Genomic DNA, 144179 nt, shown 5'->3' on the forward strand with positions numbered 1-144179 from the left:
TAGGAAATATTTACTGCAAAGAAAACAACTTCTTACGGGATAATGAACTTTATAAGTAACTGCTCCAAAATGATTTATACTGGCTGGTGGATAAGAAGAAAAACATTAATAATTCAGAGTATACACTTCCACCCACCGAACAGGCTTTGACCATAATTGAAAGTCAAGATTCCAGCTCTAGTACAGATTCCAGAAATAACAACATACTTATGGAATATAGTTCAAAACCAATTAGGACAGACAAATCTATACAATAGCAACAAGTTATTCAAAATACATGCTAGACTCATCAATAATTCTTCCCTAAAATAACTTTGATCCAGTGCATAATTAGGTTTGAAAGATATTACTCACAAAAAAATCTGGAGAGGTCAGTAATAGTTTAAACAGAAACATACTGTACTCACGCGGTCTACATGTGTGCAGGCTGTCACTTGGAGGTTTCAAAGCATTAATCTGATTGTGTGAAAACTGTGTAAGGTAGAATATTATTTAACTTGCTTACAAAAAGGGTTCCAGTTCAGTGAAGATCCAGACACATTCATGTGTCTATTAATTACTCCCGAGGGAATTCTGTGCCAAAAATATAAAAATTCTGTGCACAATATTTTAAAATTCTGCAAATTGTATTTGTCAATAAATAAAGGTGGAGGCTCCAGCATGGCACAGGCCACTGACTGCATGCAGGTGGGAGATCACCCTGCAGCCCTTCTCCCTTCCCACCCGGACACGGACTCGGACTCGGTGGTGAGGCTGCACCCAACCCTGACACAGCACAAGGGCCGGGCCTGCCCCAGAAACACTCCGGGGCCCTGCCCCTCTGTGTGGGCAGGCAGGCTCAGCAAGGCAGAATCCAAGTGTGGAGGGGCTTAATGTGGGGGGATCCAGCTGTGGGCTGAGAGGGTTCTCAATCTAATGTGGGGCAATCTGGGTATGGGTGGCTCAGTTGGGGATCTGGCCACGGGGGGGATCTGGATGCACAGGGGCTTGTTGGAGGGCCTGGGTGCAACACTAATGGGACTCTGCAGGGGGGTCCAGGTGAAGGTGGTTGTGGCTCAGCGGGGAGGGAGTCTGGGGGGGGGGGGCTAGAGCTCAATGGGGGGTCCAGATGCTGGGGGAGTGGGCCTCATTGTGGTGGGGCTCCAAGTGCAACTGGTTGGGGCTTGGTGGGGTGGGAATCCCGGTGCAGTTGGCTCATCGGTGCAGGCGGAATGGGGCTCATCAGGGGGGTTCTGCGTGCAGGGGGTGAGGCGGTCTGGATGCATGGGGGTTGGGCAGATGGGGGAGTAGCTCCCTGTACAGGAATCCTTCCCCCTCAAGAGCAATGGGTGCAGGAAGCGGGCAGGGGAGAGTTTGCAGATTCCTACAGCCAGGGGAGAAATCTGGGGGCGGGTCTGACCCGGCCCTGGATGCCATGCAGGGGAAGAGAAAGTTCCGCCCTCCCCAGCCCAGCCGTGACTAGCAGCTGAGCCCAGCACAGCGTAAGAGCCACCAGACGGGTCTTCACCAGTCCCGCCCCCTGCCCCACAGTGATTTATCTCTCAGCCACCTGAAATATACTGCTGGGGAGGGTCACATGACCGCTCTTGTGGCTTCCCTTTGCTTTCCCTTTCAGTGGGGAAGCAAAGAAATCTACGGGGGGACATAAATTCTGTGCCTGCACAGTGGCACAGAATTCCCCCAGGAGTAAATTTGGTCAGGGCTGTACTGAGGCAGCCTGAATGCCACAGATCAACCAAGCCACAGAGAACAACTCTTATTTCAGTTGACCAAAATATATTAAACATATTGATTACTGTCTACAGCAATCGTTTGCAGAATAGAAACAGCCATTGTGATACAAAGCTGAAACAGGATTGACATTTGACTGTTGAAATAGGTGTTTATTTTCCATAGTGTTTTGCCTCAGTGCTGAGTCAGCAATAGGCAATCATAGTTCTGGAAATTATTTAATGCCATGTAACATCATTTCATTAGCAATCGCTAATCTAGTGCCTGCATGCAATTCCAAATGCTTGCATAGACCTTCCAAACATCACTCGTCATACATTTTCAAGTCATTTTATACAGTAAATATTGTATGAAAGATTAAATGGGCAACACATAAAATTGCAATCCTCATGTTGATTAAAGTGACTGTTCTATATGATTAACAACATGACCAAAGCAATAAAATGTATATCGCAAACAAGAATATCAGCACTTGATTTAGCTTTTTGGCTGGATAGTCTTGTGAAAACAGTGCTCTGCTTAGTGCATGATCGCCCAACACAGTAGCATTTAACCTCAGAAAGGGAAACTACACAAAAATAAGGAAGCTAGTTATACAAAAGTTAAAAGGAACAGTCACAAGAGTGAAATGCCTGCAAGCTGCATGAAAACTTTTTAAAAATACCGTAAGAGAGGTTCAAATTAAATGTATTTCCCAAATTAAAATACATAGAGGACCAAAAAAGTGTGCTCATGGCTAAATCAGGAAGCAAAAGAAGTGATTAACAGCAGACAGACATCCTTTAAAACTGGAAGTTGCATTCTACAGTGCAAAATAGAAAAGAGCATAAACTCGGGCTAATTGCCAGCATCAATGAGCGCTCCCGTCCAGTCGGTAACCTGCAACCAGGGCTGTGCCTCCCTAGCCCCGCCTGCAGCTGACAGGGCGTCCCACAGCAGCAGGGCAGCGACCGAGCCGCACACGTGGAAGGCAGCCCGCGCGCGAGACCGGCTCTGAGGGGGTGGGGGGGAGGCTAGCCCGGCCTCCCTCCCCGAGCACGCGCAGCAGTAACCCTCCTCCCGGAGAAACCGAAACCGCCTGCGTGCGCATGCGCAGGAGAGGGTTGCACGCGAGCTGGGCGGAGTCGGGGAAGCCTCGGCCAAGGCGGAGCTGCCGTTGCGAGGGGCGGGGCGGGAGCTGGCGCAGGGAGGAAGCGGAAGAAGGGAGCGAACGAGCGTGGGTCGGGTCTGGCCATGGACGCGGCGGCGCTAGAGCTGGACGCGGTGAAGTTCGCCCAGCTGGCGGTGCAGAGAGACCAGGGCGGGCGCTACCAGGAGGCGGCCTTTTACTACAAGGTGCCGGGACCCCTCCCCCACCGCTGCAGCCGGGATCGCCCCGGGACCCCACCTCTCCGCTCCCCCACCGCTGCAGCCGGGATCGCCCCGGGACCCCACCTCTCCGCTCCCCCACCGCTGCAGCCGGGATCGCCCCGGGACCCCACCTCTCCGCTCCCCCACCGCTGCAGCCGGGATCGCCCCGGGACCCCTCCCCCACCGCTGCAGCCGGGATCGCCCCGGGACCCCACCTCTCCGCTCCCCCACCGCTGCAGCCGGGATCGCCCCGGGACCCCTCCCCCACCGCTGCAGCCGGGATCGTCCCGGGACCCCTCCCCCACCGCTGCAGCCGGGATCGCCCCGGGACCCCCACCGCTCCGCTCCCCCACCGCTGCAGCCGGGATCGCCCCGGGACCCCACAGCTCCGCTCCCCCACCGCTGCAGCCGGGATCGCCCCGGGACCCCACCCCTCCTCCCCCCCCCCCCCCACCGCTGCAGCCGGGATCGCCCCGGGACCCGACCCCTCCCCCCCCCACCGCTGCAGCCGGGATCGCCCCGGGACCCGACCCCTCCCCCCCCCCCACCGCTGCAGCCGGGATCGCCCCGGGACCCGACCCCTCCCCCCCCCCCCACCGCTGCAGCCGGGATCGCCCCGGGACCCGATCCCTCCCCCCCCCCCCCACCGCTGCAGCCGGGATCGCCCCGGGACCCGACCCCCCCCCCCACCGCTGCAGCCGGGATCGCCCCGGGACCCGACCCCTCCCCCCCCCCACCGCTGCAGCCGGGATCGCCCCGGGACCCGACCCCTCCCCCCCCCCACCGCTGCAGCCGGGATCGCCCCGGGACCCGACCCCTCCCCCCCCCCCACCGCTGCAGCCGGGATCGCCCCGGGGATCGCCCCGGGACCCCTCCCCTCCGCTCCCCCCCCGCTGCAGCCGGGATCGCCCCGGGACACGACCCCCCCCCCCCCCGCTGCAGCCGGGATCGCCCCGGGACCCCTCCCCCATCGCTGCAGCTGGGTTCGTCCCGGGGCCCCTCCCGGGAGCTCCCTACCTCCCGGATTTCATGTAGCTGCCCCGGGTGTTCCCGTCTACTGCATGGATGCCCCCCGCCCGCACACATTACTCACATCTGTGTCCCCCACACTGTGAGGATCCTCCTCCACCCGGGGCGTTAGTCTTAGAACTGGACTGTGGGGACTGGAAGATCGCCTGGGCTTTTGGCACTGACCAGTCACAACTACCAAACGGGCATGGGGGGGGGAGATGGGGGGGGTGTTGTTTAGTGGGGGACTCCTCCTTGAGTGCAGCCCAAGGTGTAAAATGGTGGCTTGGGGGGAAGATATATTATCAGATCCCATGGCAGTTTGTCTGAATGAAGGGAGGGGAGACAGTCTTCCTCAGAGCAGTGAGTATTAAACACTTGTGGCCCATCTTCGTGGAGAAGGGAAGTGAATGGCTATGCATGCAATGGGTTTCCTTTTGATCTCATCCCCACCCATTTTTCTTCCCTGAGGATTGGGGGGCTTTACCATTACTTTGAGACATTTGCCTGATCAGAGATGATTTAGAAAAACACATTTGGCATGAGGGGTGATGATGGAGCTGGGTAACCTGTATCCTTAAATACAAGTTCAGAAATATGGTTTCCCTAGGTTATTTTTAGACTGCGGAAACTAATAAACTACCTGTGTGTTTTAAAACTGGTTGGACTTGTCATCTGGAAGCTACTTACAAATGGGAGCAGATGGAGTTCCAGCCCACAGAAACTTAACCTCATTATTGCACGTCAGGAACCTTAATGTGATCTCATTGCAAAAGGAAGAGAAATACAATGTTTTTCTTCTGTTTCTGTGGTGCATTTCACAGGTAGCCCCTGGAGACATTTTTGCTTTTTGTTAACAGTGAAGTGGGAAGATTTATCTGTTTAACATCAGAGATCTAAGAACAAAGTATGCTAGAAAACTGTAAATGAACAAATTTGGGCTATTAAGTACTGTACACAGTAGCAATCAGCCTTAGCTGTATTGTTTATGACAAAATGAGTAACTGAAGTGGTGAAGCCCCAATGCAAAAGGTTATTAATGGGATGAGTTCAAACCACATACTACTTGTGTATTCCCATATAATGATTCTTGGCTTATACTTATGCAGCCTTTCATCTAACAGCACTTTACAAACCTAACTGCACTCTGAGGTCTCGGTTTTAATAGCAACTGTTTAGCTGTGTGAGGTTAGCATGGAGAGGTTACATGATCTGCCCATGGTCTCGTGTCACATTCGTGGCACTCAGAATAAAATCCTGACTTCCAGTCTCTGGCCACAGCTGCTACACAATACTTCCTCTGAATTATTTTGATTATGTTGAAGTGACAAGTTCTAGTCCAGTTCAGATGTAATACATCAGCTTTATGGTATCTACAGAATATCCATGCTATTTTTTTGTTTTTTATTTGGCGCACACTTGTCCCATCAGTAAGCTTTTAAAGACTGACTATAAAATACTGATTGTTTTCTATCTAGACTTTTTATTGACTAGCAGTAGTAACTCTGACAGCATGACCATTCTACAGTTATAATAAAATAGCTTGGGATGTTCATCTTTTGAACAGCTACCTTTGTGCTGTAATGGTGCTTATCTTTTGAAGACTTTTGCCTAATCAGAAGTGATAGTCTGATTATTATTAACAAGGCTCCACATAGACACAGATGTCTTGGGGCCTGATCTTGCAGGTTCTCCTTGTGCAAACTTCATTATACTTACCGTATATACTCGTTCATAAACCGAATATTTTTGATAAAAAGGTGACGCATCAAAGAGCGGGGGTCGGCTTATAAACGGGTCTACACCAAATTTGATTATTTTAAACTCCTATGGAATCATTGAATTGAATATCTAATACATTTTCGTTTTGTTTACCTGGAGTGTCTGCAGGCATGGAGCCCCTCAGCTCCCTGTGGCCGCGGTTAAGCCAGGGCACTGATCTAGTATAGACAAGTCCTAAGAGATGGCTTTATAGACTGTCAGGAAGCTCATTTTAATTTTGCAGGTCACTCCATGTGCTAAAATATTAAGTGGAAGGAAAAACAACAGAGGCCTCAGTTGTGACTTGAAACAAGTTTTGTGCAGGCAGATCCTCCTTGAAGTCATTGTGGCGCTTTGCCGGCCCAGGGGCTCACCTGCATAGAGCTCATTGCAAGCTCATAACCCCATCTTGCAGGAAGGACTTCTTCCTACAGCAAGCAGATTTATTGCATGTTAACTTTTCCCTCAGGAAGCTGCCCAAGCCTTGATTTATGCTGGAATGGCAGGCTCAAACTTGGAAAATATTCAAGAGAAGATAAATGAGTACTTGGAGAGAGTTCAAGCTCTGTATTCAGCAGGTTGGTGAAGAGCTTTCTAATTATATACTTTAGATTAGATTCACTGAGTGGGAAGAGGTATGGTCCTGTCAACCATATAGCTGAATTACTATATTTCATCCGATATCCAGAACCCCCCAACACATGAGTAAGCTGAGTGCTAAAATGCATCACAAATGAAGCTTATTTGGGGGAATTATTTCATATTAACATGGATAGACTTTTCTACTAAATATTCTTACATAAGGAAGTGGAGCACTTCTGTCATGGTAAATTTGAGAAAATGGTTTAGCCATAGCACGCAAAAAAAAAAAAAAAGAAGCCAAGAACAAATAACACCTAACACGTGCATTTAGGCCCCATTTCTGTACTGAAATCTATGTAGGTGGACTCCTGCTCTTTTGTGGAATGCTGCGTGGTCACGGGTCCACTTATGATTTCATTGCAGTGTTGGTGCTTGGGCCTACAACACACAACTCCCACTGAGTCTTACCAAGTTCATTTATCTCAACAGGAGTTTTTTCCAAAGAAGTACAGGATCTCACCATATTTTATAGACAACAATTAATCCATGTATAGTATTAAAGTTAACTATATTCATATTTTTATTTCAAATTTACAGTACCCTGAGGGGCAATGTCTCTAGTTCCTATGTTGTTCCTTTCTTGTATCGTGTCTTTTAGCTTAAAATCTGACAGGATGTTTAAAAGTGGTGTTGGTTTCTGGCCCATGAGCAGACATAAGCTATGTGACCATTGTGTTCTTGCTTGCCCATTGTAATAAAGATTTTTCCACCCAAACAACCATCACAGCTAGCTAAATGCTGTATTTTTTAAAATCTAGTTCAATCACAGAACACCGACCCCCTGAAGTCAAAACAGCAATTGGACCTGGAGCGTGCCCATTTCCTGGTTACACAGGCTTTTGATGAAGATGACAAAGGCAATGCAGAGGAAGCTATAGAATTGTACACAGAAGCAGTGGAGCTCTGTTTGAAAACAGTATGTTATGCTACAAGTTAACTTGGTGGAATTATGTGTTGGTAAGAAATTCTTCCATTTACACAGGTGACTGATCTTTAGAGGCTGGCTTAAAAATGTAGTACCTGTATTTTGATTTTTTTTTTGTTTTGGTGTTTTATTTGCCTTCTGTTCTCTACATCCCATTGAAAAATACTTTGCATACATTGGCTACATTCACTTGAACCTGCACTGTTCTTCAACAGTGTAAAATTGATATGTGGTTTTTTTTCTTCCTAGACTCTCTCTTTTAAATGTATATAAACCATATAAGTTTGCTGGAATATTCTTCTGGAATCTATGGCCTGTAGCCAGTAGAAAGCTAAAGCAGTTTAAAGTGTAATTCTTCTCCCAAGAAGATGGTCCTCTAATGTGTCATTGGAGACATTTTTTTGTTGTTGTTAATATATTAAAGGCAAATGCTTTTTTTTTTTTTTTTTTAAGTAACACTTAACATAACTTAAGTATTCCTACAGATTTTCACTAAACTTCTTTTATGACATTAACACTGTACAAATTAATTCCAATTAAAATAGAAATAAATAATTGCCTAATTACTTTTAGTATTTAAGTGTTACTAAATAATATTACAGGTACTGCTTTTTTCATACTAAGTCCAGTAGCCAAAACTAACTCATTAGAGGAAGAGCTCACCATCATGATGTAACTCCACCAAGTCTGATTATCTTCTTCTGCCCATTTTTTTGTTATGTGATATATTGGGAGGGTAACATTATTTCTCAAGGTAATATTTACATAAAACACTAAAACGTTTTGGTCTGAATCCTGCAAATACTTAAGCACATGCCTGACTTCACTCAGGTAAATAGTTCCGCAGAAGTCAAAGGGACCGCACAAGCTATGAAGTTAAGCACTTGCGTTCGGTTCTGCAGGATAAGGGTCTAATCAAAGACTAAATGTTTTTCCCTTTGATTTGTTGGCCCTGGGCTCTTTCTGTCTATGCAGGTATTCATCATACATCATTTTGTTGTCTTTGCTGTATCCTACTCTCTGTTGTTACCATGTGTTGCCACATATCTTTAGATTAAATATTGTGCATACAATTAATATCACTTTAACCATTCTTCTCACTTGGGTCCCTCATTAGATGCAGCTGGTGTCTGAGTTTCCCTTCACCTTGGGTAATCTGTTGCTTTAGCAAGGTGATAGTTTTATGCTTTTGGCACTGCAGGCAGTGCAAGAAGGTTCCTGTCCCCCTCCAAGGTAAAAGAAAGTCCAAACAAACCGTCCGTTCACTCTCTTGGCGACAGTGGTTCTATTTAGTTCCTTAGCTGTAGGGCTTTCTGCCTACCATATCCAGGTGGAGAGACCAGTCTATTCTTCTACGCAGGCCGTATGCAGGGAGCAGTTATCTGTTCCAGCCTGAATATTCCATTTCTCACTTCTCCCGTGGTCACTTCCTACCCTACTCTCCATCCCACCCTCAACCTCCACTGGCTCTGTTCCCAAGGCCCTTCCAGCCAGGAAAAATTGGGAATGAGACTTTAACTTGTAAGCTGAAGAGTTTTTTAAAAATGGAAGAAAGTCTTCTGATTTTTTTTTTTTTTTACTTTTATCATAAGTTTCTCTGATTTGGGAGGGGCGGGGGGGGTCAGAAAAATCAGTTGGAAAACTTAAAGGGATACGCTCAAGTTCAATAGTGTTTTAATGTAACATCTTTAATAGCTGCATTTTTTTCCCCTGTAGATTTTAACTTGATTCCCCCCCCCCCCCCCCGCATTCTATGTGAATTCAGTGCTTTCCATGCTGAAAAATTTAAAACAGTACCTTACATTCTAACATATTGTGCACACCCACTCAGATGAGACAATGAGAGAAGCAGGTTTATTTATCTTAGTATGTGGAGTTTGCTTTTTTTTTTAATCTCAGTGTAGGAAGTATTGATTGGTTTAAAAAAAGACAAATTTGGAGGAATTCTGAGGTTAAAATCTACAGGTGAAAAATAACAAGTGGATATTTGGCAGTATGACTTGCACATCTGGAATTAGATTGACAGGTGAGGTTTACAATGCCTGCTATTTTATTTTTTCTCTTAAGGCTAATGAAACTTCAGATGCAATCCTTCAATCAAAACTCAAACAGCTGGCTAGACAAGCACTGGATAGGTGAGTATTTACAAAACACTCATGCAAACCATTGGTTTGCAATGCATACTTTGAGCTGGATTCTCTGGTCCGCTCTGTCCATTTTGTGTTGCTCAGGTAGCACAAAGGGGATGGATTCTGGCTTGAAATGGCCCGTGGAGAGTTCTCCTTTTGGAGGAGAGCTCCCCACTGGCATAAAGCTGACAGAAGCAGCTCCTGTGTCTACTGCTGTAGGGGTATGATGATATGCTGGGGTAGGGAAAGAACAGGCTAAGAGTAGAATGGAGTTTCATAATGTCAGTTCACTGCTGACACTAGGTCCCTTAGGACCCCCACAGCATAAATTAGAGCAGCCCCATGGCTTCTCTAACTAATGCTGGGGTCAAGCCAGCACTGAGCCAACCCCTCCCCTGCACTGAGTGGAGCTTTGATGCAGGGGAAAATTGAACCCTTTAGTTTAATCTGTATGTATATCAGTGTATATATAGTAGATTTAGTGGGCTAGATTCCAATCTCAGTTACACAGGTATAAATCCAGAGTAACTCTACATAAATCAACAATGTAGCTGAGATTAAAATATGGTCTGTAGTATGTTGAGTTCTGGCAGATATTATTTCAACACCCTTGTCCATCTCAACATGATAAATTAAATCTCTTCATATCCACATGAATAGTGAACATCGTAATGGATTTTGATTTTTGTGTTTAGCTTCCAAAACATACGTACATTCTCACATAAATCCTCCAACTAGCATAATTTTAAAAGCGACAGAAGCTTGAAAATGAATTAGGCCTAAATTGTTTTATATGCTAATTACTTTTGGTGTATTTTTGCCATTCTTACTACGGGAGAAAGTAGAGCGAGATGCTGGCATCAGGAACTTCCTGAGTATGCATTTCACATCTACATGAAGTGACTTCTTTAGCAAGAGCAAAATAGATAGTTTTGTTTGTCTTTCCATCTGATGTTAATTATATGGAGGCATGAACAAGCAAATTAATAATTAAACCGTACATTTGTTGTTGCTGTAAACAAACATAGAATATTTGTTTTAGAGCGGAGGCACTGAAAGAATCTATGTCAAAGTCTTCTCAGAAAGACAGACAAACTGCAGCTAAACCGAATCAGCCAGTCAGAATGTTCTTTCCATTGGGACCTGATTTTTCCTTGAATGATAAGCCACAGACAATCAGAACAGTGCAAGCTAGTGAATCTCAAGGCCAGAGATACACCACAGAGGAGATTGAAGTGCTCAGGTAAGATACAGTCCAATTTTCCCAAATTTTATTATCCTTGTAAATCTACTGCAAAGCGCTAGATTGAGATATAATTGGGTTTTGCGAGGGGAAGGAGGGATGGGTGATTTTGGTTTGGTTTTGTTGGTTGCTTTTTAAGGAGGTGGGAGAAATATTTCTGTAGCATTCATTACCACAGTACAGTAGAACCTCAGAGTTATGAACACCTCGGGAATGGAGGTTGTTTGTAACTCTAAACAAAACGTTACGGTTGTTCTTTCAAAAGTTTACAACTGAACATTGACTTAATAGAGCTTTGAAACTTTACTATGCAGAAGAAAAATGCTGTTTTCCCTTTATATTTTTAGTAATTGACGGTTTACACAGTACTGTTTGCTTTTTTTTTTTTTTTTTTTTTTTTTTTTTTCCCCCCCCTCCTTTCTGTCTCTGCTGCTGCCTGATTGCATACTTCCAGTTCGAAATGAGATGTGTGGTTGACTGGTCAGTTCATAACACTGAGGTTCTACTGTATTGAAAGCTAACACGTTCCAAAAAATAATCTCTTTGTAAGTGAACACAGATGGCTCCTTGTCAGACAGCATTCTTTGTAAGGTGTATTTGATAGAGAATTTAATTCTCCTAACGGATTAAGTATTTTTTCTGTTATCTCTGTGTATTCATTATTTCTTTAGTGCAGTACAGAACGTAGACGCCACACATTTCCTACCTGAATGAGTGTATCATCTAGGGGCCTGATCCTGTGAGCTGCTGAGATCCTTGTAAGATTTACAGAGTTCTCTCAAGTAAAATTGACTTGAGTGGGAATTAAGGGTGTTTATCATCTTGCAGGATTGGTCTTTACTTAGGCCCACTCCTTCTTGCATTGACTTTGATGGGAGTAGGATCAGACACACAAATTGTAGGTGCTTTGGTGTTCAACAATTAATAGAGAATATCCTGAGTTCAAATTACAAGTATTGAAAACTCCATCAAATGCATCTTAGGTTATGTCTACTACAGTGACGACCCCCAGTTTGGACTGCAGGGGTGTGACTACAGTGCTGCACTGTAATTCTCCTCTGTGGGTGCTGCACATGCAAACAAAAAGGTTCTTAATTTGTGTTAATGTCGTCCCGTTAACGTGAACCAGGAACTTTTTAGTTCACACTCGCAGCGTCCTCAAAGGGGAATTACATTGCAGCACTTTGGTGCATACTGCTATTCACATCCCCGTAGTCCAAACTGTGGGGCAGTGGAGTGTAGGAAAATCCTTCCAAAGGACACTGTCTGGACAGATGCGCTCTGCTTTCATTTTCAAACAGATACCGGAATGTAAGATTTCAGTGGAGGTTAGTAGTGCCCAGCTCTGTGCAGGATTGGGTCCTAAAAACTTAAGGCCTGATCCAAAGCCCACTGAAGTCAGTGAGAGTCTTTACACTGGCTTCAATGGGCTTGGATCGGGCCCTAACAATATAAATATGTTTGTGCAGGAGAAGTTGGACAGTTGAATGAACCAGTTTCATTTTAAAAACAAGTTTCCTTTTTTTATCTTAACTGATAATTGTGAAATGTAAACCTTTCTAAAGCTTCAAAGAGAACTTCACAGTGCTTTAAATCCTGTATATCTTTTGTTTTGAAAATATCGTTGTTGTTATTTTGACTACCTATTGTTCAGCAGTGGTCACTGAAACTTGTTACGGTCACATCTGACTTGTACATATTTCTTGATTCTTCCTGATCTAAAATAGCCTCCATCTATAGCTCTGTGTGCACTTGACTATCTCTTTACAAATACTCTAATAAATACATCCAGTGTTATCATTCGTACCTTTACTATTTGACTAAATGATTAAAAGTGGATGAATATGAAAAAAATCATCTCTTAAAGTGCCATATCAGTTGTGGGTTTTTTTATATATCTATCTATCTATCTATCTATCTATCTATCTATCTATCTATCTATCTATCTATCTATCTATCTATATATATGATGCTTTTTTCATATTCATCCACTTTTAATCATTTAGTCAAATAGTAAAGGAGGTACGAATGATAACACTGGATGTATTTATTAGTGTATTTGCAAAGAGATAGTCAAGTGCACACAGAGCTATAGATGGGAGCTATATATATAGTTATAACTTTGTGAAAATAGAAATTTAAAGACATTGTTGAAAGTATATTTAAACAAATGTATTTTAAGGCCTTGGACCTCAATGGTACAGATTGGTGTGCAGGCAGCAGACCGTTGTACCTCTACAGAGGACCATTGGTCTGCTTTTGTGTGTATCTTTCCAGGATTGATGCCCAACCCAGCAAGTACTCCAGCTTTAGAAATGTAGAACTTGTAGTTATTCCCTATTTGAGGCAGAATACCACCGGTTCTCAAGTGCGCCATTTCTTGGCTTCTGTTTTTTCATTACCTTCATTGTTATTTCCTGGGTGTTGTGCTCTGGAAGTTGGTAAAACAAAACAGCTTTGAACATTATGGTCCAACTTTGACACTTACGATCATGTTCTCCTTTTATGATGTGCAGAAAGACATCAAAGATAAATGGTATTGAGTATGTCCCGTTCATGAGTGTTGACCTGAGGGAGCGTTTTGCCTTTCCAGTGCCATTTTCGTAAGTGAGCATCAGTTACTCCAGTTATTTTTGTCTTGTTTTCTCTCAAAGTTTTCCTGTGTCTTCATTGCATTTCCTTTCTCAAAATCCAAATTGTTCAAGTAAGGCTGTAGCTCAACCTTTACTGTTGCCAGCCAGTAGAGAGAGTGCCATTTGCACCAAGTTAGTCTGACAGTAGAAGAGCGTGCTAACAGCGAAAACTGAGGAGTTGCATGCAAAGTTGGCTTAAAACTCAGCCATGATTTTCAAAAGTGACTATGGATTTGGGGTGCCTCAAATTCTGAATGCTCCACTTGACACCTTAATGGAGCTTGACTTCCAGTAAGTGCTGAACTCCCAGCCTCTGAAAATCAGGCCCCATTAAAGTGTCTCAAGTTGAAAACCCAAAACCATCTGTTAATTCAAAATTCTGGCCCTCCTTTGTACTGTCTGAACCTGGTGCTGCTCCTCAATGCATGCTGATCCTACTGTGCTGTGTTTTTTCACCTTGTCTTATTCAGTTGCACTTCCAGCTTGTTAGAAATCTTTGGACTTGGGGAGTGGGTGTGGGAGGAGGGAGGTGGTTTTTTTGTGTAAGCCTGACATCTTCACCACATAATTTCAGAGGGCAGCTCTAGTTTCTCTTCAGCGTGGAAATGGAAGTGTGGTTTAGTGCCCTGGTTCTCAACCAGGAGTCTGGGGGCCCCAAGGGGCCACGAGTAGGTTTCAGGGGTTCCACAAAGCAGTTCCGGCATTAGACTCATTTGGACCCAAGGCAGAAAGCCGAAATCCCACGGCATGGGGCTGCGGCATGGGGCCCCAGGCAATTGCCCTGCTTGCTATCCCCCAATGCCAGCCCTGACTTTTATATGCAGAAAACCAGTTATTGTGGCACAGGTGGGCCGTGGAGATTTTATAGTATGTTGGGTGAGCTCAGAAAGAAAAAGGTTGAGAACACCTGGTTTAGTGGATAGAGCACTGAACTGGGACTTGGGAGGCCTGGCTTCTATTCTTGGTTCTGCATCTAGCATTCTGGATGACGTTGGGCAAGTCACTTCACCTCTCTATGCCTCTGTTCCTTCACCTGTAAAATGGGGATACTGATACTGACCTATTTGTAAAGCACTTTGGGATCTACTGATGAAGTGTGTTGTATAAGAGCTAGGTATTCTTATGAGAGCAGCAACCTGGGACTCGGGTGACTTCCTTGGAAGAGGGGACCACAGCAGGGACAGACACTGCTTTTAGTTCAGTTATGTGAAACTGTTGGGAAGATTTATAAATGTAAAGTTCAGTGACAATATGGGGGAAGATGGGAAATTATGAATTACAGTCCAGTATCTTGATACCTGCCAGGCCCTGAGTGGACTAGCTCAGCACTTTCCAGCATTGAGTAAATTTCTGCAACACCAGTGACCAAAAAAAAAATCATCTTTGTTGTTAAAGATGGCTTTTGGAATTCCCCTCTCCTGTTTGGTTTCATATGGGGGGAAATGTCAACATTTAGTATTTTATATTTTACTTATGATATGTCCCAGATAATTATTAGCTTTGTAAGGCTATTAACTTAAACTACTTTATAGCTGTATTTACATATGTCATAGAATCGTAGAAGTGTAGGACTGGAAGGGACCTCAATAGGTCATCTAGTCCAGACTCCTACACTCAAGTCAGGACTAGGTAATAACTAGACCATTCCTGACAGGTGTTTGTCTAACCTTTTCTTAAAAACCTCCAACGATGGAGATTCCAGAACCTCCCTAGGCAATTTGTTCCAGTGCTTAACTACCCTTACAGGTAGGACATTTTTCCTAATGTCCAACCTAAACCTTCCTTTCTGCAATTTAAGCCCATTGCTTCTTCTCCTATCCTCAGGTTAAGGAGAACAATTTTTCACCCTCCGCCTTGTAATAACTTTTTATGTACTTGAAAACTGTTATGTCCCTCCTCAGTCTTCTCTTCTCCAGGATAAATAAACCCATTTTTTTCAGTCTTTCCTAATAGGTCATGTTTTCTAGAATTTTAATGATATTTTGTTGCTCTCCTCTGGACTGTCTCCAGTTTATCCACATCTTTCCTGAAATGTGATGCCTAGAACAGAACACAGTATTCGAGTTGGGGCCTTGTCAGCTTGGAGTAGAATGGAAGAATTACTTCTTGTGTCTTGCTGACAACACTCCTGCTGATAGATCACAGAATATTTCTGTCCCCCACCCCTTTTTTTAAATAATGTTACACTGTTGACTCATATTTAGCTTGTGATCCACTATAATCCGATATCTCTTTCCACAGTATTCCTTCCTAGGCAGTCATTTCCCATTTTTTATATGTGCAACTGATTGTTCCTTCCTAAGTGGAGTTCTTTGCATTTGTCCTTATTGAATTTCATTCTATTTTACTTCAGACCATTTCTCCAGTTTGTCCACATCATTTTGAATTTTAATCCTATTCTCCAAAGCACTTGCAACCCCTCCCAGTTTTGTATTGTCCGCAAACTTTATAAGTTTACTCTCCATGCCATTATCTAAATAATTTGTAAAGATATTGAAAAGAACCAGACCCAGAACTGGTCCCTGCGGGACCCCACTTGTCCTGGCAGCTTCACTGTGAACCACTGATAACTATGCTCTGGGAAGGTTTTCCAACCATTTATGCACCCACCCCCACGTCAGCCCCCCGGCTCTGATCAGCACAGCAGTCTCTCCCACCTCCCACCCCCCCGGCAGAAGCAGCTCGCCCTGCCTGCCTGCCTATGGCTCTGTGATTCCCTCAGAGTTCTCCCACAGCCTCCTCAGCTCTCTGGGAGCAGCATCCTGAGCAGCTCTGTGAGCTCCCAGTGCTGAGGAATGTCAAAGCAGCAAGGCAGTAATCCCCCCCACTCCCCGCTGCCTGCCGCTGTGTTCTTGTACAGGGCAGAACAGGAGCAGTCCACATTAATTATTTGCTTTGTTGTGGGAGCATAGCAGCATGCTCAGCTGTCAGATACTTCCCAGAGCTTTGAAAGGGGAGGGGTGCATGCCTGCAGGGCAGCAGAGATCAAAACAGTGAGCAGAGCCGTCATTGTGGGATGCTGGTGGAAGCCAGTTATATCAACAAAACAAACAGCAGCGTCTACACTGACACTTTGATGCTTTAACTTTGCCGCAAAAAGCTTTATGCCTCTTGCTGAGGTGGTTTTATTTTGAAGGCAAAACAGAAGAGTTGTGCCGCCAAAAGTAGCTGTGCAGTGTGTACACCTCCCCTGTTTTGTCAGCGAAAGGCAGCTTTTACCGAAAAAACTTTGTAGTGGAGATAAGGCTTTAGAGAGATGTCATCAGGCCCTGCTGACCTGAAGATTTTTAACTTGTCTAAATAATTTTGAACTTGTTCTTTCCCTATTTTAGCCTCAGATCCTACTTTCAATGGCATTCACTATGTTAGACATCCAATCGCTACTCACCTTTTTGGTGAAAACGGAAACAAAAAAGGCATTTAACATTTCCAAATTTTCTGTTAGTGTCTTCCTCCTTCCCCCCTCGCCCCCCTCCCCCTCCATTGTGTAATGGACCTTGTTGATTAATGTCTGTGACTGCTGTAAATAAAATGGGACATACCATGGAAAGTTGTTTCTGATCTGTCTTTGGTTGATTTGAATTATTTTTTTATTATTATTTTTAAATCCAGAGATAAATGCGGCAAGTTACCATTGTCACCCAAACAAAAGGCAATGTTTGCCAAGTGGGTGCGGCCAGATGACCTAACAAATAACCCTACAATGATCTATACTGTGTCAAGTTTCAGCATAAAGCAGGTAAGTTGTTTTTAAAATGAAATTTGCACCAGCTATTCTGATAATTGCAGAATGAGTTCGGGGTCTTTTAAAGTAATGTTGGGGTGCTCATAAAAACCTAGCAAGCAGGAGAACTTTGCTTTGCCCTTATCTAAGACCTACATTTGATTTCGCTGTGGACCATTTGACTTTGTTACGGCTGTCAATTAATTGCAGTTAATGCATGTGCTTAACGGAAAACAAATAAACTAGATAAAAAAATTCATCATTAATTGCATTGTTAATAATAGAATACCAATTTAAAATTATTATAATTATTTTTGGATGTTTTTTCTACATTCTCCAAAATATTGATTTCAATTACAACACAATACAAAGTGTACAGAGCTCACTTTGTTATTTTGATTACAAATATTTGCACTGTAAAAAAGATAAACAAAAGAAATAGTATTTTTCAATTCACCTCATACAAGTCAACTCAGTCCTATTTCTTGTTCAACCAATCGCTAAGACAAACAAGTTTGTTTACATTTGCAGGAGATAAGGCTGCCCACTTCTCACTTTCAGGTGACATTGTAAATAAGAACAGACGTTCACATGGCACTATTGTAGCCGGCATTGCAAGGCATTTATATGCCAGATATGCTAAACATTCATATGCCCCTTCATGCTTCAATTTGTAGGCTCTAAAGTTTTACATTTTGTTTTTGAGTGCAGTTATAGAATAAAAAATCTACATTTGTTATTGAACTTTCACAATAGAGATGGCACTATATTACTTGTATGAGGTGAATTGAACAATGTGATTGAAACTGTGATTAATCAAGACTATTTTTTAATCTCATGATTAATTGCAATTTTTTTAAATTGTTTGACAGCCTTACTTTATTTATGAGTGTAAGAATAAACAGAGGGGAAATATAGGTAGGAATGGAAAACGTAACTATTGTACACCTCAGATCTCCATATCCAAAGGAATCTAGTTTAAAAAACTACATTTGGGCAGTCATGTATTCCAGTGAGCAGCCCATTATAGACTCATAAGGTATCTGCCTTCTTCAGACCTCTAAGAATCAAGAGTCATTGATCTGTTAGCTATGGGATGCACAAGGTAAAACTGGACAAGGGGCAGAGCACTCTAGCTTCTGACATGTTAACAGTAAAAATAAAAATCAGTGTTTGGCACCATACATGAGGAGGGGCACATACAATGGGTTTTTTGAGCAGCAATAAGATGAGTTTCAGAGCTTGCACTGTCTAGCCTGACCTAAACTGTTCTATCCTGCAACCAGCCACAAGATGGCAGAGCCCACCTTCAGCTAGCTTTAATCTCTTTCCATCTCCACTTGCTTCCGTGGATTTAAGAATAGTAGAAGCAAGGTTTGCCCTTTTGTTTCCTAACAGTAGCATATTACACACTTGCTTATACCATATATACTCGATCGTAAGCCGGTTTGTTTATAAGCTGAGCCTCCCAAGATGGATAAGAAAAAATGGAAAATTTTTATAACCCGTTCATAAGCCGACCCTATAATTTAGGGGTCAGCAAACTTTGGCTCCTGGGCCATCAGGATAAGCCGCTGGTGGGCTGAGATGGTTTGTTTACCTCGAGTGTCCGCAGGCACGGAGGTAAACCTAAGTAAACAAAGTGTCCTGGCACGCCAGCCGCTTACCCTGATGGGCTGGGACAGCAACTGGTGGGGAAACTTTTTTGGGGGGAGAAGCTGGGAGTCAGGGGAGTAACCCCTGTGACCACCCCCCACATGACCCCACCCCTGGCCCCGGACCCCCACCCTCTCCCCATCCCATCCCTTCCCACCTTATCTGGGGAGGGCCAGAGGAGGATGTCTCTGACCTGGCTGGAGCTGCTCCGGCAGGCTGGGCAGCGCGGCCACAGCCTGCTCCGGCGGGCCAGACCGGGCGGCGCGGTCACAGCATGTTCCAGCGGGCTGGGCCGGGCAGCATGGCCGCAGCGTGCTCCAGTGCCCGGGCGCCATGGCCACAGCCTGCTCTGGGGAGTGGGGCCGAGCGGCGCGGCTGCAGCCTGCCAGCCCCAGAGCTACAGCTGCTTCGGAGGCTGGGGGGAGAGCAGCGTGGCCAGAAGCGGAGAGACTCTGGCCCCGCCTCTTCCCTTCTGTCTCTGCTGGCTGTGCTGCCTCTCCTTGCTCCCCCTATTGGGGGGAGGGGCTGTGTCCCACCTCTCCCTCTCTATACCCGTTCATAAGCTGACCCCCTTCTCTGGTGCTTCCCTTTTTTACTAAAAAAAATTCAGCTTATGAACAAGTATATACGGTATGTAATATTAAACCATGTGTTTAATTTGATGTCTGTTAGTTGTTTGTTTGTTTTTTAACCCTTGCTAGGAAAATTAGTGGCAACTTAAGTTATTTTTCTCCTCTACCAAAGATATAACTTTACATTGAGGTTGGTGGAGCTTTGTAATTGGCAATTTTTGCTCTACCAATCCAAATAGCTATGTCATTGCTCCATTTGCAATCTGAAGTCAGACAAAACTAATTGGTCCTGACAAATGATTAACCAAATTCTGTGCAGGTAAATTTAAATTTAGGCCACATAAATGGAAACAGAAGTCAGACCACTGAGAGTGGTGGAGGGTTTTGTGGCAAAACTATATATATTTTGTCCCAATATTAAGCCCCATAGGGCCTGATTCAGAATCCTCTGAAATCAATGAGAGCTTTTCCCATTGTTCACACTGTGGACGTTTAGGAATCATCTGTCTCTGGTCCTCATCCAGTTAATTCCTTCCTTCTGTCTCAGTTTATCAGGTTTTAGTTTTGAAGAAACTTAGATTTCCCAACCCGTTGGGAGTGCCTTTGCCTCTCTCGGTTCAGAAATCCTTTTGTTTGTTGGAAGCACTTCTAATTGAACTTTTTCCTGTTAAATATTAATAACAGTTAAACCCTCACTAGTGTCTTTTGCTCCTAGACAATAGTATCGGATTGTTCTTTTGTGGCATCACTAGCTATCAGCGCTGCATACGAGAGACGGTACAACAAAAAGTTGATTACAAGGTAAATGGCTGTTCCTGTCTAAGATCTTGTCAGTTATGCAACGTTTAAAGCCTGTTTCTTTTTAACATTGGCTATAACAGATAGAAGCCTATATTATGGATGTGATGATTTAACATAGGTTTATGTTAAGCTTGCTTATAAACATACATAAACCTGAGATATTACATTTTGTAGAAAGTCCAAATGTAGACATTTGGTTCAAAATTTTCAAGCTTACCTGCCTAAAGTTAGACTCCTACATTCATATTTGGGCACTTGAATAAAAATGTCCCTATTTTCAAAGGTGCAGAGCACCTGCCGTTCCTGTTTACGTCACTGGAATATGTGCTGCTCAGCACTTCTGAAAATGAACCCCCTTTTCGTACAAGCTGAATGTGGTTTTTGAATCTTCACTTTAGACACCCATGCTTGGAAAATTTGGCCATTTGGGGGGATTTTTTTTATTTCACTTTTATCTCCCTTAATCATGCTTCATTCACTTGTTTTCACTCTTTACTATGCCAACTGCTGTACAGTACGTGCCACATTTTACCTCTTGCTTCAGCAATGATGTTAAATAGAATTGAGATATTGTTATCAACTAAAGTCCTGATCCTGTGATGAACTCCACATGGGCTTAGCAGTCTGTCACATGGAGCCCACTGTGGGATCAGGGCCCAAGAGTTTTTGAAATTTTGTTTTAATCAAAATTAGTTTTTAGCAGTATTTTGCCCAAACCACTGCCATTTGTCTTTTTATTACCTTATCCCTCGGGCAATGGTCTCTTAAAACCTTAACTTCTTCACTCATGGTCTTTGATTTGCAATGCATACAAATATTGTATGTATTCAGAAAGATATATAACATTGCTTGAATGGTAAAATATACAGTTGCATGCATTTATTTTGTTCAATTATCTATGAATGACTAGCTGACTGAGTGGGTGACTGCAGAAAGAATGAGGTGTACAGATCTTGTTCGAAATATAAATTAAAACAAGAAAATTTAGTTAAATTTCTCATGCTGTGATTCACACAGACATTCTAGTAATTTGAGATGGTGGCATGCATTTTTAAATTCCCAAAATAGATCCAATTAATGTAACGCTTTTTTAAACATCAGGCAGTATGTGTACATACAACACATTGTTCAGATATATTATAATTTCTTTTTCTTTTTCTAATAGCATAATTTACCCTCAGAATAAAAAAGGAGAACCAGAGTATAATCCATGTGGAAAGTACATGGTAAAACTTCATATCAACGGTGTCCCTAGAAAGGTAATTCGCTTTAAGGAGAGTAGTATGATTATTGGATAAGCTAACTACCTTGAAAGTTCTTTCCGTTTCATTGTGAAGCTGTGTTTTATTTCTCAGTAAGAATTCTAGATATACATTTGTTGGAAAGCATGTGCAATTATTACACCTTGCTACATTTCATTTTGGTTACATAATAATGTGTAATATAGCATAGGTGCCTGACCCTGTAAAGATGCTGTGACACTCTGGGGATCAACACAGAGCAGTAAGGGGTTTTGCCCTGTAACCCTGGGTGCTGCTGTTCTGTGCTGCTTTCGTTCAGACAGTGTGCTTTGTAGCACAGTAGCCTTACCCTGACTTTCACCAGCCTGGTTACTCCTTGGAGGGTGACATCAACACCCTTGCAGATCCAAGTTCTCCCCCAAAATGGCTTTCTCTGCAGTGCTCAGCCCCTCTTACTGTAGCACCACAAAACATTATCACATTTGCTGCGCCTTTAAAGAGACAGTACGCAACAGCTTATTCACTGGGGTTGACAAACTCTCCACTTCAATCAAAGCACTGAGTTGGTTTGTTGTAAAAGTAAAACAAGTTTATTAACAAATGGAGATAGGTTTAAGTTATGCCAAGTATAAGCAATAAGGATAGAAATAGTTTCAAACAAACAAGTAAAAATACACCTCTCAGACTGAAACTCAACAAACTAGAGTCTTTGGTTCAAAGAAGTTTTCTCACCACTGTCATTCTTCCAGCATGCCTGGCCCATTATTTAGCCAGGACCCAGCACATGGCGCTCAAAGCACTTGATTTCTTTGTCTCCTTAGATGAAGGATAACTTAGGGGTTCAGTAAACCTTTGAAATATATTCTTAAGTGTATCCCCAGGTAAAGTAGCTTTCCCTTGCTGAGTGTAGACACCATGCTTTCTGGCCTAGACACCGTGCTGACTTCATCTTCTACTTGTGATTTTTTACAGTGGCCAATGGCCAGTGGCAAATGATCTTTCTGCAATCTCCAATACAAATGAATAGCCCACTGTCCTTGGCCACACCTGGCTTGAGGTGGCATCCCCTTTCCTTTGTCTGGAAAAACTTGTTTATCAACTTTCCCTGACGTGCCTGATTTAAACACATTTTAGTTACGCATTTCCAGCACCTCTGTATACGTGGTTGTAGGTTAACCATACATCACACAAGAATATTAAGGGTCAGTGAGTTATTACATGACACCTCTTAAATAAATATCATGCCAACTATAGTGTGTGAGGTGTGTTGAGCAGGTTAGGCCAGCTGAGTTTTACATAGCAGCTGTGTTCTCCTACGGTAACACCTGCATGTAAATATCCTTACTCACGTGAATGAGTCCCATTGAAGTCACTGGGGCCACTCAGGAGAGTAAGGTTACTCACATGCAAGTTTGCGGGGTTGTGCCATAAGTTTGTGCTTCATTAATGGTCTGTACCAGTGACAGATTAGTGTCATGATGAGGCTGAGATATTTTCTTTGTGGAGCCATTACAGACCATTTTTGGAGTAAAAACTCACACACTATTCTGCCTAATTTAAAACAGAGATTTTAATAGTTTCAAATCACCATCATGTGGCTGCTTCTTTCAAGAAAAGGAAAAACTACAAACAATCGAATGAAGGAACTGGAATAGCAGATGTGATGAAGTCTGAGGCCATCTTCCCTTTGGACAAATATAACTATTCATATTTCTGATTGACTGGGTGAGGGTGTTTTGTTAGACTTTTCTATACATTTAATAATAATACCTAGCTTATGTATAGACCTTTTCATCAGTAGATCTCAAAGTGCTTTACAAAGTTGGTCAATACTATTATCCCCATCTTACAGCTAGAGAAACTGAGGCACAGAGTGAAGTGCCTTGTCCACGGTCACCCAGCCTGCTAGTGGCAGAGCTCAGAATAGGATCCAGGTCTCCCAAGTCCCAGTTCAGTGCTTTATCCACTAGGCTACACTGCTATTATGAATTAATTGTTGTGTTTTTAAGTCGGGGAACAATGTTTAGTTTCCTCGCAATCTGAAAGCAGCTATATGAAATAGAATGAGCTTCTGAGGATTTTCATCTTTTGAGAAAAGTTTGTTTGAATTATCACTTTTATGATAATTTGTTTGCTTATTTGCTCAGGTGATCATAGATGACCAGTTACCTATAGATCACAGTGGAGAACTCCTTTGCTCTTATTCCAACAATAAAAGTGAATTGTGGGTATCCCTGATAGAAAAAGCTTACATGAAGGTCATGGGTGGATATGATTTTCCTGGATCAAATTCTGTGAGTACCAGATTATTCTTTGCAATAGGCAAAAATGTCCATGTAGATCATCCCATAGCACATAGCTTTCCTTCGAATGAATAGTGATGAGATCTAAATGAATTGTCTGAGGAGAGGAATGACTTTTCTTTTGTATGTTGCTGTCTGGGTTAACTTTTAAAATCTATATATAAAAATAATTTTGATGATTTTAGTAAATATAAATTAAGTTGCTTTTAGCATCTCTTGGATCACATACGCTAGAGACTATGGCCCTGATCTTGCAAATGCTTACACACGTGCTTAACTGGATTCAGTAGGAATAGTCCCATCAAAAGGGATTTCAGTGAGACTGCTTGTGGGTACAGTTACACATGAATAAGTCTTTTCAAAAATAGGCCCCAAACCTGCAAAGTACCTATGTTTATTTTGAGAAGTTTCATTAGGGCTCTTGTATGTTTCATAAAACCATAGTTTTGTGTCTTACACTAATAACCCTTTTGGTCTCTAATGCCATTTGTATAATAAGTAAAAGAGACCATCTCCCTTATTAAGTTGAGGAATTGGCTAGGGGAGGAGCACATCAATCATTTTAGTGCTCTTATGCACATGGTGAGAATGGGTACATGTGTAAGGTAGTATTATTTGATAGAATAATACTAACATACATAGTTATGTAACTTGGTATTCATAACTTGCATCTGAAGAAGTGAGGTTCTTACCCACGAAAGCTTATGCTCCCAATACTTCTGTTAGTCTTACAGGTGCCACAGGACCCTCTGTTGCTTGGTATTCATATAGTAGTTTCTTTAGCAACCACAACATTTTATATAATGCTCAAGTTTAATCTGAGAAGCAAAACACTTGCAACAAGAACTGGACCGATTTTGCTGATCCAAGCAGACTTTGGTCTCTAATCACATGAAGAAATGCTTCCTAACATTTGAACTCTCGCAGCATATTTCTCAGTTCATACCAAGGTTCACGCCTGATGATGTCCTGAAAACCAGACTTCATTGCTTTTTACTTTGGTTGCTCATCTTCTTTTGAGCTTTTGGGTAGGTTATCAGGGACTTTCTCGTTGAATTTGGTTTTGTATAGAGAGTAACAATAATGTAGATTTTTCTAAGTTTGTTCAAGTCATTACCATGACACACAATTTCAGAGAATAGGGAAGTTGTCAATGACAAGGAACAACTTGACTTCTAGCATTTGTTTCAATGAAAGATAGAAACTCCAGCTCTTGACAGTATGTCTCCTCCTTTGCATAATCAGAGAAGCATTTCCCAATGCCTGCACCGGATGTGTTGCTCTCCAAGGCCTATCTGTCAGTACTGGCCTTAGACAAGTTGGGAGGCATTTCTTTGCGCTTTCATAACCCTGCTTATTTGGGAGAGGGAATAGGGGAAAAAAGACCTTTTTTTCCTAAGTATTTTTGGGAGAGTGAAGCCCAGTATTGTGCTTGTAAAGTGCACCACTGCTAGTTAAATTGAAATTGCTTTTATTGTGCAGGCCTTTTCACCATGTAAAGCTAGTTGTGTCTTGGAGACCAGCTAGAGTAAAAGCTAAACTATTGAAGGTGCACTTTGTGGCAAGACTTGACAGAGGCTTGTTTTGGGACCTCACTCTGCGAGTACTGGGAATTTGAAACCATGAGCTTGAAACACTAATAATTGTACTTTAAAAAGATACCAGTGAACAGTACTGATTATCAAGCCACTTGTTTGAGAAAACCATTTTCTTATGCTTAAGCACAGGCTAGTCTAATGAAAAATTGCTCTCATAAGTGTTATGAGGCTGGTGCAAAATAGCTCTGTGTACAATATAAACTAATTTAATAGAAGGCATTTTAAAATACACTTAAAGGTAGCTTAATGTGTGTCTTATGACCAAATATGCTTGCATTTCAGAACATTGATCTCCATGCACTGACTGGCTGGATACCAGAGAGGATTGCTATGCACTCAGACAATCAGGCTTTCAATAAGGACAGTTCTTTCAGAATGCTCTATCAGAGGTAGAAGTTTGTTCTTCCTTGGTGACAGAAGATGCTCTTCGTGAAACAGATGCATTAATGATATGAAAGTGACTAAAAACGTGATGGTCTTTGTCACTAGCTCTCAACACAAGCATTGTGGTCCTACTACATCTGATCCTTCATAGCCCCTCTCTGCACTCTCCTTTGAAATTCGCTGGAGGAATAGGTTATTAATGGTTTTGACATCAGAGGCTAATGGAGAAACAAGGGGGCTCTGTTAATAGATGGAGAACTGGATCCCCATCTCTAGCAGAACTGTAATTTAAAAAAAAAATAACCCCTCTTCCCTGCCAATGGTGGGGGGGCGGGAGGGGGAGAGAGTGGGAAATGGGGAGTGGAAGTTGAATCCTCCCTTGGGCTAGATTCAGGAGGAAGCAGGAGCCAGAGAAAGGAGGATGGATTTCCCAACTATGCAGCATGAAGCTGACTTCAGAGTGGAAACAGGTGTGGTGAGGTTACTCTAACAGTGCCACCATAGTCCTTACTAACTGCCCAACCAGTAGATCTCCTGTGGAGGAGCACAGAGGTGCTCTGTACCTGTCAGGACCATGATACTAACCTGGGGCTTAGTATATCAATCCTGCTGTCGTGATACGTGTGGCCTAATTATGTTTTTCAGCTGCAGGCGTTGTTCCTTTTTCTCCTCCCCAAATTAAGAAAAGTCTTATTTAGCCAACCACTTTCTCCTCATTGTCAAGGAAGGCAGAGCACCAACATGATGGGAAAGGGATCTCAGCTTGGCCAAAGCATTAAAACAAGCAAACTCTGTACACCTAACACAAAACCTCACATTTTCTTCAGTAGATTTGTGACCTCCTAGTAGGTTGACAGTCACTCTTACGATCTGTTTCTCTGTATTTAGGCAGTGGGGTGGCTAAATTTTCAGACACTACAGACCTACACTGATGTTAAACCAGCATTTGTGCACACAAACTGATGTAGGAATATGGAAGCATGTACTTTTCACCCTCTGTTCTTAGAAAATTTGCCCCCAAGATCATAAGTGCAGAGACTTATGAATTTCAGTTTGATGTATATAGCGATTGACTAGCATCAAAGGATCGAACAATGTGTTAGGTAGAAGATTTATTTCACTGAGCGTCTTTAATAAATGATATTGTCAGTGTAAGACTGAATCTGACATGTTGTTTTCATGACAACAGTAATTTTCCTACTAGAGCCTGATCTTAAATGTTGAAAAGTAACAATTATACCTTCTTTTATTGAGCTTGTACAAATAATTTCTGTCTCCTTCAGAAAAGATTACTTGCACTCCAGGTTTGTAAAGTTGGGTCTTAACAATACCACAATTTGGAAGTAGAGAGTTTAGTGTTCAATAAATGTAATAATATTACACTGGTCATTTTACATGTGCTAATAACCTAAACTAAGCTTCCTTAATTTCCCCTCCAGATTTCACAAAGGCGATGTCCTTATCACAACAGCAACTGGAGTGATGTCTGAAGAGGAAGGAGAGAAATGGGGTTTAGTTCCAACCCATGCATATGCTGTTTTGGATATTAGAGAATATAAGGTATCCAGTAAAACAAGAAGCTTTGTAGTGGGTGCTTTCTACATACCTGTCATCAGTTGTAATAGATGGTGGATTTAAACATGATTGTCCAGTGACAGTGGAGTTTTGCTCAAAGACGGGGCTTGAAATCTTTATCTTGCTCAAGAGCTTTATCAAGTTATTCCCAAAAACTTAACACTGTATTTCCTTCAGTGTTTAGTTTGTGTATCTATTAGGTAAGATTAACAATATGTTCGCTCTTATCCTGACAAGATAAATCAGGCGATTTTTTTTTTTTATTTATTTATTGTTTCTCTAGGGGCTTCGATTCCTCCAGTTGAAAAATCCCTGGAGTCACTTACGCTGGAAAGGAAGATATAGTGAAAATGATGTGAAAAATTGGACCCCAGGGCTACAAAAATACTTAAACTTTGATCCTCGAACAGCTCAAAAAATAGACAATGGTAAAATGAATTTAAAAGATGTCGTCAAGTCAAAAAGAATCATACTTCTGTTTGACTTTTTTTTGTTTGTTTGTTTACTTTTGTTACAAGTAACATTTAAGGATACTATCACTAGAAGATTAGGAAAAAAGACCTCTTGTCAATTTGAGTAATTGAGAGCAGGTGTGTGTGTGGGCGGGGGGGAGGGGGGACAGTTTCCTTGTTTTTGTGGGTCATTCACACAGCAAAGGGGGAGACGGGACAATAAACAAGACTGTAAAGCAAAAAAAAATGGCAAAGGCAGGTAAGAAGTACCTGATATTACTTTAAACTCATGTTTCAAAATTGACTAGATTTGAATAGAGTGGGTCATTTAATATATTTTAAATTTAAGAGGTTATTTCTTAGTATTAGCTTCTATTTTCCTTTTTTTAATCATATGATTTTGGCCATCCTTAATACTTCATAACACATACTGAGAAACCTCATAATACCATTTACTAGTACGTGAGTGGACTCTTCAGTACTTCATTAGCTGTTTTCCTAGCATTCAGAAATACATATTCATACACTCCTTGTAAGGAATGTTTTATTTCCTTTCACCCAAGAGATCTGTAATGGGGACTTGAAGATTTTCTCCCTGTGCTACACTTTAATGTACACAAATCTTTAGTTGCATGCAGTTGTTGACTGGATGACTATAAGTTGCTGAGATATTTCTTTGAGCCCAACCGGACTACTACATAATTATGTAGAGAGATTGCTTGAGCAATACCAGGCACTGTCTTGTTGTCCCATCTTCCCCCAGGTAGAACTAATGCACTGCATCAAGGAAAGCAGCATGGGTTTCCCATTTGGCAGGGCAAAATGCTGCCACTAGATCAGCCAGTTCTCAAATGCTACAATAGCTGCTCCACTTTGGAAATACAATGTAGTTTTTTTCCCTCTATGCTAACAGTTGTGTCTCTTGTCTCCCCACTGTAATTAATTAACCCTTTTTGGGTCTGGTGTCATCTTTTTTACAAAACGATGGATGCAAAGGTACTGAGATTCCATGTTGATGAGTGTGGTGTAAATAGCTAGGTGGAAAAACATTATTTATTAGCAGAAAGTAATTCCATCCTGACACTGGCTTTATAATCTTCAGGTAGGATAGCTAGTTATTCATTTATTAATGCATCACTTGACAGTACTTGGATTTAAATCCCTGGGTTCTGTAAAGGGATTGTAAAGATGTTACTTTTTATGATTGGATTGGTATCTGACTAGTCTTGGTATCAAAATGTACAGTTGCCATGACACTGGATATTCGTTGTACTGTAAGTCTGAACTACATCTGTATTAGCAGCTTGTGTTACAGTGCTGTGAGCATATGGAGAGTTCAAGGAGCAGGATTTCAGTAGCTTGTAGTAGTGTTGGCTGTGGTTGCAATTGGGGCGCTGGGGAGAGGATGATAATAATTGCCAGTGAATATTGTAAAGATTGTATAATATTGTAAAGCAAATTCCAGTGTGCTAGAGCTCACCCAAATGGATGTTAAGTGGAATGCTAGGGAAAGATCTCAAACAATGCCATGTGTACTTTCCTCTCAGAGTAAGAGCTTGTTCTGCTGGACAAGTGATGTCCCTTCTCTGATGGACCTTCAGTTAAATAGGTAGAAAACAGTGAGCTAGATTACCTAAACTGGAGGTTACCTATTAATTGTATCTTAATTTTTCAGAATCCTAAGAAAGTAGGGGGCAGTACAGAAGTGGTTAACATTGCCACTCTTAGGAGGGCACAAGGATTACGGCTTTTGCTCATCACTTAAAAATGCAAAATATTCTTTCTGCTGAGGAAAAGCAAAGGCCTAACTGATCAGCAGAGACAGTGACCAGATGGTGTCTCAGAGGTCAACTTCAATCTCTTTTGGTTTACCAAACTGGCCTATTGTGGAGGTTGTTTGTAGACGGGAAGATGAACAGCGTGGACATTTGTATTCAGGTTTATGAGAATGGATTTTATACAAACCTTGGCGCTTGTGTGTAATTAGGGTCCTGCAAAATGTGTAGAGCAAAGATATTTTGCAAGCAAACAATGAAAAATGTGTTTCCTTTGTAGGGATTTTCTGGATTGCCTGGGAGGATCTTTGCCAGTATTACGATGTTATTTATTTGAGCTGGAACCCAAGTCTTTTTAAAGAATCAACGTGTATTCACAGGTTGGTCCAACAGAAAAGATTGAAATGTTAAGATCTACAACGAAGTTTGAAACAACAATATTGATGTGGCATTTTCCTTCTTTCCTTTCTCCTCATCAGTCCCCAATTTATGAGCATTGGTTGGAGACCAGTCTCTTCATTCAGAGCCTGACATCCCACTTTAAAATCCATGGTCCAGATTCTGTTCTATATCGCACTCACATAAATGCAGTGTAACTCCACTGACCTCAGTGCTAACTGCTGGGCGATTGGACTTGTAGCCTTCTGCATCTTCCATCCATGCTTTCCTTGAATAGTCTGCTGAGGGGTGCTTGAAGAATAGGGCAGTTACTTTTACTTATCCCATGTCCCTGGGAAGTTAATATGTAGCCTGGGCAATGCACACAGTCTCTCCCAGATAAACTGAGAATATTTGCACTTTTAAAAATCACTGAAATTATTAACTTGGGATGGATGAGTCCCATGACCTTACCCATAACTCTGCATTTCAGCATTCACTGTCATAAGTCATCTTCCTTGTCCATTGATTTGATCACATCGCTCCCCATCCTCTGTCGCATCAAATTCTGGCTTCTTGTCACTCCCTTCTAAGCTGTGTGTAACTCTGTCTCTCCTTACTTCTCTGAACTCCTCTCACTTTGTGTTACCAGCTCCACTTTGCCAATATTCTCGCCCTGTTGGCTCATGTATCAGATTTACACAAATCCCTTCATGCCTTCTTCTGTGCCATTCACTGGCTGTGCATGGTACAACTTTTGCAAAGGCTCTTGCTGTATCCACATTTAACTCAGTCTTGAAGACCCACTTCTGCTGTGCTGCCTACAGCAAGACTCTTTTTAATGTGTATATTAAGTAAATCAGAAAGGAAAATATTGTTTCCAATTTCCCAAGTGTCTGGCTGCCCATATATTGTTGGGGACTGTTCCTCCTCTGTCAGGAAAGCACCTGGCACATAGTGGCCATTACCATAAAGGTGTAACAGTAATAGTTGGGACCCGCTAGTTGATAATGCAGCATTCCATGGATCACATCTGAGTAAAGTGGAAAAAATTAATTCTAGACGAGAAAAGAGCCTGTATGTCCATGTTCATCCCCACAGTGTTCTGGGCTTTTTAGTGAAGCATTAATCCCCTTCTGTTGTTTTTCACATCAAGCATCCTCCTCCAGGCAACACATGAGGTAGTGTGAAAGCTTTGAAATTATGATTCAAGCTGATGCTGGTCCAAAGGTGGAGCTGCTAATTAAAACTAAAAAGCCCCCTCTGTGTATAAAATTGGAGAGACCAATGTGTGTAGATTTTGGATCTAGCCATATTTTAATAGCTTTTAAACAGTCCTACAGTTACAGAAAGCACAGGTTCCCTTCCACGTGCCATCTTTTATGCCATACATGGCAGTAACTCATTACCCCGTGGGTGTTTTCCTAAATCATGGTTTTTGCTTTTATAGTGTTTTGTGCATGGTCTTATTATTCATGGTGCTGTTCCTATTCAGCGTTTGTACTGCAGCACAGCCATCTGTAAAATAAAGTGTTAGGGATAGTGTTTCTCACAGCTGTGCTTTGTTACCATTGTCATGCTTATGGCTAGAAGTTACGCAGGTTTGAGTGGGAAATCATTTAGCTTCTGTTACTTAGTTTTCCTTAAGTAGGAGTGGTATCACTTCCAGGCAGGATTTGCAGTTACTTTTAGAAATATGAATTAGTATCTTATTCATCAACCTATTATTATTACTTTTAGTACTTGGGATGCAAAACAAGGCCCTGTGAAAGATGCCTACAGCCTGGCTAATAATCCACAGTACAAACTGGAAGTACAATGTCCACAAGGTGGAGCTGCTGTCTGGGTTCTGCTCAGCAGACACATTACAGACAAGGTATTAAATTCTTCTTCTGACTAATATAATACTATTTTTCCTGCAGATTTATTACAATTGAGAAATAGTCATATCTGGGTACAAGATTGTCTGTCTGATTCTCTAGATCCTAGTGAACCTCACTGTATGTCTTTTTCATCTGCAAAAGTAGTGGGGAATTCAGATCATGGTACATAAGTGTATGTCATACAGCTTCTGTTCTGCCCTAATCATGGGGTTTAATTAGTTCATTATGGTAGGATGTATGTAATCTCTCTAACAGTTTTTATTCATATATTTTAAATAAACTTGTTATGAAATTACTTCTACTCCTGTAAGCTGTCGCACTGTAGTGTAGATGTGTTACTGCTGTAGAAGGATTTTTTTCTATCACTAGTAAATCCATCCCTAATCAGGCCTAAGAGCAATATACTAGAGGCCTGATCTGTTCTCAGTGAAGTCCTTGGCAAATTCTTTACTGGCTTCCATGGGAGCTGGAATAGGCACCTCAGTAAATATAAATGCCAAATCAAGCCACATTGCTAATACAAAAGCAGCGATGAAATATGCATTTGAATTACACAATGCATTAGTAGTAATTTCTGGATCTGTGTTCAACTCATTTTAATATCTTTTTAGGATGACTTCGCACGCAATCGGGAATTCATCACAATGGTTGTGTACAAGACTGATGGGAAAAAAGTTTACTATCCAAGTATGTGTGTGTTTTAGATGTCAAAGTGATGCTCACGAGTGGATGAAGACTTGCTAATTTTTTTAAGCTGGTTAGAGTCATTCATGAATGGGAAACCCCAAGTCTGAAGGGGTGAGGGAGGATTCAGACTTCAGTGTGGTCAGTTGGGCTCTGATTGACCAACCAATAAAGTCTCAATGTATACTTTGGTCTGCTTCCATTGTGGAGAGTCCTAAGGGACTCAGTCCTGCCCTCGGATATACAGAAATCCATTGCCACTTAAACAGGCACAGTTTTTATATCTATTTCTCTTGTAAAACCAGCTACTGTGCCTGCACAGACAGAGGGTAGTGAATATTAAAAGGGAAGTGACAACGTGCTCCTGATTATCTAAAGGCACAATCATTCCCTACTTTTGTGGAATAAAAAACAACAAGTGGAACTTTTTTATGGCTATTTGCATTGAGTGGAAGCTGTGGGTGCTCAGCACCGCTGATAAATGCCGTTTATTTAAAGATCCAGTTCAGCAAAGCTTTTAAATCTATACCTAAGGATGTACTTGGAGATAGTCACGTTTCAGTGCTTTACTGAGTTAAGGTGAAGTGTTTAACTATGGATTTACATTGCCTAACTTTAGCCGCCCAAAATTGAATGCCTTGGCTGTGGTCACTATGGGCTAAATCCTGCTTGCCTTGAAGTCAGTGGGACTATTTGTAAGGCTTTGTCTTCATTGCAATAATAGGTGGGGTTTCTGTATCAAGATAGCTAACTGTAAAACCCTAGAGCCGATGAGGCACAGGTAGTTTTCACCTTGATATAGCAAGTCAAGGTCCAACCCAGGTGGGAGGGTATAAAGTTGATCTTGACTTGATACTTCAAGGTAGAAACTACCTGTGCCTCATCTCCACTGACATCAAACTAGTGATCTCAATGTACAAACCCCACCTCTTATTGCAGTGAAAACAGTCTAAGGCAATCAGGACTAGGCCCATTGTTGGTTACAGCCAGGCAGTTCCCTGTGTAAAACAGAATTTGAGGTTGGGTTGCTGGTGGCTCTTCATGCCCTTTAGCGGAAAGGTTAATTATACTAAAACACTGCCTTTTTGGTTTTACTGCAGCAGTTGTTAGTAAGGGCAGAGCCCATCATCTGCCAACTTGTTCAGTGAACTCTGCCAACAAGTTCCTCTTTGATTCCAGGCTGTGTTTCTGCAGTGAAGGTCCTTTGGGACCTAGGCAGATTGTCATCCATTTTTGCAAGAGCTGATCTCATTAAACATGTTTGTGTTCCTCCCTGCTGTATCGGAGACATCTTCTGATGTGACTAGCACTAGCAGCAGCACTTACGTGGCGTATTAGACCAAAAAATATTCTCACTGAGTGTCAGTGCATTTGTACAGTGGAGGAACTGAAGGTTTAATCTGTGTCTGAAAGATCTACAAGGGATTTTCCAAAGAGGCTGTTTGACCTCTTACTTTCAACAAATGATCTGTCCAGGTTTTGTTTTGTTTTATGGCCCAGTTTTTTTAACGGAGCTTTCAAACTGACAGAGTCATCAAACTGCTTTAAAATACTCTTTCCACTGAAACTGGGAATTGCAACAGATTTGTAAAGCTGCAATATTATTTCACCCATCTGTTTAAAAATACAGTTTAATCCTTTGGCATGGAGAGGTGGATTTCCCAATGCTAAGCTTCAATTTATTTTCTATTAATCCCTTTCCCTTTCCCTTCCCCCTCTCCCCCCACACAGTTAAAAAGAACAGAGTCCCTTGTCAAGAGAATGAAGGGCCTGATCCTGGACCTATTGAAGTCAGTGACTAGATTCCCATTGATTTCAGTGGAACAGAAACAATCCTGAAAAGAACCAAGGTGCCTGTAAGAGGCTGAATATTCCTGAAAGGTTCTTAAGCATTATCTGTCAGATTATGTCACTGTATTATGTAGCTATAGTAAAGCAAACATTCAGACTGCAGCTATGTGGGTAGATAGGGGAATGCAGTCTACAGTTGCAAAGTTAGAAATGTACTGTGTCCTCTCTTCTAGGAGAGTGGGGGTGGGAGGAAAAGGGGAATTGAAAAAGAGAAAATCTAGCATGTTAGGAAGCTTTACTCTGAAAAGCTTTGGACACTTCCACAGCCCAGATCCAGTCTTTTGATTCCCTCCCAGCAGGGAGCCTCCATAAGGAACTCATCACAGGAAAAAGTTTGAGGGTCTCTTCCCCTCAAATATATTTTAATTTAAGATTCTGGGTCTTATTTAATTGTCTACTTAAAATCACAGTAGGACTCTCTCTAGAGTAGAGCTATTGGGCCTGATCTACTCCCATTGAAGTCACTGGAAGTTGGATGAGGCCCATGATGCAAGAAAAGGGCATTAGGTTGCATTTCCCAATGCATCCTGAAAAGGCATCTATGGCACAATGAGTGGATGCCATATCATACCCAATTCCCAGGCACTGTTTGTTTGGAGTTGCTCTTGAAAGCCTTTTGAGTGTTTCATCTGTGAAAGTGGAAGATATTGTTATTTTTACAGTTAGCTAGTCTGGGTGTAGCTTGTATTCCTGTGTCACCAGCTTGTTGCCAGCAGAATGAGTTTCCTGGCATAAAGCCCAGTGATGAGGCAGAATGGATAGAGATTTTCACCACTGCTGGGGGTTTTTTTGGTGGTGAGGAAACATGCATCTCTTTCTTTCCAGCTGATCCTGCCCCATATATTGATGGGATTCGGATCAACAGTCCCCACTATCTGACTAAGATAGCGCTGACATCGCCAGGGTCCCATACGTTTACACTGGTGGTATCCCAGTATGAGAAACAGAACACGATTCACTATACTGTCAGGGTATGTACTATAGAGAAACTACAATCATATTATAAGCGGAGTATTGAATTCAGTGGGAAAACATAGCAAAGAGAAAATCCTCCCCATTGGTAAGAGTGATGGGAAGTGTCTGTTGATCCTGGGGACGGTTTTCAGATTTTTTTTTAAAATTGATTGCCCTATATTTCAAAGTACTTATTTTTCGATGAATATAGTTGTTTTTGGAAGGGGTCGGGGGAAGATGTGAATCATGGACGGGACGCACTGGAGAAAGGGAAGCACTGTGTAGGTGCTTTAGTGCATATCTATAGAGCAGCTAGGAGGTGTGATTCCTAGCTCAGATAGACAGACAGACAGACACACACACACTAGCTCAGCTTTGGCTAAGGTGCTAAAAATAGCAGAGTGGCCATGATGGCACAGGCAGCAGCTCAGGCTAGCTGCCCAAGAACATACCCAGGGGGTCAGGTGGGACTACATGCAGGTGGCTAACCTCTCTGGCCACGCTGCTATTTTTAATGTGTTAGCTGAGCTATAGTGTGTTTGTCTTCCTGAGCTGGGAATCACACCTCCAGCTGCTGTGTAGACATACCCATATATGGATCTCCATCTAGTGAGGGCAATACAGAGTCAGTTCTTGCGTGCAGTGCTTTGTTACATTACCGCAGTCCAGAAACTCTCTCGATCATAATCTTATAATTAGACTAGGTTAAAAAGATGAAAGTATTTTTGTTTTATTTCCTCAGCTAAAATTAAACATCTGCTTCAAGGTAAAAGGCTCTAGCACTAGCTCATCATTGCGCTACCCAGCCTTCATCCACTTCATATTTCAGTAAAGATGGTTTAAAGTATTTTCTTCCCTAAATCCTCACGTACACAGTAATCCGAATGAAAGGTCATCCTGTAACTGACAAATCCTATGCTAATGTGTTACGCATTTCCTTTGCCACTACAGAAAATAAGACAGTTTACACCCTCTCCCCCTACATTCTTTACGCTATAAAAATGTGACATGGAATTGGATGCAGTTCAGTCATGCTTCCCCAGTGCACCTCTGCCTTACCGGACTTCACTACAGGCCACTTTGACAAGCACTGGTGGAAACGGAGGACTCTATTGCTACTGTTTTGCACCTGTGTTGAGCTCTGCATTTAAAATGACTAGACTGCTCACAAACAATGAGAGATGAGCTGCGTTCTCAACCAAGTATTGTATGAGGAGGACATAGTTCAGAGCAAACAACTGCCCCTTATTTCACTACTCAAATATTAATCTCAATCCCCAAGCATTCTGGGGGAAGGGAGGGCAGTGGAGGATAATGGTTGGAGCCCAAGCACTGTAGCCCCAGTCACCCCATGGTGACTTTACATATCAAATACACAAACTTTGAAGGGCATGTTATTGTGGGTGGTATCTGCTGTTTCCCAGTACTCACTGGGCAGAAAGTGCTTCTGGTTCTCATAATATCACCAGCCTTTTCTTGTCCATACGTAATCTGCTTGGTGTCCCTCTGCTCTGCACACTAAACACATTGAGCAGCTAGCTGGAGCTTTAGGGGAGTATGCACTGTGCTAAGTATCAGAGAGCAAATTAAAGCACCGCTATAGGTGTTCACAGTTTGCTTTGGTGAGGGGACTAAGGCTTAATAGTTGAAAGGAGTATGGGTGCCCACAATTCCGGTTCTACCCTGTGCCCTCCAACTGTTAGTAATGTTCGAAGCATCTGTTTCTCTCCCCACCCCCCACCCCCCGTGCCAGGAAGGGAAATAGGGAATGTTCTCTTTTTGTATAGACCATTATATTGTACGAATTAGCTGATGTCAGTCTGCATCTTTTACCTATTGGAGACAGATGAGGACTCAAGATCTCCATAGTTGCTGTGCATGTAAAGCCGCTTTTTTCCCGTAATTATATTTTGTCATGGTTTCATACTGTAAATGCTTGGTTGATTTGTGTGACTGAATCCTTCTTCCACAATCTAGGTGTATTCAGTATGCAAGTTTACTTTTACCAAGATCCCTACCCCATACACCATCTCCAAACGGGTAAGAAATTGGATTTTCTTCCATAAATCAGTGCTTGTTGTTAATCTGCTCTGGGTATGTGAAATTCCTGATGTTTAGAAAAAAGGCCCCTCTCAGTCTCTGGAGTTGTTTTGTATTAGTTAATTTTACATTATTTTGTTTGGTATTTTCCATGCAAAGTGAGCCTCTTGATGAAACACAAATGTATGCTTTGACTTAGAATGTCTGTATTGTGCTTCCTCTACAGTAGTGTGAGTGGAATAACTTGTGAGCTTCATTTTTTATCTATACTCAGAAACTCTTGCTCTTTTTGGGTTGTTAGAACTTGCAGGTAGTGGCCTAAATATGATCAAGGAAAATTTGGATACTGACTTGTTTAATCCAAATGAGAAGGGGTCTGAGGCTTTAATCTAAATAGCTATAGTATTTGTTGAAGTGGAAGGCACTATGTTAAAAAAAAAATTGTTTTTTTCTGAACACTAAAAATAATTCTGATCTTGTCTATGCTGGTATAAATCAGGAACAACTATTGAAATCAGTGGAGTTACACACATCAACTGAAGTGAGAAGAATCCAGGACTTCACTTTTTTATTTCTCTGTAGTGAAACTAGAGAGAGAAAACACAAGATCTGCCTGTAATAAATAGGGCACCATCTGTTTTGTTTCTTGTCAGGTTAACGGGCAGTGGAAAGGTCATAGTGCTGGAGGCTGTGGAAACTTCAGAGATTCCTACAAAAACAACCCCATTTACCAATTTCAGCTGGAGAAGACTGGGCCATTGCTAATTGAATTAAGAGGACCAAGGTTTGTGAAGAATAAATGTTGTGTATCAGTAGTTAGAACATGAGATACAGATCAAGTGTAAGCTTTTTTTTTAACTTGTCACAAACTTGAACTTTAAAGGCCACTTAATTTCCAGCTGAACCAATCTTCATTAACGGTTTTTCCCTTCATTCTCATGATTTTCAAGCAGCTTCCACTCTCCACCCAGCTGTTAAACAATGAATCATTTTTAATGTTAAGGATAACTCATCTTTCTCTCTTGAATTCTCCCCATATGCCAGAATCCTCTTTCTATCTGCTGGCTAGGGGTCAGACCACAGCTGCACCTTGCATGGCAGGGCACAGGGGGCCTTCCTTGCCCTGGCATGGCCCCTAGGACAGCTAGCCATGCCTGTGGCCCCTTTATCCCTGCAGTAGAACCTCACCCCACCCCTGAAGGTGTGCCACAAGATGTGCTCTCTCAGGCTGGCAGGCTACAGCTCATATTCTGTTTGTGCTCTAAGGCTGTGCCACTCCACACTGTCACCAACATTGAGCTGCATGCAGCTCAATGGCCTGGTTGTGCTATGACAGAATAGCCGCATGCATTGAGGGAGGCATGTGTATAGCACTAGAGCACCATTCATCCTGAAAGCCCCCAAAGTATTTTATAAGCATGCCTGGGGCATTTGCCCAGCACTCACCTCTGAGGTAGCAAGTGGTAATTGTGCACCACCCCTACTGCACTGCACTCCACTTCCTAAGAACAACTTCTGCAGTTAAAACTGTAGGAGGAATTTGGGAAGGCAGACTGATGTAGACACTGAGGCTACAACCCTTACAATCAGTGCAATTGTAGTGACATTGCATGGTCATGTTAGGGCCTCTGCCTAAAATCCCATCAGAAAGACTGTTCATGTCTTCACTCCGTAACGGATGAAGCAGTGAGTGGCAAGCCTCCTGGCCCCCACTGTCACTTTCTAGCAGAGCCCCACTAGCAGGCACCTATGCATCGTTCCTAACTGACACTAGAGGGTCAGTGTCTGGTCACTGAACAGTATTATAAGGAGTCAGGCAAGTAGGTAGGTGTTGGTTTTGGCAAAGTACTCGTTCATGCTTCTTCAGGGTACATAAGCAACACTTGCTCTCTCCAAAAATGAAGATCTGTAGAAGCAGTTTCATGTAAGCAAGACTAGATTACTTACCTGTCACTAGCCTGCTGCTGCAATAACTTGGCACTTCCCTTCTGGTGCCCCTGCTCCTTGGGATTTGATTCCAGGTTGAAGGGGAGGGGGCATGCACCTCCTCTGATGTGTGTGGAGCCAACTTGTGCTCAGTTATAGAGATGCAACTTGGGGGAAATTCTATGGAAGCCAGTGAAATCTGGACCCATGTAACTTAATTTCTATGGTCTCTGCTATTCAGCATATGCAGTGATCTATAAAAGCTGAAAGCTTTTTTGCAGCCAAATACTAAATTTGTCTGAGTTTCTGAATGCAAGTGCTGACAAGTGTAGTTAAGTGGCAAAAATAGCCTTGCTCTAATTAAGGAGAGAAATAACTTGCAGATGTGCTAGTTGCTTGCAGATGTCTTCCAGTTATAGCTCAACTTTAATTTGGTAAATAATCTATTTGACATTTAAAACAAGGGTAATGAAATCTGTCTTTACATGTAGGCAGTACAGTGTGGGGTTTGAACTTGTCACAGTCTCTACAGTAGGAGATCCTGGTCCCTCTGGCTTTCAGAAGAAGAGCAGTGGTGACTACAGGTAATGCTCATTTGATTATATATACACACTTTTCCTTTCTCCCTTAAATACATCTTATTAAGCTGGCATTGTATTTTTTTAATCAGATGTGGATTTTGCTACATGGAGGTGGAGAATGTACCAGCTGGAGTTTACAATATTATTCCCAGCACCTTCCTGCCTCAGCAAGAGGGTCCTTTCTTCTTGGACTTCAATAGCGCTACCCCTCTTAAGACATCACAACTGCAATGAGGGGGCACATCTCTACATTACTTTTTAGAGAAGAAGTCAAGAGCTAGAGCAATGCCATCTCCTGAAAACACTGGGGAAATATATCCCTCAACCATTGACACAAGATGCATAAAACTACCCGGAAAAAGTAATAGCCCAGGGCTTGGGCCACCAATCTCACTGCATGAGCCACTTCAGAGTTTGCTCATGCTTTTTGCTGTGCAGCCATTAGGGTGAGAGAACGCTTCAGAAATTCTGATTGATGGTAAATTTGTGCGTGAAATGCTTGAATGTAAATCTTATTAATCATGTTAACAAATGGCAGGCATTAGCTTACTGCAGTTTGGCACCTTCTACCTCATCAAGTTTTGAAGTCTTTCCTCTCCCCCCATAGAGGGTAGCTTAGTTCTAACAATCCTTGCTTAACTTTTACAGTAAACATTGTAGAGAAAAAGGAGGGGGTTGTGTGTACTGTTTATTTAGAGCAGGGGTTCTCAGACTGGGGCTTGGGACCTCTCAGGGGTACATAAGGTTATTACATGGGAGGTTGCGAGCTGTCAGCCTCTACCCCAAACCCCACTTTAGAATGGTGTTAAATATGTAAAGAAATGTTTTTAATTTAAAAGGGGAGGTCGCACAGAGGCTTGCTATGTGAAAGGGGTCACCAGTACAAAAGTTTGAGAACCCTTGAAATAATGAAGTAAAAGCCAGGGGGTGCTGTTCTGGATGTTAAAAAAGCAGAGTTGTTTATACTGCCCCTTCCTCAGATAAGAGCCATTAACAGGGAACACACTGTAGTACAACACTCCCGTATTCTGCTTCAGTAGTTGAGTACATTAGCTACAGGAGCTGTTGATCAGCTTCAACAAAAAGGTTGTCATTTAAATACTAGCTCTTTAACTATCATTTCTGCAGGAGCAGGGCTTTGTGGAGTTATGATGGGAGAGATAAGAGGCTACTCCCTTCTCTGTAATAATCCACACATCTGCAGCACTGGCATTACAGCACCACAGACAGAAGACTGCTTAAAACAGCATTCAGTTAGAGAAGCAACCTTCTTAAGCTGTAACCAGCCAAGAAGAGACCCTAAATCTGCAGCTAGGGGTGCCAACTGTCCAGGATTCTTCAGGCATTAATCTTTAATTAATGGTTGTTATGTGATAAAACCTCCAGGAATATAGCATTTGACCCTACTTCTACTGCAGTCAATGGTAAAACATTGACACTGAGGGGAGCAAGCCTCAAAACAACCAGCAACTTCGGGTTGTTTTTTCACCAGGAGAAGCACCAGTGCATGAGTTCAGGGAGATTAAGCAGTAAGATTCTCTCCCATTAAAGTTTGCTGCTGCAAATGTATCTAGCAGCTTAATAGCACAGGGACACTTTTTTTTGTTTAATCTCCTGTGGTTAGACAGCAGCTTTGAAGAGAAAGTAGTTTGGAAAAAAACATTAAGATGTGCCTTTTAATTGCAGTTCTCTGAAAGACCATCTGGGTTAGGAACTGCATCATGCTAGTAACTAACTCACTGCTTATCTTCTTGGCAAGGAAGTTGTAAGATAAAAAGTAGGACAAAAACATTGATTGCAGATGTTGGAGGGGTGGTGGGGGGAGGATGGAGTTTGAGGACATAGCCTAAATGATGTCCAACTGCAGTAAGTTGATCTTTATGGGCTCTGCAAGGTGGACTCAGCCAGCTCTAAGGACAGCTGTTCAGATGCAAAGCTGTATGTCCAGTTTAAAACATGTTGTGGGGGGAAGGTTTCAGCTCAGGCTTAAACTAGCCCTTGTTATGCACATACAACTTTGCATATGCAAAGGCCTGCAGCTACAGTTTAGGTCACTTACTCCATTTACAGGCCAGAAACAGTTAAGGCCCCTTAATTGTGTGTGTTGCTCCACCTGCTGCTGTTTGCACTTTAGTAATTTTTAATAACATTAAAAAAAATATTGGCCAGTCTTATTCCTTTAAAACTCTGTACAAGGTACACTGGCAGGTTGTGAACTTTTACTATTTTGCTGACAGGGAATTAAGCACGATGACTTGCCCAAATCACCTGTTACATCATCCTCTTTTGGCTGATACTGCACAGGAAGTCAATTTTTCCCTCTGATCACCACCAAGCTAATTCAAGGGCTTTTATATCAGTAATTTGACTTGAAATTGAACAAGTGAGAGTTTTAGCTTCCAGGCACTAGATCACAGAATTTAGTATAGATTAAATAAAGGAACAATCTTCAATCTCTGTGCAGATTACAAGTTTATAACTGTCCCTGATGCCAGGCCAAGCTGTGCCTCTGAGAATACATAAGGGTAGATAGGCTGTAAAGGCCTGCAGTGTGCCAGTGCTACAAAAACACAGCATTACCATTTGACTGTCCAGATCCCATTAACAGTTGAGGCCAGGTATGCAGAACATGAGTCAGTTATGTTCTAAACCTCTTAAAAACATTGCAGTCTTGGTGTTCTCTGACAGTTTAGAACCATTTTACACCACCCTACTTATCTGGGGCACAGAGCACCTTAGCACGGGAAGGAAATTTTCAGTCATAGAACCTCAGACAGTATCAGATGTATATACTGCCTTTGTGCATGCTAGCCTTAGCTTTATGCCAGAAGGACTTGCTTTTTACATTTCATGTGAGTATTGTCAAAAGAGGAAAAAGCAAACTAATAAAAGCAATCAGACTATTGCATATCTAGTTCTAGAGAGATTTATCAGATGTAAAAAAGTTATTGGGAAATGACCCTATTGCCCAGCCAGGAAAACAAAACTGCTCAGCTAAATCTCCCCCACTGCCATTCAGAGATTCTGATCGTTAGGATTACAAATATTTGTAGAATGCTCCATTCTAGCACTTATAGAAGAGATGGGAGACTGACAAAGGGATATACAGATGTCTGTAAAAAGTTGCTTGCAGTCAAAGTTTCGTACTACACCATGATGGATCAGGCAGTCTGAGCTAGAATTTGCACATTGTAATTAGCTATTTTGCTATGTTTCCAACAAACAGTCAAATATGAGACTCCTACTTCCCTTCTGCATGCAACTGTATCAACTCAAACCTGTTTTAAACCATAGAACTATAAAGATCCACATTATAAGTATGTACTGCACTTAGCTAGCTGGTGATTGAAACTACTCTAGTACACAATGAAGGTGCTGCAGCTAAGGAATTGTGTACACAAGGAGCATAAGTCACCAGATGCAAACAAATTGCCCTAGAAATGTCTTTTTAAATAAAAGGAATGATACTTACTTTGATCCTCTAAGAGGAGGAATAACTCTGTTTACTGGGTTGCACACAGTGAGAGGAAGGATACTTACAAAGAGCCAGGGGGTAGCCGTGTTAGTCTGTATCTACAAAAACAAGAAGGAGTCTGGTGGCACCTTAAAGACTAACAGATTTATTTGGGCATAAGCTTTCATGGGTAAAAAACTCACTTCTTCAGATCTGAAGAAGTGAGGTTTTTACCCATGAAAGCTTATGCCCAAATAAATCTGTTAGTCTTTAAGGTGCCACCAGACTCCTTGTTGTTTTTACAAAGAGCCGTTTTCAGTATCCTTCAAAAGGATTTTTGGCATGTCCTGCACTTTCCCCTTCAATTTAGGCACTGTAGATGCTACATAGTTTGCTAGTGAATCCTACCTCAGAGCTGCTGCGGACATCATGCTTTACTTCCTTAGGGCCCAGAATTGGGCCTTCTGTTTTTTAAAAAGCCATTAGGTTAATCATCCGTCTTGCTTAATCCGTCAGAGTTCAGAAAGCGACTTAATCCACATAGTTACCTTTCAGTGGGAGTACTAGCAGCATCCACATGGTCCTAAAACACAGTAAAGCTGAGACACTCCATTAGACGTTAGACCTCTCCTACACCTAGCAAAATGTTTGAAATTAACATTTTTACGCAGTCTGACAAGATTGCGTATATGCATATTTTGTACAGCAGATATACCTAAGGCTTCTGTACCTGAAGGTGAACATGCCACATACAGAAGAGTTTCAGAAACATGTTAGAACAGCCTATGAAAAAATGTAAGATTAAAAAAAATACACTGAGTACCAGTTTTCAGTGCATATTACCGAAAGTATGATGAAGCTTAAAAGGTAATAAGCCATCAATTCACTGCTCTTTGGTAAAGCCGTTTACATTGCATCTCACTTCAAGGCTGCTAACTTGTTACCACACATGCTTTAAATATTAAAGGCTTATTTTTATACTTTCAGCACCACACTGTCAGCTAGTGTAATATTAAATTAACGGATGTTTTGAGCAGTCTAACAAAAGGTAACTCGAGAGAACTTGCTCCTTCGGTATTTCATGGTAATGTTCTATTCATATCCATTTGTCATTATGTATTTGATATACAGAATTGGCATTTATAAAAAGTTTAAAAATAAAATGGTAAGAGCAATTATTTATGAAACTGCATTTTCATTTCTACTCGTGTCTCTGTGCTCTTCAAAGCCTGCCTGAACACAGCGAAGCAAGCTATGCACATACACTTCAATTGTACAGTTAGCTATTGAACACGGAGGTGTCCAGAGCAAGAGGCCCTTCCACATATTTACTCTTTAAAATTTAGTTTGCCCTTCTGCTGCAGGTTTGCAGGGTACCAGCTCCTAGTTTCTTGGGCCACATCTCCCCCCAACATACTTTCTGCTAGTAATGTCTCACCCTACTGGAATCTGCCTAGAACTTTCATGGAGGTACACTGGGTAATAAGGAAAACTTTGTTTTGGTGTCCTGTGGCGCACAAACAAGTAAACTTTCCAAGAGTGCAGGTGTTTTGGATCTTTAAGTAGTAACTTACCTTTTAATAGTAGGAAGGATTTGATGCCAAGGGAAATAGGAAACAAGGAAGTGCATTTGAGAATTGGTATATCTGCAAAAGTAGGTACTCAGCACTTAATTGCTTGGTTGCTTACTTAACTAGAGGCAGAATAGACAATTGGTTTAGCTACAAAGATTAGGTGAAAACATGAAAATTATGCAGTTTTATTAAGAGACATTTCTGTATTTTATTTAAGCTACAGTCTATCCATGTTTCCCAAAGTATTTGTTACTTCATAAACTGGAGATATAAACACTTCTTCCTAAGTATTTATCTAGCTCGAAGAGGCTAATGATCTAGGGGTTAAACCTTTGTTCTGCAAGTTCCAGATCACTGAATGCCCATCTCTGTTCAAATGATCAGTAGCTGTAATACAGTGAATCTCCATTAATTCTGACAACAGGCTCCCTTCCCCATGACTTTGCCTTGCTTTGTTACAGCTTTCCATAGTGAAATGAAGCACAGAAGTGTTATATGTTGTCTAAGACCTTTCTCTGCTGCATACTAAGTGATCTTTCAAAAAAGGCAACACTGTATACAAGTTGGCTAATCTTTGGTCATAGGAAATTCATAATACCAAATGAGTCATGAATATAAATCTAGTTACAAAGCTGTAATGAGACAATACTTGTCCACATACTGCAGGGTATTCCTAGTGTTAGGTCTTATTTGAAAATTTACTGTCCCAGATTTGGGTATTCTCCAATACACTGATTCTGGAACTGCATTAAGCCTCTGTTTTCATTTCAGTAATTGTCAGTGCATTTGGCATTAGAATCGCGAGAGATGATGATTTCATTGAGTGAATGTGGACCATGTGCACATTTTAGTTGAAAAGAGGTTTAAATATCAGACTATGGTTTTACTATGGGACTACGTTTAGAATAGCTACTGAAATATTTAGTACTTCAAATACACTGATACTGTACAACACAAAATAAAATGTGGAAAACCAAAATGTTTACTGTAGTGTGAAGAATTTTACATTTACTTTGAGAATAGATACACAAGCCAAGGGGCAGGGACAAAATACACCAGGACTGCAAAACATGGAATAGAAAATACTTTGGGTGATGCTAAACTCCCATCCAATTAACAACAAAAAACGGAATACTTTAGATATAGTAGGGTGCTTTCAGAAATGTTCAGCTACCAAAACTGAGAAGTTCTAGGATTTTTGCTACCACTTATTAGCATAACTACCAGACACCACTACTTCCTAACAGCTGCTGCCAAAACATGCCCCCATTCCCTTTCTATTTTTAGTGAACATTTTCTCTAGGGGATACTAAAATTGTAAGTCCCTTAAACAGTTCTAAAACCCCACGTTACAACCTACAGAGAAATTAACACATCAATCCACATTAGCAACTCCTTTTCTTCATGCGTATCTTAAGGACGAGCCTCTAATATTCAGTAGGTCGAGATCTATAACTACTTCTCTGGCACACACCAATTCATGCCGTTTTACAGTAACAACACTTAAGGTGCTGAAAAATGATACTCAAATTCTTAGAAACAAGTTAAATCTGTCATTTTGGCACTGGATTCACCCTGGAAAAGTTGCACACACTCCACCCCAGAAAGTAGGGGGCTAGAAAGAGCACACAACTATTGAGTAATAATGCCACATTTCTGCCACCCTCTTGGGCCAATACTTTAGGTCATGACTAGTTTCCTCATGAGCATTGGAGGCAGGCCGAAGACTTCTAGACCCACACATGCAACAGCTGCCTTGTATATAAAATACTTCTACAGTTTCAGAATACAGACAAATATGGCTGTTTAAAGGATATGCCAATTCCACTTCAGAGATCCACTGTATCTAAAGTGCATCTCATTCTACAAAACTGAAGCCAAACTGCTCACAAGTGTTTGGCTTGGATTTCACACCCCTACTGGCATGTGTTTATACAGGAACAATGCTAGTTATTGCTTCAGCCAGGCTGCTACAAAACAGTTTACAAAGGCTGTGAAATACAGCGAGCACAACTTACATATTTGACAACTTGTCTGTCCTACAAAGATTTTACTGAAAAAAAAACTTCAGCCCTCAACATCAATTAAACTTCTTTAGTGCAGTTTTAAATTTGTAGAGTAAACGCTTAAGATTTGGCATATATTAAATAGTTATTGGCACAATGTTCTTCAGACATTTTGAAGTTCATGTATATTTATACTCCTATTAACCAGAGCAGCAGGAGGACTCAGCCAATTTGTACAGCTTTTCTGTCTGCAATGATCCCCTCTTTGACTTTCATGCACTGGAGTGAAAGCTGCTTCATTCGGTTATCCAAAGCCAGACCCTCAGTGGAGTTGCCACTGCTGCTCCTATTTTTGTTCACTTTGTTGCTCATCTTGTTCTCAGCTCCTTCTGCCCTATCCCCTGCAAAGACACAATTAAAATATTATTAAGTCTTAGAATGCTATATCGGTCAAGTGGGCACTCATACAGCTTCCTTCGCCAAAGTATGTAAGAACCTAGGACAAGTAGTAATATACTTAGGGCTCATCTACACTTACTGGAGGATTGACACTGTGGCAATCAATGCATCGGCAGTCGATTTAGCAGGTCTAGTGAAGACCTGCTAAATCGACTGCCGATCGCTCTCCCTTCGACTCCTGATCGAGAGGAGTATGGGGAGTCAACAGGAGAGCGTCTCCCGTCGACATCGCATAGTGTGGACCCCACAGTAAGTAGATCTAAGATATGTCGATTTGAGTTATGCTATTCACATACAGTAACTCCTCTCTTAAAGTCGTCCCGGTTAACGTTGTTATGTTGCTGGTCAATTAGGGAACATGCTCGTTTAAAGTTGTGCAATGCTGCCTTCTAACACATCGTTTGACAGCCACCTGCTTTGTTCACTGCTTGCAGGAAGTGCAGCCCGTTGCAGCTAGCTGGTGGGGGCTTGGAACCAGGGTGGACCCGCAGCCCCCCTATCAGCTCCCTGTGCTGCAGCTGCCCAGCAGGCTATCAATTGCCGGACAATTCAGTTGTCCCTCCCCCCAATGCCATGTGCTGCTCCTGCCCTCTGCCTTGGAGCTGCTCCCAGAGACTCCTGCTTGCTGTGCAGGGGGGGGAAGGAAGGGGCTAATGTCAGGGTGTCCCCCTCCCCCCTGCACCCTGCTTACCCCCTCTCCATATAGAGCAGGTAGGGGGCACGGACGGAGAGACAGAGAGAGCTTGGGGCAGCAGCTGCTGTCTCAACTTCCTGATCCACTTAAAAAGACCATGCACTTAAGAGTGGGTCAGCTTACTTAAAGGGGCAGTGTGCATCTCTCTCTCCCTCCCACACACACAAGGTGTGTGTCTGTCTCTGTCTGCTATGCTGTCTCCCCTCCCTCCTGTTCGTGCTGCCTTGATGAGAGGCTACATTAACAACAACGTGGTAACACTTGAGGGCTCAGCCAAGTGCTAGTTCATCATTTAGGAGTAAGGCATACCCTGGAAAACAGCCCACCCTCTTCCACTCTCTAACTTCACCACCTCAACCAAGCTTCACAATCATCATAGCTGTGAACAGTATTAAATTGTTTAAAACGTATACTGTGAGTATATCTATATAATATATAGTTTTTTGTCTAGTGAAAAAAATTTCCCTGGAACCTAACCCCCCCCCCCCCCCATTTACATTAATTCTTATGGGGAAATTGGATTTGCTTAACATCGTTTCACTTAAAGTCACATTTTTCAGGAACATAACTACAACGTTAAGCGAGGAGTTACTGTAACTCAAATTGCGTAGCTTAGATTGACTTTTCCCTTTAGTGTGGACAAGGCCTTAAATAACGGATGTTGGCCTTCCAAGCTGAGTTTTGTCTTGTGCCCTGAATTACCAAATGTAATGACTGACAGACTTCAGTAGGAGAGTGATTAATCCTCTAAGCTCAGTTTCTCCTTTGGCACCTTATTTGATCAGAACTGGGAATCAGGATTTTCCCTCAAGCAGGACATCATTCTCCCCCCTCCCCCCCCAAAAGAAGCTCAGCGCTTATCCTTCAAATAATGTAATATCAGAATCCAAATATTGGAAGGCAGCAACTGATGTATCAGTTAGTTACTGCTACGCCGCTAACATCATTGCTGTATAGAACATGGGTTCAGACAGGAGTGAAACTGGGGAACCTCTCATTTTAGGGAATAAATAACTCCGTTTTTAAAGGGCAGTAATACTGTGGGATGAAGGTGGCTCTGGCACCCCCCCCCCCCAAGCACCCAGAGAGCAGATAATGTGTCTGAACCCAATCAGCACAGCATCCCTGGAGGAGCTGAGCAAGTTCTTCTGCTCCTTTATAAAGCTGCATAATAAATTGGTCCTGTGCTAACCCAGCTCTGCTTACCTCTTTCAACTTCACATTCAGGCGATGATGCCCCACTGCATTCACTTCGAGGACCTAGTACAGGAAACACCATCCCAAATTCAGACAGGGAGACAGGACTGGGCAGATCCAGGCTTCCAGGTCGCGTTGCTGGAGGAAACTGAGTGGGCATCTCATAGGGACTTGTAGGACCAGAACTGAAACTGGACACTGACTGGGTCTCAGAATCTTCTTCAGACACAAAGCTGCTGCAGTTGTCATCCTCAAACACTTCAGAAGCCACTGTAATGTTTAAGGGGAATTCCAGTTAGCCTACCCATTTCCACAAAGCAGCTTTTACATGCAATTTCAGTTGTTTGCTTTTCCATCAGCAGGATGTACATTGCTATCTTAAGGGCTGCATTTACACGTAGAGTTTCACTACTTCTCTGTAGTCTATTAACATTGCATCTCATTAGCAGGCCTTGGGTGAGGGGGGAAAGATTCCCATTTCTTGAGAAGCTTTTGGGAGAAACAAGCTAATGTGATGTACCATCCAATACTGTAACAACAGCTACTACTCATTGTGTTAAGATAGGGTTGTTTTTATTTGTACTATCCCTCCCAATTGTGTGTCTTGTCCACCTATTATAGTCTGTTGTAAGACAGACAAAGCAGTTTGGGACAGTGACTCTCTCTGTAATAAGTGTACTGTACCCAGCACAATGGGGTACCTGACTGGGGCCTGTCAATATTTATCTGGAGTAATACTTAAAAGCCAGATGTGGCAGAAGGTGGGAGCTCAGCTACTGCATGTTATCTTAGTGCTTATGCAGCTAAAATCCAACAGGACTCACTAGAGCAGTGGTTCTCAACCCACAGCCCAATCAGCACACAGCTGCAGCCCATGTGACATCCTCAAGGCCATACAGGTAGTATTGGATGCCCACAATGGGCATGTTGAATATGTTGAAAGCGAAATATGTTGAAAGCCACTGCACTAGAATCTCTCTTGGCACAGGGATCACTAAGCAACACAAAATCTGTCTCCTCGCTCATTTTGTGTGCAAAATTACTATTAGCATTAACCATCGCGAGAGTGCAGGATGGAGTAAGCCACAGACTCCTTGTTGAGAGAGTGGGGGGGGGGCAGCACGGGGGGCAATAAATCAGTAAGAGTTGTTCTATTTTGTGCATTACAGTAGATCCTGTTAAAGCTAAAGTTTCCAGTCTTTGGTCACTGCAGGATTGGGGCCTACGTTGCCAAAGGCTTATGCACACATAAGAACGGCCATATTGGGTCATACCAAAGGTCCATCTAGCTCAGTATCCTGTCTTCCGACAGTGGCCAGTGTCAGGTGCCCCAGAGGGAATGAAAAGAACAGGTAATCATCAAGTGATCCATCCCCCGTCGCCCATTCCCAGCTTCTGGCAAACACAGCCTAGGGACACCATCCCCGCCCATCCTGGCTAATAGCCATTGATTGATCTATCCTCCATGAATTTATCTAGTTCTTTTTTGAACCCTGTTAGTGTCTTGGCCTTCACAACATCCTCTGGCAAGGAGTTCCACAGGTTGACTGTGCGTTGTGTGACAAAATACTTCCTTTTATTTGTTTTAAACCTGCTGCCTATTAATTTCATTTGGTGACCCCTAGTTCTTGTGTTATGAGAAGGAGTAAATAACACTTCCTTATTTATTTTCTCCACACCAGTCATGATTTTATAGACCTCTATCATATCCCCCCTTAGTCGTCGCTTTTCCAAGCTGTCGCAGACATAAGTAGTCCCATTGCAATTAAAGGGGTTACTCATGTGCATAAGCCTTTGCAGGAGTAATGCCTCTGACAGAATCATGTAGGGCTGAACAAGCCACATTCAACAGGGAATTTATAATGACTGGAAGTTATCTTCAGTTACACTTCCTTGCAGTTCTTGCTATTTAAAGCAAGATTCACTCAGAACCCAGTTAAAAGAACACAAAGCAAAACAACAGTGTTAACAAGGAAAACATTCAAAGAAAAAAATTCAAGGATTTTCTATTTTCTCATAAACCTCTGGCTCATTATTTATAAACATAAAGGGGACAAACAAAGAAACCCATCAACTTTGTTGTTTCAAGGATCTCCAGCCTCCATGTATTACATGTTACAGAACTGACCTAAGAATGCTTCAGCAGATGATAGATGGATAATCACAGCAGCCACCTCCTGATTTTTTTAAACATTAAGTCCAAGATTGCACAGCCGAGTTTCCAGCTCCTCCAAACATAAAACTGGTACGTAACTGGTTCTTCCCACTCACCATGTTTTATCAATACACATGGGGCAGTGCCAGATAATTTTGCAGGGGATGAGCAACAGTGGCTGCACAAAGTAATTCCTATTTGTAGAAATTATCTGCTTCGTAAGTAGCACTAATCTGCTAGTCTAGGACAAATACAACTAAAAATTACAGTTTACAGCCTGTCTTTGGCAATTGAATATAACAAGTAAAAAACTGAACAGTATCTACTATTGTCAACAAAAATCAGTGTATGATGCTTACAAGTTTCACCTAAGCCTGGCAGACAGAACTTTGTTCTGTATTCAAGAAATAAACAGTCCTGGGTAGAAAGGTATCACCCATTATGACGGGCAGTAAGTTAAATTTTCTGGGGCTAATGTTCTTATTGGACTGGCAGGTCTTTAATCCACAGTCGGGCCCTGATTCTGGATTTTCTCTCACCAGTGAGAGTCAGGAGTAACTCCACTGAAGTGGAACTATTTGGTCCAGGGTGGACTGATTTAAGTCAGAGCAATTTAAATCACTGATTTTAATCACCAAGCAGCAAACCCTGATTTAAATCTCGTTTTGCATTTGTTCTGCATAGTGGTCTTCCTAAAGAAAAGTTGATTCTCATTAGTTAAAACATGTTGATTTGCAACTAAATATAGCCTTTATGCTAACTTTGGTACTTAGTCGATCCTCCTGGTGAGCAAAATGTCTATGCACATTTAGATAAGCAATTATATAGCTTAATATACAGTTATTCAGAGTTATCAGCTAGGAAATAAGTGCCTCATTCACCATTTTAGTGTGTTAGAAAGTAAAGTATTAATTTTCTTTATTTGTGATTTGTGTCAATCTCTATCTGGATGGAAATCAGAATTCAATTAATGCATAAAACAGCATTTTAATTGTTTATATTAGTTAATTTTATTTAAGTGTACTGGATACATAAGAAAAGACGTTTATTAAAACATTATTTGCATTTAAAACTGATGCATTAAACAAAGGCAGTATTATCTGTAGTCAGAATTGAAGTGATGGTTGCTGTTTCCATGTTCTTCAAGATTTTAAAACTAATAAATCTCATTCTTTCACACCTACTTTTTATTCATAGATTGGCAGAGGGAAACAAGCTTTCCTGCTTTTTCAACTCCCGATTGGTTTCTGTACTAGTCATTGAACTGAACTAGTTGAATAAATTGAAATAAAAAAAAAAATTCTCTGCACCTGCAGAAGAGACTACTGCACTGTCAAAAGCTGGCTTAGCACTTCAACAAACTCTGGTTCCATGTGCTTAGCCAGTGGCTTCCACCAGTTGAGTTGTTTGATTTTCTTTAAAACTTGGCAGCAAACTGCGTAATATTATTGTTTATATTTAATTTAAATGATTTTAACACATTATAAGTATAGGCTTTAACACAGGTTGCCATAATTTCATATAAAAACAAAAATTACAAAAAAATCAGACTTTTTAATTTAAAAATCGGGGTATTTTTAATCATCAATATGTATTCACCATGATATGGTAATAAGATTGGTGTGAGATCAGAACCAGGCCCAATATATCTGTCTACACAGAATGAGTTGTGGAGTAGTTGTCCTAGTGTGTATGATCTTGGAAAGTGCAGGCAGGGGAAGGGCAACAAATTGGACATTGTGTGCACATTTCTAGCTACTTTACATCCCTGGCCTCCAGGAGTGTGGATTCCATGAATGAGATGTAAACATCAACTAACAGACAATGCAATATTGAAGAAAACTAAATCTAATAATGCCAAGGTGGTGGGTGATATGGCATATATCAGCTTGTACTTGTATATAGGGAGGACAGACTTTCTTTAGAAATAAGCCCAGTAATACTTCTGGGGGACTTGCCTCAAAATTTCAAGGAGCCCTAATGGCTGGCTTATATCCATGACAGCAGTGTATTAGGGCTGCAGGGAGGACATGCAACTGGGTTATGTAGTTATGAACTGTGATCATCAGCACTTTGACAGGGTTCTTTCCTGCAGACAAGAGCTGAGATGCAGAAAGAAGGGAGCTGTGGGATTGGATTTACAGAAAGGATCATTTTTGGAGCAGAAAACTAGAACTGGGAGCGACAGAAAAGGAAGCCTCTTTTGGGTCTCAAGCTATTTTAGTCTCTCCCCTTTAGCAGCTCACTCTTCCTAGTAGAGAGGGGCCTGAATCAGAATCCCAGATCCAAGGCTCCCCAGAACTTGGGGAATGTTCCGATCTTTGCAGCTCAAAATCATCTCCACTAAACAGCGTGACTATCTGGGCCTCCGGCGCAATCTTACTGCTGTTTGTCCATCTCTCAAAGAAGATGCATCTCCAGTCCTGACATGCAGCACACTGAGCTAATATGTTCCTATTTCTTTGCTTCCCTTATTCAAAGGACCAGGCATGGTTGCACTATTTACATGGCAACATATCAAAGGAGCCCACATCATGCAAGCAGCTTGTGTAGACAAGGCCTAAAGACAAGAGTTGTACTGCTTTACCTATAGCTTACTATATAGATGTACCAGTGAGGTTAAAGCAGCACAATGCCCCCCAGTATGGATGCATTTGTATCAGTAACCCAGCATACTGGCATAACTGCATCCAAACAGGGGTTGTACTGGTATATTTCAGTAAAAAAATAAATACCATACCAACAGAAACAGTTATACCAGTACAAAACGGTGTGTAGATCAGGCCCTAGAGTTACTGCATAATCGTTGTCACTTGTGTGCATTTATTTACATGCTTTGAAGTGTGTTGATTCAGTTTCGTGCATGCAACACTGTTTGCAACAGCTGTGATGCTAGGAGCAAATAGAGAGTTTCCATTTTTCTCTATTTCCCCGAGAAGGGAATTCTCAAGTGCATGGTAAATTGTGGAGTTAACAGAAGGTGCAACTGAGTTAACTGAAGTTGTAAAGTATCTGACTAATCACCAGCTGTAGGATACAAACAAGGTCCTTCATTTCAGCCCCCAACCCCCCTATAGGACACTTGCCCATGGGAATTTCTGAACACACAACTTTATACTTACTGGAGATGGAGTCCGACTCCAGTTTACATGCGGAAAGATCTTCCAACGAGGTGTTACTGCCTTCCGCACCCACACCACACCCCCGGGGTCCCATGGCAGAAGACCGTCTCCTCTCGTGGATCTCATCTGAGATCATCTCCAGGTTTTTCAAGGCTGTTTTGTACTCTCCCTTGGCTAGGGCCAGCTTTGCCTGCAGGTCATCCACAGTCTTCTTGAATTGCTAACGAGGAAGGCAGATGGGGTTTCTTTAAACCATTGCGGATTTCAAACAAATTCTCATTATGTAAGGAGGGAAAAGGGGGCTTCATTTCCCCAGCTAAGCAGGCAACATGGCCTAGTTGATAGAGCACTGGACTGGGACGCAGGCGACTTCTATTCCTGGCTCTGCCACTGGCCTGCTGGGTGACCTTGGACAATTCATGTCTCTGCTCTGTGCCTCAGTTCCTCATCTGTAAAATGGGCATAATGGGGATCCTTTGTAAAGTGCTTTGAGATCTACCAATGAAAAGTGGTATATTAGAGCTAGGTATTATTAAATAATTTGAGTGTATAGGTTAAAATGTAACTAATAATTTTGGTGCACAGATGATGAGAGGGATTTTTAGTTGAAAAGTACCTCGATTATGCAACAAGCCAGGGAAGTTGTGAGGGGATACATGGGGGGGAAAACGAACAGTTGTGGTGTTCCAGTTTGAATGAACACTCCAGTGCATTGGAAAGGATTCTCTGTGTGTCACATAGCCAGGCATGGCGCATAAGCCTCTATTAGCTGAGGGCAGGTGATCCATGTTAAGATGAAGAGCTAATGAAAGTGCTTAATAATAGACTATGTTTATTCTGACCATTTATTGAAGTGAATGGACACGCACAACTAGCAGAAAACTATTTGGGACAGTTCTCCAGTTCCTGATCACCTAGACTGGGCTCTGGAGCAATTGGGGGCATTACTGCCACATGTTGGAACAAATGCCTAAATCTGAATGTGCCTGAGCGGAGCTATCGTATATACCCTCAGCAATTCACTAGCTGACAGCATGAATGCTAACAGTCCTTGCCTCTCCCCCTGCAGGATAAGGGAATAGGAAAGGCTCAACTGCTCCACTTGGCTCCAAACAGATGCAGGAGGTTTTCCGGGCAGAAACAAAACTAACCCATCACTTCCTGGTCACTAAAACTGCACACATGAGTTCGGACCCAGGTGGCAGCAGGCTTCAAAGCCTTGAATATTGTAGTGTGCAGCTTTAACTGCCCCTTCTTTCCCCCTCCAGGCACAACCCCCCTTCCACAGCTAGGAGAGAAGACTGGTGTTAAGGAGTACGACAAAGAGCAAACATGAAATACAGCCGGTGACAGGATGGGATAGGACAGTATCAATTTATGAACTCCATTTTGTATTGTATGTTGAACACAAGACAACTTGCCTGAGGGCAGCCTACTGTACTGCATTTTCAACAGCTGCCCTGGGGCATATCAAAACCTGGGTAAAAATTACAAGCTGTCACTTTAATTTTCAGGGGGTTCCTGCTCCTGCTTGCAGGCTAGAGGGCTCTGTAGGGAAGCATGTGATCGGTCTGTGGATAGACAGCCTAGAGTAAGGGGAGGGTGAGTTGCGCCTCTCTGTTTTAGGGAGCCGCCTGGCTTGTCACTCTCCGGTTTTGGCTCTTGTACGTTATCGTTCTGAACTCTAAGAAATAGAGTTATGTAGCAACCTTCCTGCAAGAGCACTTCTGTTTTTATCTAACTTCTCCATGTGCCTGCCATGAACATGATGTGCCCTGCCTCTGCGAAAGACACTGGACAACACAGAGCTGAAGGACTATCATCAAGAGAGCAATCTAGGGCCACCAACTTTGCTGTCTTTCAACCACTGGCCCCACTCCCATGGAACAATGGTTTCTTTGCACAGGGGCTCACAAGGTAGGGCAGACATGACGGGGGGGGGGGGGGGGTTGGGGCCCGCCTACTTCACAAGTGGAAACAGTCTCTTTTGGCCTTTTATTTTTAAAACAGGCTTCGTGTATTCCTCAACATGAAGCGTTTGGAATGGAATGTACTTTGTACAGAAATGCAGAGTGATTATAGCAGCCCTGTGCAGTGTATTTAAAATTTTTTACTGCAAGCAGTCATTACTAGATCTGAATTAGATACATACCTCTAGCTGTACATAGTACTTTGCCTTCAGTTCAAAATAAGGCCTGTGGAAAAACAAAGAATAATTTGTTACAGTTGCTGGGATAACAGGGGATTGGAGTAGAAGAGAGGCTCTGGCCCAAAGCATTAAAGCAGTTATGTCTTATGCCAGCAATTTAATCCTCAGGCTTGCCTATCTAAAATGTAAACATCTATAAAGTTGCACACACCAACTTTAAGCACAAATAGTCACACTGTAGCAGTGTGCTTTCAAGTTAGGTAAATGCTTAAGCACCTTGTAGAATCAGTGTCTTAACCCTCTAAAAATGGATAGAGTTTCCTCCTTCCCCACCCCCTTCTTTTTAAAACACAATTCTTGGGGCACATACACAGATCTTTGGTGTTTTTTTAGAATGCTGGAAGTAAAATGCCTGTCTCTCTCCAGACTGCAGGCAGGAGTCAGATGAACATCTGCACAGTTTTCCCTCCAGCTGCACGACACTCCAAGGTTTTGTCCTTGCTCAGTCACAAAACAGAAAGATGCTACACTTGAGCTGTTTCCTGCTTTATTTATAGCATCATCAGATATCAAGTAGACAAAAGGCACAGTTTAGAGCCAAGAATGCACGTTCTATTCCAAAGCTTTGAAGACAGAGTCATCAATTTGATGCTACACGGGGCAATAATAAAATCATCTTACTCAACTGAGATAGACCTTCCAAGCACTTGCACATTTCAGAAGCTATCCCAATCAAGGCCAGGCAGTTGAATAGTCAGATAAGTCTTCACATACAATCAAGACTTCAATCACTACCCTGTATTTCCATACTGTGAGCTAGATTCTGAGATACCAACTACCATTGAGTAGCACCACACTCTGCAAACAGTCCCACTGAAGTTTCTTGGGGAGCAATGTGTTACTGAATATAAGGGTGCCAGAATCCAGATTTCAAGTACCAGACACGTAGATATGGTTAACCTGGCTCATAATTCGAGCTCATCTAATAAAACCTGACCTGCACAGAACAGCCAAATTCTAGATTTGTCATGAATTCTTTGTTTGGATGCATCACACACTCTTTGGGTCCCCTACAGCCCACTGTGCACTACAGATATTTGTAACTCAACAGTCCTCGCTCCATTATCGTAACACGTGAAACACACTTCTCTGTTTACTGTATTATCAAAAACATCTCGGGCTGCACTGCGACTCTACACCCTCAGGTAAGTCGCTACTCCACTGGCGGGCCCATTAACGACTATTCATATGGCCGTAACTGCCCACCATTGGAAGCAGGGATTCACAATCTGGCTCTGAAAATTAAGAATTCGTTGTCCTCTTTCCATTTAGCCTCCTCACGTAATTGATCCTTACAAAGAAGATTAAGTTACTCTGAAATTCAAACACATTCTATGGAATCTATACACAACCCTGGTTCAAAGTGAAGGTTTCTCCTGAGGCCCCTCGGTTCCACCCTAATTTTAGGCTAAACAATGCAAGCCAGTCAAGTCACAGTGCTCTCCCTACCGCATGGGAACAACCAAGCTTGGTTCCTGGTCTCATTCCTTGGGGCATCTCACCAGCTCTTAGTGTGGGAGAAAATCAGTGCCTTATAATTAAGGCTGCAAGTTTGTCACGGAGGTCACGGACTCGTGACTTCTGCACCGGCCGGTGCGCCTGGCTCAGGGGCAGCTCAGGCAGTCCCTGCGCCAGGTGCACCAGCCACTGCTGGGGCAGTCTCGCCCCCACACAAGCATTCCCAGCCAATGGGAGCTGCGAAGCCAGCGCTCTGGGCTGAGGCAGCGTGCAGAGCTGCCTGGCCACGCCTCCGCCTAGCAGCTGAGTGAGGGGGATGTTGCCGCTTCCCGGGAGCCCCCAAGTGAGCGCCACCCCGCGCCACCCACCCCCCTCACCCCATCCCATACCCCACACCCAAACTCTGCTGCTGGGAGGGGAGGGAGGAGGCGCAGAGCCAGGTAGGAAGCCTTCCAGCCAGCCCCGCCAAACCCTCCCCCAGCACCAGCAGGGGTCCCAGGCCGTGCACCCGCCCCGCCCCCCAAGCAGCCAGCACCACCACCCCCAGTCTCTCTCACACACACGTTTTATTCTCTGGTATTTTCAGTAAAACTCATGGACAGGTTACGCACCGTGAATTTTTGTTTACTGCCCGTGACCTGTCCCTGACTTGTACTAAAAACACCCGTGACTAAAACATAGCCTTAGTTATAATATTTTATATATAGGTTTTTTTACGGTGTTTACCACTGCCATAGTATCTGAGCAATTCGAAGAGTCATTAGCTCAGCCTCAACATCCCTGAGATGCAGGAAAGAATTTTTGTTTCCATTTTTCAGATAAAGAATATGAGCAGCTTTTCCGTGGGGAAGAAGTTTGTTTTTTACATCCCCTCTACCTGAACTCATGACAGTAGACTCCTATTCCCCATAAAAATCAGTGGGATTGTCTTCTGTTTAAATGATGAAGCTCACATGAGAAAATGAAAAGTCTGATGTTCTGAAAAGTTTTGCAGTGTTAACTAATTAAGCCTTGGAACGCCTCTGTAAACTGTCAAGGCATGTAGTAGGGTCATTCCACTCACCACTGCCATAGAAAGCTCTGAAGTGAAGTGTTGCAGGACACAGCATCCTTACACAAACAGTTTGGGGCAGGAGGGGAGGAATCTATCTCCATTTGACACTGCAAGGTGAAGCGAGGGTAGCAGAATGTACCCAAGGTAACAGCTGGTCAGGGCACCAGGATGAACACCCTTATTCTTATGAAAAGGTCCATAAGACCTCAATGGTAAGTGGTCAGGACCTTCGTTTTCCATCCCATTCAAATAAAGGCTCTTTTGGTAACTTAATGCCCCTACCACCACTCTGATCTAGAGGAAAGAGTGCCATCTACTGAACTGCAGAATATTTATTTCAGCACCTATGGAGGTTTCCCATCCAATACTGGCACCCTGCTTAGCTTATCTTATCATAGAAACACACTGCACAAGGTGGAATGGCTGCAGGCTACAGATATGTGGCAACAACATGTGAGAGAGAACACGTGCTCAGAGTTTCCTTGGAAAGTACCAATACTTGTATATGTATTGAGCAAAATAGTAACAGACATTGATAAAGTCATTTTTAGACTGAGGGATTAAACACTAAATAAATGATCACTGTTTAGTCAAGCTGCAGAAAATGGAAATTATTAAAATTAAAAATATTAGTTGGAGATTCCCTAAAGCTTTTTCACGGACAGTGAGCAAGTATTACAAAACGCTGCTTTTCTAGACGACCACCACATTTGCATAGACTTCTATGCAGCAGAGGAGAACCACACACCAAACACATTTTATCAATTATCACACATGCTTCTTAGCTATGCCCTCTGAAGCGTGTGCCTTTCCACGAGAATAGCTCTCACGTGACTTGCCAAGAAGGCTCCGGAAAGCGAACAAATCTGACGTTCGATATGCAGCTCTGAGGTAGTCTCATACTTTTGAAGTTTTTAATCAATAGCCTTGCTGCTTTCTTAGCCAGGGTAAAGTTCTGTGACCATGTGGACAGGGCTGCAAGTCAGACACCAGCTACACTATCTGTGCAGCCCCCTGGCAGATTCAGCATGGACGGAGTCCTGAAAGCCACGTGCATGAAGCACCCCGTGCAAGTAGGCTTAACATGTAAACGCACCACCAGCTAAAACACATACTTGGATTTATTGATGGCCCTTTTCAGTTTCTTCTCTAGCTGTTTCATCCGGCCCATGGCAGCATTGTATTTGGCTGCCGTTTCCTTGTGCACCAGCTCACTTCTTGTTTTCGTCTGCTCTGCCTCCATGACCTTCAAGAGAGGAAACAAAGGGTTTGATTTGTAGCAGGCATGTCACATGCTTATCAGTTTCATATAATTTTAATTAACAGCATTTCCATAACCTCTCTGAACCTCTCACAGTATAGCAGGGTGGAGGGGAGATACAGAAGAGAAGAGACATCTTCTTTCAATTAACCTACTTCGAAAAATCTTTCTTGGAAGAAACAGCAGCACGTCTGGTTAGCAAATAAAATATTAACGATACAAGGAGCATACTGCTGCTTAGTGCATTCTGGGGGAGCTTTGGTATAAGCAGCCTCAAATGTGAGAGCTCAGTACCCCTGCAACCCCAGTGAGATGTTCAAGATCCACTAGCACGGCTCCATTCTGAGCTACCATATCATCCCTGTTATTTCCCCATTCTCTTCCACAAGTGAGCTATTTCCTTTACAGAACATTCCTCTTCTGGCTGGGATGATGAGCCATCACGAATGCTGCCACACGCACTAGGCAGGCAGAGATACATGTGTATGACTGGCCCAAAGGTTAAGTGTATCACGCTTTCCATGAACACTTCCAGTCCAATACACACAGGGCCATGGCTTGGGCACAAGACAAGCAAACATTTGAACATTTATAAATAATGCTCACTGCCTCAGTACTTTAATTTGTGTAAATTTTGTTTTAATTGCTGTAAATATCCTCGTCATCTGCTCCAGTGAATGTCCAGGGCTGGAGCATCCACGAAAAAAAAAACGGTAGTGCTTAGCACCCACCAGCAGCCCCCGTATCAGCGCCTCCCCCACACCCCCAGCACCTCCTGCCCACTGGCAGCCCCAATCAATGCCCCCCCCTCCAGCGCATCCTGCCCGCCGTGATCAGCTGTTCCATGGCATGCAGGAGGCCCTGGGGGGCAGGAGCAAGGGCCAGGCACGCTTGGGGGAGGGAGTGAATATGGCAGGAAGAGGCAGGGCAGGGGCAGGGCCTTGGAGAAAGGGGTGGAATGAAGGCCGGGCCTGGAGTGGCACATTAGAAACTTGGCACATATGAATTTAACCCTGCTGGAAGCTCTGCAGAGATGGAGCTGTTCGTTTCCGGTTGTTGTCACTTCTCAGTTGAATGCCAAAATGATCCTTTCCAGGAAGAGTTTTTGGTTGATACCGCTGCTGACTTAGACATCCTGAATCATACATGCTGACTCATGGCGTGATGAATGCTGCAAGCACCAACATACTAGGTCGCTTAGTGGCCTCTTCAAAACACAAAAGCCTTTTGTGAGGTGAGCAGATAGACTAAATTATAAACAATCAAAAACATTCAACCAAAAAAGGTGAAACCTGTCTTACTGAAGACATATACACATATATATACACACACATATATATATTACACACACACACACACACACACACACACACACTTTGTGAAAGAAGTCAATTGTGAGAGTGGTTGTTTAATCCTTTTTATAATTTCAGATGACCAAAAAAAAAAACCCAACCTTCCTTACTTCCCTAATTCCCACATTGCACAAGTAACTAAACAAACAAAGAACGTGCCAGACGGACAGCCCTGAAAACGTAAGTCTTCTCTCTCTCTCTCTCCAAAAAACAGGTACAGGACAGACAGTGGCTCCGAAATCGTCCCCCCACAGCCAGCTAAGAAACAACTCTAGGAGCAATAGGATAGCTAAATCCTTAACATCTCCAGAACAGCCAACTAACATGTGCTTGGGCATTTGATGTGGAAATGAGACAGCCAACTCTTTTCACATTGACCACTAAACAGCCTGCAAGTGGAGATAGTTGGTCACCATGGCTGGATGCAAACCAATTATTTAAGAGTCTCTATTACCAGTCTCCCCACGCCTCCACCTCAATGTCCAGGCATTAAGAATGCTGCTCTAGAGGTTCACGTAGGGGCTGGTTAAGAACGCTGGTCAGATGAGAGCTTTCTGGAGGTGATCACAGCCTCTCATTATTGTGTTATACCCTCTCTTTTGGTCGTTTATGAAAGACGTTGATGCTATTAAAAGTTACAAATGCATTCATAGAGTAGCTTGGCACACAAAGATCAGCTTTATATTGACTAGCCCACCTGCTTGCTCCTTGGTGTGGTCTAAAAATAGACTATCCCATTAATGTAGTTAATTACTAGATCATCAACAGCGTCAGGTAGAATCCATCGCAGCATGGACAGTAACCAGTAAGCTGCTAGATAAAAGGCAAAATCCAAGACCACTGTCTGTGTATTCTATCGAAGGGGACGTCATATAAAATAGATGTTCTTGGAGAACAGGTTTGTATGAATTGCTTTGTTTTCTCCCAAGTAATCAGGACAAGCCTAAGTAAAGAACGTACCCTCATCAGGACCTCAAGAGAGAAACAATGATGCAGTCAAAATAGAAAAAGCAGGGCGTGCCAATTAATCTTGTATGGACACCAAGAGTTGTCGTAGAAATTAAGTCAGGTGCCATGTTTATTCTCTTTCTCCAAAAGCAATCAGTGTATCACTTAGAGGGAAATGTTAGAAACAGGGTGGTGAGAGAGGCAATGCAAGATGACTAAACCATTTTTCTGAATGCCCCATATATTTCTGAGCAACTGAAGGGTAAGATGAAAAGGAATTAGGGGATAAACCAAAGCCATGTTGCAAGTGATTTGTTTGGTTTTTTTTTGAAAGATTAATTGCATACATGAAGGAAATAGACTCATAGACTTTAAGGTCAGAAGGGACCATTATGATCATCTAGTCTGACCTCCCGCACGATGCAGGCCACAAAATCTGACCCACCCACTCCTGGAATAATTCTCTCCCTTGACTCAGCTGTTGAAGTCCCCAAATGCGTGCAGAACGTTCCTTTTTAATGCAACTAATCTCAGACTCCAGATATCACCCTCTCCCCTTACACATATATTTGCGCACCACACTGATATTCTGCCAAAGCATTAATGCCATTATTCCCCTTTCATCCCTCTAGAACCATTTATCCTTCGGCCCCTATGGAAGCCTCTTGGTACACACCTGTGTGTCTAAAACTGGAAAATAGTGAAGTTGGTTTCTTAAGCTCTGCTATAGAAGGAGACCAACCCACACCCGTCCTCTTCCCAGAAACCCCCCTAAACAGAAGCCAAAACATTGGGTCTACCTCATTAACTGAGAATAGCTAAGTCAACATTAAGATGATGCACTTTTTGGATAGCACTTTTCAGAGGAAAGAAAGTGTCATTATCCCCATTTTACAGGTGGGGAAATGGAGGTACGGAGAGATGAAATGACTCACCCAAAGTCACAGAGCAGATTGGGGGCCAGGAATGGGACTCTAAATTTGACTCCCTGCTTCCTAGTCACTTGATCACGTTGCATAGGAGTGTCCCGGGTACCATATGAGTATGTTTGATGGAGTTCTAAAGCATGGGGGTGTAGGGGGATTATACAGAAAGAGTGAAGCACCCAGCCTCTATTTAAATTCAATGGGATTTAGGTGTCTAATTCCCTTAGGTTCCTATGAAAATAGGAGTCAAAGTTCAAGGCACAGCTCTCTTCAACCCTCCCTGCAGCTGTTCATACCAGTCCTGGTTGCTCCCCTGAATAAAAATACCTGCTATATTTTATTCTTCCATCCCTTTAGGATAGGCAATATCCTTTCAGTGGCCCTCTAGGTTTTATTGGTTTAATTTTCTATACTGTTGGTTCTAAAGGTCCTGTGTATACCCTGTTATAGACTGACCTGTTAAAAATACGGACATTAGCAGCTTTTCAATCCCTGAACAAATCAGGAGTAGTCACAACCGTCCAGACCCATCACCATTTCTTCCCAGAGAGAGTCTGCAAATGAAGCCCAGTTTGATATTCTGAAGTCTCAGACTTTGTCCACACCCATCAACCCAAAAGCAGCTGGGGTAATCTTGCAGTATTTCCACAGCATCTGTGTATAACAAAGCCACTTATCCTGCACCAGTTCTTTCATCTATCGGTTTGCTTCATAATCTCTGCTTCTATCGCCCTTCAGTTACCTACTTACTTTTGGGCTCCGTTTTATACCACGTCAGACAAATTTTAGCCAGTCCAAAAATACCTGCCCTCCCTGTATATGAAGAAAGAGTACGACCTTACTTTACCCTTGCCTGGCGATTTCAAACAAATGAGTTTGTAGCCCACTTTGACATTTATAGATAGATGCTATTCTGCATGTGACTCATTGCTGCGCCAATAACTGTGGAAGTCTACTTTGTACCCAACACATTTGTCATTTACTAACAAAGAGTGGTCAGTGCAATTGAAGTGCTGTAATTTTCCATTCGAGGAGTTCTCTATGTGAAGCAGCCATCACAGGCGAACTAGTTTATTTGAAGCCGATTTTTGTTGTTGGCTTCCTACCCCAACCCCAGATCCATAGCTTTGTAGTTTGTTCCCCCTCTCCCCAGCCACAAAAATTCATACATTCCCAAACTCCTCATGGCATCACCTAGCTGGGTCTGGTACCAGGGAAGAAGGAGGAATCCTCCCACATCCAAAGGACGGAGTGACCGTCGAGCCCAATGATTGAAGTAGCCCTCCATGCCTTTTATGTGTACATGTCCCTGTGCAGAGATGCATTGGAGGACCTCCTGTAGGGCTCTGTGACATATACGGGGTGCCCATCTCAGCACACACCATTCCAGTCCTGCCTTCCCTTTGCACAGTAGAACCAGTTCCACTGCTGAAGGGGAGACTCCCTGCAGCCCTAGCCCCTAAACACAGACTAACTGATATGGCGTGAAGAGCCATGAAACGCCCAATAAAAATCAATGGAAGTCATGTGACTAAAATCCTATTGCAGAAGCACTTGCATTTCTGGTGTCAATGTGACGCAGACTACTAGTGGAAATAGTATGGTGTATATTCCATGAATCAGGATTGATTACACCACCAATCTATTGCCACCCTTCTTAAGTACTGATATTTAGTTTCTTTTAGAAACTATTTGAGAATGAACTTTACCCAGACTGTTCTGTCGACAGCCAGAAAGGATGAGTAAGGTGGGACTCTTTCCAATGAGGAAGTTCTCCGTTGATGTATATGTTCCTACAGGATGTTTTGTCACTAGATGTTTTGACAACTGCAGCCAATACATTAGGGTCCATTTCCTATTCAACTCTAGTCATTGGAGAGGTTTCATTATAAATAAGTCATCCTGACAGGTCCAGGACCAGAGATCATGCAAAAAGTCACGTGATTAAGTGTCACGACAGAATGGCATTGCTCCCAATATTGTTTTACTGACGAATGTTGGGCTAAACTACAGAACAGCCGCCATCTCACCTACTAAGTCTCTGGGCTTCCATCGCTCAATTGTATTTTCATCCCTAGATTCTCTCTTAGGCAGCATTAAGGGTTTAGAGAAAATTTTTCATTGAGGCCATCTACAGGAGAGAGATTTCAAAAAGATTCCCAATTTAAATGCTGGTGTGTCTTCCCCCACCTGGTCCACCACAACCCAAAGCATCCTTTCTGATTTAGTATTAGAGTCATCTCTCTAGAATGCATCAGCATTAACTGGAGGTCCTTCTTTGGAAAACAAAACATGCATCACTCGCTCTCACACAGAGTTTCTAAACAAAAATGCTCATGGATCATCTCTTTTTGGAGGTTTTCCTTCACATTCTTTTGACAAACAAGACACTTCTCCCCCCCTCCAGAAAGTTGTGCTTGTGGAAGGTGTTGGACTGCCAGCCCTGGAAATGGAAGTTTTCTGTTTTTCCACAGCAAAGGCAGCAGCAGCTGCAGACTTTTCCCCATACTGACTCCCCAAAGCACCTCAACCCTGTCTTAGAGAGTGACTCCCTGCAGAGCTAAGACAGTACTTCAGTCTGAATATTCATTCATTGCTTGGTATTCCACAGGGAAACAACCAGCAAGGGTGCCCATTGTAGCACTATCTGTTTGGTATGTAAGCTGCACAGCTCACACTAGTAACTGGTCACTACCAAGCTTAACTGAACTTTAAGAGGCAATGTTGTATTGCCCATTGCAAACCCACAGAAGCATCCAGTTTTCATCCTCATGCTTCAAGAAAGAAAAATGTTAGTGTGTTAGTGGACTTCTCATTTCAAATAAGGGCTACAGCTGATCGCTTCTGGGCAATCACAATGAAGGGGTGGAGCTAGTCTTGTCATGCAATTTAGAAGTATAGGAACCTTAAACACACAACAGTGGTGACAACAACATCAGCAGTGTTCAGTTTTCACATACTAGGTTTCCCCTTTCACACAACACACCTGTTGCTCTTTTAGTACTGTGCACCATCTGGCAGCGCTGTTGTATACAATTTATACATGAAGACTATGTTGTCTTATAATCAAATACAGTTTCCACAAAAGGATTAGGATTTCAGGACTAAGATAATGTTACACTATTGCTACAGCCAGCTTGGAATAGTGGGTTAAGCTTTCCTGGCACATCTGGAGAGGCTTGGCACGAGACACTAAGTTTGGTTTGGTTCTTGTATGTTCTTAAAAAAAAAAAAAAATCAAAGCTATTTTTGCATTCTTTTAGGAAAGAAACCATAAAAAAAAGTGAGTAAGAATTTCTCTAACAAGTGTTTAAGGTGACTGCCACCACCTAGCTTTTATGCAATACTTGCCTTCTCTAGATTTCAAAGCACTTTACAAAGGAGGTCAGTGTCATGATCCCAATTTTACAGATGAAGGAAGCAGAGGAATGGAGAGGTGAATTGACATGGCCAGGTCACTCAGCAGGCCGGCAACAGAGCCAGGGAGAGAACTCAGGTCTATTGAGTGGAATCCAGGGCCCTACTCCCACATCCAGGCTTTTGATGTCTCAGTGTAGTTTTATCCTGCACTCTTAACATTTGGGGGCTCATGGCACTTAAAACAGCAGATTTGGTTCTCAAAATACTAGTCTTATTTTAGTCTCCATTTCCCCATGGATGCCTCATTGGAAGGGGTCTTCCTCGGGCAGTGACTCTGCTGCTGTCTCCGCAGCCCAGTCAGTTGGCATGGGCCAGCCCTGGATTTTTATTTGCAGTGCAGACATACCCTAAGAGGCCTCTGAGCCTTGAGACCCGCTGGAGCTGCTTCCTCCCCCTTCCCCGGCCTTTGCAGAGACTCCCCATTCTGGTTCCTTCCCACTCAACTTCACCTGCAAGTCTGATTCAGCATTCCTCTTCCTCACCATACAATTGGGGAAGGGAGCTGCTGGCCCAGGGGCTCACATACCATAGTGACAGGTATGGTAAAAAAAACCTACGCAGATTCCACTTTGTTCACCCTCTCCATGCCCTCCAATCATGGTGGGAGCAGCTCTTAGCTAGGGTTACCATACGTCCGGTTTTTCCCGGACATGTCCGACTTTTTGGTAATCAAACCCCCGTCCGGGGGGAATTGCCAAAAAACCGAACATGTCCGGGAAAATACCGGCCGGGCACTTCCCCTCCCGCGGCTGCTCTGCTCCTCCCCTGACTCTTCGGCTCTGTTTAAGAGCCGAGCGCTCCGGCTTCGGGCAGCCCCCTTGCCTCCGGACCCCAGCTGCCAGCCAGGCACTTCCCCTCCCGGGCTCCAGCTGCTCTGCTCCAGCGGCACAGGGTCCGGAGGCAAGGGGGCTGCCCGAAGCCGGAGCGCTCGGGCAGCTTGGCTCTTAAACAGAGCCGAAGAGTCAGGGGAGGAGCAGAGCAGCTGGAGCCCGGGAGGGGAAGTGCCCGGCCGGCGGCTCAGGGTCCGGAGGCATGGGGGCTGCCCGAAGCCCGAGCACTACCGGCTTCACGGTTTGCCGGGCAGCCTCCAGACCCTGCGCCCCCGGCTGGGCGCTTCCCCTCCCGGGCTCCAGCTGCGCTGGGGAAGCGCCGGCCGGGGGCGCAGGGTCTGGTGGCTGCCCGGCAAACCGTGAAGCCGGTAGCACTTGGGCAGCCCTTTTCGCGTGGCTGGGAGGGAGGAGGGGGAGTTAGGGCAGGGACTTTGGGGAAGGGGCGGGGAATGGGCGGAGTTGGGGCAGGGCCAGGGGTGGGAAAGGGGCGGGGCCAGGGCTCCGTGGAGTGTCCTCTTTTTTTATTTTTTAAATATGGTAACCCTATCTTAGCTTATCCAAAGTGGCTCCCCTTAACCCTGCAAGCTACCTTCTTCACCATCTCACAGGAAGCCCCATCCTATTTCATCTTTAATAGTGCCCCAAGTACCTGATTCACAATCCATTTCTATTCATTTGCCAGTGGAATTACAGCCCTTCTGCATCATCCCTCGAGCAAATCAAAAAGAATTTAGGCCTTGTGGCATGCAACAAAGCCAACTCAAACTGAGCAAGAGACTTAAGGCAGGCAGCTCCTTATTGATCTCACCCTTTGGGTGGCGTGATTGAGCATCTCTTGCCAGGCAGAGTCAAACTGACGCTTGTCATCCTCCAGCAGCCTCTGTTCAGCGAGTGAAATGGTTTCCTTGGCAGCACGCAGCACCTCAGTAGCCCTCTGGAAATCCTGAGTCGCTTTCTGAGCTTCCAGTTGTGCCTAGAAAACAGACACTGCAATTAGGCATCAAGGAACACTTAGTGTGGCAGTTTTTAAAAATAGCTAAGACCAGGATTTTAAGGACAAAAACACTCCGGTGTTTTGATTTCCCACCCTTTTGTTTAGCAGCACATACGTATTTCCTTGCCTGGGTCACTGCTAGTTCACAGCCACACATGTCTTCTGTAAAGCATTACCATGCTGTTCATATCCTATAAACCCAAAATGCAGGAGATCAGAGTTCTGCATAATAAGCATCTGGATGACAGATGGAGAAATACTGTGTGGAACAGCTTTAATCCATCAGGAAAAAACAGGAGGCAGCAAGACAATACAAAAACTCCTAATATCTCTGCTCTCCATAGCCAGCTTGGTGTTGAGTTTCACAAGAATGCAATGGGGAACAACATTTCGTGAGTGCAGAATTTAAGTCAATACCAATTTTTTAGTCACTGCAGTATTAACCAAGCAGAAGAGCATTTCTGAGCGGTTACGTTATTACACAGCATGATGCACAGTTTTCCAGGGAAGAGATCTGTAAACCAGTTCTACGTATTCTCTTCTACTCTGTTATGAGAGGGGTAGAGTAGGCACTGTAGGTCCCAGGTCTGACGCATAGGGGCGAGGGAAGCATGGAGGTAGCCAAACAGTTAAGTGCAGTACTTTATAGTGTGTGTAGATCAATGTTCAGTGAACATGTTGATTTGGTTCAGTCTCCAGTCCTGGGTCAGTCACTCAAACCTAGGGATCCTCTTGTCAACAGCTGTGTTTGAAGTAGTAGTATTTAAAAGTCTGGATGAGAGCTATGAAATAACTGGCTTTATAATGACCTAAATTCTAGCTCTATGAGCAAGAGGATTCATTTAAGCACTCCACCCATACAAGTATCCTACCAAGATATTAAGTAACAATACTTCCACCCAATGAAAATACAAGTTAGAGGCATCACAGGACAAATTTACTGTAATTATCTGACTTTTGAGGACATTTACTTAGAAATTTCAAAAAGCTGCTGGTTTTACAGATTAAGCTTTTTAAAAGAACTGGGCCCAAGTGACCATATTGTCATCCCAGTCAAAACTGTTTTGAGATTGGGGAGTGTTCAAATCCAGGGTCTCAGTTTTGAACCATCTGTTTTTTCATGTCTGAAACACACTACACATCAGTCTTCCAAAAACCCTTAGCCAATGTGGTATCAGCAACCATTTGCCCATGCGGCTGGACCGGGGAGAAAAAAAAAAAAATGGGTGGCATGGCAACCAATAAAATATAAATACAGCTACTATCGCTGCATATTCATATGAACTCCAGTGACCAGACAAAAGGGATTATAAAGTCTACATGTTCATCAGCCTGTACTATTATATTTTGGCACCAATGACTTGTGTTAATTGTTTGTTAGAGAGAGATGGTTGGTTTTAACAAGATAAATTATAGGAAACAATCCTTTTAAAAAACCTAGTTTCAAGTTACTGGAAATGTCCATATTTTTAAAATGAATACTCATTTTTTATGGTTATCCCTGAATCAACTCAGCTATCTGGAGTTTTTGATCTTTAGGTTGTTTTTAAGGTTAGAGGTGTTTGTCAGAAGCTCATAATTGAAGCGTAATGACCACTTTCAATATCATTTCATTTACCTTCACCTACCTATGGACATCCATTTAGTATACCACATTAGAAGCCCTTTTTAAGGTGTGAGTTTTGTTGTTTAACTGAAGATCATAGCCTTTTGTATTCGGTCTAAGTTTTTATTTTTATTTTTTTTAAATGAAAAAAAAATGGTTTCCAGCTCTTCTGCCTGGGAAGAAAACCTTTCAAACATAAGCAACTGCATTAGGTTTCTTTAGCATACAGCACTGGGGAAGATGAAATTTTCAGTTACACTTCAAAAGTTTTTAAATGAAATTAACCAATTTATATCTACTGAATAAAAATGTCAGCTTTGACCAGATCTGACAGAACACCCTAAAAACCATGAGTTTACATTTTCACAGACCTGAAGCAGAGCTCTGTGTAAACTCAAAAGCTTGTCTCTCTCACCAACAGAAGTTGGTCCAATAAAAGATATTACCTCACCCACCTTGTCTCTCTAACATTTGGAAAGGGGTTTGGACCTGAAACAGTGCAAAGGATTCTGGAATATAGGGTCACGTGGGGGGGGGGGGGAGAGTAGATAATTTTGTTTTTGCAGGCAGAAAAAGGTGGTCACTTGGGAAAAGGCTGCTAATCTTGGCTTTAGAATATGAAATAAGCAGAACAGCAATCTTTTGAAAGAGCTGTTTGCAGCTTGTTCTCAGCACCAGATGTATCAGACTTCACACTTTAAACGTCATGCTTGTTTGTATATGTAGTTACAGAAACAAGGCCTCCCTAGGGGAAAAAAGTATCACCTAATTTAAACAAGAGTTTCAAAAGGTAAAAACCATGTTCAGTTCCCCTCAAAAGCTTCTGAAATGGTAGCAAGCTCTTTCGACTTCTTCCCTGTTATATCACACTTCAGAAATGTGTTTTACCGCACAGTGATGGTGGATAAATGTATTCATGCTAGAGCTTCTCTATTAGCCTAGAAAAATCAGAAGCCACAACAGTAAGGATGTGTTTTTACCCTCACCACTACCAGCTCTGAGCAGACTTGGCACACTGCTTTCCGAAGCAGTGGTTAGGTACTTCCTAGGCACACAGATCTATCCACCCAACCCCTTGCTGCTTTCAGTCAGCTTACAACCTACAGTCCTTACGCAGGTCTTCTTAGCTGCTTGAGCCTTAAAACATTAGAGAGCATTTAATTTCTGGTAGAAGTGCACATCATGAACACATTGTGCTTTGTGCCAAGATTAGTGGATAAGAAATGTTTTTGCCAGCCCAGTGCCAGTTCACTGTTAAGGCAGTCTGACAGGCAGGCTCACGACAGCTAAAAAAACTCCAGCTGCTCACGCCGAGTGAATAAATGCATTTTCTAAATCTGAACCCCTGTGGGCAAGTAATATTTTAAATTAAGCTACTAGCTATCTGCCTTTGACTTTGGTATCCAGTGGATATAGCAAAAATCTTCAGATGATCTTTAAACAAGGTTAGGTCTGAGCCTTTGATAAAACACATTAGAAGAGCATAAATCTCGGTCCCAAAAATATCCTCTGCGGCTTACTGGGAAGTCGTAACTACTTGTTCTTCCAATAAGTTTGGTCTGTCCTGGTAAAGAGGTCACTGCAACTGAAGGTCAGAAGTTCTCCATAAAGAGTTGGCTGACAGCCGACCCTGGGTGCTGGGAAAAAAGGTTTTCACTTTCTAGAAGGCCATGTGCAGGATAAAGGGCTTTTAGAATTTCACCTGGCTAATCCAATAAAGTAATGTTATGAATTAGGTTTCTGAAGTCCAGAATCAAGGGTTTTAGCTGCACAATTCTCCCACTGACTTTAATAGAAGCTGAGCTACTAAAGCCCTGAGCAACACATTTAACGTTTAATGGTCCTGCAGTCATTCATACCTCCTTTCATTATATGTTTAAAATAAAATTGGCTCAACACTGAGAACATGCTCTATCTGTGGAGATCTCCATTCATCATAGGTGCATTTTAGGGCTGATGAAGTCATCCAGTCCTTCCCCAAGCAAAAGGATGGGTTGCTCTATTTCTTTCAGTACAAAATACAATCCTCTCTTGAATCCATCTAGCTTTTATGCCTCACAGTTTCGCCTGGAAGCCACTGCCAAACTGCAGTGGAGAATTTTCTTCACTCTGCCACCATAACTTGAATGTTCAAGATGGAGGTCGAGGTCATTATTCCTAGTCTTGTCCTTTTGTGTATGTCAGTAAATTCTTCCCCCACTACCACCCCACTTTTTTTAAAAAAACTTCTCCTCCTGTATTAAAGGTCTGCGTGCTGTGCCCTCCCTCTTTGCCAATTCTCTTCCAAATGAAAGGTATTTCCAAAATGTTTATGCTGGAGGATGCAGTTATTGACCCATGCTCACCCCACATGCTAAGTGGCTTCTCTACCACTGGAGCCAAATGCCCCTATTATTGTCACAAAAGGCATCTTTTCCAATTAATACAATGATGCTGATATTACATCAACTCCCACCAACACAAAAAACAGAGATTAAGAAGATTAAACCAAAAAGCCAGCATATTCATTCTTCTTTCTTTCCTTTCAGCCACATTTTTTTTTTTAAAGCCTTCCAAGTCACACAACACTGCAAGCTGGCAAACCAATTCATTTATACAAAACCATAATGCAGCCCAGCTACAACATTCCTTCAAGGTTAACGGACAACTAGGGATACATTGCGACAGCTATGATCTCCAACTATATGTGCATCACTAATGACAGAACTCAAGAGTTGCCAAGAAGAGGCACAGAAAGGGCTACGAGTGGGATAAATCTGCTTGTACTGCGACAGAATTTCTCCTCCTTGGCCAATTTTATTCACCAAGGGCCTGAACCTGTGCACACTTACACACATTGTAACTGTAAGGGGACTCATTCAAGTAACTTGTGTGCATAAGTGCTTGCAGGACTAGGACCTAATATAGCAACAGGCAAGGATTCCATTACGGTCAATGCAGAGAAGTTATTTTAAAATGTTTTTAAAGCAGCTTCCAGTTTTACATTGGTCAGTAAGGAGGATGCAAGTTTGGTATCAGTGAGGAAAAATCAATCTGCAAATTCAGATGCTGCAGAGAACTTAATATGTGTATTAAAATTAAGAAAAAATACAAAAGGTACAGTGTAGTCAACCTGTACACTGCGTAGGTCCTTATAGCACTATTCGCCAGTCACTTTACTTTGGATCTTACAGTATATCCCAACTACAGTAGAACCTCAGAGTTCTGAACACCAGAGTTACGAACTGACCAGTCAACCACACACCTCATTTGGAACCAGAAGTACATAATCAGGAAACAGTAGAGACAAAAAAACAAAAAAAATACAAATTCAGCACAGTACTGTGTTAAATGTAAACTACTAAAAAAAAAATAAAGGGAAACCACAATTTTTCTTCTGCATGCAGGGCCGGCTCCAGGCACCAGCTTAACAAGCAGGTGCTTGGGGCGGCACCTGAGGCAATTCGGGGGCGGCAGGTCCCTCACTCCCTCTAGGAGCGAAGGACCTGCCGCTGAACTGCCGCCGCCGATCGCGGCTTTTTTTTTTTTTCCCCCAATTGCCGCCGCCGATCGCGATTGCGATCGCGGATTTTTTTTTATTTTTTTTTTGTGCTTGGGGCGGCAGAAATGCTGGAGCCGGCCCTGTCTGCATGTAAAGTTTCAGAGCTGTATTAAGTCAATGCTCAATTGTAAACTTTTGAAAGAACAACCATAATGTTTTGTTCAGAGTTACGAACATTTCAGAGTTATGAGCAGTCTCCATTACCGAGGTGTTCGTAACCCTGAGGTTCTACTGTAAGTGGCATACACAATTCCTTTTTATAAAAATCCCTTGACTGAAACATAAAGAGAAGGTAACTATTTCTTTATGTAAGGAACTGGGAAACCACATGTTATAGCCCAAGATCACTGCTCTAAGCTATTTGGTTTGTTAATGTGAAACCCATGTATTTCTTGCCTGCTAATCTTTAAACAAGTGTTTAAAATTTGTCTTGCTACTAGCCAATACTTGCTTACTACTCAAAAATAATTAACTGGCTCCCAGCTAGACTGTTCAGAGACAAATAGGAAGTTTCATATACTTCCATTTAGGCTATCATCTCTTAACTAAATGAGTAATTACTTACATAAGATACTAAGTAAAGTACAAGAGAGAACACTAGGTACTCTGCTAGATCATCACCGGAGTTGCCATATTTAATTATTTGCAACATGGGGCAGGGTCGCTCCCAAACTGGTTTTGGGCTACTTTTAGCACTATCCAAGGCTTTTAGCGCTTGTGCACACTCATTGACTAGCGAAAGCAGTCACTATATCTGCACCATGGTGAGCCCTTCTTAATTATTACCGGGGTGGGTTTACCTATTTGACAGCCAATGAGTCCTAAGCAAACAAGCACTCTTTCTAGCTACCAGAATTATTAACTGAATATAGCAGCCAATCAATGTCCATTATTTTGGACGGATGTGCTGTCATACTTCACACTGAAGTAAAATGTTATTCAAATAAGATGATAATGTTACTTTTCTACAGCACCCTTCATACACTCAAACATTCCAGAGAGCACAATGTGTGCTTAAAAGAAAAAAATACTCTCCTCAACCATCCTCTCCACCTCAAAAACAAAACAAAAAAGGAGTCAGATTAGAGAGACTGGGATGAGTCATCTCAAATATAGAACGACCCCTCTCCACACCAGGGCCGGCTCTAGGCACCAGCAAAACAAGCTGGTGCTTGGGGCGGCACATTTTTAGGGGCGGCATGGCCGGCGCCAGAATGCCGCCCCTAAAAATGTGCCCCGGCCGCCCTAGCTCACCTCCGCTGCTGCTGCCACGGCACGCAAAACAGCTGATTCGCGCGCCGCTGCTCCCCCTCCCTCCCACCCACCCAGGCTTGAGAGCCTGGGAGGGAGGGGGAGACTCCGAGTGGCCGCGGCGCTGCTTCTCCCCCTCCCTCCTAGGCTTGAGAGCCTGGGGGGAGGAGGCAGGGCTGGGGATTTGGGGAAGGGGCGGAGTTGAGGTGGGGCCGGGGGTGGGGTAATTAAAAAACAGGGGGGGGGGGGGGGTCGGCCAAAATTGTTTTTGCTTTGGGCGGCAAAAATCCTAGAGCCGGCCCTGCTCCACACACACGCAAATCAATCGCTTATAAAATTCAAAGCCTGTCCCTTAATGGCAGATTTACGAGAATCTTTACTGAGCTACATAAAAGTCTGCAATTATTCTCTGCATTACTGTCAGAACATCCAATTTCTCTGCTATTCCTATCAAGAGCTTGAAACGTTTCGGTATCTTTGAAGCTGCCATTAAGGAGCTATTACACTGCACAGAGGTTAAACTTGACTTTTCAAAGGGTTTAGGGACCTTTTAAAAAAGTCATTTCAGCCCAACCATTAGACCGCCAACATCTTGGGAGCAAACTATTTCCTCCCTGCACCATAAATAATGGAAATGCCTGTGGAATACAATGACCAGATGTCCCTACTTCATCGGACTCCTGCTTTTGGTTAAATATCTTGGTTTTTTCCTTCTTCTGGAGGCTGAATTGTTACAGCTCCAATTGTCCCCTGGACCTCAGCTCATTTACATCCATGGCAATTTTTTGAAAGATGGGACAGGGAAAGCAAGGCAAGGCTAGGGTAACGTAGCAAATTTTGAGAGCTTTCTAACACTGCTTACAGCAATGGTTCTAAGGCAAAGTGTCTCCACACACCTCTGCTAGACAGAGAAGTATGTCTGCTGCAGACTAAGCCAAGATCCTCACACTCAATTCCCTCATCACCAAATCTGAAGCCACATTTCCAGAAATAACAAGGCTCACACACTAACCCAGTGTGGCATCTAATTCAGCCTGCCGCCTCTGCTCACATCATGTATGCAGTTGCTTTCGTGCATTCAAGAGATAACCATCTTCCAGGGCCTCTTAAAGAAAAAAACAACAATTTTAATCTGGACAAAAACAGCATATTTAAAGAATTCAGTCAAGTAACAGAGGAGGCCTGCATCAATTACGTGGCACTGCCATATGCCTGACAAGAAGGGGACTTAATAAACTGGAGGCCCCTTCTCCTATAACAGCACCTATGCACAGACATCATTGGAAGCTCTCTAATTTCAGATGTTCTCATGAAGGCTTTAAGTTCTCCTGTCCTACTCTAGTGGGTGATAAGCCATCAAGCCTATTCCCCTCCATCATGCTCTTAGCCACTCGAAAGCTGTTAGCAATTGCTTGATAAAACTGAGGCTTCATTCTCCCCACTCCATTGTCAAATAAATTATGCTCTTTGTGATGCATTTGAATAGGGCATATATGGAGATCCCAGAAGACGCATCACACATCCAATCCTTGCTTGTTAGAGAGGGATTGTCCCCGGTTGCAAGTCAGACTGAGGTTACTCCCTTATTTAGCATGCCTATGGCACCAAAGACTGCCATGCTATACTCACGAATACTGTACAGACTGCCTTCTTGTGCAGCCAGCACCATCTGTTAGTGGTGTATTTCAGCATGGCCAAAAATAAAATATAGAACTGTCCCTCCCTCCCTCCCTTTGAAAGATGGGTTTACAGTAACTTGGCCAGTTTTATAAGAAATCCTTATCGTCAAGAAGAGAGCTAGAATGCCAGGATGAAATATGGAGTTCTTCATCTAGAATATAAAACCCTGCACAACAAAATCTCTATAGCACATACAGTAAGTCTAAGGTTATATTTTACAATTGGTTGTTAAAGTTCACAGTAGCCAGCCAACATGCTTCTTTGCATCTGACAGCAGCCTTCCCTACTGAAGTCCTAAAAACAGATGCTGCAAGATTTAAGTGGACTGCCATAGTACATTTCTCTTTAGAATTACTTGAAATAATAAGTGTTCAGTGAACCAGGCTGCACACTATAATCACATCTCATTTAATCATCAAAGCAGCAGCAGGTTCTCAGAGGGTTGACATTAAGGATCTGTAAACACTTCCCTACCAGAGATCCTAGCATAAGCAAAAAGAAAAATGCATGAAACATGAAGACTTTGGGATTCCAGTCTCAACTACAAGGACATGTGCTCAGTCCTTGGAAAGCCTCACATCAACCAACAGTGTCCCAATCCTTTGGTTCGGTAAGGAGCAGCAAGGGTGTGCTCTGAAGGCAAAGCTTAGCCAATGCTACTCCACTGCAAAGAAGGTGGTTGGTACTTACAGACCATAAAATATGTTTAAGAGGTCCAAGAGTAGTCAGGAATACAAGCAGACCTACCTGTAGTAAAGAGCCTGGATAGCAGCAGTTGCGAGAAGCTTACCTAAGGATAGATTTTAAATTGTCTGCAGCAACAAATTATTATTTTTTTTTTTTAAGTAGCAGCTGCGATTGAATACCCCCCTATATTCCACCCTACACGCTATTGTGGTGACCTCTGTACAAAATATGCCTTGTGAGGTATCATTTGAAAACTAAAAACTGGCTGGTCAATAATATGGTGAAATGTATGGACATGATGCATATTAAGAGTTATGAACATAAGCTGAAATTATGACTGAAGTGTGTTTACCAGACAAGTCTGGGGAGAAGGGCACACCTGTTTCTCAAAGACAAAAGACAAGCTGATGCCTCTAGTGAGGTGTCAAAATTGGCTGGCCATCACCAGTCAAGCAGCCATTCTTTGCAAAGCAATTAGCATTTTAACAAACATCAACCTGGAACCTCTTTCACCATGAGTCTCCATGCCTCCATCCTCTCAGTGGGAAGGAATTTTATCTAAGGGTAACTAACCCTCAGATGACTGGACTATAAAAGTGAGGGGCAAACACCCCCCCAGAGACTCTCTTTCTTTCTCTCCCTATCTCTCTCATGCTCTCTTTCACCTAAGATGACAAAGGAACCAGCCCCTTGGACTTTGAGGGCCGATCCTGACTTGTGAATTTGGTCAACTACGTTGCTGGGAACCTGTGGTAAGATTTCAACCTTGAATCAAGTCTCGTTTGTTACGTTTTAGTTCCTAGAAAGCGTTTTCTCTCTATTTCTCTTGTAACCATTTCTGACTATAATACCTTGTACCTGTACTCATTTAAAACCTCTCTCTTTGTAATTAAATGAACTTGTTTTATTCTTTAATCAAAACTAATCCAGTGTTGTGTTTAAAGTGAACTGTTGGGTAACTCCAATTAAAGCAGCAAACTGTTGGATACTGACCCCCTTACAGCAGCAACGGACCTTTAATATCCAAACTGTCAAGGAGAGGGCTGGGCAGTGCAGAACACATGTTTTGGGGGGGAAATCCAGGCCTGGGAGCACGTTGGGGTCACTCTGCTGTGAGTGTAGCTGCTATGTAACTGACAGGCTGCTGGAGCCAGAGTTGCTGGACCAGGACTGGAGCTACACACAGACACTCAGAGCATGACCTGCATGCTGTTTGGCTGTTTGTGAGAGGTCCAAGCTGGGAGTAACATCAGCTAGGCATTGTGAGGCACCCAAGGTTGCACACAGGTGGTGACACAGCCCGTCACTGGTCTGGATTGCAACCCAAATGTCATAGCAGCCCAGAACACTCTTTACCTAATCAAAACTCAAGCAAAGACTAGATGGGGAGGGAAGAAATACGGACAGGTCTTCCACAGTCCTGCCAGTGACATTTATCTTCTTTCCAATGATGTTATGACAAGTTATCTTACTTGAAATTGTGGTTCTTTTATTTCTGCAGCTAAACTACTCAATATCCAAATCTCAACCCTTCCTGCACCACCAAACATGTAGGGCACAAACTAGCCTCTGCCTCCTCTTTCTATCCTGGGCCACTCTTTGCATGGCTTCTATGTTAAGAATAAATAAAACTCATACTTGCTAGTCAGAGCAGCCTCCTACTCAATAACAACAGCCTAATGGGGAGGAATATATTCAGGATCTTTAATTCACCAAGCGGATCTCCAGTGGTGACTTTTCAAGTCTCACTGGGAAGTATCCATTGTCTTCCCGCTGGTTTAAAGTTTGTCCAAGACACCCAACATTCTTCTACTCAGCCAGCTGACAAACCCAATGAATAAATGTTAAATCAAGGCCTAAAGAAAAGTGAAGTCTGTCACCCAATGCCTAATTGTCTGACCAAATAAAGTCTCTGTGACCTCCCTTTCTCCGGTCACACACATATCTGTGCCCTGAGGCAGCAGCAAAACAGAATGTTATGCAGGAATGATCAGACCAGAGACTGTGACGTGTCTAGCCTGATGTGCTTGAAAGCAGGATGGGAACTACCACACTGAAACTTGACTGGTTCCTGTATTCAGAATACACTATACAGTGATTAACTGATGTTGATCTGATATCTCTAAGGCAGCACAAAAGGCACTCCATCAAATTTAGAGTGTGGCAAAAGATTTCCTTTCCCTAACCCAGAGGGCATCCTGCTTTAACTAGAGAAGCAGCGTTTATTTCTACTCTATTCCTTAGCAGAAAAGCAGGGAGTGACTTCCCTCCCTAAATAGTGCTATCATGTCAAACTCCCCTTCTTGCCATAATTCATCCTGGGCTTTGAGCTGAATTGGTGCCTGGTCACACAGCCAGCGTACACACCGCACTGAGTCTCACAAACAAGAAGGGAGACAAATCTGTGCTGAAGGTTCCCTTGCTGTTGTGCCAAGGGAACTCCGTGTTTCACAGGAAGACTGACGTCACCCTGCCCTCAATTCCCCATGGGGGTGGCAGGAGGGGAGCATCAAGATTTAATGACGTGCTTCATAATGAAAATGAAGTAGTCACTAGAGAAAAACATTGCCCTACAGAGCAGGTCCACAGGGAATAAAATACTGGGAGGGTGTGGGAGAGAAAGAGCTGAAATAAAGGCCCAGTTTAAGAATCAGTCACAGCCCACACTAACTCCAGAAACCTTGATGCTATACGCAGATCCAGCTGAACGGTTCTCCTTGCACTCTTCACATGGATTTCCCCCCCACTAGCAACTCCCTTCGGTTGTCAGGCTCCCCTACATTTCCAGATAGGCCAGAGAGGCTTGGAAGTTGGCTCTGAGGTAAGCCTCCTTTTCCTTCAGGGCTGTTTCAGCCACCACTTCCTGGAACGGTTCTGTCCTGCCTCAAGAATTGCTCCGACTGCCCTTCACAGCTGCCAAGTGTGGCAGGGGAAGGTTAAAAGAACCCCAAGTCCGATTTCTCTCTCCCCCTCAATATGGGCTCTCCAGTTACAGGAACCCAGCATTTTAGAAAGGACTCTCCACTTTGCAGGACCTCTTTAAAAAGGATGTATACCACTACTAACCCTGTCACAATGCACTTCTGAGATCCACTTCAGATCTAAGCCACTTCTTAGCCACGTAAGTGGCTCCTCTGCACAGGTGATGAGGCAACAGCTTTTCAAACCATTATGCCTGCCTTCCTACAGCAGTCTTAAGCCATTTATTTCCACTTTTTAGCAGGAAAGTCTGTAGCATTCAATACAGGTCTGCAAGAGCAGCTCCCACTCTACCGTCTCCCTTCAAGCATTCGCTCCTATATGGAACCCTTATTATAGCCACACTATAGACCAAGCGACCCAATACGCAGGTTGTGGATTGTTCTCATAGCTTGCCAAAAAACGAAAAGGTCACACACAGTCGCTTTTACTAAACAGATAGAACATTTACAAAGAATATCCAAGGAAGTACTCTCAAGGGCCCTTCATAATCACTTCACAAGCGTTGGGCTTTAGTCATCCTCGTTCGAGAAGCTGCTGTTAATTCTGTTCCAATGCTAGTTCTCACAGGCTTTGTCATGCTATTTGTACCCGTTTTATTTATGAGCTAAATAGTTGTGAATATGAGAACTGCAGTTTGCTAGCAGCAATGAATGCAGTTATCCCCCATTTAAGAAGTTACAGTAGTTATCCAAACACACTATACCAGGGGTCTCAAACACACGGCCCGCGGGGTGATTTTCTGCGGCCCGCGAGCCCCTCGCAGCCCCCCCGCTCTCCCACAGTGTTTACCAGAGTGGTGGCCAGACGTGCACCGGGAGCAGGGCAGGCTCCTTGCGCAGCTCTGGGAAGAGGCTGGAACGTGGGGAAGGGGGGGCAGAGGGGCTGTGTGTTTCTGTTGCTTTAGGCAGCGCCCCCAGCAGCTCCCATTGGCCGGGAACAGGGAACCACGGCCAATGAGAGCTGCTGGCGGCAGTGCCTCAAGCAACAGAAACACACAGCCCCTCTGCCCCCCCCCTTCCCCACATTCCAGCCTCTTGTGGGGGCAGGGCAGACAGGGAGGCAGGCAGGGAGCCGAACCCCCTGCCGAGCCCCCTGCCACACCCTGCACCCCGACCCCCTGCCTCACCCCTCACCCTTCCTGCATCCCAACCCACTGCCCTGAGCCCCATGCCGCACCCCTCCTGCACCCTGACCCCCCTGCCGCACCCCACACTCCTCTTGCACCCCAACCCACTGCCCTGATCCCCCTGCTGCACCCCAAACTCCTCTTGCATCCCAACCCCGTCCTGAGCCCCCTGCCGCACCCCACACTCCTCTTGCACCCCAACCCCCTGCCCTGAGCCCCCTGCCACACCTTGCACCCTGACCCCTTGCTGTACCCCTCACCCCTCCTGCACCCCACACCCCAACTCCCTGCCCTGAGCCCCCACCACACCCCACACCCCTCCTGCACCCCCTGGGGGCAGGGAGGGGGCAGAGTTGGGGTGGGTATTTTGGGGAAGGGGTGGGAAGAGGCGGGGCAGGGGCGGGGCCTCATGGAAGGGGTGGAGTGGGGGCAGGGCCGAGGGCAGCGGGGGGTGGGAAGGTGTCAGTAATGCGGCCCTCGGGCCAATGTACTAGTCCTGATGTGGCCCTCATGGTCATTTGAGTTTGAGACCCCTGCACTATACCTTACAACGATACTGCTGCATCATGGGTTTTGGCTGTAGAAAGCTGTAGGTCATACCTTTTTTTTTTTTTTTTTTTTTTAATTGAAAGGATTTGCAAAAATTCAAGACATTTAAAGCTTCACTGTACCCAATTTCCTTCTTTTGTAGATGTTAAGTGGTTAAACACACTCCTTCAACCAGAAGAGGTCAGTTAGTTTGTCTACTGCATCTGTGCCAGTAGTTTTGCTTTTCACTAACTCCATGGCAGGCTGCCAAATATGAATACAAGTCTGTCACAGTTTTGCTGACATGTAATTTTTGCTTCTCAAATTCCTCTCTCCCTTCCTTTAGCCAAGAAAAGTTTGCTAGTCAATATGAATGGACCTCAGCTCTTTGCCTTCTAAACAGACAAAAGCAACAAGGTTTTACATTCCAAATACGGTTGCATTTTGTGGTGAAGTGATCTCTGTATATATTGTTTCTAATGCACATAGGGTCTAGTTTGCAACAAAGAGATGTTACATAAGAACATAAGCCAAGAATATTACAAGAGAATTGGTTGTAGAGCTGGGCCAGGGAAGAAGTGCAAGACCTAAGAGGAAATAAACATGCATTCCTTTCAATGAATCTTCCTCCCAACATTTCTGAAAGGTACTGTAGTGAGAGAGATATACATAGATATGACTTGGCACACGTCTTTCACCTCTTTATGCCAGCAACAAGTTTTCTGATGGTCCTCTGTGGAAGCTGCGCCGAGAACAAACTGCAACTGGCACAAAGAATAATGCTTCTCCAGACCAAGCTCAATGCTAGAGCTGCCACAGTGTTCAACTCCTCCTACACCCTGAATCACTACTGAGTTCGGAAGAATCAGGGAATGAGAAGGTATCAAGAGTGCTGTACTGTAGCTCCCATTACGCTCAGGGTTGACATTACCAGGGTTTTATTCTCTATTATTCTGGTTAGCTTCACTAAGTCAGCTTGCTTTTTTTTTTAAAAACATTTTTCCCCCCCCCATCAGAAGTGGAGCAGCCCATTATTGCATGTTCAAGTCACTGGTTCTTAGCTTGGCAATCTCATGAGGATCTCATGAAGGATATACTTTACTCTTCTGTGGCATCTTCCAGCCAAGGGCATCAAAGCACTTCTACATACATTAATAAATTAAGCTTCAACACCTCACTGAGGTTGGCATCACCATTTTAATATGCTCAAGGCGCCACATAACAGTTGGAAATCAAACCTCTCTCTGATTCACAGCCTGTGCTTCACAGATACTAGGGTGACCACGCTTGCTTTTGCATAGTGTGTTATTCCCCAGTGACTGACAGGAACATCTATGGTGGCAACACACCATTCCCAAATTCTCAGCCAGCTGATGAATCAAGACTTGCAGAAAATCCTTGTACAGTGGAACAGTCTGGGCCCAACCTTGAGAGGTGCTAAGCAGCTTCAACTCTTCCTAAACTCTCCACAGCATCAGGCCCTGTCCCCGTGATTAAACCATTAATGTATTCTTGTGATTTCCTCTCCTCCATTCATTTCTCCATTCCATTTGCAATTCAATATCATTCTCAGACCAATTATCTATGGCAGCAGGCTAGGAACAACAGATTTCACACAAACAAGAAACACACATTGGAAAAAAGTGTGGATGAGTTGCAATGACAATGTTGACTTGCTAGCCCATGATGTAGCTAAATCATCTAATCTCGATGCTCCTGATTAAGGCAGTGCAAATGCTGGGCTGCTATCTTAGCCAACCTCCCTTCTGAAGCCAGAAGAAAAGTGCTAAACCCTTTTATATGCTCAGCTTCCCAGGCAGTACATTTTCCTCCCCAAAGACCCCTCACTAAGATATATTTTAGTAGTTAATGTACAAAATAGTAAAACATCCCTGCCACAGACCTTAAAATTCCCCCCAAGGTTTTCAGGTCCTCAGTTTGCCAGGTCACTTTGGCCCCATCACAAATTTAACGTTAATGCTTTGGTGCCAATAATCTACATCCCGGCTCCACGCAATGGATTGGAAGTACAGAAAACCCAACTCCTAGCCCCAAGTGATCATCGTTACATTGTACTAGAGTTCGTCTCAGACAGACAAAGCTGACTTTCTCCTGAAATATATCATACAGACAAAACATTACAGGATTCTTACTTAGGAGATTCATTAGTCTTGAGTTCTTGAAGTTTTCCTGTCAGTGTAAAATTGCACAAGATGGGGTAGGGACAGGAGGTCTCCGTGTTCTCGCGCTGCCCTGAGGAACAGTAAATTCATCCTTAATTGGAAGCCTGATTTCATTTGTTTTTTATGCTTCATGTCAGAACCCTTGCCTTACCCCATTGTGACTGGCTTCGCCTTAATAAAGGCACTACCAATGTTTTCATAGGAGAATAATGTCAGTGCACTACTGAAGCCAACCATCTCATCATGACTCAACACAGCTTGCATCAGACAACTCAGAAGATGGGGTGGCAACCATGGAGCATTCTGAATCCACGTTACTTGGGACAATTGGACATTTCAGCCAGTCAGAATGTCAGCAGCAAGACAGATCTTTGTTCCCAGAAGACAAGAATTTATGGATCCAATTTTTACTTCCCTTCAATGAAAAGAAGGAAAAACACACTTCCCGCTCTCCACGCCGACTCTGAAGAGGGAGCAAGTATTTTCAACTTAACTATTTCATCTGTGGACAGCCTTGTTCTCAAGTTGGGAGGGAACTATAATGATTCTATGGTGTTTGGGTGAATGAAGAGAATTCATAGGTTATATAGTTATTAATGTATAAAGGTAATTAGATAAATAAGGGGGAGGTGCTCTGGAAGGGAATCATTTTGTTACTTTAGTTCCCATCACTCCTCTACACCTCTGGGAATCAAAATTAAAAAAGATCCCTGGATGACTGAAATGGATCAATATCCCGGTGCGAAGGAAGTCACCCAATGTTTCATGATTTCTTCCCCCCAGTCTGAATCATTTTCCCTATAGCCTTTTTAAAAATTATATCTTGTTACACAAACTTAATAAAATTCAGATCATAAACTGCTTGGGGCAAAGAATGATTTCTGATAACATGCTTTGTAATCTTATGGCGCTCTCTATTTTATTACATTTCTTGAACAGTATTCCCCTGGACCCTAAAGCTGTTAGGTTACAAGACCTTAGCATGCAAACAACCATAAGTAAGGAAGGGGCCATTTTTCTGTTTTGTGTTTGTACAGCCCCTAGCACAACGGGGCCCTGATCACAGCTGGGACCACCCGACTCTACCACAATACAAATGATAAATAAGGTTTTTGTTGGGAAGCAGGCTATAAATAGCTAGAAGATAAGCCTCCAAAAAGGCAACAGTATCAAAGCATCTAAATAACGTAGAACAGTATTAGTCTGAGTGAGTGGACAAGTCTGGAGAAGATAGCATTTTACTTAAGCCTAACAGAATGAACTGAATAAATATGGTAATCTCTACTGATGAATCTGTCATTACTGGACTATTAATATTGCAATCCTGTAAATTTTTTTCAGTGTTATCCACATTTTTTTAAATGCAATGGTTACATGTGTGTTTTGGAAATAAGATCTTTAACAGAGCGCAAACCTCTCCTTTCACAAGATGCTCTAGCTAGCATAACTAAAGGGCTTTTACAGACAGCAAATAGGCAGAGCAGTGTTTCCTAAATGGTGGGTCTCAATCCACCATAGGTTGCAGGAAGGTTCTAGATGAGTCACCATGTCCAGGGCCGGATCCACACATGACCAGGCTCTAAGCAACATATACTTCTGGCCCAATGCAGATGGAAGGCCGGGGTGGGGGGTGTAGTGGTTTGGAGGGTGAGAACGTCTTACACTCACCCCGTCCTGTGGGACAGGGCCCAGCTCCCCACTCCAGACACCACAACCTGGCACATGGGATCGCAATGCCTGGAGCTGGCAGCTAGGCCAGCCCTGCAGGACAGCTGCTGCTACCATAGAGTGAGCTCACTCTCCAAACCCCTGCACCACCATCATGCCTCCCCTCTGCATTGGGCCAGGATTAGGGTTGCGGTGCCGGGGCAGAGGGTGCATGCATATAATGACGGATCACAAAAAGAGACAAAACCCAGGGGGTGGGTCACCTTGGTAAAAAGTTTGGGAACCAATGAAGTAGAGATGAATTGTCATTTGCAGGGACTCAGCAGTAGCTGCCACGTTCCAGTCACAATGGACATTTTTGTAACCTGGTGCCTGAAGTTATGTACCTAACAAAGTGGTCCAATTTTCAGTAGTACAAAGCACCCACATCTACCATTGACTTGTAAGGGAGTAACTTACAAAGTTTTAAGTTTGGTTTTTACTAAGTCATTTTTGTAGAACTATAAAAACATGCTTGATATAAAAATATACGTATTGCACAAAAATTGCACATGCACTTCCTATCTTGAGAAAGAGAAGTTACCTCTGTGCTTCCAGGAGCTCTCACTCCCTTTACAGCCAGCAGCTCCAGCCACTCTGCTCCCCAGCCCAACTCAGCCCACTCACCTGCCCCAGGCAACTGGGATTTTCCAAGCCCCAGTAATGAAGTTAACAGATTTAAGTGCCTAACTTTAAACATCCAAGTTTGGGTGATATTGCCCAAAACTGTCACATAAGTGCCATAATTCATGTCAGAGAGGAGAGTTCAGACATCCCTGAATATTCACCCATTTCAGAGAATATTGTGTTTATACTTACCAGGAAAAATCAGAGCAGAATTCTCTTGGTTGTGGGGGAGGAGGAGGAGCGGGGCTGAACAAATTCCAATACCCTTCAATTTTAGTACTTAGCATTAAGCTTTGAGAGAGAGAGAGAGAGACTCAAGAGACAGGAATTCAAGCTCTATAACTAGTTTTAGAGCAATTAACTGCTGAGAGGAAGGAACCTGAGTAAGTCTTTTACTGTCTGAAAGGCCATTATTAGTGCTAGAGAATAAAACAAGCCTTTTACTATTGATAGCGTATGTTTATGTGGTTGTTTTTGGACTAGAGTGCGCACACAGTTGTTGTGTGGGGTGGGAACAGATTTTGCCACTAATTCATATGGCAAGCATGCAACCCCAGACATCTATCAAAGCATCAGCCAAATGCCTACACTTAGGGTGCTATAAATAGTACCATGTGATGCATCCAGTGTGTACTTTCCAGTGTGTGTCGTACCGTGATCCAATTACCAGCATAAGCTTAGAATAGAGTTCTCACCTGTCTGGCTACCCTCCGGGCCTCCCAATAAGGTTTAGAGTCTTCCACAGCTTTTCCAATCTTCTTTACTAGTTCATCTAGTTTCACTGTAGCTTCCACCAGCACAGAGCGAAATTTTTGGCGTGCATCCTACAAGAGGGGAAGAAAAGATAGAAGAAAAATTAGAGTGTTTGTGTAATTTTACTTCTCTTGGTCTGTTGTTCCTAGTGTGGGGATCTTGATTAGGAGTCAAAGAGCAGCCAAGAATGTTAGGATAGTGGCTGTCATTAGTATTAAGCTAGAACTGTTCCATCATAATAATATCCAGTACCCTGGAATGCACCTAAGAGCGAACATTTCCATTCTGGATGTCAGAACATCTCTTCAGAAAGCAGCATATATAAAAACGTCAGGACAGCATAAGCCAGAAAGGGAAATGCCAAGGACGGGAGAGGAAGAGCAGCAGTGCACCGAGCTCAGAGGGAGATAAAGGACAAAGATACACCTGGCCTGTTGTGTGATTTTCTAATACGACGATACTCAGACTGAGCTCGCAAGTGGCAAGTGTCTCTTTAATGTGCTCCTGCGACTCTCTGCAGCATATGATATTAAAATACTGCGTGATTTAATTATTAACCAATCAGGATGCTTTTACTAGGTTATTAACCAACTGTAGTTGATAAAATATTAATACTTGGTCGGTTTTGCTATGAGATTAATTATATATACACACACATGTAAGTAAGTAAACGAAACTAAGTCACACTACTGTGGCTCTTTGGGGTAATGATGATCACTAATTTGGCTCCTGAACCACTGAGGTCTGAGTATCACTGTTCTAATACTAGAGAACAATTCACGTCCCTGCACTATATCAAAGAGATTTGGACTTGTCCTTTTAAGTGTCCTCTGGAAAGAATACGGACATCTCTTGGGAATAGTTATCATAACAGAGAGCTACACGTTTACTAAGGAAATTAAAGAGACTTTCAAAGCAGTTTTCAGATTTCTGGTCACTTCTTTGAGCATTTCTGCTCTGTAAGCTGGACCTGGGTCACAGTGGGTCCTGCCATCTCAAGGCCCAATCCCATGTAGTGTTGAGATCTCTCAACTGTCATTAACTGCAGCAGGAACTGAAGGCCCTTTATGGTATTTTGCAGAAGGGGCACCATTTTACAATGGGAACTAGGATTCAAAGGACCTGCTTGCTCCAGGAGAAAGCACCAGAAACTTTTAAAGAGTCTGTATGCTAATTTTTAGACCAAAAAAAAAAGTTGATTTAAAACACACCCTCCTGGCAACATCTTTGTAGAGCTTTCAATTCAGTTTTCTGCCATGAAAGCCAATCTTTTCAGTTCTAGTTGCATCAGTTAGTGAAGATGGTTGCTTCCCATTTGACTGTTATTCTTTTATATTTAAGAAAGCCAGAACTTCTCCTGTCATTCCCAAACTGATTTAGCCCTCTTTATAATTAGATACGGTGATTAGAATCCTCCTTCTGTTCCACTTTTATTTTTATTTTTTTTTTAAACAGAATGGATCCGATTCTGATTTCAGCATCCAGCATAACTCTGAGTTATTCCAGACTGACAGATGTAATTGAGATTAGAATCTGGCTCTATATTTAAAGGGACCAAGAGCAAGGACCAGGTGAGCTCATGACAAACCTTCCAATTCTAATTAGAAAGAAGGATTTAGGCACACTGCTGGAGTGACATTTTTATTAACTGAGAGCAGCTGGTTTGGAGCTCTAATTCAGATCCCGTTTCCTTTTTTCCTGAGATTTCTAGAATACAAAGTTATATATTCATTGCCAAGATTTAAAAAAAAAAAAAAACATTGCAACCTAACACTTGACATTCATAAAGGCAGAAGGGAAAGATTCAAAACAAACTATTAAAATGTATTTTTAGTATGCCCAATTATGGTTGATTTTCAGTATTATCTAAAATCCTAACAGGATCAATAGCATAATTTTTTGTCCCCATGTTAATAGTTTTGGCATCTTAAAGTATTCTGACCCACTTTAAAATAATATTTATATGTCTAATGTGGCAACAGCCAATGTTAGTTTAGTATTTTAACAGTTCTATTCTATTTTATAACTCTGATCTAGCTTAAGTCTCTTTTCTTGGAGAAAAAGAGTTAGTATCAAACTGCATCATGAGATAAAGGCCAGACAATACATGTATGAAATAAGCAAGCTTCTGAATCAGAAGAGTTAAACAAATTACAGCATTTCTAATTAGACTAATGGATTTTATATGGTTCACTACTCAAAATGTGAGCTTCACAAATAGGTGAAATTAAATTGCTTTAGCAAATATGATGAATTCATTGCACGAAAATTACTTTTAAATAGCAAAGCATATTTAGAGGGGGTGGGGGGAGAGAATGTTCTTGCCCTGCTGGGAAACATACCATTAAAAACTCATTTCTAAGTGACATCGTTAGCTGGGTTTATTTTCACTTTCCCCAGATTTTCAGATGGGGGCGAGGAGGGTTGTGTGTTAAAATGTGAGAAGTCCTTAATGCATGTGAAGAGACCCTCACAGCATCTAGTTCAATCAGCCTCATTCTTAGCTCCATAAAAACACTCTTGGAAGGAAGAAAACTGTCAACAGAAACTCCTTATAATGACTAATTTGTGCATTGAGACCTTCCCCAGTTTTATTCATGTTTAATTATATGTACTCTCATCCCTTAGGGCTGGTCTACACTGGGGGGGGGATCGATCCAAGATACGCAACTTCAGCTATGCGAATAGCGTAGCTGAAGTCGAAGTATCTTGGATCGAATTACCTGGGGTCCAGACGGCGCAGGATCGACGGCCGCGGCTCCCCCGTCGACTGCGCTACCGCCGCTCGCTCTGGTGGAGTTCCGGAGTCGACGGGGAGCGCGTTCGGGGATCGATATATCGCGTCTTAACTAGACGCGATATATCGATCCCGGATAAATCGATTGCTACCCGCCGATATGGCGGATAGTGAAGACGTACCCTTAGGGAAGGGAATGTGATTATCTCCACATGGAATAAAAACAGCATGGAACTGTCAAACCAAGAGCAAATCTCATGAGAAGCCACAGATCTTTATCCAATGAAGCACCTCCTAATTACTGTGCTGTAACAAGAGCCTCTCTAATTGGCACCTTAAGCATACATCTTGCAAACACTTAAGCACATGCTTAGCTTAACCCCTGTGAATAGTCCCATTCAAGCCAATGGGTAAAATTACACACATGTTCAAGTGTTCTGAGGATTGGGGTCTTGTTTTAAAAAAAGACACCCAAAATGAGGACCCCAAATGAAATTCTGATGAATAAGAGAAAGTTGGTGGTATCTATGTTAGGTGATAATTGTTTTTAAACCCTATAGTTTATCAGACAGCCCATTTTAAACCAGAATATGTCCTCAAGTTTCTGTTTATCAGAAACAGAAGATCCTAATTCTGCATGTTCAACTTTCTTCTGAATGATAAAAAATGATCAGCAGACTCTCGTCTTTTATGTGCCTTGCTCATTAGCAAAGGTTTCTAATCATTTTCTCAAGTTGGGCCTGTAGTGTGATCTAACACAACATTAGTGGTGGTTGCAAAACCCAAAGCACCAGTAGCTCCCAGAGAGGTTACCACCCCTCCGTTTCATTACCACACACTACTTTCACTTTTCATTAGCCCCGTCAAGAGAGGCACGTCCATGTTAAATGTTTCAGCTAAGCAACTGTAGCACTGTTTGTCCCTGCAGTTCAGTGCGTCCACACTAGCCAGACAGTTAACCTAAACTGATTCCACTCCCACCAACAGCTGCTGTACCACCTGCCCAAAGTCCCAGGCACAGCTCCCCAGAGCAGGGACATACAATGACAGCACAGGCTCCATCACCTTCTGTCAGACCTGCCAGTGAAGGGCATAGAGGAGTACCATCCAACTGTGCTGACGGACCAACTCAACTAGTGCAGCTGCAACAGCTGCACTGCCCACTGACACCAGCTCTGCCACAGTTTGAACTGAGCTGGAGTGGGCAGAAGCACTGACCAGGCTTGCTCAGAAGTGCCACGACACCTGGAGTGTTTGCTCAACATCCGGAGAACTTATGTGAACGGACGGGCATTCCAAGCACTCAGATCCATTGCAAAGGAAAGATGATCCAGCAGTTGGGGCATTAGCCTGGGACCTGAGACACCCAGGCTCAAGTCTCTGCTCTACCACAGAGTTCCCATGTGACCGTGGGCAAATCACTTAGGTCCTCTCTGCCTCAGTTCCCTGTCTTTCCAATGGGGATTATAGCACTCCCACCTCTCACAGGGGTGTTGTGAGGATAAATACAGTAAAGATTCTGAGGAGCTCAGATACTATAGTCAAAGGGGCCATATAAATACCTGCGATAGATATACCAGACAGGCCTATCACATGCACTGGGAGGACTCTTCTTCACCTGCACCTCCAAATTATCTATTGCCTTGCTCTCCATGACCAGCTGCCATCACGGTCCTGTAGGTGTACATGTTTTGCATTTACCTTGTTTAACTGCAAGATACCTCTTCTGCCTCTATCTAATGCCCTAACATGTGTTTGCTGGGGAAAGGAAGTGAAAAAACTGTAACGGTGCAGCATGGGGCACACGGCAAAGCAGTCACGGGAGTGAGAGTGCTGCAAGGCTGCTCAGACGAAACCCACAGAGATTAAGTTCTTTCTCCCCATCTATATTCGGTCTTTCGGTTCCTTGTAAAAATAATTAAAACATTTCATCAACTTTAAATCTGATTAGAAGTAGTATTCAAAGTCGTTTCTCTGCAGTTTCAGGTACTATCCCTGCTCATGAGTCACCCTGACAATTTTTTGTGGTTTTACAATTATATGTTTTCCCCCTCTCCTGTTGCTACGCTATGCCCTGCACATAAAACAGGGCAAACTACACAGAATGGAGAGCAGTAAAGCTAACTGTACAGAGTTTGCTCAAACGCCAAAGTAAACAAGCCGAGCAAAGCAGACTTTTTCCTCCAGTCTCTTTTGGCAATAGAGCCTGCCAAATGTTATCCTACGATCCTTCAAAGTTCCTTGTAAGGATAGTAGGATAACAATGTTTCAGATAAGAGGGTGATTTTTAAGTAACTGTGTCTAACGTTTCATTCTTTCTCCCCCTTGTTCAATTGCGACTGTAAGAAGTTTTTCCTTAAGTTTCAACAGAAGTCAAGGTGTTTCACTTCTGTATGCATTATGGTGGAGAGAGGAGAAGGAAAGGGTCAAAACCTAGCCTTCACACTGGGAGCACTTAATAGCTAGAATTTCAGATAATTACTTGTTTATACTTCTCTATACACTGAAACATAAGCACAGTATTTATATTCCAATTGATTTATTTTATAATTATATGGTAAACACTGAAAAATTGCTTCCTTTTCTCATAACAGTGGCTGTGACACTTGTATTTTTATGTCTGATTTTGTAAGCAAGTAGTTTTTAAGTGAGGTGAAACTTGGGGGTACACAAGACAAATTCGACTCCTGAAAGCCGGGTACAGTTGTCTGGAAAGGTTGAGAGCCACATGGAACTAAAACTGGCAAGTGCAGCACCAATATGTATCAAATGGGGACAACTGGAGCTTACTCTTCAACACAAAGGGAATATTTATTGTCCTAACAATTCCCCACTAAGAATTCCTTAGCTCCCTCTCCTCTACCCCTTGCCAATAGGGAGATTCTAGAAGTGTAGCTTTGGGGAGCATGCCAGTCTTCTACCCAACACATGCTGCTGTTGGAATAGTCCTTTTTGAAAAGCAGACTGTTCCAATAACTGTTTCTTTTGAGCAGTGGTCTGCTATTGAACTACAACAGAGGACCATATCTGACAATAGACTGTTCAGACAGAAGGCTCCCCACTTGACCGCCCCCCCCCAAAAAATAAAATACTATTTTGCACTTACGTAGCAGCTGTTAAGAGGATCAAATATGTTTTTGTTCCTTTCTGATGCAAATGCCAACAAGTGAGGTTTGGAGTTAGATTCTGGAAGGCAGGCAAACCTCGGTTCCCGCCCTTCAGGCGGGGTGTATTTTCAAATGCAGCATTTAAAAGCAGTTTAAAATCCAGAGCTCTGTGGAATGCGATTTGCTACAGCTTTGCAGTTGAGGGAGATTAGGGGGCTCAGCTCACTCACTCATTGCTCAGTTCATCTGGACTTCAAATGCTGGGGCTACAATATCCTCTTCACAACGCAGTATGCAGAAACTAGTATCCTCTTGACAACCCATTATTCAGTAGGAAGGAATGTATTAGTGACTGCAAGATACATTCAGGGTTAGGGTTACTTTACAGTAGTGTAAGTTTCCAAGGGCCAGAGGAAACATTCATTCGGTTTTCCCATGCTATAGATATCTAATGCTGCTATGATATTTAAGATCGTCCCTTCAAAGTTAGGGACATACAAATATCTAACTTATGCCCACAAATTCCAGGTGTACCCAATTTGCATGCCCGCCTGGTATTTGCACATCTACATTAGACACACAAACATTCGTGCACTCCTAACACTGAAAATCTGGCCCTTGAAAACTCAAAGCATTATCATATTGTTTATCAAGGTCCTCACTGTCTGGTTTGTATTTTACTAGATCATGTGGAGAGTATACAACTGTCAGCCTTTAAAAAGAAAAACAACCAACCCTTAATACTTAATTTTTTTTAATGAGATTAAGATGTCACCTGACTCACCCAGTGATCTATTCCTTTGCCAGCTAAAAAATAGAGATTTGGGGCATCCCCTGTACCTTCCAGCCCCACGAACAGTTGCAGGCAGGGCCCACTGCCAAGCTGAAGTTTAGTTTTATAAAAAAGGAGAAATTGGGTGGTTTCTCTAAGCACTCTTTTTTTTAATTAACTCCCTGTGCCAGCAGCACACTTCTGCTTCTGGAGGGGGAGGAGGGGTGTCAGGCTGAAAAACCATCTGGCTCTCTTGGGCAATGGTTCTTTCCAGAAGGGATAATCAGAAAGAAATCACTCTTGTACAGTCAGAAATGGAAGGAAAAGAAAAGTCCATGTACAGATGCCTATTGCCCATTTCCACAGCAAACAAATGGATCATTAGAAAGAGCTTGAGGGGGCTGAAGTTGGAAGGCCAGAGGTTTGACCCATGATACCAGCCATGTTTTGGATTGTGAGTACATGTGCATGCACACACCCCTCCCCATTTCCATCTACTCCATACTTTTGAACAGGTGAACATTTCACAAATCCTATTCTGCAGCTCTCTCACCACGCCCCAAAGAGCTAGCAAACAGGGGACACAAGTCACAGACACTGAGCTCTCAACTGGGCCATTTTCTAGGTTCTTGTGAAAATGCTGCATATAGGCACTGACAAAAATGATACTGTCTCTGAAGATATGAGCTCTTACAGCAGGCACATACATGCTCTGCACATTAATCAAACCAGCCACCGCTGATAAGCAATTTTTCTAAAATTTGGAGGGGGTGCAGTGATCCTAGCCTAAAATCTTGTACAGCAAGTTCCCACACGAAGAATCGAAACCTTCACCCCAAAAACAAGTTTACAAATGAGGAGAAAGAATTTTATAATAAAATTGTTGACAAAAGATTTTTCCTCCAAGGTACAGTTTAGTGCATTAGCCTTTCATCTTTGCAGAGGAGTTCAAATGCTGACAGCGTGCACAAGTGAAAGCGATTTTGATGATGTGCATCCTAGCTCTCTAACGGTGACCAGCACAAAGGCAACCTACAATTCAGGATGATTGGCAGTCTCTGTAAGAGAAGCCCAGGACTAAAGATAGCGAGGGGTCTTGCAGGTCAGGAAGGATTAGAGGACATTGGCAAGCTTGGGTAGAAAAGCCTGCACAGTGCCACTTAGATATTTACAGCAGGCTCCCTCACCTCTTCACGGATGTTTCAGATTTTAACAAGAATATTAGAGAAGCCAAGTGTTAAATCGCTTTGAGGATCCCCATAATCCTTTGCTGCATCAGTAATGTTCAGCATTCCACTGTGTGAGAGCAGAGGTATAGATTTTAAAACAAGCCTAATCACAGATTCATTAATAGGCGGTACATTAATTAATCCAGCATGTAATTATCAGCAGCCTGGTGCCCTTTATAAGACTGAAAAAAAAAAAATCCTGAATGCACTTTATCAGTAGGCATCATCTGGTCAAGGTATTTCCCCAGGGTTTAAATGGGGGTGGTTGAGAGGGCAAACGGTATACTTATTCACCACCTCACAGAACTGATAACGCCACTGAAAATGACTTCATAGCATTTACACCCACACCCTTCTAAATCCTATCACATGCTTGCTTTGTTTGTTATGTAATTACTTTATTGGATAAGAACTGAAGTGGGGCTCAGCTGCTAAAATAATAGGCTGTTCCTCTTACTGGCTCTCTAGAATTAACAGTGCTGTCTCTACATCAAACAGCTGAGTACTTGTGGGTCTGTCCCTCCAATCAGCATCGTTTCTCAGCACCTTACAAACATCAGTGAATTTACCCCCATAACACTCCTGTGAGGTAGAAGAGCAGTATTATTGCCATTTTATAGATGAGGACCAGAGGCACAGAAATTAATGCCTGATTTTCAGAGGTAGCCAGCATCCATAACCTCCTTTACGGTCCATGAGAACTGGATGTGTTTGCCACACTTGGGGGGAGGGGGAGATAATCAGGCCTTAAGTGATTTGCTCAAGGTCACACAGAAAGTCTGTGGCAGAGCCAGTTATAGAACCCAGAATTCATAAGACTCCAACCACTGAGTCACCCAGAAAGCCATCCTTCCTGCATATCAATAGTGAATCAAGCCACACAACACATGCCACCACATTTTTCTGTAGTCCTTTAAAGAAGGCATGTTCTAGCAAATTGCTTTTTCCTGATTATTTTTGGAATACTTAACGCTGAGAATTATGCGACTTACAAGACTCACTTCCTTGATGTAAGTTAAGTAGCCCACCAGCAATGACTGGACTAACAAGAACTAATCTACAGTCCAAAATTATGTGCCTCAAATAAAGATCCAGTCTCCCCACACATTCACTTGGGTACTCATCTTGCAGCCTGTTCTCTGAAGCCGATCCCTTAAACTCGTGGAGTCCCACCAACGTCAGTGCAGCTCTGCATGGGCATATGGGCCCACTTACAGGATCAAGATTTAAATATACCCAAAGGAAACTGATATGAAAGTAAATACATAAAATAAAATGGTCATAAAGAATGTCAAGTGGGCATCCAGTCAGTTAATATTTCAGTGTGAAATTCCCTTCTTCCTGAGGTTTGCTTTAGATGATTAGGGCTCAATCTTTTCTGCGTATATGAAGTCGTACACTGTTGCACATTTTAGGTCAAAACCACTCTATTTCCACAAGAGCTGATTTTACAAGATACAGAACGGTGCAGATCTTATCAGTCAGAGCATCAGGACCATGCGGCTGTTTCAGTGACCTGGGAGCAATATTCATAAATCAACACTCAATGTAATAACGGCAGGTTAGTGACAAGAGTGAGTTTCTTTGGGTCTCCACCCCCCCATCCCCCAAAAACAGCTCAGGAAAGGGCAAGCATTCCCAAGTACAGCAGTAGCTGTGGATAAACCTGTTGCCCCTTCGGAAACTGCAAGTATATTTAAGTATGCCCCTTCTTTTGGCTGATAGTCTGGGAAAGGTCACAGCTGCAAGGGTTGAATCCTGGAGGAAACATGCAAGACTCCAGCTAGTAAGGAGAACAAACTAAGGCTCCAAACCTGCAGTGAGATCTGCTTGCACAGACCCCTGCATTTGTGCTGAGACCCATTGTTTTCAATGGAGATAAGGGTCTATGTTCACTTCCACTGAAGTTGTTAGGGTAGTAGCTGGCAAATTTGAAAAGTGAAAGGAGGACTAGGATAAATATAATTCCACTGTCTGTTTAAGCTGAAACATTCTGTCATCTTTCTCTTGTCATCTAAATATTTAACCAGGTCATTTCTACAACAGCAGCAGAAACTGCTGTCCCAGACTAGGAAGAGGCAGCAACAGATACGTTTTGAATGGGTGTCTTCTCTCACTCAGGTAACAAACAAAAGCTCCAAATGCCGTTCAGTTGAACATAATGTTCTCAGGTTTTCACCCTCTTTTGAAGGATCCTTGAAGTAGAATGACACACTCAAATTTAGGACTGAGATCATCTCTTCCCCAGAGAGAACAGGAGTACTTGTGGCACCTTAGAGACTATGCACATAAAATGTTAGCAATTACTTGCTTGTGACAGTCAACTGTCGCAAGTTTAAACAGGTCAAGAAAAATGAAAATTCTGGGATCAAAGATTATTTGATTGCCTAATCTTACATTGAGGCCAGTTTAAGTAATAAGGAGAAACTTTCACAGACACACAATGTCAATAAGAATTCCGTCAAACACTGCTTGCAGTAAGCATTACAAACATACCTTAGTGAGTGTCTACTCAAGGCAGAGGCAGGAAGCCTATGACAATTGTTTTCTTTGATGTTTAAAATTGAATATTTCTTATAATAAATAAGGGGAAGGGGCAGAAATTGTGTTAACCCTTTTGTCAAAATGTATCTCTTATTTAATTCCAATGGTGCCAGTAGACCAGGGATGAATGTAAACTTTAGAGTTCAGCAAGTTTTCTACAAGCATAGTTCAACCAGACTAAGGGCAGGTCTTCACTACAGGGGGGGGGTCGATTTAAGATACGCAAATTCAGCTACGCGAATAGCGTAGCTGAATTCAACGTATCGCAGCCGACTTACCCCGCTGTAAGGACGGCGGCAAAATCGACCTCCGCGGCTTCCCGTCGACGGCGCTTACTCCCACCTCTGCTGGTGGAGTAAGAGCGTCGATTCGGGGATCGATTGTCGCCTCCCGACGAGACGCAATAATTCGATCCCCGAGAGGTCGATTTCTACCCCCCGATTCAGGCGGGTAGTGTAGACCTAGCCTAAGTACAGTAGCAACAAGTTTCTAGGCTGTGAATACACTTAAGCACATGAATAACTTAGCCAGGTGAGTAGTCCCACTGAAGTCAGTGGGACTATCACATGTATAAGCGTTTACAGGTTGTGGTTCAATACTACTATTCCACCTCTGGTATAATATGCTGTCGACACAGGGTACCACAGGTCTAATGAAATTCAAACCACCATTCATAGTGATGTCATTCAATTTCAGTACCTCAGCATGAAATAAGGAGATTGCAAAAATTCGCTAACAGCCAGTACTACTCAAGACCATTTCATTGGTGGCTGTTGAGATGAACTGACTATTATATATTGGATTAAAAGCTTACTTGGGAAATTTAAAATCAAGCTGTAGAGCTACTTAAAAGTATATTTCAACTGCAGAATTATTAATTCTGCATGTCCTACCGGTAGCTCTCTGTACCACTGATAATTATATTCACCAATACATTCTTCATGATTTACAGACTTATTAGCCACAGACAGAAAATGAAAGCCTGAAAAGTGTAAGATAGTTGTGCAGACAGAGGAAAAAAGCATAAGTGTTTGAGGTGAAAGGACCACTTATTTACTATAGAACTTTGCAAGTCTACTCAACACTGAATGTACATTTCACTGTAATCTTGTATTTTAAAATTCAAATAATAATGACATACAACTAGGGGTACCCATACAGTGCTCTGGACACCTATCCCATAAATTAAGAAGTCACAACAGAAAGCAAAAGATATACCCCAAAATATATTTGTCTCAGCCCACACCTTTTAAGGGCTAAAAGAGACAATTCTGAGGCAGTCCCTTTTTTTTAAATGTTACAATTTTTAATTTACAGGATAGGTACTTATAGTTGTATTTTTAAAATGTAATAATCATTTACAAAATTAAAGTGAAATGTAACATCCAGAATTAAACAGATTTACATAATATAGTGAAATATAATTAAGTGATCCTTTTGCATCACTTATTTTATGTTGATTTTCTTCCATCTGCACAGCCATCTTATGCTATTGCAGGCTTTCATTTTCATCAGTGGCTAATAAAGGAAAGTGGCAGGTAGTTTAGGTACAAAAATTAAGTTCTAGTTTTTAAAAGTTGTACAGAACCTAGTATAGGAATTTAAAAATCCATGAAGACATTTTATTTGGATTTAACACCTTTCTTTGCAATATTTGCCACCCAAACATAGAAACTTTCTCCCACTTGACAGCCAGAAAGTGAAGACATAAGTGAAATTGACTAGTGAAAAAAAAAAATGGAGAGACTTTCATTATGAAGGGCTAGCTAGTGGGTGTATTTTCACTGACTAAGATTAATGAAAAACAAAAAGTAAACTCTAGAAAACAGTGAAATTGAACATGGTTTAAAAATAATTTCAATCATCTAAATTAAGAAATTCTCTTTTTAAATGTTTTTTAATCTCACAGCATCCCTTTACAATTGACCCACTTCAGCTCAAACCCAGATATCTACTGTTTCAGAGTCATTCATCAGGTCCCTGGTGTCAAATTATCACAGAGAATTGGACAATCCCATTAAAATAAAGATGTTTCTCACAGAAGCCTGTTTACACAAAAGGACAGTATGAGAAGCAGCTCTGTACCTCAAGTTCGGTTTCTCTTCGATTGATGTCATCCGTGGATTGATTTAACTTTTCCAGTTCCCCCTAGAAAAGAGCAAAAACACAGGCATGCACTGAGTAATCAGACACCAACATGACGGAGAAGGAAAGGTTCTATTAAATGTCATCTGGCATCCCCCAAAGAAAGCACATTAGGGCTCTGGCTGGAATGTTAAATGAAAACAGAGATTTGAGACATTTGGAGGAACTCAGCCAGAGATTATGGGTCTATTATAGGAGTGGGTGGGTGAGATTCTGTGGTCTGCAATGTGCCTGAGGTCAGACTAGATTATCAGGATGGTCCCTTCTTGGCCTTAGAAGTCTGTGAGTTTACCACCTAGTCGCAGCATTCAGCTACTCAGGAAAGAGAAAAACAAGCTGAGAAACTTCACTTGTATTCTAGTTTTAATGAAGTACAGTTCTTGCTTTCGGTTATTCTTATTTAGTATTAATAAATATGACATACAATCTGTATCTTAAAAGAATGAGGCTAATGTCAGCTAGTTCCCAGTAAGACAGTTTTTAAGACAAGGCCATTTGTCTTCACAGTGGTAGGGAAGGAGGTATATACACAGACAAAGGCACAAAGACAAGGATTAGAACATAGTGTCAATACTGTAACAGAAACAGGCACATGCAAAGACAGTAAGTATAAAAAGGGACTCATCTCACAATACATTAGAAGCAGTTACACCAATACCCTCTTTCTGCAACAGAAGTATCAGAATTTGGCCCTCAATGTTGAATTGTACTAAAGGACCCACACCACGAATTGATCAACTATTGAGTGACTGTCCACCAAATTACATTAATTAATCTGGTCACAATGAAAAGATGTTAGAACTAACAATATAGCTTTGTTACCCACAGAAGTCAGATTTGATTTCGGACTTTAAAGACAATTGTTTTTATTTTTTCTAATAGCAGGTTTTAATACACATTTCAAATTACTGCTTCGTTATCTAGGTAAGAAGGTTTTGCCCTACAAATGTTAAAGCAACAGACATTTATTTAGCCAGATGACCAAAAAAAACAAAAACAACCCCCACCACAATTTCATTAACAGCACGCAATCAAACTCCCAGTGTTGATTAGATAAACAGAGCCATATTCCAAATAAAAAAGAACCCAAGGACAAAATTTCAGTCATTGGGAGCTCGTGCGCCTCAGTCTCTGAAAAATCAGGTCACTTAAACATTGCTGAAGTGTTTGCAAGATCAGACTTATCTTTAGGCACCCACATCTGAAAATGTTGCTACAAATCTGTACAGATCTGGCAAAGAGACACAGAAGACAAGAGTAATGACAGGTATAGGCCCGATCCAGCAAAGACTTCTACATGTGCTTAACTTTACACACAGCCACCACTAAGGGTACGTCTTCACTATCCGCCATATCAGCGGGTAGCAATCGATTTATCCGGGATCAATATATCGCGTCTAGTTAAGACGCGATATAGCGATCCCCGAATGCGCTCCCCGTCGACTCCGGAACTCCACCAGAGCGAGCGGCGGTAGCGCAGTCGACGGGGGAGCCGCGGCTGTCGATCCTGCGCCGTCTGGACCCCAGGTAATTCGATCCAAGATACTTCGACTTCAGCTACGCTATTCGCATAGCTGAAGTTGCGTATCTTGGATCGATCCCCCCACAGTGTAGACCAGCCCTCAGGGACTACTCAGGGCATAAAATTAAGCCTGGGTGTAGGTCTTTGCAGGATTAGGGCCATACTGATCTTTCCACCAAGCAATAGATCAGGGCATGAATTTGAGGGGAGGGGAGAAAGATGGGGAACTTTGTTCAAAAAAAAAGATTCAAGAGCATTTAAAAAAATCACAGGTAAAAAGAAAGTAACATTTTGTATTTCAAACCTGTGTTTTCCTTTTTAATAAAAATCCCACCATTATTATTATTAAGAGTTTTATCCTCTCCCTGTAGGTTTACAAAAACGGTTTTGCTTTTTTTTTTTTTTTTTTTTGTGATTAAAAAAAATCAAAGTCAGAATTTTAATTTAAAAGAAGGTAAGAGTCATGGCACAGAACATTTTAATGGAAAATATAATAATCTTAAACAACCAGCATGAACAGCTTAAATCATACTAATACTACTTCACAAATGCCCTTGCTCAGCTGCAGGCACCAAGCTAAGAGAGACCATGACCCCCTCCAACAACCTTATTTCAGGTCTCAGCTTCAAACATGTTTTGTTCCCCACCCCCAAGCCCAATCTTACTTAACAGCCAAGCCACAAATGATTCAGCTCTGGTCTTGTAACTATTGTACAGCGTTTTGAAAGACGCCCTGTACGAATGGTACTGAAGAAAATCACAGTTGCATTGTCTTGTCTGTGTGCAGACACACACACGCACCGCAGAAACCACTCTTCAGGTATTCTTGCAGCCTGTGCATAACATCACAGGAGGTTTCCCCTTGGGTTTTGAAAGGGGCCAGGTTGCTTTAAGTCCTGGAAGGTTCAGAAAAGCCCCCCCAGTGATGCTGCCTATCTGGGGGGGGGGGGGGGCTGGCTTGTCTCCAGCGCACACACTGGGCTGCTCAAAAGGGGGTCTTTTAAACCCCCTCTCCCGAAGGGGAGCAGGCAGGCACCCGGTGCTCCAGCAGCCTCTCCACCCATCCGCAGAAATACCCCAGTAGAAACCTAATGAGCTCAGCGGGCAGATGCACAGCGGCTGCACGCCCCATCGGGTGGGGGGCGGAGTAGCAAGAGGGTAACACGGAGGAGATCTATAGGAGACCTGCGCAGGGATGGGGAGCAAACGCAGTGACCCCCCCAAACCAGCATTCCCCTCCTCCGCTCTGCGATCGCAGCTCCGTGCAGGACCGTCCCACCCCAATGATGGGGCCCATGGCTCCGGGCGCAAAGACTAGGCATTGTCCGCCCAACGCGTGCGGGCTTGGGGCTGAGCCAGCCCCCGGGACCGGCTCCCCGGGTGCCGCCGCTCCGCAGCATCCCCGGGGCTCGCTCTCCTGCCTCACCTGGATCCTGGGGTCCACCTCCTCCTCCTCGGGGAAATCCCCCTCCTCGGGCCGGCTCCTCCGGCCCGCGGGCTCCATGGGGCTGGGCTCCCAAGCTCGGACCTGCCTCTGCAGCTGCCCGCGGGAAAGGGGCCCTGGGGAGGCGTCGGCGGCCGCGCGGAGGAAATCCGCCTCCCCACGCCCCCTGCCTGCCGCTAGCTCGCTGTCAGCCGGGCGCCGCCTCTCCCCCGCCCGCCGGCCTCGGCCCATCCCCCCGGCCGGGCTGCCAAATCAGCGGGCGAAAGCAGCCTCCCCACCCCCACGGTGACAAGCGCCGCCACCGTCCCCGCCCCCAGGAAAGCCCGGCCCCGCGTGCTCTTGACAGCACCTGGCAGCCGCCTGCTGCGTTCTCGCTTCTCCTTTGTGCGGCTGCGGAAGGGGGACAAGCGGCAGGGGCGCTCTGCAAAGCGCCGCGCTGTGCTGCTGGCTCGGCAGGCAGGCAGGGCTCCTATCGGGCCGCTGTCCTCGCCACGCTGGCCGGGCTCTGCACAGCGTCGATAAGAGCCAGCCCTTGGCAGGTGTTACCGAGAGGGAGGTACTGGGGATGAGCAGCCCCAGCAGGAGACAGGCCAAAAGAAGCAGTGCCTCATTCTCACCTGCCCCTGGCCTAAAGAGCAGCTGATGCCTTGTAGAAAACTCTGAAAGCCAATCTCCTGAGACCCACTGGTGCCCGTCTCGTTTGGCCCACGGGTTTTTTGGTTTTGTTTTTTAATTTAGGACACCCCGGTGAAAACGGGACCTTAATTGTTTCACAATGCCTCGCTTGCAAATAGACCTTTGTGACATCACAATCGGCGCCACGCAACTGCGCTACCGCCAACAACGCTTAGGGGGTTCAGGTGCAGGGCAGTGGCTAGCTCATCAGAGGGCATTTTTTTTCAGCAGTTTGCTGGTGAGGTTCCGCGGGTTGAAATGTTTTTGCAAAGCACTTTTAGAAGCCTTGAAAATTCAGTCCGAACGAGGTTTCTGGCGTGAGGCAGCTGAGCCAACAAATTTTGTATCTGGTGCATGCAGCAAAAAAATAAACGAACTCCACCCAAAAACAAACAAACAGTGATTGTTGTCATTGGGTCAGCAAAAAGGAACCTCGTCCTAGAACCCTTGGTTTTGTGTAAAAATAAGGCTACTGGCTAAGTGGCTAATGTAGCAAAAGCAAAGCATATGTAGCGCAGAGCTCTTTTTGATATTTGATTTAGCACTCCGTTAGTCCTGGGTTTATTACCGGATTAGCACCTCAACCCTAGTGAGAAGATAGTAGAGTTAACCCCTCTTCATAGAACAGGAACAACAATGGGAGGCTGCAGTACGATTCTGGCTCTTGTTCCTCTTACCTTTAGTTTTTGATAGTAGGAGAAGTAAAATCAAAGCTCCCACACCCATGTTTCCTTCTGTCCACACCAAGGAGATTAAAAACAAGGGAGATTCTTGGTCTCTGATTAGAGTTGCCAACTTTCTAATTGCAGAATAGGGAACACCGTTGCCCTGCCCTGAGCAGGGCCGGCTGCAAGCACCAGGCAACCAAGCACATGCTTGGGGCAGCACCTGGTAAGGGGCGGCCAATCTTGGGGTGGCGGGGAGGGGCGCTCCGGTGGCGCGGCGCTCGGCAGGGTGGGGGGCAGCACTTTTTTTTGCTGCTTGGGGCAGCAAAAAAGTTAGAGCCGGCCCTGGCCCCGAGGCCCTGACCCTTCTGCAAAGCCCCACCCCCATTCACTCCATCCCCCTCCCTCTCCCCCCACCTGCTCATTTTCACCAGCGTGGGGCTGGGGATGAGGGATTTGGAGTGCAGGAGGGGGCTTTGGGCTAGAGTGGAGGGTTCAGAGTATGAGAGTAGGCTCCTGGAGGGAGTTTGGGTGCAGGAGGGGGTTCTGAGCTGGGGCACAGGACAGGGTGCGGGCTCCAGGCAGCTCTGATCTCAGGCAGCTCCTGGAAAGTGGCAGCATGTCCCTCCAGCTCCTAAGCAGAGGGGAGGGCCAGGGGATTCTACACACGGCCCCAGGCTGCAGGCACCGCCCCTGCAGCTCACATGGGCTGGGAACCATGGCCAATGGGAGCTGTGGAGCCAGCACTCAGGGCAGCACCTGCAGGCAAGGGCAGCACGTGGAGCCTAGGAGCCGGAGGGACACGATGGCTGCTTCCCGGGAGCCACACAGAGCCTGCCTGCCCCGCTGGCACTACAGCCAACCAGACTTTTAGCAGCCCGGTCAGTTGTGCTGACAGAAGCTGCCAGGGTCCCTTTTTGACCAGGAGTTCCGGTCGAAAAGTGGGCACCTGGCAACTCTATCTCTGATCATATCTGGTACAGAAAAAGGTTTGTTGTGCCCTTTTCCATTTTTTGGAAGAGATTTTAAAAAACAGCCTCCTTTAGATGAGCAAGGAGGTTCTCTCTGGGGGACCACCCACCCTCTGGCTAGAAATATTAGCTCTTGATTTAACCCCTTTTTTCTGGAGGACTGAATTTAAAACCACCTGCAGTCATCCCTATCGATCAGAGATCTTTTTAGAAGCTTCCCCTTATCTCATTAGTTATTCTTTGAGCCAGATATCCTCCCTACCTTATTCCTTCTGGCCTTATAACTTAGGCCAGGTCTACACAACAGACCTATATTGGTAGAACTACATTGCTCAGGGGTGTGAAAAATCCACACTCCTGAGTGATGGAGCTATATTGACCTAGCTTCCCCCCATAGATAGTACTGTGTTGACAGGAGAGCTTCTCTCGCTGATATCGCTACTGCCTCTCTGGGAGGTGGATTAACTAACAAAAGCATAGTAGCATCTTCAGTAAAGTGCTGCAGTAGTGCAGCTGTGACCCTATCGCACTGTATGTGAAGACAGGCCCTTATTATTTTCAAGGCCTTCCTTCTGCTTGCTAATAAGGACCTTTTTTTTACACATGCATACCTTAAGTTTGGTTAAGGAAATATGTAACTAATTATTTAATTTCCTATTTGTCTTACAACCTGTAAGAGGGGACTGGACTCGATGACCTCTCGAGGTCCCTTCCAGTCCTAGAATCTAGAATCTATGAAAAAAGTCTTTTCAAAAATGAGTGGCCCTTTGTAAAAGTCACTTTCTTTGCAAGAGATTCACCACTCCTACAACTGAGGGCTGAGAAAGCTCCAGCTCCCATTCTCTGCTCTTCCAGCAAATCAAGGAAAGATAAAAAATAATATTCCTGAAATTTATAAGGTGAAAAAGTAGACAAATTACAAATAATGTTCGAGCCTTCTTTATACGACATAAAGCAGCAAAAAAAGGAGGGGCCAGGTGTAAACATTTTTTATTTTAAAATACCATACACCTTTGAAGTGACACCAACAGCCTAGAACAATGAGAAGGACAGGAGGTGCTGCATTAAAGCAGGAAGAGAACACAGCTACAAATCATAGCTGGACTGTTTGAGGCTGCTAAGACAGCTTAGCACCACAAAAGGCTGTGTCGGTATTTTTTTTTTTTTTTAAACTATTTTGTTAAAGAAAAACAGTTATGGCCTTATCCTAAGAAGGGCTGAGCACCCATAACTCCTACTGAAGCAAATTAAGGAAATCTACAGATAAAAACCCCACAGATTTTAGGACATCTGTGTCAGATATCCTTCATGACAATCATCAAGCTCTCTCATTCCCATGGCAACCTGGCTCCCTGTGAAGCCATGCTGGCCCACTGTCTCAAAGCCCAGAGCAGAAACAGAGAGTTAATGCTGACAAGCCCAGAATTCCCACTACCATTTTCCCATGGGTTTTCTGGAAACTGTTGCTATGTAACATGGATCTTCCTCAGCTTTGCCATCCCCACCCACAACTCACATAGCTCCGATCACTTAGATTTCCTATGTAAGGGCAGGCTTCTACAGGGTTGAGGATGGAGGGGAAAAAAAATCACTGCTTAGGCTTCATTCTCCTCTCATGGACAGATTTTAGGCCATTTGAGTGAGCTCTCTGCTCCTGTCATCCCTACCAAAGCTGCCCATGGAACAGAATCCTAAACAGAATACAAAGAAAAAAATACAATGGGAAAGATAAATCAATAACAAGCATAATTTAGTAACAAAGGGGCAACTTAAGTATGTAGTGCCTGTGACGGGTTGGACCCCCTGGGAGATCACCTGGTGTACTGGGACACCCCTGAGGCAGACTATTCTGCCAGCCAGGGCTACCTTTTACCTGGCCTTGCTGGGCTAGGCTCCCCAGCCTTTTCCAGCCCAGCACACAGGCAGGGCCACACCCAGCTGCAGAGAGAGACAGAAATCCGCTCTGAGGAGGCTCAGCTTAAGGGGCTTGCCCCAGCACCCAGATGTCCACCTCCCCCCTTTGGAGTACAAACCCAAAATTATAGGAAATTCGCCTCTTCCCTCAGTGTGGAGGAGGATATGCACAACTTCTTGCCCTCCCACCCCCGTTAGAAATCACAAACTGGGTTATATTGTAAAGCAGAAATAAATTTATTAACTATAACAGGTGTATTAAGTAGTTAAAGCGGTAGCAGACAGAACAAGGCAGATTACTACGAAAATAAAACAGAGCACACAAACTAAGCTTAATACATGTAACCAGTTTCTTTAGTGTAAGTTCTCACCCTAAATGTGGTTCTAATCATCTTCTTCACAGGCCAGATGCCCTTCCAGCCTGGGTCCAGTTCTTTCCCCCAGGACCTTTTCAGCTTGGAAAAGAGGAGACTGAGGGGGGATATGATAGAGGTATATAAAATCATGAGTGATGTAGAGAAAGTAAATAAGGAAAAGTTATTTACTTGTTCCCATAATACAAGAACTAGGAACCACCAAATGAAATTAATGGGCAGCAGGTTTAAAACAAATAAAAGGAAGTTGTTCTTCACACAGCGCACAGTCAACTTGTGGAACTCCTTGCCTGAGGAGGTTGTGAAGGCTAGGACTATAACAGCGTTTAAAAGAGAACTGGATAAATTCATGGAGGTTATGTCCATTAATGGCTATTAGCCAGGATGGGTACGGAATGGTGTCCCTAGCCTCTGTTTATCAGAGGGTGGAGATGGATGGCAGGAGAGAGATCACTTGATCATTGCCTGTTGGGTTCACTCCCTCTGGGGCACCTGGCATTGGCCACTGTCGGTAGACAGGATACTGGGCTAGATGGACCTTTGGTCTGACCCAGTACGGCCATTCTTATGTTCGTCCTGACCACCCCTCCATCACGATATGGGGGGTGGGGGGCATGGCCAGGACAATTTTGAGTGACTGGCATTGCAACCTGTGCATGGAGTCGCAGCACCAGTCATAGTCTTTTTGGTCTTTTCTCCCCATTGAACAGTGCTCATTGGTTAATCCAAGCCTGCCTGAAACAGTTTATTGTGTTTCACTGATGACTTGGGCTTAATTTTTGGCTTTTTCATTCAAATTGAGTGATTGTTGTAGTGTTGTACATATAGCGATGGTGTATTTTGTACAGATTTTGCAGGTGGTAAATTACATATTTAAAAAAAAAAAATCTACGCTCACAGTGATATCTTTGTTCATGCTTCTTCTGAGAGCTTAATTCAACCAAAGTACTTGAGAAATGAAATTAGCATACAAAACAAAGATGCATCACAGCCCTTGAATGTATATAGACACTGGTATTATACAGGCATTTTCTGGACTGATTAATGAATATTTGGTTACTAAAGACCCATTTGCAGTTGATGGAAAACTTTGGAAAAACAGAATTCTATAATCTGAATTGTCTCTAAATCAATGTTTCTCTTCCTGAAGGACAATTTGCATGAAAATAATATCCTTGTCTTGAAAAATGCTATGGCTCCTGCTGATTATTCACATCAGCCCAAAGCATTTTCAAACAATATATATTAAATGTTTTATAATATTCAAATAGTATTACAATTCAGTTTTAAAATAAAACTCTTACCATTGAACCAAATACTGGAAAGACAAACAGTACAATTTCTAAGAAAAATAGACATTTGAGAAACTAGAATTTGGACCTACAAGTTCTTAAATACACAAATATGTGGGGATAAAATCCTCTAGATAAACCTGTGGAGCAAAAGTCGTCCCCAAGCAGTAACTCAATTGACTTTTGTGCACCAAATATGGATTTGGCCCACAGAATTGCCCTTGTAAAACAAACATGATCCCTTTCTTTTAAACTGCAGTGGAGTTGTTGCTCTATTAACTAATTTTCAAAGCACTTATACTTTTGGAAGCCAGGAAGGTATATAATATGATATAGAGAAGTATATTTTAAACACAAAGCAGGATCTTGCCCATAATCATAGGCATGAAGATGATGGAGTATTTGAAATTCCTTGGAAGCTTATATATGACATTAAACACATTTTTTTTTAAAGTAGTCAAATTCCTATAGTACTCCTGGTTTATGTATGTTCATAATAATTATACTGTGTGTGCTACACTTCAGGAAGCTTTGAGTTCTCTAGATTACTTTTATTTATAAACACAATCTAGGAAATGTCACACCCATATGAACATACAGATAAGTGGCCCCCTCCACCCCCAGAAAAAAAAAACCATATACACATTCATTGGTGGGAATGAGCATTTATTCTAGGGACAGATCATCCCAGGATTTCCGCACCTCCGCTGCATTTTAATTAGAGTTAAAAAAAAAAAAAAGAGTGAGTGAGATAAGAGAATAAATATTACCCCAAAAATCCCCTTTGTTTCACTTCTGTTTAACAAGCACCATTTAAGGGTGATTAAAAACATAACCACCTGGGCTTTACAGAGCTACAATGTAAATAGGCTGATTTAAAGAGATATCATGCTATTTTCTAGCACTAAAGTTCAAGAAGTTTAATATTCTTTATTTAAAAAGAAAACAATTAGCATTACTAGCCAAATTGTTTACTGGGCTGACTTTAACTGTGTCTTACATTTTTATGCATCTTTTAGACTGAACCAGAAATAACATACATTGGATCATTGTTTATATCACTCTTCCAGGGGACCATTTTTCAACCTTTTTTTTTTTTTAAAATATAAGAGATTTTTACTTTTTTCCTGCAATTTCTAATTAGATTGAGCCATTATCTAATAGCCCATAGACACATTTCAAGGCACATTATACTCAGAGAGAAATAGCACAACTTCTTGTGTGTCCAGAAACAAACTCTGATCTAGCCTTCCAACCTACCAGGTACAAAAAGTGTTGCTTGCAATCCCCCCAGAACAACACATACGTTGGCAAATCCTATTGCTTGAATATGAAGCCCTTGATGACAATAATTTGAGCAAACTCATTAGCTAACTCTCTCATTATTCTGAAACCTGTTGTTATTTTTAGTATATGGGGTTTCACACTGTTGAATTAACAGTTTTATGGACTTCCCCTGGTTCCTGTTTGTTGGTCTTCACAGGGACTTTCCTTCTTCACTCTCAAGTCCCCTTGGGATAGGGTGACCAGATGTCCCGATTTTATAGGGACAGTCCTGATTTTGGGGTCTTTTTCTTATATAGGCTCCTATTACCCCCACCCCCTGTCCCAATTTTTCACACTTGCTGTCTGGTCACCCTACCTTGGGTGGGCCTTTAGTTTTGAGCACACCTATGTCCATCTGTTCCAATAACCACAATAAGAACTCTGAAATCCCCTCCTTAGGCATGGAGGACTGTATGGAATTTCCCTTTGGAAAACCACAGGAGTCCTAGTTCTGTCACAGGGATCACTAACTATGAAGCACTGTCTCTCTGTCCCTCCCCCAAAGGGTAGAATGCACTACCTCTGTTGGATCCATGGAATGAGAGACTAGGCTAAGGGACTCTTCAGATCTCCTGTTTAACAGCCTTGGCTAGTAGCCACAGGGAAATCAGGCCATTCCCCTCCCTGTTATTAATATGTGAGTAGGGGGAAAAACAGCATAAAAAAAAAAAAAACATTGTGAATAATAAGTGTATCCAGAATCCTGAGGCTACCTCTTAAGCACCCAATCCCGCTGCTTGTCAGATCAACAGCAAATCTCCCACCAATTTCAATAAGATCAAACCGAAAGGTATTAAGGTGCCCCCAGCAATGTCTCTTAGGCCTGGTCTACACTAGGCGTTTATGTCGAATTTAGCGCCATTACATCGAATTAACCCTGCACCCGTCCACACCACGAAGCTATTTCGTTCGACATAGAGGTCTCTTGGGCCTGGTCTACACTACACCTTTAATTCGGATTTAGTGGCTTTAATTCGAATTAACTCTGGAACCGTCCACACAACAAAGCCATTTAATTCGAATTAAAGGGCCCTTTAATTCGATTTCTGTACTCCACCCCGACGAGCGGAGTAGCGCCAAAATCGAATTTGTCAATTCGAATTAGCGTTAGTGTGGCCGCAATTCGATGTTATTGGCCTCCAGGAGCTATCCCACAGTGCACCATTGTGACCGCTCTGGCCAGCAATCTGAACTCGCATGCACTGGCCAGGTGGACAGGAAAAGCCCCGGGAACATTTGAATTTCATTTCCTGTTTGCACAGCGTGGAGAGCACAGGTGACCACAGAGAGCTCATCAGCACAGGTAACCATGCAGGCTGATAATCGAAAAAGAGCACCAGCATGGACCGTACAGGAGGTACTGGATTTGATCTCTATATGGGGAGAGGATTCAGTGCTAGCTGAACTGCGTTCGAAAAGACGAAATGCCAAAACTTATGAAAAAATTTCCAAGGGCATGATGGAGAGAGGCCACAATAGGGACACAGATCAGTGCCGCGTGAAAGTCAAGGAGCTCAGACAAGCCTATCAAAAAGCAAAGGAGGCAAACGGTCGCTCCGGGTCAGAGCCGCGGACATGCCGCTTCTACGCTGAGCTAAATGCATTTCTAGGGGGGGCCGCCACCACTACCCCACCTCTGACTGTGGATTCCGAGCTGGGGATAATCTCATCAGGGACACCTGATGATTCCGCGGAAGGGGAAGAGGAGGAGGAGGAGGACGAGCTGGCAGAGAGCACCCAGCTCTCCGTTCTCCCCAACAGCCAGGAACTGTTTCTCACCCTGACTGAAGTACCCTCCCAAGCCTCCCAAGCCAGCACCCAAGACCATGACCCCATGGAAGGGACCTCAGGTGAGTTTACCTTTTAAAATATAAAACATGGTTTAAAAGCAAGCATTTTTAATGATTAATTTGCCCTGAGCACTTGGGATGCATTCGCAGCCAGTACAGCTACTGGAAAAGTCTGTTAACATGTCTGGGGATGGAGCGGAAATCCTCCAGGGACATCTCCATGAAGCTCTCCTGGAGGTACTCCAAAAGCCTTGCCACAAGGTTTCTGGGCAGTGCAGCCTTATTCCGTCCTCCATGGTAGGACACTTGACCACGCCATGCTAGTAGCAAGTAATCTGGTATCATTGCCTGACAGAGCCTGGCAGCGTATGGTCCCGGTGTTTGCTGGCATTCAAGCAACATCCGTTCTTTATCTTGCTGTGTAATCCTCAGGAGAGTGATATCGCTTAGGGTAACCTGGTTGAAATAAGGGAATTTAATTAAGGGGACTGAGGTGGCCGTTCCTACTGGGCTGTTTGCCTGTGGCTGAAAAGAAATCCTTCCCTGCATTTAGCCAAGTGCAAGGGGGGGGGGGGGGAGGATTGGCCCAGAGCTTTTCGCGTTTTGCTAGCAGGGATCTTCCCTGATACCAGCCAGGCGGTGGGGGGAGGGATAAAGCACTCATCCCAGAGAATTCATGGCGGGTGGGGGGGGGGGGGTGTTAGTTTGGTTCCTGCAGGGATCTTCCCTGATACCAGCCACGCGGTGGGGGGAGGGATAAAGCACTCATCCCAGAGAATTCATGGCGGGGGGGGGGGGTGTTAGTTTGGTTCCTGCAGGGATCTTCCCTGATACCAGCCACGCGGTGGGGGGAGGGATAAAGCACTCATCCCAGAGAATTGGATGGGGGGGGGGTGTTAACCTTCAGCAGCAGAAAACAAGCTAACAGGAAAACTGCAGCACAACGGGCTTTGCTTGGTATGTGGGAAAGCAGGGCGCAGAAGCCTAAAGACAGTGGCTTACCATGGCAGCATGCAAGGTGAATTCTGTTGCCCCGACCTGCGTCTGTGATCTCTAGCAGCAAAGCCACAGGCACTCAATATTAAGAGGCAAAATGCGACCTTGCACAGAAATCACATGTGCTATGTAATGTGAATAGTATACACCGTGAAAGAGTATAAGCATTGTTCTGAAAAATGTATCTTTTAAAAAAATTCTCTCCTTTTTTCACTCCCTCCAGCAGGTGCAAATGTTTCAAGCCTCCCTCCTCCTTCCCGAAGGCTATCCCAGATAAGGCGTCGTAAAAAAAAAACGAGAGAAGAGATGTTTTCCGAAATCATGCAATCCACCAGGAATGAAAGAGCTCATCTGAATGAGTGGAAGGAGACGGTTTGCAAGTATAGGAAAGAAGCCAGTGACCGTGAGGACAGGAGGGACCAACGTGAGGACATGAGGGACCAACGTGAGGACATGAGGGACCAACGTGAGGACATGAGGGACCAACGTGAGGAGAGGAGAGACGCTCGAGATGAGAGGTGGCGGCAGGAAGATCAGAGGAGTCGGGAAGCAACGCTGGGGCTGCTGTGTGAGCAAACAGACATGCTCCGGCGTCTGGTGGAGCTTCAGGAACGGCTGCTGGAGAACCGAGTGCCGCTACAGCCCCTGTATAACCCCCCTACCTCCTCACCATGTTCCATAGCCTCCACACCCAGACGTGTAAGAACACGGGGGGGGAGGCTCCGTACACCCTCCCATTCCACCCCAGTGGACAGCCCAAGCAAAAGGCTGCCATTTTTTTAACCTTTTTTTACTGGGCTTTTCCTTCCCGCAGATCCTCCTCCCAAACCCCACTCAGGTTCTGTGCCGCTACAGCCCCTGTATAACCCCCCTACCTCCTCACCATTTTCCATAGCCTCCACACCCAGATGTGTAAGAACACGGGGGGGGAGGCTCCGTACACCCTCCCATTCCACCCCAGTGGACAGCCCAAGCAAAAGGCTGCCATTTTCTTAACCTTTTTTTACTGGGCTTTTCCTTCCCGCTGATCCTCCTCCCAAACCCCACTCAGGTTCTCTCCCTCTTTTTATAATCAATTCATAAAGAATAAATGATTTTTAAACAATGGTGACTTTATTTCCTTTGAAAGCAAGCTGGGGGAAGGGGGAGGGTGGGTTCCTTACAGAGAATGAGTCAATAAAGGGGGCGGGTTTTCAGGAAGGATAAACAAACATAAATTTCACACTGTAGCCTGGCCAGTCATGAAACTGGTTTTCAAAGCTTCCCTAATGCGCAGCGCTTCATCGTGTGCTCTTCTAATCGCCCTGGTGTCTGGCTGCGAGTAATCAGCAGCCAGGCGATTTGCCTCAGCCTCCCACCCTGCCATAAAGGTCTCCCCCTTGCTCTCACAGAGATTGTGAAGCACACAGCAAGCAGTAATAACAATGGGGATATTGGTTTGGCTGAGGTCTGAGCGAGTCAATAAGGATCGCCAGCGACCTTTTAAACGGCCAAATGCACATTCTACCACCATTCTGCACTTGCTCAGCCTGTAGTTGAACAACTCCTGACTCCTGTCCAGGCTGCCTGTGTATGGCTTCATGAGCCATGGCATTAAGGGGTAGGCTGGGTCCCCAAGAATAACAATTGGCATTTCAACATCCCCCACGGTTATTTTCTGGTCCGGAAAGTAAGTCCCTTGCTGCAGCCGTTTAAACAGATTGGTGTTCCTGAAGACGCGAGCGTCATGAACCCTTCCCGGCCAGCCCACATGGATGTTGGTGAAACGTCCCTTGTGATCCACAAGTGCTTGCAGCACCATTGAGAAGTACCCCTTGCGGTTTATGTACTGGGTACCCTGGTGCTCCGGTGCCAAGATAGGAATATGGGTTCCATCTATTGCCCCACCACAGTTAGGGAATCCCATTGCAGCAAAGCCATCCACTATGACCTGCACATTTCCCAGAGTCACTACCTTTCGTAGCAGCACCTCCGTGATTGCTTTGGCTACTTGCATCACAGCAGCCCCCACAGTAGATTTGCCCACTCCAAATTGATTCCCGACTGACCGGTAGCTGTCTGGCGTTGCAAGCTTCCACAGGGCTATCGCCACTCGCTTCTCAACTGTGAGGGCTGCTCTCATCTTGGTATTCTGGCGCTTCAGGGCAGGGGAAAGCAAGTCACAAAGTTCCATGAAAGTGCCCTTACGCATGCGAAAGTTTCTCAGCCACTGGGAATCGTCCCACACCTGCAACACTATGCGGTCCCACCAGTCTGTGCTTGTTTCCCGGGCCCAGAATCGGCGTTCAAAGCCTATAACCTGGCCCATTAACATCATAATCTCCAAAGCACCGGGGCCCGCGGTCTCAGAGAATTCTGTGTCCGTGTCCATGTCCTCATCACGCTGGTCGCTGCGCTGCAATCGCCGCCTTCTCCTCCTCCTCGCCTCTTTTTTCTGGTCCTGTGTAAGCATAAACTCCACGAGAAAGCGCGAGGTGTTTATAATGTTCAAGACTGCGTTCTGGAGCACAACGGGATCCATGCTTGATGCAGAATGGAGTCTGCAGAGTTCACTCAGGAAAAAAGGCGCGAAATGGTTGTCTGCCGTTGCTTTCAGGGAGGGAGGGGGAGGCTGTACCCAGAACTACCTGCGACAATGTTTTTTGCCCCATCATGCACTGGGGTCTCAACCCAGAATTCCAAGGGGGGTGGAGACTGCGGGAACTATGGGATAGCTATGTAAAAGCTACCCACAATGCAACGCTCTGGAAATCGATGCTACTATGGTAGCTTGGACGCACACCACCGAATTAATGGTGCCTAGTGTGGCCGAATACATTCGAATTTACAAAATCGGTTTCCTAAATTCGAATTATATAAATTCGAATTAATCCTGTAGTGTAGACATACCCTTAAATTCGACTTCTGTACTCCTCCCCAACGAGGGGAGTAGCGGTAAATTCGAAATGGCCATATCGAATTAGGCTAGGTGTGGATGGAAATCGACGCTAATAGCTCTGGGAGCTATCCCACAGTGCACCACTCTGTTGACGCTCTGGACAGCAGTCTGAGCTCGGATGCTCTGACCAGCCACACAGGAAAAGCCCCGGGAAAATTTGAATTCCTTTTCCTGTCTGGGCAGTTTGAATCTCATTTCCTGTTTGGACATCGTGGCGAGCTCAGCAGCACTGGCAACGATGCAGAGCTCTCCAGCAGAGATGGCCGTGCAATCTAATAGAAAGAGGGCCCCAGCCTGGACTGATCGGGAAGTCTTGGATCTGATCGCTGTGTGGGGCGATGAGTCCGTGCTTTCCGAGCTGCGCGCCAAAAGACGGAATGCAAAGATCTACGAGAAGATCTCTAAAGCCATGGCAGAGAGAGGATACAGCCGGGATGCAACGCAGTGCCGCGTGAAAATCAAGGAGCTGAGACAAGGCTACCAGAAGACCAAAGAGGCAAACGGACGCTCCGGATCCCAACCCCAGACATCCCGTTTCTACGAGGCACTGCATTCCATCCTAGGTGCGGCCGCCACCACTACCCCACCACTGACCGTGGACTCTGAGGATGGGATATTGTCCACGGCCGGTTCCTCGGACATGTTAGCGGACGGGGAAGATGAGGAAGGAGATGAGGAGGACGAGGCAGTCGACAGCGCTTACAACGCTGATTTCCCCGACAGCCAGGATCTCTTCATCACCCTTACAGAGATCCCCTACCAACCGTCCCCAGCCGTTAACCCGGACACAGAATCAGGGGAAGGATCAAGCAGTAAGTGTTTTAAACATCTAAACATTTATTTTTAACAGAACAGGAATATTAAGAATAACAACAATGGGTTTTTCATGATTAGTTTGCCCTAGGCGCTTAACGTTTCAGTCCTGGGCAGTGCAACTACTGAAAAAAAAAATCTAACCATGTCCGGTTTTGCATGATTGTTCTGCCCAAGCCGCTCTACTGTTTAGTCCCTGCCAGTGCAGCTACAGTAAAATGCGGTCTACATGTCCAGGGATAGAGCAGTAATCCTCCTGGGACATCTCCACGAAGCTCTCCTGGAGGTAATTGGAAAGCCTTTGCATCAGGTTCCTGGGGAGAGTGGCCTTATTGGGTCCTCCGTGGTAGGAAACGTTTCCGCGCCAGGAGACAAATCAAGTACTCCGGGATCATTGCCCTGCAGAGCATGGCGGCATACGGCCCTGGTCTTTGCAGGCTTTCCCGAAGCATTCTTTCTTTATCACTGTCTGAGATCCTCATCAGAGTGATGTCGCTCATGGTGACCTGCTTTGAATTAGGTAGGGGAATGTTAGTATTGGGACTGCTTGCCCGTTCCTTTACAGAACTGTAACCGGTGGTTTACAGCCACGTGGTGGAGGCGGGAGAGGAGCAGCATACAGGGATCTTTCCCTGGGACAGCCGTGAGGGGGTGGGACAGTGGTAGAGTTCATGCTTGCCGGATTGCTGGCAGCAGGGACTGGCATTGCTTTCAATGTGAAAGGAGGCCAGTGCTACTATTAAAGTTTTAAGCAGCCACAAGTCTACGGCTTACCATGTCTGCCTGCTACACAAATTCCGGTGTCCTGCCCCGCTTCTCAGATCGGCAGTGCAAGACCCCAGGCACTGAATGAGAGGGCCGAAAATTCGACCTTGTCCTGAGTGCGCATGTGATAGGTGCAGTGCATGGTCTTGTTCACAGAGAAAGACTATGTTCTTTGTTCACAACTACATTTATCTTTCTGAGGAATTCACTCCCTTTTTCCCATTCCCACAGCCACATCTGCGACTGTCTCCCAACCCAGCCTGGCATCACAGTCCCAGAGGCTAGCGCAGATTAGGCGGAGGAAGAAGAGGACACGGGAAGACATGTTCTCGGAACTCATGGGCTGCTCCCGAGCCCAGGCAGCCCAGCAGACCCAGTGGAGGGAGAACTTGTCCCAAATGCACCGTTCACACATGGAACGGGAGGAGAGGTGGCGGCAGGAAGACCAGCAGGCGACTCAAATGCTGCTTGGACTAATGAGGGAGCAAACGGACACGCTCCGGCGCCTTGTGGATGTTCTGCAGGAACGGAGGCAGGAGGACAGAGCCCCACTGCAGTCTCTCTCTAACCGCCCTCCCCCGCCACCAAGTCCCATACCCCCCTCACCCAAAGTCCAAAGAAGGAGGGGCGGCAGAGTCCGTGAAAACTGTCACTCCACCCCTGCAGACTGCTCTACTACTAGAAGGCTCTCATTCCCCAAAATTTGACAAGTCCTTTCCTTCCCGCCTCACACAAGCCCCCGTCCAAGTTTCAACCCCCCGTTTCATGTGTAGTTGCTAATAAAATATACGTTTCTGTTAATTACTGTTTCCATCATGTTCTTTTAGAGGAGAGTCTGTCTGAAGGGGGGGAAGGGGGTTGGTAATTGGACAGGACAGTCACCTTTAGCAGGGTACAGAGGCGGGGGCAGGTCCAGCAGCAGGGCACATACACAGTGCAGTGACTAGTTACCCTGGTCAGTCTGGGAGGTGGTTTTCATGTTCTGTGGGGGGGGGGGGTGCTCTGTGACTTTGTGGCGGGGGAGGGCAGTTACAGATCTTATGCAGCGGTCCTTATCCTGGATCACAGAGCCACGCAGCAGGGAATCTGTAACCCTCCTCCCCCTGCCACAAAGTCACATAGCCCCCACATACACGCAGTCCCGATCAGGAGGGCTGGCAGGCTCCGTTGAAACAACCAGTCCACCACTGCGGCGCCTGTCATTCCTGGAGTTTAGAAGCGTCATTTGCATCAGTACACTACACCCGCTCCCCACCACAGTCTGCGTCCCAGGTTTAAAACATTCCCGCGAAAACAGTAATAAAGACAACGGTGTTCATTAACAAAATAGAACTGATTTTATTTTTTTGGAAGGGGGTGAAGGGGGTATGTAACTGGAGAGGATAGTCAACATTAACTGGGTAAAGAAACGGGGGCAGGTTCAGCTTCTCTGTACAGAAACTTAAAACTCACTGGTTACCCTGCTCACTCTGGAACCTAGCTTTCAAAGCCTCCCGGATGCACAGCGCGTCCCGCTGGGCTCTTCTAATCGCCCGGCTGTCTGGCTGGGCGTAATCAGAAGCCAGGCTATTTGCCTCAACCTCCCACCCCACCATAAAGGTCTCACCCTTGCTCTCACAGAGATTGTGGAGCACACAGCAAGCTGCTATAACAATGGGGATATTGGTTTCACTGAGATCACAGCGAGTCAGTAAGCTTCTCCATCTCCCCTTGAGACGGCCAAAAGCACACTCCACCACCATTCTGCACTTGCTCAGCCGGTAGTTGAACAGTTCTTTTTCAGTGTCCAGGGTGCCAGTATAGGGCTTCATGAGCCAGGGCATTAGCGGGTAGGCTGGGTCCCCGAGGATCACTGTAGGCATCTCCACATCCCCAACAGTTATTTTGTGGTCCGGGAAGTAAATACCTTCCTGCAGCCGTCTAAACAGACCAGAGTTTCTGAAAACGCGAGCGTCATGAACCTTGCCAGGCCATCCGACGTTGATGTTTGTAAAACGTCCCCGATGGTCCACCAGTGCTTGCAGCACCATTGAAAAGTAGCCCTTTCTGTTAATGTACTGGCTGGCCTGGTGGTCCGGTCCCAGGATAGGGATGTGAGTTCCATCTATAGCCCCACCGCAGTTTGGGAATCCCATCGTGGCGAAGCCATCTATGATGGCCTGCGCGTTTCCCAGGGTCACTACCTTTGAGAGCAGTACCTCAACGATTGCGTTGGCTACTTGCATCACAACAACCCCCACGGTAGATTTGCCCACGCCAAAGTGGTTTGCGACTGACCGGTAGCTGTCCGGCGTTGCAAGCTTCCAGAGGGCTATGGCCACTCGCTTCTGGACAGTCAGGGCTGCTCGCATCCGGGTGTCATTGCGCTTCAGGGCTTCAGGGCAGGGGACAGCAACTCACAAAGTTCGAGGAAAGTCCCCTTCCGCATGCGAAAGTTTCGCAGCCACTGGGATTCATCCCAGACCTGCAGCACTATGCGGTCCCACCAGTCCGTGCTTGTTTCCTGGGCCCAGAATCGCCGTTCCACAACATCCACATGACCCATTGTCACCGTGATGTCCTCGGCGCTGGGTCCCGTGCTTTCTGACAGGCCTGTGCTACTCTCAGACTTCAGGCCCTCACCGCGGTGCCGTAGCCGCCTCGCCTGATTTATCTGCATCTGCCTCTGGGAAAGGTGGATGATAAGCTGCGAGGCGTTGACAACGGCCACAACTGCAGCGATGGTCGCAGCGGGCTCCATGCTCGCAGTGCTGTGGCGTCCGCGCTGTCACTGACCAGAAAAGTGCGCGAACTGATTTCCCGCCGGCGCTTTCAGGGAGGGAGGGCGGTAGTGACGGACGGATGACGACAGTTACCCAAAAGCACCCTCGACACATTTTTTTACCCAGAAGGCATTGGCGGCTCGACCCAGAATTCCAATGGGCAGCGGGGATAGCTGTGGGATAGCTGCCCACAGTGCACCGCTTCCAATGTCGACGCTTGCCCAGTTAGTGTGGACTCACAAAGTCGAATTACTGTCCTTAGTGTGGACACACACGTTCGACTTTGCAATATCGATTCCACATATTCGATTTAAGTGAAATCGAACTACTCTCGTAGTGTAGACATACCCTCAGAAGCAGTGTTGCCATGTGAGCAGCTGAGTCCTAACAGCCCTTCTTTCCTCCCCAGTCTGAGAATTCAGTGATGTTTCAGTAGCAAGAGAAACACGGCTGCAGTTCAATACAGAAAACTCCCTTTCCCCTCCCTTCACTACTCCCGGGTCACCTGACCCAAAATACTTGTGACACTTAATAGAACATAATACTGAGACAGGAAAATGGGGCGGGGGAGGGAATTGCACAAATCTAATTACAAACAACAAATTCCAGATAAAGCATAAGCAGGCCTGATTTTCAAGAAGTAATGAGCACCCATAAAGCTAGCTGACTTCAATGGGAGCTGTGGATGTTCAACAATCCTAAAAGTAAGGCCCCATACTTCTTTTTATTGAAACCTCCTGGGTTAATATTACTTGGATTCAGGGACAGAATAGTTCTTCCAATTTACCAGAAAGGAGCTCTTTATAAGCTGTAAACATTAATTAACATTAACAGCCTGCAAACACTCTTAACCATTCAGAGACCTCAATTTTGCAAATCCTTAAGGACTTTGCAAAACTTCATTCACATGAGTCACATTGACATCCATAAGACTAGTCAAGTGGGTAAAGTTAGACATGGGCTTTAGTGTTTGCAGGATTGGAGCAAAAGTGTCTAGTTCATACAAGGACCCCCTTATGAACTAGTGAGTTCCCCTCACAGTAGCCACCTGAGGCTACAGTTATTTCACTTTTAATCTTTGAAATTTGTTTTTAAAAGTAGAGGGTCACGCTTTGCTTCTTCTGTAGGCTGAGCTGTACACTCAACGAGAGAGCTACACATGAAGCAGTTGTCTGTGATGTACAGGCAGCAGCAAGGGCACCAGAGAAATTCCTTTGCCTGCTGCAATGTGGTGGCAGGGGAGGCAACGAAGACCAGAAGTGCGGGGGACCAGAGCTGAGGGTGATAGGTGGTTACTGACACCCCCTAGTCTCTGCACAGAGCTGCTTTGTCCTTTACCTTCCAGTTACTTGTTAACCTGCTCCTCATCCGCTATTTTTTCCTCTTCTCCCATCACCACTGCCCCATCCCTCTGGTCCCTGTTGCTTTCTTCCCCCTTCCAGTCCAAAAGGGACTCTATTTATAGCTGCCAACACCACCCTGTCACATCTCTGTAACTTCTTCCATCTGAGGATCTCAGAGGACTTACAAACATTAATTCATTAAGTCATAGAATAACCCAGTGTGGTTTGTACTTTGTTTTGCAGCATTGTTCTTACCTTCAGTACCCCTAAATGATTTACAGGGTTAAACAATGAAGTCAGATAGTTAAAATATAAAAGAGCACAGAAAGACACTGAGAAAGACATGTTTTCAAAATAGCTTTCAAAACAGGAAAGATAGAGAGAGGCAAGCACAGATTAGGGGATGCAGATACCATTGTTGTGATGAGCACAACATAAAGATGAAGAAAAAGGGTGGATCTACGCCCAGGGACAAAATGTGGAATGGCAAACACACAGGAACACCTGCCTCCAAAGCACACAGCCAGCCTGGCAGTTAACAAGGAAGCAGCAGGGAGGCACTGAGGTGGGGGCAGTCTCTTAGCTAGTCAAGCCTCTGTGGAGAGGCATTATAAAAGGTCTTTGCACAATGCTTCTGCTTCCTAACCATATTTGGCTGGTCCCTGGGCAAGAGCACAAGAGATAGGGAGAGCTCCTTGTGCCCTCCTCCTTCCAGCACAGGACCAGGCAGAATAGGGCCTGTATCCCTTGTGCCAAAAAAAAAAAAAAAAAAAAAAACTCGCCTGCTATTTATCTAGATTTCTGTATTAGCACAGCTTGCCAGTTCAGCAAGTTAGGATCTGTTAGATACTGACAACCATCCACCAAACTCAAAGGGCCGCCTCTGAGCATCATTGCAGATCTCCCATCAGATATATCTAGAAAAAGCAGTCAGACAAAAAAAAAAAAAAAACCACCAAAAAAGCCACCATATGTAGAGACACTTCCATGATCACCTCCCATTAATAACCAGAGTCACCATTCCACCCTCAGTTTGACAGAATCACATTCCCTAATGCTGCCTGTTATATAAAATCAAACACATTGTGTGGGGGGGAAGGGTTGCAGTATTTTAGCACCTAACCTTTATAACGCTTTAAGAAATAACATTATCTGCCTTGGTTTTTGTACTTCCTTCTACTGTCGCCTCCCACTCCCCATTAGCTCTTCTATTCTCCCAGTCTATCCTCTCACCCCATCCCTTCCTCTCCTCTTCCTCATCTCCATTGCTTGCTGCCCAGTTCTCTTTCCTGCCCCTTTGGAGCTCTCTCCACTGGAGTCCCACCGTCTCCTCATTTTCCAGGTCTTAGCCAACCCTCCTTCTTTGACAGCATGGGACGCTTTTTACCCAATCTCCTACTGCAGTCTCTCTTCCTTCTACTCCTTCCTTTGGGTCTCCCACCTCTCACCCTTCCCACTCTGCTCCCCAGGGATCTCTTGCTCTTTCATCCTGCCGCTGAGTAGGAGTTTCTCTCAGTTCTCCTCCATGGGGTCTTCTCCTCTTGAGCCACCATTCTTCTAGATGCCTCTCATCCACGCTCTCACAAAAAAAAAAAAAAAAAAAAAAAAAGACAAAAGCATCAAGCAGCCCTTCCACCATCCATCCTCCACAGAGAACCCATCAGCTCTTCTGCCTGATGCACCTCTAGCCTTTCAGCCCTGCACCCAAAGCGCACACACCAGACTCCATTTTGACCTTCATCCCCCACACTTCAGCAATGCCCCTCCAGTCCCTCAGCACCTCCCCCAGACTCATCCAGCCCTTTGTCTCTTACTCCTTCGTTTACACTCTAGAATCCCAGCTTTGCAGAGGGATAGCTAAGGTTGCTGGCTGAGGCTTGAGGAAGCAGTCAGAAAGGGAGAGATAGGAACGCACAGCTCAGTTTTGCCTACCAGAAGGAAGCCCAAAGAGCAGCCTTATAAAAAGAACAGAAAAAATAACCCCTGAACACTGCTGAGAAGCTATTCGGGATCCTGTGAGGAATGAGGAGATAGGGCCCCTAATGGCTCCTCATAGTGACATGTGAGTGGAGAGGACAGTGGAGAAGCCAAAGGGGAGGCACAAAGGACTCAAGAATAGGAGACAAAGAAAGGGCAGTAGGTTCTGGGTGAAGGAAGTATTAATTTGGGGATACAACTGAAAATTTGAGGAAAAGGAAATTTTTGTTGGATCTAAGGCCTAGTTAGTTTTAGTGCATCCCTGGAGTAGAGCTGTTCCAGATGGCAGGAGCTGCAGAGGAGAAAGTTCACATACTAACAGTGGCAACAGTAAAGGGACATTGAGAAGCCTTGTGCTAGATTAGAACAGAGAACAAAGATAGATTTTTGTCCCCATTTTGGAGATGGGTCAGCTGAAGCACAAAGAGATTCATTTAAGAGGGGTAGCCGGGTTAGTCTGTATCAGCAAAAACAACGAGGAGTCCTTGTGGCCCCTTAGAGACTAACAAATTTATTTGGGCATAAGCTTTATTTTGGGCATAGCCCATGAAAGCTTATGCCCAAATAAATTTGTTAGTCTCTAAGGTGCTACAAGGACTCCTCGTTGCTTTTACAAAGAGATTAGATGACTGCAGCAAGTCAGTAGCAAAGTTGAGGACAGAACTCAGGAGTCATTCCTTATACTCTGGTCTAACCATTTAACAACACTCTCTCCGGTGGATGAGGAGTCCTTTTTCCATCCCCCACTCCTCTCACTCACCAAAAGTCCTTTATTTGGGGAATCAATGTCCTCAAACCGGCCAACCTTGTATTACACAATCACAAACCTTTAAAAAACAAACAGTCCTTCAACTCTACACCAGGTAATATCTCTTGCTGAATACCTTTTTAGTGGTAGTACCTAGTTAATAGCAGGGTGCTAGTTCTTAGCCTTTAAAAAAATCACACTAAGATTTCCATAACATTTCTATAGATAAAAATAACACTACAGTGACAACTTGCTGTAAAAAGAGAAGTCTCATGTTTATATACCCTGTACCATTAGCAATGGTTCGACAAAGTGTTTGATCAAGGCTGTATGCGAGTCAGCTAGTCTAGCCGTAGCATTTTAATTCCCATTTTTGAGTCATTTCTTGACTGGTTTAGATGTGTGGAGGAAAATGGCCTAAGGCCTAAACTTTGGTCAAGTGAACTGTATGTGTGGCCTGGGGGGGGGGGGGGGGGGGAGAGATAGAAAAAGAAGGGTAAAAGAGAAATCATAAAAGCAGAACTAACTGTAGAAACTATAAAAGCAGAACTAACCTTTTGGAACAGTTTAGGATTAATAGCTGCCAGGTGACAGAGCAAGAAACCGCAAAGGGCAAAAGTAAGGAAAAACAGAAAAGGCTTGCTTTGCTTTATTCCTTATATGAATGTAAAATTTTAAGGAAGTATATGTAATTTTGTGGTTTTATCCTATATAAGCTCTCGTATTTTATCTGTCGGGGGGGTTCGGCTGCCTTGGCTGACTCCCCCATGCATGCATGTTTGATTGATCAATAAAGGAGCCTCAGGCTGTCTGATCCAAAATCAACTGTGTGTTCAATTTTCCACAACAGATGCTACGGACCAGATTAATTATTGCTGGTGCATGGAGGTGTACATTGCACTCACTGGGCCAGCCTAGCCCCTTGTCCCAGAGGGATGATTTACCTCTAAGGAGGGTAAAATGTGGTATTGCCACCTCTTCTCCCTAGAAACTCCTCCAAAGTGAGGGCAACTTTAACATCCATTTGCTCCATAGAAATTCCACCAGCTAAGGTAGATCAGGGGATCGTGAGGGATGCTTTCAATCAGTGGACCTCCTGATTTTCCATCTCAGATCACGGCCCCCCACTTTGGCATGCTGTACTCCCAAGCATAGGGGAAAACGTGGCAGTTTTAGGCCACCTCACCCTACTCTGTGGACCACCCACCTTGTGACCCCAGCTCCTTGTGTTACATCAGCAAAAGCAGGTTTAAACCTCAGTGGGGGGGGGCGGGCATGGGATACAGGCCTCAAATGGGACATTGTCTTGCATACCTATAAAAATAGCCCCTTCCTGCTAGAGAGGACTGACAGAGCACCCGTAATTAATATGCATGTGGACACAGATAATTACTGGGTTAGGAGTGCATTTCCCCATCTAAATGTTGCCTGGGAGCCATCTTTGTCTTCTACCCTTCCTCTGCTTCTCTTTCTAATCCCCCTCCATTTCTTACTTCTTTCAGAGTTTGTTCCAGCTTCTTGGAAGTAACCGATGATTACTGGAAACTTTATTTCCTAATAGGTGGGATTTCTGATCTGCCACTTAAAGGGCACAGCGTAGCTGTCTCAATGCATAAATCCTTTAATAATGTTTGCTCCTAAGACTGCAGGCACAACAGGTACCTAAAGCAGTGAAATTCCCCTTGTGTCAAGATTTTCTGTCAGGTTCAGTTGTTGTGTTCGTTTGAAGTTCTAAGATCTCTGTTTGTAAAAGAACTATTCAAACTCTCAGTCTACCAAGAGAGATGATTGGTGACAATTCTTAGGTGCTTTCTTATCAGGACAATTACAATAGATAATCTCTTCTTGAGCCATACAGTCTGATAGTGTGATAAATATTGGAGCTAGAGGTAGGTTTCCAGTGCAGGTTGGTAGTGGCTGAAGGTTGTTCTAATAATCTGATGGCTGTGTGGTGGTCTCAATCCAGCTCCTGCTTAGGAAACTATCCACATCACAAGACATTTTGACAATGTGGTAATGTCCTGGCTGTCTTAATGCTGAACTACCCTCTTGCTCCCCGACCATGTCTACAGGAAAGATTTTTCATGCTAAACCGCATGTGGACCCCATACGTGTTACACATCATTTGTCCACGCACAAAATTGCTGTCAAAGAGGCATAGGCAATCACACCACCATGTCGATTACACTTGCTCTGAGCAAATCTGGCCGCCATGTCATCTGCCTCCATGTCAATCTCCACTGATCTAGCATCACCGGAGATGGCAAGCCCTCTTGTAATTAGTCCTCCCACGGTGCAAGGGATGCTGAGTGAGTTGGAAAAGAAACACACAGGTGGGAATGCCAGGACCATAGCAGCGGGAGTGAAGATGATTTTCTGAAGCAGTCATTTTGGAGAGAGCTGAGGAGAATGAAGCGAGTCAGGGACACTGCAGTCTGGAAGGTGAGAGATGATCATCCCCTTCACAGGGATGATTCCGTCAGAAAACGTGCTAATCTTCACCGCGAGAGCAGCTTTAATGCGGTGTAATCCTCCTGAGGGAGGAAATAGACTCTCCTTTGTGCCAAGGATGTGGAAATGGTTGAAGGTGGCAATCCCCAGTGACATTAACTTTAATAAGGAAGGGATATTGCCACAAACCTTGTGAAGGCTTGATCAGGGAACAACTGGAGACATGATGCTGTGTCAGCATCCATTTATGTTAGCAGAAAATAGCACGCAGTGGAGAACCCTTACAGGAATATATACATATTCATCAAACGTGCTTATACAGACTGTATACAGGGGTGACACACAGCAATTACACTCATCAGGGGATAACACAGCAGCAGGCCTGTGAATTACTGTGTAATTACCATTTTCTTTTCACTTGAGTTACTTATTATTTTGCAGCAGCTCTATAATTAGCTGCCATTTCTGAAAGGGAAAGTTGTGCCCCAGGGTTATGGTCACATGTATGGGAGCCAAACGATCTAGAACCAGTTCTTCATAACAGAAAGATTTTCAATATAAACTGGATGGATGGAATTAAATGATGGACACTACTACTAAATTCAGAATAGCAGGAGATTGCAACAACTCTAATTAATGAAACTTAAATGTTCAATTAAAGTAGGATTCATGTATATCATTCGCAGACTCTGCCTTGCATCTAGATACCAAATAATTGTCAGTTCAAGATTACAGTGAATATCAAATTAGTTCCTAAACACTTTTAGGTAACACATAGGAAATGCCACCCTGAAATCACACTAGCACCAATTAAATTAACAAGTTTTATCCAATCTTAAATAAATCATCTGAGAAATCATCTACCAACTTCTGCATTCCATTGCTTAGATGTCCAGAATCTAACTGTGGTGATTATTATTACACGTTTTATTTTAACTATTAAAATAACCCAACCGTTATTTCACAAAGCAAAACTTTTTATTGTTTAAATGTGTTTGTGCATTACTTTTTGGAATGTTTAAGAAAGCTCTGTGCATTGACTCTCATACAAAACACTAACGTTTCAGTTAAATCTGTGAATCAGGAACACCAAGTATGGCACTCTGAAATTATAGCAATAGCCATAATACCAACTCATTAATCTTATTTTACTTTTGAATGGTCCAATTATCATCATGTCCCCAAGCACATTCTGCACAGAAATGCCATGACATCGGCTAGGAAAAGCAGCATAAATATATAGCTGAACTCAGCAAATAAGCTGGCACGGTTGGGGTTTTAAGTATCACTTTTCACACAAACTAGAAAATGGCAACCTGTCATACCTCTGAGTAAATGCCAGCATGGCTGAGATCAGGAAAGATGCTTTTACAGCTCTCCCTACCATTGGAGCATGACATGCTGTCAAGGCTGTATCCCCACTTTGAACTTTAGGGTACAAATGTAGGGGCCTGCATGAGGACTTCTAAGCTTAACTACCAGCTTAGTTCTGGTCCGCTGCCACCATTCCCTACCCTGGGAAGCTTTTAGAAACTTTTCACCAATTCCCTGGTGAATACAGATCCAAACCCCCTTGGATCTTAAAACAAGGAGAAATTGACCCTTCCCCCCTCCTTCCTTTCACCAACTCCTGGTGAAAACAGATCCAAACCCCCTTGGATCTTAAGACAAGGAGAAATCAATCAGGTTCTTAAAAAGAAGGCTTTTAATTAAAGAAAAAAGGTAAAAATCATCTCTGTAAAATCAGTATGGAAAATAACTTTACAGGGTAATCAAACTTAAAGAGCTCAAAGGACCCCCCTCTGTCTTAGGTTCAAAGTATAGCAAACAAAGATAAACAGTCTAGTAAAAGGTACATTTACAAGTTGAGAAAACAAAGTAAATCTAAGACGCCTTGCCTGGCTTTTACTTACAATTTTGAAATAAGAGAGACTTGTTTAGAAAGATGGGGAGAACCTGGATTGATGTCTGGTCCCTCTCAGTCCCAAGAGCGAACAACCCCTTAAAACAAAGAGCACACACAAAAGCCTTCCCCCCCCCCCAAGATTTGAAAGTATCTTGTCCCCTTATTGGTCCTTTGGGTCAGGTGTCAGCCAGGTTACCCGAGCTTCTTAACCCTTTACAGGTAAAAGGATTTTGGAGTCTCTGACCAGGAGGGATTTTAGTACTGTACACAGGAGAGCTGTTACCCTTCCCTTTATAGTTATGACACATGCACAGAAGGTTAAGGACAAAATTGTTGCTCATTACATACTAGTGGGATCTGGATGCGCATCACCTTAGTTGGAATGCCTAGACACAATGAGCCAGATTCTTTGTTCCTGTAAATTAGCACAGTTCCAGTTAAGTCAATGGAGTTATGCCAGTTCACACTAGCTGAGGATCTGAACCCACGTGCCTTGCTCTGGCATATACTTGGGGAACAGAGGCCAGAGCAGTCAGTGCCGCATCTTTTGGAATGGTATAACAGGCACTCCTCCCATGTTGACATAGTCTGGGTGACCTGAGCAAAGGGAGGGTGCTAACCTCACACAGCCCTGGTTGCCGTTATCCTTGGTTTGACTGGGCATGTTACATTATCAGCACAGGGCTTGCCTGCATACAAAAGTCGTACTACGTCAATTATACAGGTATAGTGGCAGTAAGCACCCCACACCCCCAGCGTGGACAAAGCTACACCGTATAAAGGTGCTCAAACCAGTATAGCTTACCCTTGTCAGGGAAAGGGAAATATACACCATTTTAAGCATTTTTATGCCAATAAAACTGTGCCCACACTAAGGGTTGTATTGATTTAACTATTTCAGTAGAAAATTACACCCCTAACCCATTTACTTAAATCAGTATAAGAACTCTGGGTAGTTTAGGCCTCAGATTTCTGCTAGAGGAGGGTGCACTCTTATAGCACCCAGAGATGTTAGAATGCCTGGCATGGTTTTGATAGTGGCTTGTTTTTATGTGAATTTTCCACACCCCAAAAACGTGTATGCGAGAGGTCATGTCATTGTTGTGTGATTCACGCTGCTATATGAACATGGTTAGAAAAGAGAATATTATTCTAGATCCTGTTCCAATGAACCTCCACCAACTCTTCCTTGTTACTTTTGTACTGAAGATTTGTCCCTAATTGGTACCCAAGTGTGCATAGTTGGATCATGTCTCTTCCAAAATAAACTTCTGCTATCTATGCTGGTGCAAGCGGATACTATGGACTTCACTCTGAGAATTTACTTTTTAAAATTACTATAATTATGCTTTGATGGGATCTCTGAAGAGGGATGTGTGACTAATTTGTTTTCTGATTTTTATGGTAATTTTAGAGTGAAAAAAGTGAATCCATGCCTTTAAAATTAAATAGAACTTTAATTAGATAGTCATTACTAATGTTAAAACTGTAAAGTACAGAAGACTTCTTTCTACTTTATTTAGTCCGTGCTATTGTACTTTTAATAAGGCTTAACTTAGGGTTTAAAGACAAATACCCTTTTAAAAAGCTTTTGAAATTTGGACTCCTGACCAGAGTGTATTATCTTGTTATGCAAGAGGCAATCTGTGTTATATATTTACAGTCTGTTTTCATGACCAAAAAACTGTTACTAGTCAATAAAAAGGCAGACTTAAGTTTTTGGATTAAGAAATAGTCTATTATTAGTCATGTTCAGGTATAGCCAACAGAAGTTCTTTTAACTTAAAATGTTTACATATCCATTACAATGTTTACATATCCACACATCCAGAGATGTGATTTACTCTAGTAGTATAATTTACTGTGTTAAGAACTCATTAAAATGGAATAAATTGTTAAGAGCACTGAAATTCTTTTGTACCAAACCATAATTTTCAGACAGGGTCCCTACATTCAATATTTTCCTAATTATTAAAATGGAAAATTATATATAGTTTCCTTTCCATGTATACTCTCAACTCTCATTAAACAGTAATGAAAGTTACATGTGCACATCAAGGGGGAAAATAAACCACTTTGAGCCTTAAACCACCCATTTTTTCAAAACATACCAAAAAGCCTAATGTCCGTCTCAGTGTAAAACAAATTAGGCACAAATTATAACAAGAATTAGAATGTCTCTAAACTGCTTTAATGTGTCACATATCTCACCTGTCTTTAGAAACTACAGTCCCAATTTGTTTCCCTAGATATCTATTGTAGGTATTTCTAGCATGCCCATCATCTTAGAGACCAATCCTTCAAACACTTGTGTGCATTAAGCGCATGTATAAGTGTTTGCAGTGTTAGCACCATAATATATTCATTAGATCCCTGGAATGGTGGACACACAGAACACCTGCAAGTGGGAATGGCAAGAACTGTCTGAAAAGGAGAGGGATGGGAGGGTGGCACACAGAGAGTTTGTGGGAGAAAAGAGAAGAATGGAAGGAGCTCCTGGTATGTGCAGTAAGCTCAGCCTACCCAGGGACAAAGTGTGTGACCCCCTAGTTATATGTATTGTATATCACTCCTTAACAAAATAATCATTGCTAGAGTTAAAGTTAGAAATAAATATACCTTAAACAAGAAGCTCATTAGAATATTGTAGTTAAAAAATGAACAAAAAAATTGTTTGTAAATCAGGAAATTCGAAGTTAGTTTCCACAAACCACCATAACTCTGACTTCATATGCCTGCCCTTTGTCCATCTAGAGCGGTGGTTTTCAACCTGGTGGTCTGCAGACCACTGGGGGTCCACAGATTACATCTAAGGGGTCTGCAAAAGGTTGTTGTTACCATAGGACTGTGGTTTTCAATGTGTGGTCCATGAACCCCTGGGGTTCTGCAGACTATGTCTAAGATTTCCAAAGGGGTCCACATCTCCATTCAAAAATTTTTAGGGGTCCACAAATGGAAAAAAAAAAAAAAAAAAAGTTGAAAACCACTGCTCTAAGGGACTGTAAATGGGTTTTTTTTCTGACTCTGTACAGTACTAGCAACCCGAAGCATTCAATAATCATGAGTCAGGCTTCACAAAGTCATGAGATGGGTTTAAAAATCATGAGATTGGGGCGGGGGGGAAATGAACACATTGTTGTACCTTTCCTAACGTTGCTGGTATAGTTGTGTTTCAAAAAGGGTTTGAAGAAAGATTTTATTAATTTTCATAGATCAATTTAAAAAAGAAGCAGGAGCAGCGGGGCTACATCTCATTCCACAGCAAAGACATAGCTAGCATTTACCTGGCCTGGGATGAGAAAAAGCTTCCCTGTGACAGCCCCATTTGTCAAAGACTAAGGCTACATCTACACTGCACACCTCTTGCAGTGGTGTGTAGAATGTGTGTAGCTACACACCGTAGTGAAAAGCAAGTTGCGTCCACATTGCACTGTGTAGCTCCATCTGTCGGTGAAAGGCTCTGGCAGAGGGGAGTGCAGCAGGGAAAGGCTCAGCAGTGAGGAGAGCCTGCCAGCATGTTCCACTGTCTTTCCCCGAGGCCGGGAAAGACTCCTACAGCAGGGACCTGACAGAGCCTTGCCTCTGCTGGAGCTTTTCCCTGTGGCCTCCCACCATTGGAGCCTTCCCCCCCTGACAGATTCTTCTCCTGCAGCAGGGAAAGGCTCCTGCAGCAGGGCACTAGACTGCTAAAAGTAGCAGTTTAAAAGGAGGATACACTGCTTGGGTGAGTAGAAAGTGTGTAGATACCTGGGTACGTATGCCTTTCAGGCATGTCTTTTCTCACCTCAGCTATGCCTCACTGTCTACACTGCTATTTATACCCATGCTAGGGGGACTACCCAAGTACATACTCCAAACACTGCTGAAAGAAGCATGCTGCATACATGTACCTTTTAACCACCCCATGTTAGTTCAAGACTCGTTGTTTCTAACTTGTCTCTGCTCCTCCCCCACCTCCCTTTTGTCTCAAGCCCTTTATTTTTTTCATCCCCCTACTTTTTTACTCTCCCACCCCAGAACGTCAGGTTGTCCAAGGGGCACCTCTAGGCTTCATTCAGGCTCCTTGTGCCATGTTTGAGGAGGGACTGTCCGCCTGCTGCTGCTTGCATTCAGTGTACGTGCACAGCAGCTCACACCTGCCCTTAGGCCTCGCATGCCTGTCCCCTCCAGTAGCAGCCCTGTTCCAAAGCAGACCCCTGCTCATGAGCTGCCATTTAATAATTCCCCCAATATTTTGATCAAAGAATTTAACAGTGCCACGGTTCACAGCAGCATTTCTAAGTTACATGAGCAGGAGCTACCTGTTATATCTGAGTGCTTGAAAATTCCTTGAACCATAGCTATTGGTGTGATTTATACTGTCTGGACTCTGCTGTCCACTCTGATGTTCTCTTACTGTTAATAGCATTGAGCACATAAACGTGTGCAAGGCGGCACACCTCAAAACAAGTGAAAACACCACCCCCTGCCCTCAGGAGCATACACTGTAAATACGGACAAGAGCCAACAGTAAAAACCAAAAAAGGATAAGAGCAGAGACTGTCTCTTCCTATGTGTTCAGAAGGAGAGAGACAGGAAAAAGGTTTCAATAAGATCCTGTTATTCAATAGCCACAGAGTAGGCACATATTGATGGTTCCATGTATGTGTTTTAATTAAGTAGTCACCAAGCCACTTCCTGTTCCTAATTCAAATCCTTCCTAAAACCTCACTCCTGCCAGGCCTCCTATGAGAAGTGAATTAGGTTTTCAATGTCTATTCCATGCACAAGGAATAACGTTGAAGAAGGGATGGAGGCAGCAATGGTTGAAGGAAACTAAGACACAATCCTACAATGAACTGTGTAGGCAGCCCTCTCCATCCATGTGCAGCCCCATTAAAGTCAATGGTGTCCATATGGGATTCATTAGCAGAGTTCATTAGAAGACCAGGGCCTAAGAGCACATTGAGACTGGTCTAAATGCCTGATGAGAGGGTGGTGGGTGGGAAGTCCAGGTTGAAGCAGTAGGTTGGGGCTAGGTGACATAAGGTCTGGAACATGAAAATAAACTGCTTGAACTTGGTACCCAACTCAATGGAGAGCCAGTGGAGATTGTTACTAGAGCCCTGCAAATCTGTGGATAGCCGCAGCTGCAGCTATCCACAGATCATGTGTGCTGATCGGATGCAGATACAAATTTTGTATCCGCACAGGGCTCTCATTGTTACTGCTAATGTAAGAAAATAACTCCTACTGGCAACATTTGTTTGTGCTTATTACCAAAAGGAATAACTAAAAATAAAATCAAACATATGTTGAAGAAAGATATAATGAGGAGCAATTAACACTGTTTGGTGAAGTAATTTCCTCCTCCACCTCCTCTTTGCAAATGAGACTTCAGCACAGTTGGAACTTGGAACAGTGAAGGCAGCATTTTGCCAGAACATTTGTCCACAGAATGTATCCTCTTTAAATTTCTTCCACTCTCATTTATCATTTAAACTGCAGTAGCACCAATAGGCCCTGTCTAAAGCAGGGCTCCATTGCATTAAGTGCTGCGTAAACATGATCTCTGTCCCAAACAGCTTATAGTCTAACAAAAACACGAAAAACAATGTAAGGAAGGGGGGAAAGGAATAGAACATACAAGGGAATGGTGAGCAAGGTGGTAACTGGGAAAAGTCTAATTGCATGTTGTTTGTGTTATGATGGAGCAGACTATTCTCATTCCATGGGGCCTAAAGTGTCTATCCAGCACTGTCACCACCACCCAACACAAGCCGCTGCTGATGGACACTCTTGAAGGCTGGTCTCCTCTCCTTTACATAAAGGCTTTTTCTCCCCACCAGTACTAGGAAAGAGGGTGAAAGGATGCAGTGCAGCACAGAGAAGGGACAGCAAGGCTGGGATCAGGGGGGATTTGGGGAGCGGGCGACAGAAGGAAGTTGAAGCAAAAAAAAAAAAAAAAAAAAATCTAGTCCAAATTGTAGCATACAGTCTGTTGACACCCAGGGGTTCTGAAAGGATGCAGGAGGCTCCAGGTAGAGGAGTGGACATATTTGAAACTTGGTGTCCCCTCCAGCTCATCTATGGATACAGGAACCAGGAGTCTAGGCTAGAGCTCGCTGTGATATTCCTCAGGGTACAATCAGGACTGTTGAATAGTTGTGTCCCCTTAATTCTCCAATTTGGGGCACCTTTTACACTGCTTTGCTGTTTCTATTTCCCTTACCCGAAATAAGCAAACAGACAACAACTGTAACCCTTTTTTTAAACTGTTTCAAGCCACCACACTTGAGACTCACTTAAAATCACAATACCAGTGCTTAAAGCGTAACCTTCATTCAAAACAACTAGCTGCGCATATAGACTGCTCGCTGCACCACTGGGACATTCCCCAGGGTACAATCTGGACTGTAGAACAGCTGTTTCCCTTCAATTCTCCAACCTAGGGTGCTTTTTACACTGCTTTGCCGTGTGAGCAGCTACATCTGGCCTGTTCACAACCCTGCAAAATCACTCCCAGCTGAATGATGAGTGCTCTAGCCAGCCTCTCCTGAATTATATTGCAGAGTGACACCAGCAATTTCTCAGTCCAATTTGTCCCCAGAAATGTGCATCTTTCCTTCTGTGCAGTACAAGCTCATAGAAAGTCTGTCATTTCATGACTAGAAAATGATATGCACAAACCCTGTTATCTCAAATAGAGGTCTCCCACCACTTCAATGCAAACACACACTGGTTTAGATAAAACAAGTTTATTAAACTACAGAAAGATAGATTTCATAGAATATCAGGGTTGGAAGGGACCTCAGGAGGTCATCTAGTCCAACCCCCTGCACAAAGCAGGACCAATCCCCAGACAGAATTGGTTACAAAGAAATAAAAAGGTAAAATGCAAACTAATACCCAGCTTATCAACCTAAGTCAACGCAAAGCAAAGTTTTCTCTCATCACGTGCTTACAGCAGTCTGGCTGGATCTTTCAGCAAGGACCACTTCCCCAGTTCAATAATGCCCCTTTTGTCTTTCAAACATTGTTGATGCTGTAAGTAAAGATACGGGGAGAGAGGTGATTTATGTCCTCTGTTCTTCCTTCTTATAGCATTTCTTTATTCCGAGACTCATCTCCAGCTGGGGTTCAGGTGACAGCAAGTCTGTCTACAAAGATGTAAATTTTTCACGCACACCCTTCTTCCTGCCAAATAATGGCCACTTAACCAGGTTCATTTGATTATCCTGACACCTGGCTGAGGTGCTGACTAGCCTTTTGTCCCCGAGGAACTGGTTTGGGCTGCTTGCCCAGATGTGGAATGTGCCTTAGTAACATCATACCGTAGAATCTTATAAACTTAAAATGTGTGGCAATGTTGTATGTATCAGGACAATAATGATCAGTGAATTATGAGTTTTCAAATACCACCTCACAAGGCATACCTTGTAAAAAAATGTATTGTAGTTTTGTAAAAGTGCTGAAGATAAGGGTATTTGTCACACTCGCCCCACTCCTAGGAACAGACTCTTGATTTCAGGGCTGGCGCTATCATAGGAGCTCCTGCTTTCCCTCCCTCTGCCCATATTGTATTCAGATGGGAGCGTTTTTAAGTGATGTATTTAATTTTGACCACAGCTGTTTCAGAATAAACAAGTTAGTGAGGTGGCTGTGGTGGATACATGAGGAAATGGCTGGCTGACTGCTTTAACCACAGAAAGGAAATCAATGCTGAGTCACGGTAGTCTGGGGAGCAAGGAGAATTTTCAATATGCCCCAAGGTGCCAGCAACGTAATGTTAAAACAAACCCCTGTAAATTCACTCACAATTCTCCCTTCCCCTAGCCAGTATACTCTTTTCTTCAAATGGTACTTCAGAAATGTGCTGTGTAAAGGCCCAGTCCTGTAAGGTGCCACTGACTTCACTGGGAGCTGATGGCACTCAGCACTTTGTAGGATCCCACCCTTAGTGAATAAGTTGATGGCTAGATAGTGCTTTTAGCACACAGCCGGATGGAAGGAGTAGTCTGTAGACAGACTGCCACAGGGGAGTACCAAGAGGCATTGTGCTTCTGAGAGGTTGCATATGCTGGAGAAGGGAATGCTTTGTGACACTGCTGTATAGGGTACAGCATTCTGCCACTTGCAGCGCCAGTCAGCTCCATTCACCCATGCATGGGGGGGTGGGGGGGGAGGAGCAATGGCTCCATCTACTCCCCACCTATTTGTCACTCAGTTACTGCTGAGGAAAGCATCTGGAGCTCAGCTTCTATGCTCTCCTGGGCGCTGCATTTCAATCCAAACAGCCTTCCCTCCACCACCCACCCTCTGACGGAAAAGGGATGAGGGGGAATCCTCACCCTAAGTGGCTGCAAAAGGCCAGGACACAATCTAGCCCTAAATGCTAGAAAGGGGGGGAAATGGTGAGAAAGATAATTGGAAGGCACCACTACTACAAAGCTAGTCACCTGCCAGTGCAGAAATGGAAAGTTTACAGTATTATAAGCCAGAAAGAATTATTGTAGAAGATGCTATTGAGCCAATTTCATATGTGGCTATTAAAGCTGCTATGAAAGATTTATGCTAACACCACAGTATTTTAATAATACTGCAAGTTACCTATAGGTAAAAGCCATTTTACCCTCCTCCTCCTCGTTAAAGGTGACAAGATGGGGGTTAGTACAGTGCAGGAAGTAATAAAATGGCAAACTGAACTACAGCTGTGCTCTGTATAATTAACATACAGGATACAAGCATAGCCAATAGTGCAGATCCTTTGTAGCTCTGGCTGACTGACCGACTGATGGAAGAGTACCTCCTCTATAAAACACAATGACTATGAAGAAGGTGCCACAGGACCCTCTGTTGCTTTTCACAGATTCAGACTAACACGGCTACCCCTCTGATATATGAAGAAAATGGAAACAATTCATTTTGGAATGAACCTGCGTTTTTGGAGAGGAGGGAGGTGTTAAGTATCTTACCGTAGTGCCGTTTCTAGGGTAACAATTTCATAAAAATCCAATGAGAGAGAAAATTAAACTGCTAATTGTCAGTGCAACATATTACTGCCTCACAGCTACAGGAAACAATTAGCAGCACAGCTGCCATTCACAGTAATAGGAATTTCACCTTATCCTGCCTTTGCATCATGCTAAGATGTTCCCCCTAATTAGCATGCAAACAGCTGGCCCCCTTCTTGAAGTAAGTCCTAATTTTCCCTTCTTTCTTCAGGATCCAAGAGCTATTTAAAAAGGAAACAAAGGTTTAATGGCACATCAGAAAGGCCATAGGCCCACCCGTGTATAATTTTTTCCCCCATGATTAGGTTAATGATTTAGGTGGAGGTTTACTGTTAAGCTTTAAAAGGAAGGTAGCACTGATAAGTATCTACTGCCACCTTGTGAGCAAAATGTCGAAAACTTATTCCTTTCTCTTTCAAGTCAACTTACTTTTAATGCAACTGTTCCTTTCCTCCAATTTAATTTTTGCACAGGTAAGCAACCCTGCTGATGGACTCTGCATCTCTGGGTATTTAAAACAAAGAATGTGAAAATGAGCTGTTTTCCAAGTGGGCCAGTTAGAGACTTGTCAGAGTTTGATTTCGCATCTTTTTATTGAAGCCAGCCTAGGCGCTTAATTTTAACATGGCTACCTAGTAGGCCAGTGATTTAGTGTTTTGTTCTCTCCACTGCAAGTTATCCTAATACAAAATATACTGTGTTAACTGAATATATTTCTGACATAATTAAATGAACATGTTTTAAAGGTTTATTATTTTTAAACTAACAGCTGAAAGTCTGTGCTCTTGCATAGGTGTAGCAGTTGGCCAAGTAATCCACCCTCTGTGCAGTCTCCCTCATACAACCAATAAAATTGTTGCATGCAAATTATCTGTAGCATAAAAGTGGTGAGTGGTTGAGTTGCCTCTGATGTCACAAAGGTCTAGGACTCTTGGCATGGCGTAGACACATGCCTTACTGTACCTGTACTGTACAGGTGTAATTCATAAAATAAAAAAGGCAGAGAACTTCAAAATTGAATGGTAAATGACTGCCAATATCAGTGATGATTGAACCTGGTGATATTCTAAACAAAAAGAGCTCTCAATCATGCATATAGCTGTTTCCATCACTTTGTACTGACTACACAGACATTCTAGGCAACAGAGAGACAATCCTGGACTCTTATTGTATAGCTAAATAGTTCTTCTGTGGCTGGACTTTAAACAATAGTATAAAATAGGGTTGTACTAAAAATACAGTATTGCCAAAAGGTTTATGCTATAAATCCAGCAAGCTGACAGGCTGCAGCAATTACAGGATAAGCCATAAGCACCCTCTCTCCACCTTTCCCTACTAATATTTTGTTCAATATTTTCATTAATGATCTGGACGATGGTGTGGATTGCCCCCTCAGCAAGTTTGCAGATGACACTAAACTGGGAGGAGTGGTAGATACACTGGAAGGTAGGGATAGCATACAGAGGGACCTAGACAAATTGGATTGGGCCAAAAGAAATCTGATGAGGTTCAACAAGGACAAGTGCAGAGTCCTGCACTTAAGACGGAAGAATCCCATGCACTGCTACAGACTAGGGCCTGAGTGGCTAGGCAGCAGTTCTGCAGAAAAGGAGGGGTTACAGTGGACGAGAAGCTGGATAGGAGTTGTGACAAGTTGGGACTCACCACCGCAGCGCCTCCCACTGGTTGTTCCGGGAATTAGCTCAGTCCATGGGGAGCACCCTCTGCTGGTGGTGTCCCGTCCGTCATCTGTTCCTCACTGGAGTCTGGACCCACGTTGCTCCCCGCTCAGCAGCGTCTCTTCAGGCCACTGCCCTCCGGCAGTGCCCTTTAGTCCATCCTCACCCCCTTCCAGGGGGGGTGGTTGTTCAGCAGTCCTTGCACTGGCCTCAGTGGCCAACCACAACTTCCAAAAGCTAGCCCCTTGTCTCAAGGGCCAGTTGCAGTTTGTCTCAGCCACCCTACTGCATGGCCAGGTGCAGTACAAGGGGGAAGGGAGGGGGGGGGACCCAGGCCCGCCAACTACTCTGGGTCCCAACCCAGGGACCCTCTAGTGGCAGCCTTCCTGCCCTCCTTCTCTCCCCTTGTGCAACTGTCCCTGGGCCACTTCCCCTCTGGCCCCTCACACCCTCTAGGCCCTTTCTCTCAGGGCCCGCAGTCTGGCAGGTTTTGGGCCAGAGCCCGACTGTGCTCCCCCCGAGCCTGCCCAGCACTGCTCTGTCCGAGGTGTTGGTCTCCTGCTCTGGAGACAGACCTTCCCCCCCATGAAGGTCTGGGACAGACTGACTGCTCTCTCCCTGAGCAGCCTTCTTATAGGGCTGAGCCTGGCCCTGATTGGCTGCCTCCAATCTGGGCCCTGTTTGGCTCCCAATAAGCCCTCTTCCTATTGGCTGGTCATCTGCGCAGCCCCACTGGCCTGCTGCAGCCCCCTCTAGCATAGGGGTGGGGCAGCCGCCCCACCACAAGAGTCAACAGTGTGCCCTTGTTGCCAAGAAGGCTAATGGGCATTTTGGGCTGTATAAGTAGGAGCATTGTCAGCAGATCGAGGGACGTGATCATTCCCCTCTATTCGGCATTGGTGAGGCCTCATCTGGAGTACTGTGTCCAGTTTTCGGCCCCACACTACAAGAAGGATGTGGAAAAACTGGAAAGAGTCCGGCGGAGGACAACAAAAATTAGGGGGCTGGAGCACATGATTTATGAGGAGAGGCTGAGGGAACTGGGATTATTTAGTCTGCAGAAGAGAAGAATGAGGCGGGATTTGACAGCTGCTTTCAACTACCTGAAAGGCGGTTCCAAAGAGGATGGATCTAGACTGTTCTCAGTAGTACCAGATGACAGAACAAGCAGTGGGGGAAGTTTAGGTTGGATATTAGGAAAAACTTTTTCACTAGGAGAGTGGTGAAGCACTGGAATGGATTACCTAGGGAGGTGGTGGAATCTCCTTCCTTAGAGGTTTTTAAGGTCAGGTTTGACAAAGCCCTGGCTGGGATGATTTAGTTAGGGCTTGGTCCTGCTTTGAGCAAGGGGTTGGACTAGATGACCTCCTGAGGTCTCTTCCAACCCGGATATTCTCTGATTCTATGAATGCTGTGAGGATTAGAGTCACTGAGCTGCAATGATGGGTGGGACTGGGCTTAGGAGCAGTTCAGGGTTGCCAATCATCATATTTTGTACTTTTCTTCAAGCCCCAGCTTCTGGAGTCATGTGATTATGAAAATCTTGGCTTCCATTTAAAGAAAAACATTTTTAGCACTCATGGTTACAGGGAAAAGCTTATAAACTCCAAGGGCTCAAAATCCAGAAGGCAAATAAACCCCCGAAAATGTATTATTTTTAAAAGCTACGTGATTTGGAGGGGTCTGATTCACTAGTTTGAATGATTGGGGTTGGTGACATGAGCAGTGCCTCCTTTCCCTTCATCCCCAACCTCTGAGGATCAGCAAAGGAGGGATATGTCAGAGCTGCCATAGCTATGAGCCAATTCATACTTCGATGTACTGTATACTGGTAACCAAAGCTGATGCCTGAGCTTTGCGTAAAAGCTACAAGCTGGGGGCTGACCTTACTACCAGTTAAGTCAATTGAAATATTACCATTCACTTCAAAAGAGGCAGTAGCAATTTCAGGAAAAAGATTACATCACTTCATAAATAACCATCTAGCTCTCACATAGCAGTTTTCATACATCGATCTCAATGCACTTTGCAAAGGAAGCCAGTCTCACTATCCCCATTTTATAGACACAATGGAGGCACAGAGGGATTAAATGACTTGACCAAAGTCATCCATCAGGCCAGTGGCAGAGGTGGGGGTAGACCCCTGGTCTCTTGCATCTTACTGGTAACAAATGTATTAGCCATATTTCCTCTTCAACAGTGCTTCCTTTTCACTGTAGCAGAGAATATGCTCTGTGACAAGAGGAAGTTCCTTTTGATTAAGGCACTGGATAGGAACTCAGATCAGGATTTGAGTACCACTACTGCTACCAACCACTTGAGAATTGGGGAACTGAGACACAAATTAAATAACTTGCCCTATCTGTAAAATGGGGATAACATTACTTTTCTCCCACCCTTTATCAGTCTTTTGCATTTAAAAACTAAGAGCTTTATGGGAGGAACCGTCTTGCAGTGTGTGTTTGTACAGCACATAAAACAATGGAGCCCCACTTGGCTGGGGTCTCTATGTACCACCATAATAAACATGAAAGTAAAGGAAGGGGATTTTTCAAGATCATCTTTGGAAGATGCTATCCTTATAGTTGAGGGTTTAAGCCCCTTTTACCTCAGTTCCAGAGACTTCATCAGTAGCACCATAGTCTCTCAGATTTTTATATCGCTGCCCATCACCATAGTATGGGTACCTTCCACATAAAACCAATAGCAAGAACAAAGTCCTTAGTTGATTTCATGGAGGCTCTGGCACTTCTCCATTTTAGGATTAAAAAAAAAACAACCACCCCATTTGGGATAGGAATTTTGATTTTTTTTTTTCCCTTTTAGATGGTGGGGGGCTGGGGCTCAAAGACTGTCAATGTTGTGAGTGCCCTTCTTAGACTGGAAAGGCCTTTTTGATGAGGAAGGTTTTGCAGCATTTCCTAAAGACAGTCAGGACTCCAGATCCACCTAATCTCTGTTGGAAGTTTCTCCCAAAAATTGGATCCCCTGAATCAAGAGTGCTTTGTCCTCAGCTCTCGAATGCTTCATCCTGGTCCACTTCATCCAGTGATCTTCACTGTCCCAGAGGCAGGGCCGGCTCCAGGCACCAGGCAACCAAGCTGGTGCTTGGGGCGGCACCTGGAGGGGGGCGGCGCGGCGCTCGGGCCGCCGGGGAGAGCGGGGCCACAGCCGGGCTCGCCGCCCTCCCCCCGGCGCTCTGGCCGCCGGGGGGAGAGCCGAGCCCCAGCCGGAGCTAGCCACCCTCTCGCCGCCCTGGCCGCCGGGGGGCTCGCCGCCCTGCCCCCGCCGGGGCTCGCCGCCCTGCCCCCGCCGGGGCTCGCCGCCGGGGGGGGGGGAGAGCCGAGCCCCCGCCGGGGCTCCCTGCCCTCCTCCCAGGGCTCCGGCCGCCCTCCCCTCCGGCGCCCTCCCCCCGGCCGCCGGGGGGAGAGCGGAGCCCCCGCCGGGGCTCGCCGCCCTCCCCCCCCGGCGCCCTGCCCCCGGCCGCCGGGGGGAGAGCGGAGCCCCCGCCGGGGCTCGCCGCCCTGCCCCCGGCCGCCAGGGGGAGAGCGGAGCCCCCGCTGGGGCTCGCCGCCCTGCCCCCGGCCGCCGGGGGGAGAGCGGAGCCCCCGCCGGGGCTCACCACCCTCGCCCCGGGGCTCCGGCCGCCCTCCCCCCGGCGGGAGAGCGGAGCCCCCGCCGGGGGCCCTGCCCAGAGGAGTGCAACTGTCCAAGTGGTTCATAGATCAACATTTGGTCTTTACTGTAGCTGGGGGGGGGGGGGCTTGATCCATTAATTGCTTTGAAGATTAGGACCAAAGCCTTAAACTGGTATTAGAAGCTAAGTGGGAGCCAGGGGAGGGATGTGAAAGCATCAGGTCCATGTTCATAATGGCCTAGGCCAGGGGTTGGCAACCTTCGGCACGCGGCCCATCAGGGTAATCCGCTGGCTCGCCGGAAGACATTTTGTTTACGTCGACCGTCTGTAGGCACGGCCCCCCGCAACTCCCACTGGCTGCGGTTCACCATTCCCAGCCAATGGAAGCTGCGGGAAGTGGCCCAGGATGTGCTGGCCACCACTTCCTGCAGCTCCCATTGGCTGGGAATGGTGAGCCGCAGCCAGTGGGAGTTGCGGGGGGCCGTGCCTACGGACGGTCAACGTAAACAAAATGTCTTGTGGCCCACCAGCGGATTACCCTGATGGGCCGCATGCTGAAGGCTGCCAACCCCTTGGCCTAGACTGTTGAAGAAGGTGGGCAGCTGTATTTTGTGGAGATCTTCACATTCACCTTCAAATAAAGTGAATTACAGTAATCCAGCTTTGACATGATACACGCCTGGATCTCTGTAGAGAGGACATTGTCCAGGAGGAAGAGATGCATCATCCTAGAAAGCTGGGGATGAAAGCAGGAATTTGTTCATACTGATGCTACCCGGTCATCCAAGCTTAGTGAATAGTCAAACAGGACCCCAAGGCTTTGCACCACTCTGATAAATGGGGACTGTATTTCTAGACAATGTCTCAGCTAGTTCTCGAAAGCATAAGAACATAAGAAAATAAGAAAGGCCGTACCGGGTCAGACCAAAGGTCCATCTAGCCCAGTATCCTGTCTACCGACAGTGGCCAATGCCAGGTGCCCCAGAGGGAGTGAACCTAACAGGCAATGATCAAGTGATCTCTCTCCTGCCATCCATCTCCACCCTCTGACAGACAGAGGCTAGGGACACCATTCCTTAC

At 44.1% G+C, this 144179-nt stretch overlaps 2 protein-coding genes across 8 annotated transcripts; one reads left to right on the forward strand and one right to left on the reverse strand.

Annotated features, from left to right (window-relative positions):
* The first annotated feature begins 2964 nt into the window (after positions 1-2964).
* On the forward strand, positions 2965-40034 carry CAPN7 (calpain 7). 5 transcript variants are annotated; one of them, XM_065399032.1, is made up of 21 exons: positions 2965-3066; positions 6320-6428; positions 7251-7408; positions 9485-9552; positions 10589-10789; positions 13306-13392; positions 17035-17161; positions 20090-20175; positions 21341-21434; positions 23564-23710; positions 25600-25706; positions 27141-27261; positions 27560-27704; positions 29784-29883; positions 31622-31757; positions 32376-32451; positions 35125-35270; positions 37231-37293; positions 37947-38077; positions 39711-39803; positions 39890-40034. In XM_065399032.1, the coding sequence occupies exons 1-21, from the start codon at positions 2965-2967 to the stop codon at positions 40032-40034; spliced, it is 2442 nt and encodes an 813-aa protein (XP_065255104.1). The 5 variants fall into 5 exon arrangements, with proteins under 5 accessions (XP_065255104.1, XP_065255105.1, XP_065255106.1 ...); XM_065399033.1 differs by lacking the exon at positions 10589-10789; XM_065399034.1 differs by lacking the exons at positions 31622-31757; positions 35125-35270.
* Positions 40035-45792: 5758 nt separating this feature from the next.
* Positions 45793-103475, reverse strand: SH3BP5 (SH3 domain binding protein 5). Of its 3 annotated transcripts, none has more exons than XM_065397832.1 (9): positions 103434-103475; positions 100059-100121; positions 87527-87655; positions 68728-68892; positions 60298-60428; positions 56614-56656; positions 54462-54681; positions 49194-49454; positions 45793-47235 (listed from the first exon to the last, which is right to left on the reverse strand). In XM_065397832.1, the coding sequence occupies exons 4-9, from the start codon at positions 68749-68751 to the stop codon at positions 47057-47059; spliced, it is 858 nt and encodes a 285-aa protein (XP_065253904.1). In that variant the 5' UTR covers positions 68752-68892; positions 87527-87655; positions 100059-100121; positions 103434-103475; the 3' UTR covers positions 45793-47056. The 3 variants fall into 3 exon arrangements, with proteins under 3 accessions (XP_065253904.1, XP_065253901.1, XP_065253902.1); XM_065397829.1 differs by lacking the exon at positions 103434-103475 and adding an exon at positions 103067-103145; XM_065397830.1 differs by lacking the exons at positions 87527-87655; positions 100059-100121; positions 103434-103475 and adding an exon at positions 76324-76381.
* Between the last annotated feature and the right edge of the window lie 40704 nt (positions 103476-144179).

Source organism: Emys orbicularis, chromosome 2 (genome assembly GCF_028017835.1).
Source record: "Emys orbicularis isolate rEmyOrb1 chromosome 2, rEmyOrb1.hap1, whole genome shotgun sequence".
Lineage (NCBI taxonomy): Eukaryota > Metazoa > Chordata > Testudines > Emydidae > Emys > Emys orbicularis.

Bases quoted from the DNA above. Each gene is read 5' to 3' on its own strand.
- CAPN7 (XM_065399032.1), top strand. From the start codon at position 2,965: ATGGACGCGGCGGCGCTAGAGCTGGACGCGGTGAAGTTCGCCCAGCTG. The intron at 35,271-37,230 runs GTATGTACTATA...TCCACAATCTAG, and splicing joins CGATTCACTATACTGTCAGG to GTGTATTCAGTATGCAAGTT. The intron at 39,804-39,889 runs GTAATGCTCATT...TTTTTTAATCAG, and splicing joins AAGAGCAGTGGTGACTACAG to ATGTGGATTTTGCTACATGG.
- SH3BP5 (XM_065397829.1), bottom strand. From the start codon at position 103,144: ATGGAGCCCGCGGGCCGGAGGAGCCGGCCCGAGGAGGGGGATTTCCCC. The intron at 100,122-103,066 runs GTGAGGCAGGAG...GCTCTTTTCTAG, and splicing joins AGGTGGACCCCAGGATCCAG to GGGGAACTGGAAAAGTTAAA. The intron at 68,893-87,526 runs GTGAGAACTCTA...TCTGTTTTCTAG, and splicing joins CCCGGAGGGTAGCCAGACAG to GCACAACTGGAAGCTCAGAA.